The sequence below is a fragment of the Siphateles boraxobius genome, unplaced genomic scaffold (assembly GCF_051911475.1).
Source record: "Siphateles boraxobius isolate OS27281-9 unplaced genomic scaffold, OSU_SipBor_1 24, whole genome shotgun sequence".
NCBI classification, from domain to species: Eukaryota; Metazoa; Chordata; class Actinopteri; order Cypriniformes; family Leuciscidae; genus Siphateles; species Siphateles boraxobius.
Window position 1 is genome coordinate 7,310,809 of NW_027508855.1, and position 121,896 is coordinate 7,432,704.

A 121,896-nucleotide genomic window follows, 5' to 3' on the forward strand; every position below is an offset into this window, starting at 1 on the left:
ACACACACACACAGCGCAGATTTACCATCAACCCACTGACTGATTGCTTTAGACACTGTCAACAGCTGAATGACTGAGGGTGTGTGTGTGTGTATGTGTGCGTGTGGAACTGTCAGTGGGGCACCGTGAGGGTTTCTTAGAGTATGTGTGCAGTGATACGTAGCAAACACTGGCTTGTCCATCATCATCCATTACCCTGACAAGGAGAGAGATTAATGACCATGGGGTCAGTGAGGGGCGCCCACTGCCCCCCGCCCCCGCACACACACACACACACACACACACACACACACACACACACACACACACACACACACACACACACACACACACACACACACACACACACACACACTGTCTTTGTGTGTCACAGGGTGTGCTTCACACACACACAAAACCAATAACGTATACAGTGTAAAATAAGTACAGAGTGTGAAGGAGGAAAGAGAAAGATCTGGATTAATAGTCATTTTCCCTGGGAAGTATTGTGGTTAATCTCCTGCATTTCCATGTCCTTAAAATGTACTCATGGTAGCATATTGAGTTACGCAGCGCTGTCAGGTCTTTCAGCAGTGTTAAGTCAGCTTTTGAGTTTGAGGGGAGGTTTTCTTTCCAGCTCTGGACTTTCTCCGATTTTCAGTTCATTCCCTCTGTCTCTTTCCTCAGCTTGCTCTGGACATTACAGACCTTGAGCCACACATAAATTATTTGAAGTTGATTAATATTCGCCCTACAGTCAGTTGACTGGTTATATGGACAGAAAATTAGCTTTTTTATGACTGTGGTTTTTTTTAATGAAGTACTATGAAGTTAGAAGTATGATTATTATGATTTAAGCAATGCCTTGGTGATGGGTTTTATTCCCAGACTAATAAAATGTATTGAATTCACTGAGTCAGTTTGGATAAACAGCATCTGGCAAAAAAATGTCTTGGAAAATCTACCCCGCTGACAAAAAACTGCTGGTTTATGCAGCTTGTGAACTAGCATAGCCACTGCAGTTGTCCTGGTGGCCACTAGCATGCTAGCATCTTGTGTCTAAGACTTAACAAAGTGACAGGTATTTAAACCTAGTTCATCCCTGGATCTTCGTCAAAAAAACCTGCCCTCAAAACCAAATTTAACATAAACCACATCATTGTCACAAGCGTGGTGAGGCGATACAAAAGCTCTGCTAGATCCATTAAACAAAACTTGGCAGCCACTTCAGTTATTAATTTCTATGCTGCTTGATGATCTTTATTATATTTGCATAATGACGGAGACTGCTGATAAGCAACATATCACGGCTAATGCAGTGGGCCTTAATTAAAAACAGCTCGTTAAGATGAGTGTGTTCATTACTGGGACAGATGGCTTCTATTAGTTCTCTTGCCATCACTCATTCCCATGTAATCACACACTGCGGCCATTTTGAAATGTCCTCTTCAATGAGCCTGAAGGTCTCATGAAGATTGAAGAAAGGAATACTCTACATTTAATGTTCATTGTTTGTTTTAGTGTTAGCACTTGTACTGTGTTCGTTAACTAAATCCTCGATGGTGTAACTTGCGCTGTCATATAGGTTGGTGCTGGGTCTCATTGCTAGCAATGGCCTTTTGAAAATTTACCTTGGTAAACAAGCCAAAAAACACTTAAAAAAACAGACTGTGGGAGGACCATGGTACAGTCATCTGATAATTCCATTGATACTTTGATACATGATACCGAAGTACTGACTGCTAACCTTTGTATTTACCAATACCATAGTAGTATAAACCAGTAGTATAGTATAACTCCTACTTCAAAGACCAAAACTCCTACTTCAAAATACCATACAAACACGACCATAGGCTCTTATTCTACAAGCATGTTGTTTTTGGTGTTAGAAACTTTCAGAATCATGTAATTTTTGCACGACAGTGGTAGATTATATCAATTTAACAATTTTATTGTAGTAACTATGATATTTTGGCTTATGATTACCATTGTCAATTCCAAATGTTAGCATATATGCTAATGTAAGATAAGCTAAAAGCATAACCACAAGCAGACGCTAATGGCCGGCCAGCAGTGACAGCACTGCTAAGGCCTACAGGTCTGAACTCTCAGCCTCGAACGGTGACTCTGTAGGACAAATCACGTTCAGCGGCCCCAAGAGAGATATTACATCAGGTTAACTGGTAACCAGCGTGGGTGTGGGTGTTACTGCGGAACATTATTATCCTCTGAGTGTTACGTAGTAATTGTGCCTCGTGCTGTTCAATCGAACTGTCGCTTTAGCTTAGCCCTCTGCTCCCTGGCCTGACAGGTTCATACACACACACACATTTGCTCAAGTTCCCGAAGGCTGAGTAGACTTGACATAGGAGTCCTTGGAGCTTGGCAGTAGCGACTAGCCAATGCTGACTATGAGCTCTAATTATCCACTCTTCGTCCTCATCTTCCTCGTCATCGTTAGTGCCTGCTTGCCTTGTCAGAAGTAATCGGGCAGCCGTCACCTCTCCCCACTGCCCACAGGGTTGTCAAGGCGACCACAGAAAGGTCAACGCCACGCAATTAAATCTCCCTGCGGTGGGCTGGAGAGAGAGGAGGATAAGACCGCTGACTGTGACACCAGGCCCCTAATGCCTCACACTGTAGCCTACTTATGCTGCTCATCTTAAAAACACACACGCACGCACGCACGCACACGCACACGCACACACACACACACACACACACACACACACACACACACACACACACACACACACACACACACACACACACACACACACACACACACACAGGGGTATCTCTTTACCTTTGTCCCTTCTTTTATATTCAGCCTCCTCTTTTCACTCTATTTTCACCTCTTTACTTTTTCTCTTTCATTGTGAACCGCTTTTAAAAGGAATGGATGTGTTTGTTTGGCTTTCTACAAGTTGAAAATGGAATGTATTCTAGATTACTACAAGATTAGACAAGAGTGTTCATTTGTTCAAACGGTTTGCTTTTCTTTGTTTTGTTTGGATCTGTTTTAGCCAAGAGTTCTGTTCTGGGTCTCTCTCTCTCTCTCTCTCTCTCTCTCTCTCTCTCTCTCTCTCTCTCTCTCTCTCTCTCTCTCTCTCTCTCTCTCTCTCTCTCTCTATCTCTCTCTCTCTATCTATTAAAGGGATAGTTCACCCAAAATACTAAATCTGTCATTATTTACTCCATTTTATGTCCATTTTGTTACAATATGCGTTTGTATTCCTCATATTTTGTATCATTCAACAGTTCACAGTGCTGTTAAGTGCCAAAAAGTACCAACAAACACCACACCTTGTGGGCTATATTCAGAGTAGTGTTGTAATTGTTAACTAAAACTATTAAGAATGGGTTTTAGTAATTGAAATAAAGCTGAAATAGTATGTTTAAGTTGAAGTTAAAATTGTAAAAGTTTTTATATAGATTTTTTTTTATCAAAGGTACATAATAAAATGCTAAAATTAAAATGAAAACTAAAAATATTAAATTTAAATATGTAAATATAAAACATTAAATATTTATAAATATTATAATAGTATATAAATACTACTAAAATTACATTGATTCAAAGCCATACGATAGCTTTATGTGGGAAAATGTAGAAAATATAGGTTTTGTGTCTGGTTAAAACAATCAAATCAAGCCTGGTGCAACAAAATTGTCAGACCATTTTTGAATCATGTACAGTATATGGATTAGATTTCAGAGCAAATATTTTAAGATTTTTCATTTGCTTCAGTTTAAGTCTAACGGACCACTTCGGTTTTGTTTGTTTTGGGGATTTGGGCGGGGATTTTTGAGCTTGACTGGCATTGTCAGTATGCAAAATGCTTCGAAAAGTTTTCCTTTTGTGTACCACAATAAAAAATAAAAAAAGGTTTTGAAATGGCATGAGGGTGAGCAAACAGTGACAGAATATGAACTATAATTAACCTTGTGTCATGTAAGCATCATACAACTCTTCCATTCCATCCTTATGGCCTGTAACCAAACACATACATGCACACACCTCTTTCTTTGATCAGAATCTCCCCCCTGACCTTCTTCTACACACACACACTTCCCTGTGACCTTGTTGGCTCTCTCCCTCTCCTCCCCTTTGTCGTGTGTGTGTGTGTGTGTGTGTGTGTGTGTGTGTGTGTGTGTGTGTGTGTGTGTGTGTGTGTGTGTGTGTGTGTGTGTGTGTGTGTGTGTGTGTGTGTGTGTGTGTGTGTGTGTGTGTGTGTGTGTGTGTGTGTGTGTGTGTGCGGCAGTGACTAGCCTGAGTAATGTGCGTGCAGGCCCCCACCCTCAGTGTGTGTGTGAGTGTGTGTCGTCAGTGGCCAGCCTGACTAATGTGTGTCCTGGCCCCCACCCTTCCCATCCATCAGGCCCTGCACATTGTTTTGACGTCTAGTTAATTCTCGCCTGATGATTTATCAAACTCTTATTACGGCCCGCTGAAAGCCTCATTTATTGTCTTGATGTATGGTAATGATAGGCCTACTGCAGCCCTCCTGAATCTTAACTAACTCCTCTACTTCTCTCCCTCTCTCTCTGCTTTTATCATCCCTTCCTCTCTCTCTCCATCTCTTCTGTTCACATTAGGTCATTGCCAAGTGCTTTATCACTTTCTAAGTCATTGTTTCTACAGTAATCTCTCTCTAGTTTTAATATCCTCTCTCTCTGTTTTAGTTGAATGTCTCACCACAGGAAATTATGTGTGAGATTATTCTGTTCCACCTGTGACTGAAACAGTTCCTCCATCTTTAGCCTAGTACACCAGTAAATGTCATAGATTTCCACGCATAGATTTCGCCACATCGCATTAGCTTTATGTTAGCCTGTAAATTCTATAGGCCATTGGTTTCCGTTCTGCCTGATTGCCGCTGACAGCGGATCAGAGAACTGCTAGGGTGTGCGACTCCTCAGGAGCATCGGATATCAGCTATAATAAATCTACAATGACTTTGTTACTGACACATAACAAAACACTCTGTTTAATAATTCACCATACAGAAGGAACCGGTACTATTAGCTATTTGCTGCAATGCAATAAAAGGCTTGTGAAAAATCAATACAGCCAGACTATTTCCTGGCCAGTCTTTCGGCCATGTTCTTAATGGATCTGCGATCATTATCATTGTGCGCACGTCATTTAAATGTGGCCGTGTCTTGGATTTTTCAAGTTTAAGGTTCAAATCGATGTCTTGGATGTCCTGTTTATCAATAGCAGGGATTTGCTTCAAGAAGCCTCAGATAAATTAGCATTCATTTACAAGTTTGTTAGGACTTAAATGAATAGTTTAATCAACAATGCTGTCATCATTTACTCACGATCACGTAGCCCCAAACCCTTCCGTGTAAAACAAATGGCTATGATTCACCGCAGGTAATCACAACTGTCGATGTTCTGAAAAACAGCATGACTGTGAGTGTGATATTGCTTTTATACAACAGTTTAATAAACAAGAAGTTGATATAGAGTGGGGAAGGCATGACATCACGTTGTAGGCCAAAACGCAGAAAGCAAGTTAGCATTTTAGCACTTCCACCTTCCCAGAAGTCAATGAGTTTTTTAAATTGGGTTTTAGTTAAATGACTGAAATAAGGTCTGTGGAGAACACAAGCTCAAGACACTTTCACGTTTTATTGTATGACACAAAATACATCAGTATTACCCTACTCGTGATTTTTTAAAGCTGTAATGTGTCTTGAAAAAGACGGTTGCTAACAAGTAGCTAAATGGGACTACAGAGGCAGTCGGAGAGATTTAACGAACAGGTAAGATCAGTCCGCTTTTACTGCCTCGTTATGTTTATAACTGTGCTCTTATAAACTATTCTAACTCAAAAGTTCTGGGAAAATGTTTTTAGATAAAAATTGAAAGAGTTGTCTAAAGCTTGTGGTGGTGACGTGGGACCGTGGTGTATTTCTTTTATAGCAACTTATATTTTGCACACTACGGTTGCCTGTTACTTGGTATGTTTTTGCTCTACCAATGAATAGAATTTCAAACAAAGTCACATTATTACTGCTACACATGTCTGAGTGCAGTCTCATTTGTGAATGAATCAGCATTTTTCAGCAAATTGATTGTAATAGTATGTGAAAAATGTGTTCATAGCATTTTACGAATTCATAGCATTCGTAAAAACTGTAAAAAAGTACCCAGATGTAGTACCCTACTATTTACAGATAGATTTACTGTATGAGGTGCGCATTTCAAGGTGATGAACCATTTTGGGTTCTCCGAAGATTCTTTCAGTGAAAAGTTCTAAAAAATAAAATAAAAATTTCTTGATAATCTAAAGAACCTTTTTTCAATATAAAGAACCTTTTTTGCAATTAAATATTCTCTTCATAGAACCATAAGCCGCTTTTCCACCGTCGGGCCGAACGGTTCTTAAAATGGTAAGGAACAGGTAGAGTTATATTTCCACTTGAGCTTGGTTCGGCACGGCACGATTACAAACCGTTCTTGACCCAGAATTCTCAGCACAGCTGGCTAACCATACTGAACCGTGGTGGCAGAATGCGTTTATTGACGTCGCCACTCAGGATTGGTCACTTGTTGTCTGTTGCCTGGCTACCAGTTTCTCTCTAGCTGGGCAAGCGGACTATTTGAGCGAAGTAAACACAAATCAATGATAAAATTAAAAATAAATATCTCATCGTCCTCCATTACACGGAAGTTTTCAATGGAAGATTTTTTTTTTTTTGGAATGACATAAGTGAACTGTGACTTTAAGATGAGATGTTAAACATCATACAACATAATTCCTTCTTTTTTTAGCCACTATTATTTTACACTGAGAGTAAACACACAACCATGTAAAGACTGAAAGAGAGATAATTAAGGCACTGTAGCATCCTTCTACAGTATCCTTCTCTATCCTTTTATCCTTCTCTTTCACTCTTTCCCTCACTTTCCACTCGTTCCTCGGTCCCAAAGAGAGAGAGAGAGAGAGAGCCCCTGGGGGTCTTTAAATACTTTATTGGGCTGTAACATTACCTTAATGTCTCTCAGCATTTCATCTGCCTACAGCCTAATGGGAAGTGATGGCAGCCATGTTCCTCTGCAACAATGACCTGAAACACATGTGGCTTCAGTTTCTGTTTTGCAGGTGTGTGTGTGTGTGTTTTCTTTTAGGTAATGAGAACATGATGATGTTACTTAGCTTTTTGAGTATCCAGTGTTCCTTTTTGTGCAGGATAATTATATGTCTTCTATATCCCGCTAAGACTGTGCACACTTACGTCATCTGGATTTACGTCTAATCTAGACAGGAAAAGAAATTTAAGCAACTTGTTTTCCTCCTTTCATCATCATATCTTTCTCCACTCTCTCACCTTCTCCCTGTCTCTCCTTCTTTCTGCAGATGAGCGATGAGAAGAACAGTGAAAGAGGTCAGACATTAGCAGGGCTATCTAATGACTGTTGCAGCTCGGCATTATGGGATGGGTGATCTGTCAGCGCCTGTCAGAGACAGGCCTTCCATTAGGGTTGCACTTGAGTGATGGGACACACATACACTCACACGCACACACACAGCGTTTCAGACACCTCACAACATAACGGTTCCACCACTGCTATGCATCATGTGTCATTCTAGAGCCCTCTATTTAATGACCCTGTCCATCCACACACACACATCGCTCAATGTAAATTACACCTGACCCAAGGGGACAAGCAGGAGGACAGCGAGAAGACAAGAGAGTGAGACAGTGTGAAAGGAGGAGATGTCTTTATTAAACTGAACATGAGACGTGGGTTATCAGACATGCATGCGTGTGAATGCATGTTATCAGTCATATGCATAGGTAATCTATGTACCCTTTGTGGGTTGTACATCGCTTATTGTGGCGCTGATATGTATATGATGTTGTCTGTGAATTACTCAGGACCGTAGCAACCATTATATCTATGGGGGACAGGGTCTTTCTGGAAAAATCATTATATGAAAGAATTTAAGACCAAGCAAAAGCCTCTGCCAACAGAACTGAATGAGTGCATATGCCGTAGGTACTACATTATTTTTCTACATTACAAATCCTAGTGAGCTGCCTTTACTCCCTACCAAGACATCATCATAAATGGAACCTGGTAGGTGACTAAGATGGGAAACTCTTTATTAGCAATATTTTAAAGTTTAGTAGAGTCTGATGTTAGCATGTTGCTATAACAATAACTAGAAGGTGAACTATCTATCTATCTATCTATCTATCTATCTATCTATCTATCTATCTATCTATCTATCTATCTATCTATCTATCTATCTATCTATCTATCTATCTATCTATCTATCTACATCCATTACTCTATCCATCCCTCAATCCATCCATCTCTCTATCTATGTTAGTAGGAGATCATCAGCCTTTCTTTCCCATAGGCCCCTCAGTCCTTGTTTATTGATGAGAACGAATCGCCTGTTCTTTCATTCTTTCTCTCTCGTCTTCTCTGGCCCTCTCTTTCACTGTCACCCCATCCGTCATTTTATCCCCAGTTATAATACAGCCCATATGAGCTGATTGGCCTGAGATGGTTTCTACACACTTTCATTTACCCTGTCTCCCCTCACACATATACTCTGTCTCTGTCCTTCTCCTCTATCCTTATTCCATCTCTCTCCCTCTCCGTCCCTCCTTCCTCGCCCCAGCTCCTTATTGCTCTATCAATCTCTCCTAGCAGAAGATCAATACATGCTTGCTTGCTTTCCTTCTCTGTCTCTCTTTTCTCACTCACTCTTTGTCTACCTCTTCACCCGGGGGGACTCTATTGGTAAAAAGAGAAACTATTGATTTTAGGCTGCCATTATCATTAAGAACAACTGTTTTTGAACCATAGAAATCTCTTAATTCAATTTTAAATTGTGTATGTTTAATCAGTCTGTACCGATGAGCAGTTATGAGCACCCTTGCAAATGTGACATTGATTTTGTAGAACACATATTAAGTGACTTACATTTTAGACACAATTTTGACAGTTTTTGCTCTATTTTGCCAATGAAAATGGTTCCAAACAAAGCCACAGCCCAGCAGAACAGTTGCCGTCTCCGAGCAACACAACGGTGTTTCGTTACTGAATGAATCAGCGTCTTTGAATGAATCAGGTTAGTCAATGATTCAGTTACCCATTCATAAAGACAATCACTTGCTTCATTCTTTAATTAATCATCTGACTGAACAATGAACAATGGGCTGACCCCATGATTCACTCATTAGAACACATACATATGGTATATGTGTGAAAAATATGTCAGGAAGTCATTTCAGAGGCTGAGAAAGTTGTAAAAAAACTATCTTTAAAAGATCAAACACATTTATTATGAAGGTAAATAGAGTTGTTATTATATTGACTTTAAAAAGTTTTCACACTTGACATTGTCATTACTGATCACAAAAAACAAAACAAAAAAAAAAACATGGCTAACAGGACCCTGATATAAAAGCCTTGCATTAAATTTAGCTTTGGTGACATCTCTGCAAAGATAGGACACACATGACAGCCCAGCGGTAGACAGACAGGCCTGCCAGCTCTCCAATTACAAAAGGCCTATACAAACACACAAACGGGAAGGTAACACACAGCCTAATTTGACAAGCTGAAATGATGCCCATTCATATCATTTTACTCCAGCAGCCCAAGGTAAATATTTCAACAACCCTAGTATAAATAGCACACCAATATTTGAACAGCTGAGAAAGAAAGAGCGACAGAGAACGAGAAAAGGAGAGAGATCTTTATCCTTTGTACATGTTTATGCATATTCATAAACTGTCACTCTTAACAAGACACAGAGGCTAGAATATTGACTCACTGCCCCCTTAGTATGTGTCTCTCCGGCTTTGGAGGAGAACGAGATAATGAAAAAGTATCAGTAGATTTTGATCCGCTTGTCTAGAGAGCTGAATAGTTGTCTGACAGCTTTTGTTGTAAGGTGCAGAGGATCTGAAAGTAATTCATCAAACCCTGATCAGTAATGAATGCACACTAATCCCTATAGCGATGTTAGAAGGCCTGAGGGATAATGGGGATTCCTGTCCAGAAATGACAATGGCCTGTCAATCAAATTCGCCCATTAGGTGCCACTTGCGCTGCCTATGTAAAACTTCATAAAGACAAAACGGTCCTGACATTTCACCAAGAGAGTGTGGGAAAGAATTTTAAGCGGGCGAGTTATTTCGTTTGCTTTCTACATGTCGACGTAGGACAGGTCCAAGGGTTCTGTCGCAAGAACATACAATATGACAAAATCTTGAACAAAGCATCTAAACCGCCTTCCTTCCAGTCTTCCAGTTCACTTTTCTCTGAGTCATGTGTCCCACAGAGAGAAGAATTCCAGCTCTCCTCTCACTGGCTTTCTGTCTGAAGTGGAATTTGGTGGTGTGGGTTGAGCTCATTGTTGTGAAGAGGCAACGATTGATTCTGTCAGTCAGGTGACTGCCTTACCAGCTCACTGAACCACAAGATTATTGATTGAGAGTGATGGATACACGGCTAAATGGTGAAACACTAAGAGAGAAAGAGGTGCTTGTCAAACTGTTATTGATACCCCTTACGAAAAAGACGGTTATTCAAGTTTGCTATTAGCATACGTTCCTATTAAACTAAAAATAAGGAAGTACTTTCAGTCTACATTCTATGTACTTCTCATATATATATTTTATATAGCCTACTTCTCAGAAATATACTTAAAATTGCACTTAAGTATACTAACAGAAAAGTCTAAATATATTTGGCTTATACTTGTACTCAATCTTTTGATTAGAATATAAGTATTCTAAATATCGTTCGCTTGTAGTTGTTTACTATTTTGATTAAGTAGTATGAAGGTAATATGATGCCATAAAGAATCGCATGCGCAGGGTAAGATTTGTATAAGTTTGCAAGCATAAATTAAATTTGCATGTGCAAGAGATTTGTAAAGATGTAAATCGCCTTTCAAGTATAAGAAAAAAATATTTGCTGCATTCTACTGTTATTCTTAAGTGTAATGCATGTATTGTGAAACTGCAGCTTCATGCTTATGCAAAATAATATGATCTGTATTCTTCTGACTTCCATTTTTCCGTGCTTACACGTTTGGCACGTTTGTTTTCGCACAAATACGGCCAAAAGCACTGCAAGCCTGTTAACAGCAATTTGCAACTGAAAACAACAGAGTCAGGAACTGCAAAATAGAATGATCGCGTAAAATCAACCTTTCTGTAAAAAAATAAACTGTTGCAAATGTCTAAATGACATTCTGTATTAATTCATATCAGTCTAATGGTGCACAGCTTATTAAGCAATCATGATTTATTTATTTATTTAACATGTATGTGTGCATTAAAAGTAACGAGAACGATGCTGAGCCAAATGAAGAAAATGTGTTCTGGCGACTGGCGTGTTTATTGAACCAATCAGATAAGAGTAAAACGAGAGTCAGCGAGAAGCTCATTTGATTGGCTACATGAAGAAGGTGGACCCACCTTCCTCTTCGCGCTGGCAAAACTCAGTGAGTAAGAGAATCGTGCCAAAATTGTAAGCTCAGATAAAAGGAGGACGCAACCATACAAATCGGGTTATTTCGGGAACACAAAGGTTGATTTTACGCGATCACTCTGCTATCGTTCCTGCTTCTGTTGTTTTCGGTTACAAATTGCTGTTCACAGGCTTGAAGAATCCAGATCATATTTATTTTGCGTAAGCAAGCATGAAGCTGCAGTTTCACAATACATGCGTTACACTTACGAATAACAGTAAAATGCTGCAAATATTTTTTTTCTTACACTTGAAAAGCGATTTACACCTTTACAAATTTTCTCTTACACCTGCAAATTTGATTTACGCTTACAATCTTACGTACATTTTCAGAAATCTTACCCTGCGCGATTCTTTATGGCATCATATTACATTCATAAAGTAGCCTATTCAATACTGTTTTCCACATAGTTTTACATACTGTCTTACTTACATTGTTTGATTTGTTGTTTGATTTGACTTACATTGATTTGTTCCTAATTGTAACTGAATTTTTGTGTAGGCTAAACCACTGTTAGTGTACATGGGAATTTAGCCTACTTCAAATCTACTTTACTCTTTCCCTGCCTTTGACTGAATTTTTTTCGGTTATCCATGTTTTCACTGTTCTACGGTAGGGATCTACGGTATTACGCATATTCTGTAATAGTACTAGAATCTACAGATCAAACCACAGGTGAAGAAGCAGAAACAAGCGATAAAAGACGGACACTTTTCTCGGACTGTGATGAGGCGTTTTAACGGTCATCAACATTGTAAATCCTTTAAAAGTTTTTAATATACATTTTTTTTAAATGTATGTACATTTATAACACTATACTTATTACCTTTGCATCAAATTACAAAAAATCTAGTTAAAGCTGCTGTGAGTGGCAATGGCAACACCCAGTGGCAATGGGAGTGACGGTAAAGTTGACGTCTTTTTCTCTTCTGACTGCCATCATCAATCTTTCTCAATAATAATTTATCTTTTAGAAATTTGTGAACACTGTTGTTGAGTTTTTCTTTTGCTATTTGAGCAAATGGGAACACAAAAAATATATTTATTTTATTCTCTTATTCACCGCTATAGAATTTTACCCAAATATTATGACTTCCGCTTCTGAGAAACCTGAAAGTGTGAAAAGGGTATTTTGCTCAAGCAAAAGTAAAATAACGCGATCATGGGAAGTGTCGAACGAGGCTTCTTTTACTGTCTATGCTTCTAAAGTAGTAAGGCTTTTACAACAAACTGCGTTGGTGCTGCGAAACCTTTGACACAGTGCTCTACTTCGTCATCTGGTGGTCAATTAAAATTCCTACACCAACTGTGTCATTCAGTTGTTTTGTTCATTTTAAGGTTTATTTATTTAATAAGCATATATGTCATTAGCAAAATGGCGGCGCATGTGTTAGTGCCATTGTTATCTCTTAAGATGCACACCAGTAATGTTTTTTTCCCCTAAGGCACGTTTATAAAAGCTACTTAAATGCCCTAATTGAACCAAGGCCTAATCCTGGTTTAATCAAAACCCTGTCTGTGAAACCGGGCCTTAAAGTGTACTTGTGGACCAATTTAGTCCCAGGTATTGAAACAGTACACTTATGGCGCTTTTCCACTACACAGTACCAGCTCGCCTTGGCTCGGCTCGGCTCGACTCGACTCGCCTTTGTTTGGTTTTCCACTGTGTAAAAGTTGTACCTGTACCTGCTTTCGGGTACTTTTTTTCGTACCACCTCCGGCGAGGTTCTAAGCGAGCTAAGGCGATACTAAAATGTGACGTGAAAACAATGCCGACTGCTGATTGGTCAGAGAGAATCGTCACTATTCACTGCGTCATCATTGCACGCGCCAGATGGAGTATCCAGAATAACCCCGCCTTTTTTAAATAGTTTAGCCAGAGATAGTTACTAAACTTACTACTATTATTATGGCAACTCGGAAGAATACGCCGTGGTCAAACGAGGAGGTGCAGACATGCCTTTGTTTGGTTGACGAAGAGAGGATCCAGCGAGAGCTTGATGGGGCAACGAGGAACGAAAGGCGTCGCTATGACGACCGGGTACTATTTGTGGCGATACTTTCTGCAATGGAAAACGGAACGAAAAGCGAGCCGAGTCGAGGCGAGCCAAGGCGAGTCGAGTCGAGTCGAGCTGGTACTGGTAATGGAAAAGCGCCATTAGGCTAAAGTATACTTCTAGTACACAGATATTAGTATACTTACTAAAGTATAGCCTACTTAAAAATATACTTGAACTTTACTTTAGTATACTTAATAAAATTAACTTGAATTATACTTATTTTTTGTAAGGGGCGGTACATGTATACACACTGAGTTTTTTCAGAGGTGGAAAGATTCCTTCTATATATCTGAGTTCTAGTTTTTCATTTGTTGCCAGTCCCTGATTAGTGTCACACTTGTTCCCTGTTCTTTTGATTACCTTCCTCGTGTATTTAAGCCATCAGTCTTCCTCAGTTCATGGTCTTTCTTTAATGTTATGTGGCTTCTGTGTATGCTATTGTTCTTTGTCTTTATTAAAGACTATTATCATTTATTCTGCGCACATCATCTTGGAATTATCTACACAGGCACATAGTTACACCCATAGTTTCCATTTCCCTCCATGTTTATCTGACTATTGTCTAGGAGAAAGAACTGAGACATTAAATCGATTATAACCAATAAATGATTTACCAAAATGTTACATCAAGTAACTTTTTATGTAATTGAAAAAGCAGTTGTGCTGAACTTCAGCATCTGCGTCAGCAAAGGGGCAGAATGAGAGCGAGATCAAGACAAAAGGAATGAGAGAATTGTGGAAGAATAGAGCGGAGGGGGATGAGAGGAGGGATAATAGAGACATAGCGGGCTGTCAGATGCTGTTAGACAGCCATGAGGATGGAAATGATGGATGATCTCCCCCTGGACCACCGACCTCCAACTCCACTTCTGATGGCTACAATATGTCAGCATTTGTCAAGTTATATAGCGAAACACACACACGCATATTAACACTCCTATTCTAGCTCAGCTGGACTCTTCATGTAAACATGCTGATATCAGATCAACACAAGTGCTCTGTGTTTATACAGTAATTATAATGTTTTATTAACTTAAATTATGTCTCTCACAGTTTATTTACATACCCTACTTTGATATCCCCAAAAGTTGGTATTAGCGCAGATGCTGAGACAACGCTCAATCAAAACAGAGCTGTTTCTGCAGGTACATGTGTGCTGTATGTGAATGTTTACGCTAGTCTAACTGATGTTGACTGGCAGGTCACGCCCACCTGTAACTCACCTGCCTTGACACATGCCATAGCTGTCGTCCTCGTCTCACCTGTCTCCTGTCACCAGTCATCTCTGCCTGTCTGTCTGCAAACAACCATAATACGGCACACATTTTCCAGAGTGTGAGTTATGAAGGAGGAGGAAGTCTGTTTTATATCTGTGGATGAGATGACAGAGAGCGTCTGGGATAAAGTGAATGTGTGTGTGTGATATTTTGCATTACAGTGCATGTGAGTGCAGAAAAATCGTTTCCTGCTGTCAGGTGATCTGTGCGTCTGTGTAAACTGACACAAAACTGAACCGTCCTGGTGAAAAATACCATGCACCAGATACATGCATGCACATGCTCTCAAACACACGCAATAAGTCCATGGTCGGAAGCTTATATGTTACAGCATGTGAACCAGGCAACATTAATATATGGCAGATCCGTATTTTAAGATAAAATGTCCTAGACCACATTAAGAATCCAGGTTTCAAAATCTTCTTTAAATAAGATGAGTATGAAATATTTAAAACAAAACAATAATGTTATTAATGATTTGCCTCTATTTATAGGTATTTGTTCATTTGTAACACTCACCATGTAAACTCTCTGTATTTTCCTTTCAGTAAAGCACAAGATGCACTTTGTAACATTCCTAATAAAATTCAACCACACAAATCATGCTGGGATAACATCTCACTCTCAATCCAGCTTAAGTACATGCTGACATTAAAGCACAAAAAGAGATAAAAAAAAAATACTAACACATTACAAGACATTACTGAGACATACCGCCCAGTTATAAAATTGTGCCTTGATAGACATATGGTTTGTCTGCGACTGAGGGCTTATAAATGATTTCAAATAAATGTTGTTCTTTTAAACTTTTTATATATCTGTCCTATGAAAACCGATATTGTGGTTTCTACTAAAATATTAAGCAGCACAATTGTTTTCAATGTTGTTGATAATAAAAATGTTTCTTGAGCACCAAATCAGCATATTAAATGATTTCTGAAGGATCATGTGAGTCTGAAGACTGAAGCTTCAAGAATGCAGCTCTGCCATCATAGGAATAAATTACATTTACATTTTTGCAGTTATTTTGAATTGTAAGAATATTTCACAATATTACTGATTTTACGGTTTTAAAAAAATCTTGCTAACCACAAACTTTTGATTGGTAGTGTATATCTAAATTTTGCAATTTTCCTCAAAAATCTTCTCCAAGTGGCAATATACCAAAAGTGCTTAAATATAAAATAAATAAATAAAATGAAATAAAAATAAAATTACTGAATATACAAAACTCAAAATCTGTTTAACATATAATGCAACCATTAGCATCCAGTTAAATTTCTTCATCTTAAAAATACATGACTTTAATTTGGTGTTAATATATTTAAAACCTGCTGTTTCAGCTTCAGAACTGAAAAGCTAAAAACATTGAAATATTTGAAATAGCATTGGTTCTCAGTCGTGATCCTGAAGCAGGCCTGAACTGCACATTTTAGATATCTCCCCTATCTTACACACTCACTTGGGTCTTTGAGTCTCTATTAATGAGCTGATAAATTAGGTATGTTAAATAAAGGAGACATCCAAAATGTGCAGTGATAAGGAACTCCCACTGTCATGTACTATTCAGGACAGATGGTATGTGAATTAGGCAGCCATTCAGTTTGGACAAAATGAAGTTCTAAATGAATTTTGTATAATATGATAATATTCTCGTCCTGTCAATCACAAATCAAGTGCATAACAGTCACTTGCTGTTCCCATTCTTCCTGCATCCCACCATCTCTATTTCTATATGTCTATAATGTATTATATATGATATAATGTTCATTAATTAAAAGGTGCAAGTGGTTATATCTTGAATCAAGGCTCATGTTCAAATTCTCCATCAGGGGCAGCCAAACACGCTTACCTTCATAAGTTAATACAATCCTTAAAGAATTTCTGCACCTTTTTTCCTTTTCCTTACAACTAATATTATGAAGTGGAAGCAGCTATAAGAGAAAGAATGAAAAACAATGGATAAGCGTGTTTACACATTCATGACAGTTTTGTTGTGTGGCCTGAAAAATCTCTCTCTCCTCTCTTTTCTGTAGCCGCTGACCTCCTCACCTCTCCTGCATTAATCCGTTGTTGGTAATGAATCAAATGTGACAGAAAGGCTTGCGCCGGCGCGATTAAAATCGTTTGTTTAAATTCACATACTTTCCACTCCTGCCATAACTCTGTGACAGAGAGAGAGAGAGAGAGAGAGAGAGAGAGAGAGAGAGAGAGAGCTGGGAGGAGCCTCATGGGTAAATTACTCTGAAGTTTGGAGCTCTTTATTCCAATTCCCATGTTTTCATTTTTCCCCCAACAGAGAATTGTCTCTTTTGTATTCTACTTTGGAGGGAGGAGAGCTAAAGGAGGATATCTGTGATAGCACACTTCTGAAAGGTTTACGATACATCTAGGCCTCGGAAGGGAAAGCCGCTCCGAGTTAGCTTTTTTGTTATCCGAAGAAAAAGCGAGTTGAATAAATCAAAAGACTTGGCCGACTTGTGTTGCTTTAAAGCAAAGTCATTTCACTAAAGAACTTTCAGTTCTTTTTGGACGAGACACACAATGCCTCGTCAGGCTTTCCTCTTCTGTCAGCCTGTTCTCCTCACCACGACGCCCCCTCTGATCCTCGAGAGGCTGACTGGAATTGTGGATGCCTGACGGAGCTAAACTATGATCAGTTCCTTCTGTAATAGTCTATGTCGGGATTTGAGAATGTTTCTGCTCCGGGATCTGCGGCCGGGTGGAAGGCGGAGATGGAAAGCAGATGCCTGCTTGCTGACGACAACTCGATCCAGGAGAGGAAACTTTTCATTCCTCTCCATCCATCATCCAGGGAGAGAGGGCGAGAGGGAGACCGAGTAATGCCTTGGTTTCTTCAAACTGACAAAGGCATGAGAAGACACGCACTGATGCATGTGGAAATATTTGTCCCCTTATTAGTGGTTTTGTCCCGCATGCTGAAAGCACTCCTACTCACTGTCCAGGGGGAGACGCATGTTGTTTCCTCCACCTTTTTTCATTCGCCAGTCTTTCTGTTTGTGTCTGTGGTGTCTCTGGTATAGAGAGACAGAAAGAAAATGTGTCAGTGAAAAGGAGAGGTCATGTGAGTAATGTACCTGACAGCTGAGAATCATTAATCACTGTCACACTTGAAAGGGAGGGAGGAAATGCCACACATACACACACACACACGCACGCACACACACAGAGTCTGGTTGGGACGCCTTCCTGTTCTCTGAGTGGGCCTGCTCGCCCTTTTCACACTCATAATCCCCCTTATGTGATGACCGTGTGTGTTTTTCTAGGTTTGTGTGTGAGACACTAATGGGCCGCTCTAGCTGTTTGACTTCACACACACAGAGCCGTCTCGCAGCAGGAACTGAATTCACGACATGTCAACATGCCTTCACTGAGAGGAAAAGAAGGTGGATAACGATACGCCCCCTGTCTCTCCCTCTCTTTTACTCGCAAATCCACAATTTCTGTCTTCCTCTCACTTTGTTTTCCTGTTTTGATCTGAATTCTCTCTCTCTGTTATTATGTCTGCCTCCTCGGAGGACAGAAAACCAGCTGCCTGTGTGTGTGTGTGTGTGTGTGTTGGAGAAGCCATTCAGTATGTAATGACAGCCCTGGCAGGTCCCAGTGTAGTCAAACCGTCCCACCTCCACCCCCCTGTCAGCAGATGAATATGTCACACTCCAGACTCCGGCACTGATCGTGGCTCAGAGAGCAAACACTGCCACTGATCTGAGATCAGGCCTGGGTTTTTTCATGTAATAGTGGGGATCTGAATCCAGATTGCAACATGACATCATGACTTTGCGTAAACATACACGCCACTTTCAAGTCAAGTGGCGTGTTATCTATACGCATTTTGAGCTATCCGCGTGTATGTCCACGCCGAAATCTTTTGCGTGTATGTCTACGCCATTAAATGTCCGAGTGATTCCGCGTGTATGTGTATGCCGTTAAATGTCCGAGCGAAACGAAGCAAAATCTATATCTTCATCTGTGGAGCGATCTTTTTTTTCCTAGGATGGTAGGAGAACACTCATAAATGGTATGAACCCCAGTGACGGGTAGGTTTAGGGACGGGGTTGGGGTAGGTCATATATCTATATATACATAATACAGTAATATAACGTTAAGTCAAAGGCGTTGATAAACACGCTGAAAAGCGATTATGCGTGTTGATAGCACGCCAAAAATGGAAATACGAATTGGCGTGTCATACATACGCCATTTCATGAGATCAGTCTGCAGATTGGGAATGGCTGTTCTCGCATCTGCATGAAGTAGACGGATGGCCTTAAAATACAAAGGAAAACAGAATGTGAATGTAAGAGAAGGGCTGAGGAAGAAATAAGGACATAGGTTCTACAATTGTTTTTCGATTCAGCAAAAAACACTTATTAAAGGTACAGATCCCCCCAAAAATGTTTTTATCTGTGTAACACAAAAAAATGTTATTTCAGATCCCATTGACTTTCACTATTTGAACACAAACAGTCAGAACATCTTTCCAAATTCACTACCGTAAAAAAGTTTGAGGTCAGTAAGATTTTTTAAATGTCTTTGTGTTTGATCAAAATATTATGAAATATTATTACCATTTAAAACAGTTTATTTATTATTATTTAAATATAGTGTAAACTGTTCTTTATTCCTGTGTTGGCAAAGCAGAATTTTCAGCATCATTACTAGTCTAGGTCATAGTCTTCAGTGTCACATGATCCTTCAAAAATCATTATAATATGCTGATTTGGTCCCCATGAAACATTTCTAATTATTATCAATGTTGAAAACAGTTGTGCTGCTTATTATTCTTGCATAAATTGAGATCATTTTTTTTCAGGATTCTTTGGTGAAAAGATGTCAAACAATATTTATTTGAAATAGAAATCTATTGTAACATTAAAAATGTTTTTACTGTCAATTGAATGCGTTCTTAAAGAATAAAATATTTTCTTTACAAAAAAAAATCTTACTGACTCCAAACTTTTAAACAGTAGAATCAGAAGAAAGAAATCAGAAGAAAGAAAGTCTGGAACAACATGAGGTAACATGAATAAATTAATTTTCAATTATAGATTAACTGTCCCTTTAATTTTAAAGAGTACATCTAGTGTATTATAAATTTAAACTTATTAAAATAACCTTTTTTTGGTTCTATTTGGAGTCTTTTCAAGAAAATATAGAGTCAAGTCCCAAAAGAAACACATTTATAAAGCCTGTTTATTTTGGTTTGAGCAGTGGTCTGATACAGTGATTCTTAATGAGAAATAATAACCCAGATCGAGAGCTAAATACAGAATAAATGTTTATGTTTGGGTCACACTCTCTGTGGTGGGCTTGATTGGACATGAAACAGGCCTGCAAAATAAGCACACTCGTCCATTCTGGATCAGTGTAGCCACAGTGTGATTTTCCATGTTAGGTTTGGACCGGTACGTCTGAGGGTACGTTTACTGTGTGCGAGAGAGAAAGCTGCAGTGACCTCAAGGCTTGCGTGTGTGTGGCTATGGGGTGGACAGATTGATGGGTGGTCCTTGGGACAGATAACATACACATAGGCACACACAATATTTAGTTACGGCGGTCTCCACCACATTACAGATATTATTCTCTCATTTGGGTGATTTCTAGCTCAATGTACTGTTTGACAAATTGCACTGATGGAGAAACATGGGAATCAGAGGTTTTATGGTTTTCAGATCCGTCTTCTGTGGTTTTGAGCAAGTATGCAGCCTGAGCTATTCACTTTGAACTTCTATGAATAACTAGAGCACAGATATAGTAAACTGCTATGGAAAATGTCAGTAAATTTCATTCGAATATTTTTTTTCTGTCTAAATAATAAAATATTCCGCAAATATATATATATATATATATATATATATATATATATATATATATATCTAGTTTAACATTTTAGTGTGAATTTACAGTATATTCCAGATTAATAACTGCATTAATTTCACAGTATTTTCACAGGTTGTTTTACTGTGAGTTTACAGTACTGGAAAACACAATTTACTGTAAACAAACAACACCATGTATTTCTGCAGTGCATATGTACAGTACTATGAAGGTACCCAGCATGCAGTGTGGCATTATTGTATAAATTTTTTTTATTTGTTTGATGAGCGTCACCATTGTTGTGTTTTGTATGTCAAGTATTGATGTCTCTGCATCATTAGGAGATGTTTACAAGATGATGTCACATCTTTCAAAGATGAATCTCAGCAGTTGCTGCACTATTGTGAAAGATCCATCTACGAACAACTATGATAAACTAGAAATTGAAATAAGTTATTGGTAAATCTTCATGCTTAAATAATACTAAAACAAAATCTTCATATTCATGCTAAGAGTAGTTTGACTAAACTATTTCATTTTCTAGCTTGTCATCATTTTAACAACTTTTATTATATTCGTCACATTTCTGACTTGGCTAGAAAATAAATTTGAATATGAATACAGAGGGTCCAAGATTCGAAACTAATGGGACACCAATCACCATTATGGTGACTTCAAAACAATTAAATACATTTATTACAGTGGCATAATTAAAGGCAACATTATAATGTGAAATCACAGTAAAATAGAGCTGTGATGTCAGCATCATTCTGCTGTTGATTCATAGTAATTTATAAGAAAATGAGCATTGATTTCAGAGTAAATATCTGACTACAATAATTTATTGTAAAATAATACTCTTTAATCCTGTAAATTTCTAGCAATTTTTTACAGTGTATATTGATGGCTGCAACACACAACAACATACAACAAAGTTGGGACAGAGGCATGTTTCAGCATCACCTTTCTTTTTAATTACACTTTTTAGTCATTTAAAGGTGCAGTGTGAGATTTTTAGCGCATCTAGTGGTGTGGTTACGAATTGCAACCCACAAAAGTTACGGTGGCCGACAGGAAAATATGTCATCGTCTGAGACAGCAGAGAGTATCCAGTTCAGCAATGAGGTTTCTTTACAAGGATAAATTAAGAGATTATGTTTACTTAATTATTCAGTGAAACTATGTTATTGCGAAGATTAGTGTTACTTGTTCATCATTGTGTCAGTGTTTCATTCGCTGAACTAAGCTTGCTTCCTTGCACAAAGAGCAACATAGTAACGAAACGAGCTTGTCCGTTTAGAGCTACTGTAGAAACATGTCGGCGCATTTCAATGTAAGGGAACCCGCGGTGTATGTAGATAGAAACTGCTCATTCTAAGGTAATACAAATATAACGGTTCATTAAGTAAGGTCTTTATACACCACTGTAAACTTCTTTTTCAAGGTAGTGACGAAACGCGCTGTAGAGCTGTTTGTTCGCTTTCGGCTACGGTAGAAACATGACGAGACAATATGTCGACCTCCATAGAAGGAGGTGCCCGCGGTTATGGAGATGTCTCATTCTAAGGTAATAAAAACATAACGGTTCATTATGCAAGGTCTTTATACACCACTGAAAACATAGTTATGGATCTTATATTGCATTTCTGTCAATAGATCCTCAGAAATGTTACACAATGCACCTTTAATTGAATTGGAATTACATGGAACATGGAATTGAGGATACTAATTGTTGAAGTTCTGCAAGTGGAATTTTTACGCAATCTCGCCTGATATAAGACATCTGCTCAACAGTCTGTGGTTGTCGTTTTCTCGTTCTCCTTTTCATGATAGGCCATACATTTTCAATAAGAGACAGATCTGGACTGCAGGCACATCCCTTTTACAGTGCAGAGTGTCTAGAAACCGTTCTGTGTAGCATGTGTTGAATAAGGCCTGACATTGTCTTGCTTCCCAGGAAAGATGTCATCTTGATGGCAGTGTGTGTCTCTGTAAAATCCCAATATACGTCTCCACGTCAATGGTACCTTCACACACATGCTGCCGTTTGCACTGATGCACTCCTATACGATGACAGATGTTTGCTTTTGCACCTGTCGCTGATAAAAGTCTGGATGGTCCCTTTCATCTTTGGGACTGAGAACTCGATGACTGTTTTTTTCCAAAAAACAAGCTGAAACATGGACTCATCAGACCACAGCACACATTTCCATTGTCTTCTAGACCATCTGAGATGAGCTCGGGCACAGAGAACTCACCAGCATCTCTGCATAGAACTGATGTATAGATTTCTCCTTGCGTAACAGAGATTCAAGTTGCATTTCTTGATGCAGCAGATTGTGTTCAGTGAAATCGGTTTTCCAAAGTACTCCTGTATTTAATAGAGTAGCATGACGGTTTCTCATGCAGTGCCATCTGAGGGTTTAAAGGTCACACACATTCAACGGACATTTCTTGCAGTACACAGCCTGAGATTTCTCTGGATCCCCTGAATCTTTTCACAGTATTATGTATGGTAGATTGTGAAAGACAAATTCTTTGCAAACTTCCATTGAGAAATGTGATTTTTTAAATTGTGTGTGTGTGTGTGTGTGTGTGTGTGTGTGTGTGTGTGTGTGTGTGTGTGTGTATGTGTGTATATATATATATTTGTGTGTATATATATATATATATATATATATATATATATACACACACACACTAACTAACGAATGATAATTTTTTTCAATTTAACACAATATTTAACACAATTAACACAACTCTTTTTTCCCTGTCATCCTTTGGCTACTGTTACATATGATCACGCTGTAATTCAAGCAAATGCTTTTAAACCATTCAAGTGCAACAAGACACAAAAGATAACCCAGTCCAGACCTTAAATTCACGGCAAGTCTTTGGGATGTGCTGGAGTAGACTTTACAGTGTGCTTGGCTCTTGCATTGTCAAATACAAGATCTTAACTAAAAATGTATGCACCTGCTGATGAAAATAACATCACACAATTTATTTCCATCAAGAGGTGCATCAATTCATGTGAAAATGATTCTTCATGCTCCTTCCCAACCATTCTTTCACAATTTGAGCCTTATGAATCTTGACTTTGTCATCCTGGAATGTAGTCGTGTTGTATCTTCCTACATGGTTGTTTAAGAAATGAAAAGATACACACTCCATCAATTCGGGTTAGAAGAACTGTTGCCAAACATATAATATGCTAGAAACATAATTTTCACTGCAATAATGATTCAATCATAGACTTTTTTTTTTTTTGCTGGGCAGTGTATATATATATATATATATATATAAATGCATTAGTGATTTTGTCTTACAGTAGTTACAGTTACTACTGTCTTACATAAAAATTACAGTCTTGGAACTACTCTAGAACAAAAATGAACTAATAAATAAAAAACATTGTATTTATTTTATAATAAATGTATAAAAAAATACCTCTTTGTAATTTGGTAATTAAGTGTAATTTTTGTGGTATTTAAGATTACTATGGCAGATGGCCTTATCTTTGAAACAACTAAGAAAAAACATCAATGCAATTCTTCTATATTATTATAGGAGTGCAACTGCCCCAATTTTAACCAATTTCCACCCAACGTCCCTCCACAAATCCCCTTGAAAGTAAACATACTGCAATTGTAGGCAATTTTTACATGAATTCCTCAAATCAACAGTAATTTTTTGGCAAGAATAGAGGAACCGACAGTGGATAAAAACAAAACCGTAACAGTGTTTGCCCGGAGGGCTCTCACCCACACTCTCTAACTCTATACAGGTTTGACCACTCTTTAAATCCACATGATGCAATGAACCCCACTTCCACAGCAATGATCTCCTGCATCCACAGCTCCTCTTGGCTCACGTTCTATTTTTCAGTCTTACATCCACACGTCTTGCAAAGTCAGTCACTTCCTGTCTCTCACGGCGTAGTCCTGGGCAGACACACACACACACACACGCACACGCACACACACACACACACACACACACACACACACACACACACACACACACACACACACACACACACACACACACACACACACACACACACACACACACACACACACACACCTGCCTTGCCAGTCCCTCTTTCTCCTCCATTCTGTAGATCTGGGCAATTACAGGCCTTATCTGTGAGTGAGAATAATGAGGTTACACACTGAGCAAATTCTATCATGTCTCTGTAATGAGATTTGGGTTGAGCTGCATTGCCGCTGTGGACGGGGTGGAGGACAGACACACTCACGCTCATGGCACGTTATCTGCTCCCCATCTCTCCGCCTGACATTCCAGGAAATTGCATTCCAGCGAAGGAGGGAGCAGAGGAGTCAGTGACAGTGTCTCTCTCTCTTTCACACACACACACACACACACACACACACACACACACACACACACACACACACACACACACACACACACACACACACACACAACCTTTGCCTTGCTGTCTCTCTCCCTCTCTCTCTCTCTCTCACTCTCTGTCCTCTGACAGCCTTTATGATTTATGGCTCCAATTCCCTGGTGCAGATGCAGTCTGCACTCATAACCGTGTATATGTATTTTATTTTGCTGCCCTCTCCTTGCCTCAGCTTCTGTGCTTTCACATTCTCCTGCACCATCTGATTGATTATCCCATCCACACTGTCTACAGTGTTTCTCATCTTTCAGAAGCATAATCTCTCCCAACAGCATGAGAGAAAGTGAGAGAGAGAGACTCTGAGGCCCGAATGTAAAGCACCCATATTAGTTTAAGACCTGTTTCAATCTTGAAAGATTCCAGGCTGGCTGAATGAATGAATTGGGCAAGACTATATGAAAAGGTATTGGAAAGTGAGTGTCTGTCTCAAAATTGAGTTCATAGAGTTGATATCTTGGGATTCTGGCTTCACTGGGTTCAGGGAGATTTGGCAGGGATGACTTTGGCTTTAATGTTTTGTCTCAACTTGTGATCACGTTTTGGATGATATATATATATATATATATATATATATTTATATATATATACACACACACACACACACACACACACACACACACATACTAACACTCAAAATTTTGGGTCTGTCGGTATGATTTTTAAAATGTTTTATGCTCACCAAGTATATATTGTTATAATATTTATTATTATTACTATAATTCGATTTTTTTAAATGTTTATATGAAATAGAAATATTTTAAATCTTTACTAAAATATGAATCTTAACTGTCATTTTTGTTCAATTAAATTCATCCTTGGTAAATAAAAGTATTTATTTATTTAAAATTCAATTCAATTGTCAGTTTTATTTATTATAGCACTTATATTTATAAATGTAAGTTGACCAATCAGCTTTACAACTTTAGACAAATACTAAAATAATAACAAAGATGATGATAATCGTAATATAACATAAAATAATAATAATAATAATAAAAACCAAACATCAATAGGATCAAATAACTCCAATAACAACTCCCTCTACAACTGGTCATATGCCAAAAAAAAGAGAAAAAAATAAATAATGATATATATATATATATATATATATATATAAAACATCACTGACTGTGTCATCATCTGGACTCATTTTAAATGATGTCAACCCCAGAGCTCTAGCATGAGCCACAGATGAGCTAAGGGCACACCCATGCTAACCGCCACAGCCAATGACTGTGGTGCGTTATAGCTTTGAGTTCAGCTGTTCTCAGATGCTAACACAGGCTTCCCATGTTTTAGGCCATAGTTAGTGCTGGCTTTTAGAATAGCACTTTGAGCTTTTAAAATGGTGATGTTGGGCACGTAAGAAGACAGCAAAAGCAGACATCCCTCGACGCAGACAAGGAGGCGACAGTAGAAGACTCAAGGGGGCAATCTGTGCCAGCAATCATAGATCACAAAGAATATAATTAAGCTGCCAAAAGTGTCGTAAATTGAGTGTTTTTAAAGTGTTTAAACCATCATGGTCACAATAAATGAATGCCCTTGTGATCAGGATTTTGCTGCTTTTACACAAACATAAACTTTTGCCATTACATGTGTGTTTATGTGTCCAAAAACCTCTCCAGACCCTCGTCATGGTCTGTTTCGTTCACCATAAGCCTAGGGGATGCTTATTACAGTACCATTTCTTTTACAAATGATAAAGTTCCAAAAAAGGCTTTGGCTTCCATACTTCCTCTCACCCTATTCACCGACAGATTTATATGAGTCAAATTAATAATGTTTCTAAGTGCAAAATGATGTGCTAAAAAAGCAAGCTAAACTAATTATGGGACTCCTTAAACGTCACTCTAGCTCTCTTTAAAATGCCAGGCTTGGCCAATCAGAGTGCAAATACTGCTGATTTGCACACAGTCTCAGTTGTCTGTCATTAAATTGATCCTAAGTTTGAAAATTAAATCTTATTTACTTAAGTAGGCTGTACAGATTCAGCTGAATCAGTAGAGGAAAACCTTGTTAGCTGAGTTTATTCACAAGGTTTATAATCAGAGAGCGAGCTCAACAGATTGGTTTTCCACTCTAATAACATAGTGGGGTTTCAATATATTAAAGAACTGCTGAGAAGGCAGTTGTTTACAACGTGTAGGATAAGATGGGAGGAAGTATTTAATGTTTTTCTACTCCTCTCCTCTTTCCTTATGCATCCCCTCCATTCCTGCCCTCGTAACAAATCTCTCTCTCTCTCTCTCTCTCTCTCTCTCTCTCTCTCTCTCTCTCTCTCTCTCTCTCTGCAGTCTCTCGTGGTCCGTGTAGGCAGCAGTATTGATAGGGTAATTCAGGCATGATGAACGACCCGATAATCACGAGACGCCTGAAATAAATCACACTCTGATCAATACACACACACGCACAGATCATTACCCTGCTGCAACGCATCCTCCATTAAAGCAGCACACACAAACACATATGCACACACAGAATGAAAAGGAGAGGGAAATGAAAATATTGTGTTTCTATAACGTAGAGGCAGAGATTGATGAGGGCTTTGGGCTTCTGTTGAACCATAGACAAAAATGGAGACCGAAGTCTTTTCCCAATATCTTAGAAAATCTTACCAAGGTTACGTCGGGTAAAGGCCATGATGCTTTAAAATAGCACTGGGATATTCTGTCCTGTGCGCAGTGCCTGAGGACGTATTTTGCAATTCCATCTTAATTTTGTCTCTATTTATCTGTCTGACTCATAGCATTAGCCACATGTCCGACAAAGACTGCCGGCAAGCAGCCACCAACCCAGTCTCGCTACGAGGAATTAAAATATAGCTCAACAACAACGGTGAATGCAACCAGTACAAATAAATATGGCGGCAATTTATCTGTGCGTATTTAAGCTTGCATTCTGTCAGCCTCAAATACCTGAAGAAAAAGTTTAGCCCAAAATAAAATTATGATGTTTACTCACCCTAATGTAAGACAAACCTGAAAGACGTTTTTACTGTGGAACACAAAAGGAGTTCTGTGTTGGTCTCTCTTTTCCATTCAATCACAATGAATTGAGTCAGAAGCTAATATCCTTTAAAAATACTAATTCAAGTATCATAAATATAACTTATACATAGTCTTCTCAAGCCATATGATAACTTCGGAGACTAAAATGCAGCCGTTACATAGCTCCACTGTATTGTGCTCCACTGTATCTCTCATTAATGTCTCACTACACTTCTGCATATTTAGATTTTCTGCATCACTTGACACACCTGACATTTTCCATCTAGGCACAATTTTTAATTGATGTGGACTGCAGATGGTATCATTTTTGGGTGAATAATTTAGGTTTGTTCTTAATAAAGCTTTTTATGGCTCCAGAAGACATGGAACATAGCAGACAATGTATTTTTATGATACTTTTATAGTGTGTGTCTGTCCTTTTAGAGCTTGACATTTCATATCCTGATTTATTATATGGAAAAGAGGCACCAATGAAACTGTCACATAACACGAAGGTTACAGATATATAGCGAATAATCGGCTGGTCATGTGATCTCAAAATGCTGCCCTCATGAGGTGACCTTGGTGCATGTAAAATAAATCAGCATTTATTAGGCTAATATATGAGTCTTCATTTCATGTGATTATACATGATTTTTTTTAAAATTAATAAAAAAGAACTATTAATTTCGTTGTGTACAAAAAATGTAGTTAACCTCTATGGAAAATGAGACAAGAAAAGACAAGAAGACAAGAAGACGGAAAAAGGAAACACAGAGAAGGGGAAAGGTAAGGCAGAATGAATAGAGAGAAGGAGTGGAGAGGAGAGAACAGAAAAAGGGGAAGGGAGAGAGGCTTTGTCATGCTGAATGTAATAAGCAGTAGGTAGTGTGTCTTATGGAAGGTGATTTATGGGGCCTGTCCTGAGCCAGCCAGCACTTTGTCTCCTCTAGCATGGAGGATGAATGGGCTGCTGTCAACCCAGCCAGAACACCCCTCCTCCTTCTCTCTCTCTCTCTTTGTCACTGCTTCCCTCTCGTTCTGTCTCTTTCTCTGTGCCTGGTTTTCTCCTCTAGTTTCTACCTTGTAGAGGTTGGTGATCCATCCCGTTTCCTTCTCTCTGCCTCTAATGTGCACGCAAAACCGTCAGTCACCTAAAAAATCTGCTAAACTAAAACAGGTCGACCCCTATCATGTAATGCCTGATGTCACTGCTGACAAACTGATAGACATATTAAATGCGTTAGTCATTAGTGTAATCCCCTCCATCATCAGAGCCCACCTGTAGTATGGGAGGAATGCTAATCCATGGCAGCTGATCAGCTGTTCTCATTAAAGCAGTTTCCTCGGTGAGCCTGCAGTTATCTCTCGACCTGTCATTGACCTCCACTCTAATCCAACAGAGACTCTTTCCTGACCTGAGAATAAATAGCAAGACCTCAGTTAAATTGTTCTGTGCACTTCATGTCCTGCTTCTAATTTTTTCCCCAGCAGAAAATGAAAGATGGACCGATAACCCCCTAAAACCTTCCAGAGACTTTAAAGCAAACATGAAACCAAAATCGACTATTTATTTTCCTAATGCACATTCCTGGTCTAATTGTGAATGATTTACTGATGTATATTATTCCAAACAAAAACATTGTTTGTCTTCTTAATCAAGATTTAATAACTCGTTCTTCCTTTTGAATGTCTTTTCATTTCTGCTGACATCACTAACGCAGCACAGGTGGATGATGTTAACATCATGTTATTAGATGATATTAACAAATAGCTGCGCGAATAGCTACAGTATTTAAGCGTGTTTTTTGCAAACTCATGCTCACACAGAACAATGTGTCCTGGCTAAACTTTTCACTATCCAATCAATTTCCATTTCTCTCATAAGGCGCGTTTCCATTACAGATTTGCGCAAAGATTTTACGATTTATTTCTAAATTTCGACCAAAAAACGCAGAAATGATGGCGTTTCCATTAACCGATGTTATGCGACTAAAATGTAATTTTTTCCTCTCGTGATAAGTCATACCAAAAATCACTCCGACGGATGTTGGTGGGTTTACGTATATCCCAGCCACTGCACTGCCCATTATTATTAGGCTAATCCAAGAGACGTATGTGTGTTATCCAAGCATTAATGGTAAGGAAAGACCCGTATACTTGGAGCGGCTGTTTCTGGGTGTTTCTCTCTCATATCTGCTTCGAGGTCTTGATTGTGGCATTTCTTTGAGGTTTGGAATCCAGAATTTACATAATTATTTTGTCTTTTATGAATTTAATAAAAAATTCTGTCTCGTATTCTGTCCAAACCGAGTCATCTACGTCAGGTGACCTGTAAATGCGCAAAAACCATTCCATTTCCATTGCAGTTTTGCAAAATATTTATTTTTCGAATTGACTGAAAAACCACCTCATGCGAGCGTTAAAACCTTTTTGCGATAAATGGGAGTTTTTGCGAAATTGACGTGTTTCCATTGGGTGTATTTTCAATTCACAATTTCAATTTACGCAATTTGAAGGGTAATGGAAACCCGGCTATTGAATATCTTGTTTCAGCTAGAAACACGTCACACTATGGAAGGAAAAACACAGTGCAAATAAATAGTCCACCCCCAAGAACATCCAGTTATGATATTTTGATTCAAAATTACATGTTCATAATATTACAAATGAAGAATGTGGATGAATCATTCACAATAATTATAATCAAAAATGTGCATTTAGAAAATAGATGGAATTTCCATTTCATGCCGACTTCAAAATCTCATACGTCTGCGTGTATTAGTTGGACTGACTTGTGTGCAAAGGCATGTTTTGGTGTCAATATATGTGCATATTTTGGTTTCCCTGTGATCACTTGTATTTCAGTGTGCATTCTCAGCTCTTCTGCTGACTGCAAGTACATGTGTATGTATGTGTGTGTGTGTGTGTGTGTGTGTGTGTGTGTGTGTGTGTGTGTGTGTGTGTGTGTGTGTGTGTGTGTGTGTGTGTGTGTGTGTGTGTGTGTGTGTGTGTGTGTGTGTGTGTGTGTGTGTGTTCACAGAAGCAGATGGCGTATTAATAGTGTAAAATACGATCTGCAGGAACCCAATATGCTTGCTTGCTTGTGTTTATGGAAATAATCGTGCACCATGGGAATAAATAATTACCTTTCTGTTTGACCGTAGTCCAAGCCACAAGCTAACAGGGAGAGAAGCGAAAACAATAATTATAACAACAATCAACTTCATATACTTCTCTCTAATTCTATCAGGTTTTGCACCACTATAAAAAAAGACCAACTCATTCTCCTTGTCAGATAGAGGGCAGCGTTGCTAAAACTGAGCAGCTATTCCCACGGTCTCTCTCTGTCGTTCCCACTTCGTCTCTTCCATCTGCTGAAGATCTAATGGTTGATTAGAGTTGACAGCAGAGAAACAAAAGGAAGGGGACGCTAACAGAAGGAGGCACAACAATTAGCACAACAACCAAGGTGAGTGTTTATCTGTTCTCACTGCCACTCGTATCCTGTCCTTCTGCCGCTCTCATGCCTGATAACTGATGAGGAACCCAAGAGCTCTTGAGTCAATCCAATAAACATGATAAATCATAACAGCTACATTAAGACGTGCAGATTTAATTGCTTGACTTCTGCAGATAATGTGGTTTTTGAAAGACTAATGAGAATAGGCTTTTTTCATGCACTGCGAGAGTTTCAAAAAATGGAGAGGAATGGTTGTTGAAACGTTCTCATATTCCAGCTTAATATGTACAGACAACTATAAATAAGTTATTTGTAGGTTGTTTTGCATGAAAAGTGTAAACACCAAGATGCAACACTGGGCTAACCAATGCTGTGAGGTAGGGGGTGGGGCTATCTGTTGGTCTAGCCAATGGGAGCGTTTGGGAAACCTGTGCAAAAAACAATCAATTTGCAATTCCATTTAATAATGTCAATGGTCATTTTATGTTCTACCTTAGCAACACATTAACAAATGTCGGCTCAGCACAACTGTTCATTGAATAATCCTGACTGAGGCGTGCACACACACACACACACACACACACACACACACACACACACACACACACACACACACACACACACACACCACCCTCTAGGATCTCAAATGGATACCCCATGTACTGTTTTACTGAGCAATCATCAAAGGCTATTAAATCAAGTGAGTGTCCACAGAGACAGGAAATTGAGGAGGGGATTGCGATCTTTGCATGAGAAGGAGGGGCATGATTTATGTGTCATTTACTGAGAAGATTGTAAAACTTAATTACAGAAAGTTCCCTCACACCCCCCCCTAACTGCTCATAAAGCACAATTCATCTATACACGCCCTCTCTCACATTCTCTCTATCTTTCCAATCCCCATCCATCCATCTATTTATCTATCCATTCACCCCACAAAGCCCAGCCCTGGAAACAATGAAAATTAAATCAACAAGACATGAAATGAAAGCAAAAAACACAAGTTATAACAGGCAGAACACCTTGTTTGGGCCATACAAAAGAATAAATTACATTATGAAACATATTCAAATAGAAAACAGTCATTTTAAATAGTAATAATATTTCACAAAATTATGTTTAGAGTGGAGCCAGATTGAGTGTGAGTCTGCTAAAACAACACCTAAATAGCTATGTAGTTAAAGAACATCCACCAATTAATCATTCACAATAAGACCAAAAATGTGCATTAAAACAATTAAATTGACTTCAATTGAATTAACTTGAGCAGGCTCTTTAGATGAACAACATGCCCAGAACCTTTGCACCAGGCCTAATTACTCTAGTAGCTCTGAGGAGAAGGCGGCCCTATTCTATTCACCCGGCCGGCCTGAAAGACCCTGCACCAGATGTTTCTGAAAGGGGGATCTCTTTTCTTCTCTTCTCCCCTTCTTTCATAAGTCAGTGACTAACTTTTTGACCTCCCCTCCTTTCTCCTGCAGGTCTTGTGTGTGAGGGTCAGAGAGAGGTGGTGAGGTTATAGTGAGGTCGGGGCACATTCAATATGGCACCAACTGCACCTCCCCTCCTGGCCTCCTCCGTGCCACATCCATCTCTCCTCTCGTCTCTCTCCTCCCCCTGTTCCTTCAGACAGCCCTGAAGAGCCACAGATGCCATTCCCCTCTGTTTTTTGTAATTCGTCTTCAGGAGGGGGGACACAAAGAGGATGCTTGTCGGACCGAGAGGAAGAAATACGGCTCTCTACCTTCTTGCACAATACGACCAAACAATAAACATGGCTTGTGTACAAACATCATGACAGAGTAATGTGGCCATAAATACCAATACAGACACTCCCTCTCGTAATGTCTCTCTTTCCTACATGCAGAGACACACACATCGTAATCATACTACACAGCTCTCGGCGACTGATGTGCCAATTTTTATATATTTTGACATTTTAATGTCAATAAAAGTTCAATACATTACACTTGTTTACTCCTTCCATTTACTCCATAACACAGTAACATTTGATGCATATTTGGTATCATGAACTTACAATGAACAATTTAAACAGCATTTCTTCATTTTAGTTATTGTTCATTTATAAATATTCTGCTTTTCTTTATTAGTATGGATCCACTATATATGTTGGTTAGAGACTTATTTTTTTTAAATTGAACATTTTGTTAAATCTTTAGAAATCTTTCAAAAAAAAACTGCTGGATTTAATTACATTTGGATAATAAAATGTTTTAATGTTTTACAGACAAACTAGTATACATTTAGTATACAGACAATACATTATAATATTGGCCATAACATCATTGAGGTATATCACCAAACTAAACTATCAGTTCAATTAAAAATAAATATTGACATGTGCAATATAAAATTAACCAAGATTAATAAATGCCGAAAAAGTGTTAGTTGTTAGTTCATGTTATACATTATATCACGAAAATTAATGTTGACATAACCTTTACTGTAAAGTTTGACTCCTCCATTGCACAAGTTTCTGTCACCAACATTTCCTCTTCTCCCATGTAAGAAACAATTGGTGCTTATATTGAAAGGTCCTGTCTGCTTCTGTGTAAACGCAACACAGCTGATATACATAACCCAGATATAACTACAGCCCCGACACAATGAATGGTGTTTAGACAGACCTTAAGGGCTTTCATACAACAGCTATATTTGTGTATGCGCTGCTTGCTGATGTTATAAAGCAAATGGCATTAAGTCTGTTTTGCTCACTTCTACGATTTGTTAACAACACAAGGTGACTAATGGCATTTTAAGTGTCTCTCCATCAGTTTGAGCTTTACTACACCATTGGCCTGTGTAAACACCTCCATACATGCATAAACAATGACCTCGGCTCTGATTGGTCAGCGTGTTTGCTCTGATGGAGTGAGCGGTTTGGCTTGGTGAAGCACAGGCTGGAAATAGCCAGGCCCCTGGCGTGGGTTTGAATCACTCAAGCAGTTTATAGGGCACTGAACAGGTTTAATGAGCCACAGATAAATCTGATATTTCAGTCGTTTCCCACAACACGCGCCCCCAATGTCTAAAAGTGACTTATTTCACGATAGCACTTTATTTAAAGTCACTCCATTTAAGTATGAGTGCAAACAGTGGATCCTGCAGCATGGGTTCAGTGTAATTCACCAAGTTTTTGGAAACGGTGCAAATGTGCTTTTGCTGTAATTACTGCAGGGTCAGTTCCCCACCCATATCCCGGCTCATAGGTGAGCGAGGATGAGGTTAAACCCACAGCTTTTAAGCACGCATGCGTGGGAGAGTGCATATTAGCAATGGCAGTTTGTTATAGGGAGTCATCAGTAACTGTCCCCATGATGCCAGAAGCTTAATTAACCCTCTCTCTCATTAACACTCTCTCTATATGGCTCTCTCCCACCAAATAACTCTCTTTCGCCCTCTCTCTCAGCTCTAGTCTTGGCCAATTACTGAGCCCAAATGGAACAGCATAAATCAAATCTTTAGTGCAGCAGCATGCTTTGAAATATCAGATTACGCAGGGCTGCAAAACTAATATGTCACTGTCACCGAGCTCGCGCAGGCATTTAGAGGCTAGCATTAACAAGATGGCTAACGTCACGAGCGTCTGCGTGCTATGTGGAACGCCGCTCTAGGGGCCATTAGTAAGACAAGGAAGAGGATAGCAGTGGGTTCTGCTTTCACTCCGTGCTCATTTTTTATGCCCCCTTTCTTCTTTTGCTTCCTCTCTTTCCTCTTTGTCTTCAGCTTCTCTTATTGTTCTGTCAAAAGCCCTGCGCCACAGACGAGGAAGAATGGGCAAGACAAACGGCCCGGTGAGAAAGGCTCGAAGGAGATTAAGCAAAGGGAGGAAACGGGGGTCAGCAAAGGAAAGGAGGGGTGCCGAAAGGAGGACAATGACGCAAAAACCACGAGGAAGGAAAGACGAAAGGATGAGTGAAATCTCGAGCGGATGGACGGACAAATCCGGGCCGCTCTTGTGGAAATGTGCTGACCTGTAGGCATAAGTGCATGGCGTAACGGCTCCATCTACATGGTGTCAACAGACTTTTCTCAGGGTGAAAAAATAGCGATTGAAGAAAAAAAATGGCTATGTGAGGGAAAAAATTGTGCCGTTACACAGGGAGTCTGGGCGTGCTCTGTGGCAGGAGGCAAAATAGATGACAGTGTAATGATATTAAAAGCGCAAAGTTGTTAAGATGCCAAGTCAAGGCCCCATAAATCCAGCCAGGGCTCCCACTGCCTGTCCCCACACCGCGTAATTAAATCTGATTTATGAGGCGTATTACAGCAGTGAGAGATAGTTCATATTCCAGCTCTGCTTTATTAGACAGCCTGACAGGCGCCAAAAAATATTGTCGAAGTTGCCTCGGCCCTAGCCGCCAAAAAGCCTTGCTCCGCACTCTGTCTTTTGTTGTGTCAGTCCTCCCTTCCAGTGATGGATTAGGCACTTTTTCTCACTCTCTCTTCTTCTCTCTTTCATTCGCTCTCCATCTCCTCCCTCAGTTAGAATGTGGTGGAACAGCCCCCTGTGACACAGCCAGACAGCTTCATCTTCATCAGTAGCCCCCCAACACCTCCACGTGACGCAACCCCCGCCCCCCGCTGGGCCAAGAAGGAAAAGAGGGAGGGCACAGGTGTGGAAGAAGAGAGACGTTTATGAAATGAGAAGTGCAAAAAGAGAGAGAGAGAAAGTTTTTCATTCTTCCTGGGAGAGCAAACATTATATCAAACAGAGCCCGTTTTAACGGCTAATTACACTGCTTTACTTTGATTGGAACAGAAGATAGTGAAACCTCAACATTTCTGCATCTTTTTTGCTGACAAAAACCCTTTTTCATCAGTTGTTCTCGAGGATGCTGCTTCAACAGGTAGTAGAAATCAAGATCTTGTCTGATGAAACCGAACAAACTGATTATTCTTTCTAAAATGTGCCAATATCACTTACGTATATATTCAAAGAACTCTCATAGTCACCCACACTGCTCTCCATTGATTAAACCCCGAGAGACACAATAGGAGAGAAAACATCTCACCAGCAGACCTTAAAGACTGGAGAGAGAGAGAGAGAGAGAGAGAGAGAGAGAGAGAGAGAGAGAGAGAGAGAGAGAGAGAGAGAGAGAGAGAGAGAGAGAGAGAGAGAGAGAGCAGATAAAAGAAGAAAGGATGGGTGCAGGAGGAAAAAAAACACCAGCTGATGTTAACGAGCTGGGACACTTTTATTATCATTATTAATTAGAGCTTTTCAAGCAACAGAATTAAATCAATACGCTGGAGTGAAACAAATTTCAGAAGGCCGCTCAGATCAATCAGGAAGGGGTTTTATCTGCGTAACTGCCACTGAGCTAAGCTCGTTAGTGAAACAGTCGTTAACAAGGCACTTGCGGCAAGAGGATAGATCTGAGCTATTTCTAATTAGGAGGACATAAACCCAGCAACCATTTCTCCTCTCTGATTAACTGTTAAGTTCATTTGTGATTTTACTCCCTCCTACTATCCTCTTTCTTTGTCTGTCACAAACACACAGACACAATCCCAATTTCTCATGTAGATCTATTTTCTCTTCTCGTCGTCTTCTCACTTTCTCTCTCAGCGTAACCATTAAACAGGATTAAATGCTTGCAGAGATTCTTGCGTTGTGTTAAATGATTGCGTCCTTATAAGGGTAAATGAGACCATTTATCATGAGCCCGTCCTCTGGGTGCGCTGCAGGTCGTTAGCCATCTACCGTCATGAAATAATTAGTTTTACTATTAATGTAGCAAAGCTCAATGATCATGAGTGCCCACATGTCCCCTTACACTGGGATTAATTGTATTAATGTGCTCAGATGCTCACTAAAGGCCTTTAAAAAGGGATGAAATGTTAGCAGGGCTCTGAAACATGGAATAGTCCGGAGCAGATAATAGCACAAGGATTCAGTGCTGCTTCCCTTTTATATTACTCATAATACCAATAGATTATAAAAATTCATATTGACAAAAAAATTTGAATATAATGGTTGGCTTTATTCTAAAAACTCTATAACACTTATACAATTCTAATATAACATTGTAAAATAGTACTGTGCTGACTCTAAATTCTGATTGGATAATGTAAAACATTTATTATTCATAATGTTTAATAATAATATTTATTAATACAACTAATACTACTAAATGATTACTCATTTCTTAATTATTACTAATTTCTTATTAATAAGACGTTGTTTAAAATATAACATGGAACATTGTGTCTGAAAATACCAATTACCTTTAACATCGTTGTAAAACAGTCACTCATAGCTTATAACGTTATTTGAATTTTTGACATTTATGATTAAAACAAGTTTGATAAAATGATTAAAAACAATAATAAAACATAAACTGATTACCCAGCAGTTATCATTTCTACATATTTTAATTAGAGAGAATTGCTGAGGAATGCCTGACATCATTAGTGATTGTTGTTGATCACCCAGATCTTGAGGCAGTGTTATTAACCTAATGAAGAACAATGCTTAACTTAAAGTCCACAGCTGTTCCATACTCGGAAACACCAGGAAGATGGGCTGCATGGGAAAAAATCCTCAATGTCAGAGGTGTCACTGTGTTGATGAGCAACCACAGAGGTGTAATGTTAACAGAGACATGAAGGCTAAATGCAACGGGTGACACTGGCCTTTTGCTATGAGCATTGTGATTAGCCTACTGCTCTTAGTCTCTGCCTTTTGCCCCCCTCTACATGCTGACCTCTATATTGTACCACTCTTTCACAGTGTCTCTCTGCAGGCTGTAGCCTGTAATCAACGTCACTATGGATTAAAAACAGAAACAGAATATATCCCCCATATTCGCTGGAGTTTTACTGTGGTTCAGAAACAGAGCCAACCTCCCCTCAGCATAGGATATCTGTTTTTGTCCTTCATTCATCCATTGTTTAAGAGCGTGATCTAGTTTCAAACTATATCTGTTTCTCTAAATGTCTATTTACACCATTTTTGACATGAAAAAAATTCAGTTTTCAAAGGATAAAATCCATTTTTTTTCAATAAACAATTTTTAAATTCCTCTTATATAATTGTTGTTGAAGAAAACTTGAGTGTTTTTTTTTTTTTTTTTTGCATGTGTAAAACTCGCCTGGACAATTCTAGGGTGTTGCGGTTAGTCAACAGGGCATTGCTATTGCTATGCTATTGCTATGCAGCTAAGATGTTCTGAGCAGTTTGCAGAACTTTGCACTTATTGTAAGTGCATGAGAGAGCATTACTTATAGGAGGTTTATATTTAGGAGGTTAGGAGTTTAGAACAAAAAACTAGTCGTCATAAAATGGATATTCACCCAATCTATTTTCTTAATGCAAGTTATTGATCTTATTGTGAACATTTAAAGGCCGGGTAGACAATTTGTTTCAGAAACATTTTTTGTTATGCTGGTTGAAAGTCTCTTCACATCCTGATAGCAAATGGTCTAATAGTATTTCTATGTTTACATCTCGTCTGTGGAAGGCGTAGGACCATAAAATGTTCATCCTATGTAGAATACAATGTCCTACCTGCCAGTCAGCGTATGTATTTTTCATATCATGTTTTGGAGGAGGTGTGGCTTTGTAGAGCGTTCTGAAGGGAGGGTGGGATTATGCTTTCAAAGCTAGCTCGCTATTGCTAGCCTCTCTAAAAATTACCTAACCTACCTTTAATCTGTGCATGTTTATTTTTATTTTTATTTTGACCTTGTAATTTTTAAATCAAAATATCCTTACTCTATCTGCCGGACTTCGACAAATCATTTTGTCTACTTAAACCCTGCAAGCTTATTCAGATCTATTCAGATCAAAATATAAAAGTATGGGTAACAAAAAAAACAACATTACACTGTGAATATTAATTTTGTGTCGTTTATAGTTCCATTACACTTCTGGTCCTCGATAAGTCAATGCAAAGTGTCTACTAATGTAGTAAACAGTCTGAATCCTTACTGAAATCAGTGAATCATACTGCAGTAGATGAGATCACTGTGAATAAATTCTTACCCATTTCTGATTAATTTTGTCTTTCTTTCACTCCTACTTCCTAGATCTCCCGCATTCTAGATCATTTCGTGTCCTCTGATTGTTTTCTAATGAATAGGCCATGTCTGAGTGCAAAGATCCTGCTCTACTCAGAGACAGATCGAACATCTGGGCTCAAAAGAAAGACACAACATCAGTGTCATCACAGCCTGTGATTGTATAACCAATCCATCTGCATTACACACAGCACATGTGCGAGGGAGCTGAAGTGAGCTGTTTTCAAAAGTCTGGTTTATGTGAATAAAATACACTCACATTTTTTGGTTGATGTGTGTCTGTGCACGCACAAGTATGAGCGGTTGCAACACTCGGCAGCTATGTGCAGCAGAGTGCAACAAAGCCACTACATCACTGTAATTAGTTTTGTCATTCGTTCTCCCTCACTCACTCACCAGCTCTAATGTAATACAGAGCTCAGGCCAGGCCAGCAAGGCCATTAATGAGTCACACTGACACAGCCTCCAGGACCCCAGTGCTTTTTACTGTCTTTCTGCAGCCATGACATCAAATAATCACTCATTAATCTTACCCCCTACACTGGACTTACAGAGAGGGGGCAGAGGGGCTGTGTATGATCCAAATTTGATCCATGAAAAAGAGTTAAAAATAGACATATAATGAAATATTAGCTACTATATATATATTACAATGACTTAGGACACAAAAGAGACATTTCTACTGACTCTAGAAGATACTAGAATACAAAAGAAAAATACCAAAAGAAAGATCCTGGATCACCTGCGTGAACATGCCACAGACCTGTGCAGGGGGCATGAGGAATGCAGATGTGGCCAGAGCAATAAACTGCAATGTCTGTACTGTACGACGCTTAAGACAGTGCTACAGGGAGACAGGAAAGACAGCTGATCATTCTTGCAGTGCCAGACCAAGTGTAACCATCTTTCAAACAAGTTGTGTTTGAGAAGAAACATATCACAGCAATAACTGGTAAACCTGCTGCAGTCTGTAAGGATGAGATGCACTGTAGAACTTAAAGCAGCTGTTAGCCACACCAGATACTGACTGCTACTTTTGATATTGACCAAGTCAACTTCCAGTCATCACGTCATCCAAGTTGTCTTCCAGTTATCCCTCGTCTCGGCGTGATTCCCTTGTTTGTGTGTGTGTGTGTGTGTGTGTGTGTGTGTGTGTGTGTGTGTGTGTGTGTGTGTGTGTGTGTGTGTGTGTGTGTGTGTGTGTGTGTGTGTGTGTGTGTGTGTGTGTGTGTGTGTGTGTGTGTGTGTGTGTGTGTGTGTGTGTGTGTGTGCGTGTGTGTGTGTGTGTGTGTGTGCTCCAGCGATCCTGTAAGACTCAGGTAACAATACAAGTGTATCTCATCTGCTAACAATCTCAAGTATGATCATTTACCTGTTTATGCACTGTGTTACTGCCATATCTACCTACCTAATAAACCTACCTGTTTTACTTTTACCTCAATTCTGGTCATTGCGTCCAAGCCTGAATGTGACAGAAGGTCAGACCAAACAAGATGAGCACAACAGGATTTCCATTCCTCCCCTGAAGACATTCTCCTAGTCTACGTGGAGGAGTTCATCAAGACCTGCCACTAGGTACTCTAAAGACCTGTTTTAGGAGTGGGCTGGATGACCACCTGTTTCAATGACTGCCAGCGGGAGCTACCACCTGCACCCTGGCACACATGAATTATGCACTGTTGCTGAGTGGCTCACCATTCACTGTTGGAGATATAGAAGATGAGGACACTGCCACTTAGCCGCACTCTCCACATGTTCAAAACTTAGCATGAACATCCCTTAGGGAGTGCTGCTGGAGTTTAACATCGAGGAGCGAAGTTGCACTCATCCTCATGCCCCTGAAGTCTTCCATGAAGTCTTCCATCCTCATGCCCTGAAGTCTTACATCCTCATGCCCCTGAAGGTCTTCCAGCGGTTCACCCATGCTGCTTTGATCCGCCTTGGGCTACCCAGTCAGCTCCGCCTTGGTGTGTGAATCCCTTAGCTCCACCTCTAGTCTCCGAGTCCCTGCCCTCCGACCCATTGGCTCCACCGTGGTCCGCCATCCCTCAGGCTCTGACAGGCTCCCTCATCCCAGGAGTGGCACCCGAAGTGGTCTTCTGCTGCTGTAGCACATCTACTTCAAGGTTCATTGTGTTGTCCATTCAGAGATGCTCTTCTGCATACCATGGTTGTAACAAGTGGTTATTTGAGTTACTGTTGCCTTTCTTTCAGCTCAAACCAGTCTGGCCATTCACCTCTGACCTGTGGCATCAACAAGGTATTTTCGCACACAGAACTGCCACTCACTGAATATATTCTCTTTTTCTGATCATTCTCTGTTAACCCTAGAGATGGTTGTGCATGAAAATCCCAGTAGATCAGCAGTTTCTGAAATACTCAGACCAGCCCGTCTGGCCCGTCTTGACCATGTCTACATGCCTAAATGCATTGAGCTGCTGCCATGTGATTGGCTGAGATATTTGCGTAAAGTAGCAAATATCGAATCATGTACCAATAATTTACCTACTAAAGTGGCCTGTGAGTGTATATACACACATTAACAGCAACACTAAAATAAGAGTGCATGGTTTATCTGTCAATCAGATGCACATGATATAAATAAACCTAACTGCATGATATTCTAGGGTAAGCCAATCCATTCCCAATGGAATAAAATTCTTGCCTACTACTTTCTCGTGAAATGTCTTTAAAATGTGTCACATTACAGAATTAAAATAGAAATTCACACTGACTTTAATCAGGACAAACTGTTTAAACTCACACCCAGTGTAACCCACTGCAAATTTTATTGCTAATTACGAGCTTTAGAAATAACACAGATAAGCAAAGAACATGTCCTTAAAAGGTGTTGTGTGGTGTTTAGTCAGTGTGTACATCAGATCGTTTCCTCCTCCACAGGGAGTGACTGAGGGGATGCAGGTGCTGGATGAACTAATGTTGTGCTAACAGGTGTTTCGGAGAACCTGGCCATGTATGGGAAGAGTAGTCCACTGTGAATGTTGTGTTTATCCTCTCTGTCTCTGTCTCTCTCTCTCTCTCTCTCTCTCTCTCTCTCTCTCTCTCTCTCTCTCTCTCTCTCTCTCTCTCTCTCTCTCTCTGATGATAAATGACACACTTTCTCAAGGCTGACTTTTCACAGCACTGGAATCTCTCAAAGCCATTAGTCTCTAACATTTTGTTTCTTTCTAGTCTAGTCCTAAGAAATCTAGTCATTTCCAGACGTCCTTTCAATCTAGTCATTTCCAGACGTCCTTTCACCCTGTGGTCTAGAGCTTTTGGGGTATGAGTATAAGCATGATTCCTATATCTCTGATCAAGATGGGTCATCACACGTGGTAAAGTTGTGTCACATAATATCAGAGGTGGGTAGAGTATCCAAAAACTGTACTCAAGTAAAAGTTAAAGTAATTATCTTAATAGTGACTTGAGTAAGAGTAAAAAAGTATCCAATGAAAAATCTACTCAAGTAGTTAATAGTTACTTCAGATCATATAGCCGATATAACAACAATACAATAACATGTTTTTATTTAGATACTGAATTTATATGATTAATATTATCTTAATTAGATATCTTTGCAACAAACACAGAAGAGACAAGCATTAGCTCAGGCATTTGTAGCCCAAATATCATTGCATGTCCTTTGCTTTGTATAATAATAACCTATACAGCTACATTTGGATTATTAGACATTGTTGAAATAAAGTAAACCTGCAGAGTTTTGCATTCAAAGGCATGTAAAGGGAACTGTAGAGTGTTTAAATGTATGTAAACTCAGGAATAAGCACTGTTTGGCCACTCTAGAGATTAACTCTTGGTTAGATTTTGGTTGGCCAGTTGGCCAAAACATAGTCCAAAAGACTTTTTCATTAGGGATGTAGGCCCTACTCAAGTTAAAGTACCCACATTTAAATCTACTCTCAAAAGTACAAACTTTGCACACAAAAAAAACCCCACCTCTGCATCATACAGTATATATATACCTGGGCCACACTTTTAGGAGCACTAATATGGCACTGATAAAATAGTATAGGCTATAATATGGAATAGGAATTGAGAAGGAGAAGGAGGATTTTTGTTTAAAGATGGTGTAGTTACAGACCAGCAGGAGATATGATAACTAGACAAATTTAGGCTTGTCTAAAATACATTTCAAGCATTTAGATAAAATCATTTAGATCTGCAGGAAGAGAAATATACATTTAGTCAGGTGTATATCCAAATATTTAAATGGCACTGACTATATAGGAATGTTTAATGAATTGCTTTAGTGGGAGCTACTGGTTGTTATACTTTTGCCACATCTTAGTAATTAATTTGTAGTTGCTCAAATTATACACTGGACACACTGCAACACAAAACATAATCAGTTTCATGTACTTAATTTCCTTTATAGAGAAGAGACAGAGTGAGACTACAAGCTACAGAAATATTTAATAATTTAAATGTATGCAAATGAATCCAATTAATTTGTAAGCAATACTGACAAAGGTTGAGCTGACATTTCTAATGAGTAACAGACAGTGTGAGGATTAACCATTTTGGATTAAAAATGTGTTGGGGTGCACTGACAGGCAAATTCTAGTTAGTTCAAGCCAAATTGCACTGACTATATTTAGTCAAAACAGATGGGTTTCTTAAGACTATGATCTGACCAGTGACTCATGTCCAATTCAGAGAAAACAGAAAACAGTGTGTAACAAATTATATAAAATCAATCAAAAATTAAATTGAAAAAAAAATATGATGCCATTTTAGATGAGTGTTGGTGTAGTTGCGCTATGCCTTTTGTATGGCAATGTATTGTATGCAACTAATTTTGTGTTACACGTGAACAAGTGTTTAATACTTAATTTGAGGTACACTATCATTTACAAGTTTGGGGTAAGTAAGATTTATTTTTCAAGAATGCACTCTATTAATCAAAAGTGACAGATTTTTATATACAAAATATTTCTAATTTAAATAAATGCTGTTCTTTTGAACATTAATCAAAGAATCAGTTTAAACAAAAATATTAAGGAGCACAATTGTTTTGATGATAATCAAAGAAAGAAATGTTCCTTTTACACCAAATCAGCATGTTAAAATGTTTTCTGAAGGACTATGTAACACTAGCAAGGTTTCCATCCAAGGATTTTTTTTTGCACACAAAAAAAAGGTTTAGCGCTTCAAAAGGTTTACCGATTCAGCTGATGGAAATGCCAATTATCGATAACATTTATCAAGTGTCGACACAATCTTTTTCCGTTTAACTTTAGCGCAATATTAAATTTCAAGTGTCTCATTCCTCTCTACATTTTACAAATATTTGGAAACAATACATTATAATTTGCGATATATGAGAAATTATGCAAGTATCTCAAGGGCAGATTTTTTAGCGATACAACAAACCGTATGCGACAATGTTTTTTTTTAGGCAGGACAGACTGTAAAAAATGTACCTGTAAATTTACAGTATAATACTGGCAGCTATGGTTCCAGCCATTTACCGTAATTTAACAATACTGTTGTTCATTTTACAGCTTTAATGTCATTTCAAAATAGAGTACTGGCAGCTGTGGTTCCAGCCATTTACCGTAATTCTACCATTTCAATTCCGTTTTACAGTGTACTTGCAGCAATGGTAACGCACACCATTTTATCGGTAAAAGGCCAATTGGATGTAAACAGGCTGGAGACAGCAAATTTCGCAAACTTTTTATGCACATTCACTTTGTCAATAACAAAACAGCGCAAAAACTGGATGGAAACTTGGCTAGTGAAGTCTTGAATAATTACTGCTTAAAATTCAGCTTTGCCATTACAGGAATAATTACATTTTAAAATATATTCAAATAGAAAACAGTTATAGTAATATTTTACAATATTACTGTTTGATCAAATAAATTCAGCCTTGGTGAGCATTACAGAATTCTTTCAAACACATTAAAAAATCTTACCAACCCCAACGGTAGTCTATGTTGAACAGAGATAAACGGGATGGCATTCACTCTTACGAGCGAGTACCGACTAATAATTAAAGGGTTAGTTCACTCAAAAATTTAATTTCTGTCATCCCCCATGTCGTTCCAAACCCATAAGACCTTCATTCATCTTTGAAACACAAATATTTTTGATGAAATTTGAGAGCTTACTGTAATCACATGGAATTTGAATAGTGTCTTTACTACCTTTCTGGGCCTTGAAAGTGGTAATAATGTTGCAGTCTATGGGGGGTCAGAAAGCTCTCGGATTTCATCAAAAATAACTTTATTAGTATTCCCAAGACGAATGAAAGTCTTACAGGTTTGGAAAGACATGAGGGTGAGTAATTAATGACAGCATTTTCATTTTTAAGTGAACTAACCATTTAATCCCTAAGAAGTAACACTAAATCTTTGCAGTGTAAAGTTTATGTAGAGTTGGTGGTGCACTCATTCAGAAAACAGGCTAGCTCGCAAAATGGTAATGGTAATGTCAGTCTTTCAAACTCTGACACCCACAAAGTCTCACCCGTCTGCAAAACACAAACGCACGCAAACTTTTTTGGGCAACAGAAACAGTTCCCCCGATCTGAGCGTCGCATAGATCTCCCCGCTGCGGTCAGAAAAGAGTTTCCCGGTGCTGACAGGCAGGATAGATGACCTCCATTATACACAACTACAAATACATTCCAACAGCTGAAGGTGCAGTAAATTATCCCTCAGCAGAGATGGGAGGAGAGAAGAGAAGAGAAGACAAAAAGAACAGAAAATACAGGAGCAAAAGTCTAATGTTTCAAGCTGGATTCCCTCCAAGAGAAGAATGGAGTCTTAAGTTTGTCTACTCTAAAGGTTGTCTAACAATAAGAGTTATTGGATACTGATGACTTAAAAGAAAATCAATCAGGCAACCACACAAGGTAATCTGTAACTGTGTTTGTATATATCAGCTAATTTTCCATGAGGCTGAGAGTTCAATCTGTTCCTTACTGGTTGACATTAGCATTAGCTGGTCTGCCCATAAGGCCCGTATTCTACATTTTTAAAGGATTTTTATTTTTACCTGAAGTCGTTGTAGGGTCTGGACCAATCAGACACACACTAATTATTCATATTCACTATATTTAATGAATATAAAGGTCTATGAAACTCTCCCCCAAAACTAACCTCACAAATGAAGTTACTTTGTCAGCCGGGTGTCCGGTTACAGAACACTTTAAGACTGATAACAGACTTTACGACCTCAAAGGAATGTGGCCACATGCGCCACATGCTTAAGAGAGAGAGACCATCTTTAATTAAATAAACTTCGCGGTGTTACTCTGATCTATGAAGGAACATGCCTCACAGAAACTGTGATGATTTACTGTCTCGTGTACTATTAGGTATAACAACATGGTATGTTTGATTGGGGTGTATGTGGTTGAACAACCACCCAACGGTCAATATAACCTCACCTGTATCATGCTTCCTAGCAAATTAATCCTCATTTAATGACACACACTTTGATGTACATCACCTTCTCTTAGAATGCAATGTGAATTTGTTATGTCTATTTGAGCTTGAATGAACAGTCTAAGCATGCTGGGGAAAAAGACCATAAATCAACTAAGAGCCGCTTCCCCTCTCGGACATGTCACCTTACTCATAGGCCCATTCAAACCTTAGGGGTTGGTTCTTTTCTCAGGGTATATCAGAGGCAGGCAACAGTGACCGCCCTCTCTTAGTTTTTTCATCCAGCCGCAACACTGTTCTGGTGAGACTGGGGAGCCCCCTCCCCCTCCACGGGGGCCCCAGGGCCCAGCAGGCCTCGATTCCAACCAGATCCGGCCTCATGGAAAAGAGAGAAGACTCTCTCACAAAGAACCAAGGACAATCTCAGGAGTTTTGGAACAAAGACTCCAACCAACAAAGACTCCAACCAACAACGACTCCAATCACCCATCCTTCCGACTTCCTCTTGACACTGCCGGAACCATCAACGACTCCAATTTTCAACAACTTCAAGAATTGTTTCCATTACAAATGCAAGTATTCAATTCAATGAAATGTGAAAATGAAATTCTGATGGTTCTTCTCATAGACCCTCTTCCGGTTTCCAATTTCATCCTATCACTAACCTATTTATGTATTCATGTGTGTATGTTGTTTAGTTTATTTATATTCATATAAATATCTATATTTAGTTAATAAAACTTGTACATAATATGTATTTGGTTCTGTTTTGTTTGCAATACAAGTCACTTTACGATCACGGTTTTTGCTACTGGCTCAAAGTACTGTACAGGCGAAGAAATAATTATTCTTCGGTGGCCATGGAAGATACCCTTTATTAGAATAAATTAATAATCAAAATAGTTCGTTGGAAGAACTGATTAATTGATTGTAATATTAATTCAGCCACATCAAGTTAATCCAATTAACTGACCCAAATATTTATAATTAATAATAACAAGATATTATTGATTATTAATATTTCCAAAAAGCTGAGTTCCTTACATCGTCTATTTTCCTGAGGTGGCAATAATTCTTCTGGTTTTCTCTTGCACTGTGCTGCTAATACTGTTTGCTTAGTTATGATAAACTGCTTGTATTGTTCCTTATTTGTGCGTTGCCATGTATAAAAGTGTATGCTATATGAATAAAATTTTTAAAAGTGTCATATTTCAGTTTTATACAACCAATTTCCATATTCTCTCTGACTCTTTTAGTTACACAGCGTGTTTTTGTTATACTGTACCTTTAAGACGTCCGTTTAAATGACCTCTGTTTTGATTGGCTAACCTCCATGTACCGTTGTGTTTTATACTAGTTGAATAAACGTTAATATCCTATATATGATATAAACACATAACCCAAATCTGTGTGTGGGCAGGTTTAGTTATGGTTGTAGGGACAGTATTTCTAAAAGAAATTCTGCAGAAATGTGAGACCTGACCAAACCACTTTGTGGAAAAGTATGTGTGTTTGCGTATGTGCTCGAATGTGTATGAAATATGTAAAGGCTTGACCTCAGAAAGAGTTACTCTGTGAAGAATAGTGAGTTCTCTGTCACGCTCACCAACTCTCCCTGTTACACTATAAATTAGCCACGATCCCTGCAGCATCAATCTAATATAATTGCTCTGACGCCAGTCGAGACAACAGTTCTGTTTATGAGACAGTTTTCTCTTATCTGTTGGTATTATCCTATTATTAATGGTCTGCTTAATAAAAACACTTACATTCATTCTGAACTCTCAAACAGTCTCCTAGAGAAATAGACAGTAGACATACACACTCAAGTGTCACAGAATAGCTGAAGTGTCTGGCTTTGTCAAACTAATGTGCAGAGTGTCACACTGCGATGTCAAACACGATCATATGAAACTCTTTACCCATGGGGCATTTCATCGTGGCAGCTTGACAACACAACCACAGAAACTCAAAACACTTGCTTATCAAAAATATCACTGCAAGTTTATGGGAAAATTGATGGATGCAAAAGACAAGAACTCCTTTGATATGATGGCCTTTGCCACTATAACCAGATTTTGGCACATTACTGAAATCATTACTGAAATTAAATTAAATATACAGTCCACTCAAAAATGAAAATTCTATCATTCACTCACCCTCATGTCATTCCAAACTAGTATGACTTTCTTCCTTCTGTGGAACACCAAAAAAAAGTTAATTTGAAGAATGTTGGTGACCAAACAGTTTCGGTTCCCAATTGAGTTCCATTGTATGGACACATTTTTGGGGGGTGGACTATCCCTCTAAATCTTCAGACATTTACAGCTGATTATCTGTGTGAATAATGAAAAACCTTTTAAAGTAGCTTCATGTATGAAAAGAAAGAACAATTAAAAACTTTCTTTCTCTTTCATTTTTACTCTCTCTCTCTCTCTCTCTCTCTCTCTCTCTCTCTCTCTCTCTCTCTCTCTCTCTCTCTCTCTCTCTCTCTCTCTCTCTCTCTCTCTCTCTCTCTCTCTCTCTCGCTCTCTCTCTCTCTCTCTCTCTTCCTCTGGATCTCAGTCCTGAGTTTCCTGGAGAAGAGGGTTGAAGACAGATTTTAATGAAACTGTCAGAGAGTGTGCGAGTGTGTGTGTGTGTGTGTGTGTGTGTGTGTGTGTGTGTGTGTGTTTGCCTCACTGCTGAGAGTGTAATTATGTCTCTTTCCTTAACAGACAGTCTGACAGACATATTCTCTCCTCCCTTCTTCTGTCTTTCCTCACTCTGTCCATCTCACGGGCCCCTTAAGACACAAATTAACATTGAATTTGGTTTGTTATCAGCCTTTGAATGACAAATAGAGTTAAAAAGAAATTACTGAAACAAACCGATGTTTTATAATGCCACTATAACAATAGACTGTTGTTCCCAATCAGCTGTTAGATCTATAATAAGCAATAAAGTCAATGAAAGCTATTGGTACACGAATGAGCCATGTCAACATGCAAAAGATGGCACTGTAAATCAAGGCAAGAAAAGAGAGGAGAGAAAAAGAGCCAAAAGAAGAGAGAAAGCAGAACCAATAATTAAGATATACAGATGGGGCTTTACTTGAAATGGAGGGACCATAAATCCCATCATGTCTCGCTCACTCACACTCACTCTATCATCAGCGCTGTACGTTTTTAATCACACTGAAATGATTTATTTTAATGTCAGCCGTGTGTCACCGCACTTCCTTTCATTTTTCAAATTGTTTGTGTTTTTTCTCGATGATAAATTTATCTTCAGACAATCCCAATATGACTAATTAACTCTGAAATATAGGAACCAGATGTTCGGGTGAAGGAAGTTTCTACGCAGCAGCCAAAAGAACTTGCCAATCTTGCTCTCGCTCTCTCGCGCACTCGTTCTCTCCCCTTACTCATTTTATGTGAAGTCAGGCTCTTTCGGCTCTAATGTGCGACCTGTCATATCGAGGTCCAGAGTAAATTTCCTGGCTACACTGCACATCCTGCAGTTCACAGGCACTTTCCTCTCATTTCCATCACCTCTCTTCCTCCATCGCTCATCACCCCATACCTAATAATCCTCCTCCGTCTCTTGCAGACCACAAATTTCACAAGAGCATTTATAATTATGTCTAATGTACCATTAGGATCAAAACATTTACTCTGAGCAAACACAGAATGGAAGCGATCAAAAAATGACAGCTGTTAACCTGCAAACTTTGTAAGAAATTCACATATATATATAGTACGTCGCAATTAAATAAACTGTGATTTAGATGTGAACATGAAGTGCCAAGTTGAAAAGTCTCTTTTTGGGCCGTGCTTTGGCCTGTGGAGCGTGCGTGTGTGTGTGTCACTGCTAAAGCAGAGCGTGATGGCGCCGGGCCCCGGAGGGACGCGTTGCTCTGACACTCTGACAGTTTGCCATGAGTGACGTGTGATCCGTACAAATTTCAGGACTAATAAATCTACCTGTCAGTGCGGGGGACTTGAAAGGGCTGAGGCCCTCGGGCTGAGCTTTAACACAACTCGTGTTGATGAAATTCTGTAGGCTGGAGAATTATAGCTGTCAGAAAAACGCCCACGTCAAATCTTGAGCTTTTGGCTCACTTACTCTTTTTTTTCTCCCTCTCTCTTTCCTCTCTTTTCCCTTGCTCTCTCAACACTCATATATCCCCCCCCCCCACACACATACACACACACACTCCATCACCACAGCGAACTCACCATCTCTCTCTTCCTCCAGCTTGATGTAGAAAATGAGACGCAGACTTCTTTTATCGCCTTGTAACTATTATTACATCACTTTGACACCCTACAACCTCAGGCCTGCCAAACTGCACCACATAACACCGCTCCTCCTCAGCCTTCATTACTGCACTTAAAGCACACACACATACTCACAAACACTCACACACACTTGGGGTGATGTCGGTGTTATCTGTGTCTGGCATGGTGGCGTGAGAGCGAGTCCTGATCTCTTTTGTTTGTAGGTGTACAGGACATGGAGGATCGCTGTCAGCAGTTGGGGTTAAAAGAGGGGAAACATGTTGAACGATCTCTTTTTGCTCTCACTATAAATTCTACACCAATACGCTAATAAATCACTCGTTCCTTCTCCTTTCTCCTTCCTTGAAGGTTCACAGTGTTAGATTTATTCCTGTTTGTCTTTTATTTTTGGCCATGTTTGCTTAGCGTCTCCTCTCCGAGTGATCTGAGTGTCCGTGGGGTGATAACTCATGTTGTTTGGACACTTCTCTACTGGTGCTGTCTTTCCCATAAACTCTATAGAGGGAGATATGAGGGCGCTTGTATTTACACTATGGAGTGAAGAGTTCAGTAGTGTGTGTGTGTGTGTGTGTGTGTGTGTGTGTGTGTGTGTGTGTGTGTGTGTGTGTGTCTGTGTGTGTGTGTGTGTGTGTGTGTGTGTGTGTGTGTGTGTGTGTGTGTGTGTGGAGTGAAGAGTTCAGTAGTGTGTGTGTGTGTGTGTGTGTGTGTGTGTGTGTGTGTGTGTGTGTGTGTGTGTGTGTGTGTGTGTGTGTGTGTGTGTGTGTGTGTGTGTGTGTGTGTGTGTGTGTGTGTGTGTGTGTGTGTGTGCGCATTGCTGCCTGGTTTGTCTACTTAAATGTCAGCAGCCCCTTCCTTCCTGCAGTCACACTTATACACTTATATACGCAGTAAGATCAATGAGATGATGCACACTTTCTCTCTCAGCGACTTGTTCAAAAACCTTTGGCATGTAAACCGGAGACTTTTTGCTAAGGACTTAAAATATGGGCCATTATTTCTGCATTGCCACTGAAAATCTTACATTTATTGATCTTGTACATACTTTGTATGCCTTGCAAACTTACATTTAATTCAACAAAATTCAAACTTAATTTGTCACCAAGATCATGATATCTACATGGCTAACATTGATGAAACGGTAAAATTTTAAATAAAAGTGCAAATAAAAATTATGTTCTTAAAAAATGTTTAATGTGTCATATGCCATCGTTTACCAGCAAAAGTGTTTATAAATTTATGGAGTAACATTATAGCTATTTAATTTCTTTTATGGAGTAACATTAGAGCTATATAATTTCTAGTTGCGTTTTTTATAATAATTATCATTTACGTCATTTACTCACCCTCATTTTATAACAAACCTCTTTCTTCGGTTGTTATGAATATATATTATGAAATTTTGCAAGTGACCAGCGCTGTTTGATAACTAACCATTTCTACATCTTTTTAGTTCAAGAAAATAAAAAAATAATACAGGTTTGGAATGACATGACAGCATTTTCATTTTTGAGTGAATGATCACTTCAATGAAAAATGTAAACATTTCTAGTAAATATAAAAATATATTGCTAATAAAAATAAAATAAGTATCATTCTTTTATAGTGGGGCAAGTAAAAATTGTAAGTTCTGGCCCAGCTTGCCAGCAGAAACAAAAACTTCATTGTTAGGCTCTGGCAACCATCCTGAACACCTTAACTACCACATAGTAATATGTCAAAAAAAGAAAGAAAATGCTTTAGAAAAATGTAAATTTTGAGAGGTGGTGAAAAATCCTGCCGCTATTTTTCAAACCTTCAAAGGAAATCTGAATTCATCAGTTTAAAAGTCACATCTCGTGCCAACTTTCTGCCAGCATATTTATGATGCTTTCACAAAGCTGTTTCCGTAAAGTTTGACATTGACAGTAAGTCTAGTTAACATGCCATAAAAACGTGTTCTAAAGCACTATTAAAAAGGGAGTTTCATAACATCAAGTGTTATGAAAAGAATTCATCAAAATGATCTTCCACACCCCATTCAATGATAATGTCATCAGATAAAGGAAATGAGTAACTACTAGATTAAAAGCTGATCCCAGTCATTCATTTATTGACCTCACCCCATCATCAACAGGTAGTATTAAAAAAAAAGTCACTTCATGTCTCAATCTGTCAAAGTGTCATGCAAGGGTGTGTCTGACAGTGTGAGTGTTTGACAGAGTGTGTGATCTCAGAGCTTTAACAGGGCTTGGGGTGAGGACCAAACACGCCGCGCTGCAAATCCCAGCGTCAAAGTGATCTCAGTGTAGGTCTTGGTAAATACGCAAGATCTTTGAAGACGAATTAACAACCGGCGTGCGCACACATATGCGCATGACTCTGAAATGGGGCCCTGGCTAACTACAACCAGACTTGTTGCAAATGTGATTTCCGAGCCTAATAGACTGAAACTTCACTGATGGCTTTAAGCAGCTGAAACCACATTCCCCTGTTCCTCAGCCTCTTGACTCCTACATGAACTGGGGAGTTTGACCCAGGGGCATATGTGCGTGTGTGTGTGTGTGTGTGTAAAAGCAGTATCTAAACTAACAAACAGGAACCAGGATCCAGGGCTTTCACCCTAGTCTCTCTTTCTCTCTCTCTCTGTAGCCCTGGTGTTGACCTCTAAAGTCCAGCAGGAGTGGTCACGACCAGAGCCTGACCCAGACATCCACACCTGCCCGTCATTCTCACCTTTCACTTTCTGAAAAGACACTTTTTGCCTCACTGAGTCAGACAGGTTGTGTGTGTGTGTGTGTGTGTGTGTGTGTGTGTGTGTGTGTGTGTGTGTGTGTGTGTGTGTGTGTGTGTGTGTGTGTGTGTGTGTGTGTGTGTGTGTGTGTGTGTGTGTGTGTGTGTGTGTGTGTGTGTGTGTGTGTGTGTGTGTGTGTGGAAAAATATTAGAGATAGCAGGATTGAGCAAAATTTTAAAGTTTTAATTCATGAGTGTGAATTTGAATTGAACTGGTGAAAAAGTCATACAGGTTTGGAATTACATGAGGATGAGTAAACGATGACAGCATTTTCATTTTTGGTTGAACTATCCATTAAATAAAATATAAATATTTCTAGTAAATATAAAAATGAATTGCTAAAAAAAAGTTGAAATTGATCATTCTTTTATAGTTGGGCCAGTGAAAATGTTGGCAGGGCAAGTAAAACAAAAGTACTGGCCCAAATAAAAAAGTAAATTGGCCCACCTTTTAGTGTATAAATTAAAGTATAGGCCTACTTTAGAGTAAACAACAAGTTTACAGCTGTTTTTCATTTTTACTGCAACTATACACGTGAACTTATAGGTATACTGAGAGTTTACTGGTTAAATACTTAGTTTAGTCGAAAGTACTCTTTGAAGTACACTCAGAAAAATACTAGTTTAGTAGTTTTTTATGCTACATTTGTTTAAGTGGACTTAACATCATACTTATAGTTTATTATTTTTGCACATTAAGTATACTACAATGTTCCTATTTAGGTAAACATTTTCATACTTTAAATATACCTTTAACTTCACTTTAAGTCTTTTCCCGCCAATGTTTTTCTTTTTTTCTTAGTATTTTTTTTTATCATTTTCACAAAACCATCATGGACTCCAGAATATTTTGTTTTATGAATATCTGAACATGCAATATATCACAAGAACAGAACATTTTATTCTATCTTTATGCATTAATTTTTTATCAACTGTTTGTGGGTAACTTTCAAGCAACATTTTGAACAAAAAGCTGAGAAAACTGCTGACAAAGTGTTGTCAAGGACTGTCAGGATCAGATTCAGAATGATAATCAAAACACAGATGGAGTAGATCGAGTCCATCAACACCCCTAAAGCTTCACAGTCCTGTAACTTTTGTCTGGGTCGACATATCATTAGATAATGTTAGGCAGTTTTGATTTATATACTGTTTAATATTTGATGATATTTTACATAATATAAGCAGTGTATAAGCAGAGCTTCTTTCGTCTGTTTCTGATTCTTCTTCGCCTGTGTTTTGATCTGGAGATTATGTAGGCCTAGTCTTTCAGAAGATGTGTAACAGCAACCCCCTACAATATAACACTGAAAACAGGGATTGCCGGAAAATTCTGTCAATGGTGGAGAAAGAGAAAGGAATGGTACACTTCAAAATGAAAATTCTGTCATTTAGTCATCCTCAAGTTGTTTCAAACCTGTATGAATTTCTTTCTTCCGCTAAACACAACAGAAGATATTTTGAATACTGTGGGTAACCAAACAGTTGATACTTGCATAGTATTTATTTTTCCTACTATATGGAAGCCAATGGGGTCCATCAACTGTCTGGTAACATTCTTCAAAATATTTTCCTTTGTGTTCAGCAAAAGAAAGAAATTCATACAGGTTTGAAACAAGGGTGAGTAAATGATGACATAATTTTCATTTTTAAGTGAACTATTCCTTTAAGTAGATTTGAAGTAAATTCCAATGTACACTACCAGTGGACACAAAACTTCAGATACTCAGAATTAGGAACACATCTGTTTTCTTTATAAATCAATATTTTCAAATAATGTAAGTTTATAAGACGATATGTAAAACTGTGAAAAAATGCTTTAATAGGCTACTCAATCAAAAGAGTAAACACAACTAAAAGCTAAGTATACTTAGAATTCTTAATTATTTTAATTATCTCAATCAAAAGATAGGTATAGGCCAAATATACTATAAGTCAAGTATACTTTAGAGTAATTTTAAGTATACTTCTGAGAAGAACATGAAGTATATTTCTGAGAAGTACATAAAAAGTATAGACAAAGTATACTTTCTTATTTTTAGTTATAAAGACGTATACTAATAGAACACTTGAGTAAACTTTTTTGTGTGGGTAAAAATGATATGTGATAAATATACAAAAATGAAAGTGCATTTTTTAAGTATGCCTGTAAATACCAATGTTGTAGAATAGTGCATTCAACACAATAACAAAAATCCAAGCTAATGTTTGAAAGTGCCGCTGATATTATGAACATAAGCCGTGTATGGGTGTGTGTACAGAGTGACAACTGAACCGTGGAGATGACCTCTGAATGACCCTTCTATCATGCCCTCTCAATCATACCTGTCTCCTCAAACACCTCCAACACTGCTTGGTAATGCAACAGGATGACACACACACACACACACTGGAAAAGCATGAGAGGGGCCAATCATACTAAGAAGGGAGAAAGTGAACCCCCCTCCCACTGAGAAGTTCACACACACTCAAAGCGCTCTCAGAGGGTTGTGTGTCTGACCCGGCCTGTCAGTTGTTATTCATTATTCATCAGGCAGATCAAAGGACGCCCAGCAGGAACTCTGAGGACCCTGACAAGAGGCAGTCTGTCCTCACTATTGACAGGTCATCTCTCATTCCTTACTGACAAGGAATAGGAGTCACGGGAGCAAAGACACACACACACACACACACACACACACACACACACACACTCTTTCAAAACACCAAACCCAAAGTGTGTGCTGATTCAAAGTACACAGAGTTTAGCTAACATACTGCATGGGTGTGTGTCCTGGACTAGTGTCTGTATAAGTTTAGTATGTATGAGAGTCTGTGTGTATGTATTTTCATACGGTTGTGCGCCTGACTGCGTGTTTTGCCTGTCTAAACAGTGACCCTTTCAGTGTGTCTGAGCGGCCCCCCTGCTGCATAGGAGGCATCCATTACAGCCTGCCGTCCCACTGTCACAGCCTTTAATTAATGAGCCCACAGCACACTCCACCACGGGGCTGGCCTCACCGTGAACTCTGCAGGAATTCAGGAACACACACAGGCCCAAATACACACACAGATGCAGATGCACACACAGCCACAGACTCTCCTGAGCGCAGGGAGAGAGAGGGAGAGAGAGAGAGAGAGAGAGAGAGAGAGAGAGAGAGAGAGAGAGAGAGAGAGAGAGAGAGAGAGAGAGAGAGAGAGAGAGAGACTCACTCCCCTGCTGACAAGCGCTCCATTCGTCCGTCAGACTGATAAACAGAAGCTTGTGGTCTGTGAGGGTCACTGGGTCATGGGACAGTTGTGGGTTAAATACAACTTCTGCATCCCTGCATCTCTTCTTCCTGCCGGTATTGTGATGATCTCATCCCGGCCTTAAACTCGAGCTAACTGCTGCTGCTTGTTCTGTCTTCTGTGCTGGTCTCGGACAAATTCTGCAGAGACAAAGTCTGCGACTGTATTTTAACAACCCCTGGCTTTGACCCTACTCTCCCTCCCTTTTCTTCTCTCTTCTTCTGTTACTCCAAAGGTTGGCACTGAGCATGACCCCTCTTTTATTATTCTAGTAGAACAGGAACTCTTGGGAGGGCAAGGATGGTGTGTGTGCATCTGCTCACTGGCAGGCATTAGAGATAAACCAAGAGTTAAAAAAGACACATAGATTGCTTACCCAAAAATAAAAGTGTTATCGTCCCTTTTTCACCCTCATCTAATTTAAAAAATTCAACACAAAAGCTATTTTGAAAGAAAATAAATAATAATAATAATAATAATATCTCCATACCAGTGTAACTTTAGTGTTGTTTAAATGCCATTGTTAATATTTTGAATTTGCTTTTATTTTTACATTTTCAGTTTTGATTTTAATTTTAGTTTAAGTTTTAGTCATTTTGCATGTGCTTTTGTTATTTTTTATTAGTTCATTTATTTTAGTACTGCAGCTAAACTTATTTCAGATAGTAATTCCAATTTATAATTTTTAAGCTTTTCATCTAATATTTATATTTTAGTTTAGTTTTATTTTAGTTAATACAAACTATTTTGAATATTTTTTAGCTTTAGTTAAAAATTAACAACACTGCGGTCCATGCAACAAAAGTCAATGTTGTTTTTTCCAAAACAGCTAAAACATTCTATAAAAAATCTTATTTTGTGTTCCACAGAAAGAAATAAAAAAGGATTGTCATACAGGTTTGGAATGACATGAAGGTGAGTAAATTATAACAGAATCATTTTTGGGTGAACTGAGGAGAAACAGCACCTAGAGCCATAAAGCACCATGACAACTAAAAAATCCAAATTACTCTATGTGACATTTGGACAACCTTACATGTGCAAACAGAGAGAAAAAAGTCCTTAAAACCAGGTAGAAAACTCTAGCAAATAAAAAGGACGCCTGTTAAGTTACGGTCAAAGAGAGAGAGCGTTGTTAGAGGTGACATTTCGACCATTATACTCGGTCTGCAAAATATTATCTTTATTAATGTGAGCAAGGAATCAAGCTCTCCACAGCACTCTGGAGTATTTGAACAAATAGCTGTGTGAGAGCTCCAGGCAGTGAAATAAATAAAACAGTAACACGCTGCCTCCATATTTCATTTTACAGTCACCTCAGAGAGCTGAGGGGAGGCAGAGCTAAACGGCCAAGCCAAACACTTGGAAGTTTGCACACTCATAAATTAACAGCCTGACAGTTGAAAGCGCACTAACTAATTCATCACAAAAATCAATCCCTCTGCCACATGCAAACTTTTTTCCCCCTCCTTTCATCGTTTACATTTATTACAGAAGGTTGTCTTTCTTCTTCCAGGAGGGATTCTGACACAAGGTGGTCATTTTTTTTCCTCGCGAAAGGGGGATGTTCTTGAAAATTTATCATGGTCTGGTCTATACGGTGGGGATTTTTCATGCACAATGCCATAATTTACCATAAGTGACTTGGAAGTGACGGGCGGGATAGAGCTATAGATTAACCTCCAATGAGGATTTAAAGTCAAGACCGATTGCTGTAGGAGAAAAAATATTCCGTACATTAACCCGAAGATTTATTTTTGCTGTGTAAATCAAAACGTACAGAAACTGCAGCATAGTGGAGCTGATCCCAGCTGTGCTCAGGAGAAAACGATGGAATGAAAGCTTATCGATACGAAAGCATGCCGGCAACTTGTGTGGCAAAGCGCCTTCACAACCCCCTCCACCCCAGCCCATCTCTAGTGGTGGTTTGGCATGGTCATGGCACATTAACGTCCTATTCATTTTGACAGCGGGGTGAAGGTAAGTTCGGAGAATGCGGAGGTGTCTAGGGGTGATTCCTCACGTCAATACAATGCTTTGGAGATTGACAGTAATGCAGTCTGGCGGCCGCGTACGTGTGGGGAAGACAGTTCGAGCGCTTGGCAGAGAGGTCTGGGGTGAAACAGAGAAGGTTCTGTTCTCCCGTGTAGCGCAAAACAAACTGCTGTTGACATCCCTGTCACCAGCTCTCATTTCAACACCGCAATAAAAATGAAAGAAGCCTATTAAAAGGAGAGAGGTTCAAAAAGTGAAGTGAAAGATGCATTTATTCCAGGCCTACCACGCATTAGCGCATCAACCTGATCAAAGATGCTACCTGGGACGATCTGAGCTAAGTTTCAATGAATAAGTCATTCAAATTGCGAAACACTCGAGATCAAAACATGTTACGGAGAGGAACTCTCACTTTTGCTTTGAACGCTGCAAACACACCAACACACACATCTTTCCTTTCAAATAAAGAGGAGTTTTAAAGTATATAAGAGATGACAGACAGCATATTTTCATAAATCTTCCTTGTTGGCTTGTAGTTCACCGGTAGAAGGCCTGTCAGCAAAATGTCTCTTTAGTTTAACAGTCAAGCTCGAGGTGGATGTGTTTGTAGCAAGTTCTCAAAGAGGGAACGAGAAAAAGGGAGTGAAAAGCAGAAAGAAAGTGAGCGAAAGTGGGAGAAGGAAAGGGAAAATATAGAGTGAGGGAGAGATGAAATGCAACTAAGATATTATTATCGACGCCAAACAGCAAGTATGAGGTCTTTCTTCTCTATCATTGGAACTGTAACTTAAGCCAAGGTGCTCGGAGCTACACCCGTCACTAAGAGTTTGAGTAAGTGACTTTGACGAGGTGGCCTGCAGCCAAGGCAGTAAGCCCACACACACTCACACGTATGCCATAAACAGTATGCTTCACTTCACCTTTAGTTTGCTGCTATGAAACCTTCCTGTCCCCAAAACACATCTCTATTGTTCTTCAAAAGATCTCAGACATTCAAGTATAACTCAACTGAAAGACTCAGGTTAACACACAAGAACACTCCTCACTGTTCGGGTTTATGAATAAAACATGTAGCAGGCAGTGACACACAAAGACATAATGCCATGTATGACATGTGTTGTTCGTAAGCGCATGGAAATATGACACTTTGACATGCTGAGCGCAGCAAAGAAAAATGAATGGCATTAGAAAAGCTCTCTGTACTTCATGACTAAGATGGCTAAAGGCGGAACTGCCCATACCATTAAATCCTCATTGTCCCCGGCCTGGAGGCTAACGGAGCTATAAACAGGGGCAAGGGCAACCCACCTCATGTCTGAGCACACTACCAACAGGCTGGTATTAACAGGTTCTAATAGGTATTTTCCTACAACACATTCCAGTATTTCAGGATCGTCCCAGCAGATGATGTTAATGTGCCTGTGTCTGTTTTAGTATTTCACACTCCACTTAACCCTAGGTTAAAGCTAATTTTAACCCTGGGTAAAGAAATGTTTGACGCTTGAAATTTTGCAAGTCGGTTGATCAATGGTTATGTAACCCTCCTCCAGAGAATTACTGCACCAAAAACACTACCGTTCAAAAGTTAGGGGTCAGTAAGAAAATTGTATTATTATTTGGTAACATGAATAATTTTATTCAGGACACATTAAATTAATCAAAGGTGACTATAAAGCCATTTGTACTGGTATAAAAGATTTCTATTTCAAAAATTAAATAATCACAGAAAAAAATTAGCACAGTTTCCAAAAAATAACTGTTTTTAACTCTAATAAGAAATGTTTCTTGAGCACCAAATCAGCACATTAAATGATTGTGTCTAATGTCAGTTGCTAGCGTGCCTCGTGAGGCCAGGGAGTGAGGTTTACATGCACAGCTCTTACTGGCCTACGTACACTCACCCCCCTAAGCCTCATTCCCATCCGGGTCACGGCACCAAATTCGAACCGGCGTGGTAAGCGGTCACGCTAACAAGGACCCTAAAGACCGCAGCCTCTAGCGTCAGTCGCTAGAGCGCCTCTTGAGGCCAGGGGAGTGAGGTTTACATGCACAGTGACTACTGGCCTGTTACATATACTTAGTACAGTCATGAAAACATTTAGTTTAAGATTCAGGGAAACAGTAAATGTTGAATAGTGGCACAAGCATAATACTTAAATCAGAGCAGATTTATGGCAACATTTTCACAAAAAGACAATCAATGTAATTAATTAACCTCATACATATGCAAATAACATTAACCAGGGTTTTCAAATAACACTGTGAAATAAAGAAATCAGTCTACCCAGGGTAAAGTATGAGAAGTGTGAATGACAAAATAGGACAAATTGTTTCTGATTCTCCTGCTAGAATAAATTAATAAATGTAAAGTTAAAAGGCACAATGTAAATAGCACAAAATAACCCAGGATTACAATAGGCATCATTAAGAATGATACTGGGTTAACAATTTCATAGATGAAAAGCAAATTACGGTCCAGAATAACTCTAGTTCGTTGTATTGTTGGTCGCTAGAAAGCTTTTCTACTGATGGTTCCCCTAATGTTGTTTGTGGGTTACAACTAACTGACCATAGTTGTTAAAAATCTGAACACAAATGAGATGCCAGTACATATAAGTCAGTCATTCCACTATAATCTACTATTCTGGAGGGGAGGAGTTTATATAAATAGTAGCGGTACATAATACATCATAAACAAGAAACGAACAAACGAATGAATCAAACTCACTTGGAATTCTGGCATTTCTAATGTAGTTTTCCACACAAAATTTTTTCACAAATACAAAATCGCTCACAGTAACAAACGTATCCAGTACTTCAGTTCTGAACATTATGCCAGTATCTCTCAGCACCGTCGCATAGACGCACCCAAATCGCATCACCTGAAAAATGACTGACTTTTCATTGCTTCGCTGCTACAGATCACTGCCTGTGTGGACGCCCCTTAAGAATTCACAACATTTCTTAAGTCATAAAGCCACCATTTTAGCCTGTCAATCACCTCTGCCACAACCAACATCTGGTCCAGAGATTGTGTGTGTGCGCACATGTTTAACAGGGTTGGATGTGAAAAGGGAAAATGATGGATAGCATTCATTTTCTTTTATTAGAGACTTTGGGTTTGTGAGCTTTGGCTGTTCAGCGAGGGAGAGAGAGAAGCAGGTCATGCTGGTGGAGCAACATGTTATTGGGTAAAAAATGGAGGAGGAGAACTGAGCAAAGCTGGACCGCTGGCAAATACAGCACATCTCCATAGCTGTTGACACAATTTAAAACAGTGCTGAGGAATAACTGTAATTTCAGAAGACTAAGAGATTTGCTCTGTTTGGCAGAACAAAACCTTCCTTTTGGGCTGTAAAACACACTCCCAGTTCAAAGGCTGCCATGCAAACATTGCTCACGTCTTTCATCTTAAAACCAATGCTATCACTGTTCATTCAGCCTATGACTCAAAAGCACAAAAACTTTTGGTATGAGGAGAGAAGATAACCATTCATCGGCAGTGTTGGCGAGAAAGCGAGATACATTATTCAGATACATGACAATAGCTCAGCAGTTAAAAAAAAGTAGCTTTTTCATGAACAAGGAATAGAAAAGTAGCAGTGACAAATAATGTTACACTGCGGGTTGTGTGAGCAGAAGCACAGTTGGTGTACCATGCACAACGATATTAAAATAATGGCCAATAATTAATTTTAAGCTATAGCCAATAACTGATAAATGATTAATAAAAATGTATACTATGTTGTCAATAAGGAATTTTTTTTTGAAAGATTAACTTTGAGCGCTAGAAGACACCAAAGGTAATCAAAATGTAAAAATAAGGGAAATAAGCTTGTATAAAACAATCAAAGATAATTGGGGGAAAAATAACTTAACTGCTAACTAACTGATGGTACTGAATGATATATCATCCTTCCCTAGTAAAATACATGATTTTGTTAATCATTCAACTACCATGTTAATATAAAAAGTACCATGGTATTACTATCTGATACCATCTCTGTGCTATAATACCACCTCAATACTTTACTTTCTTTCTCTCCCTTGGCACATTTCAAAATGCAGTCCTGCCCTGTCAAATATAATAACCCCTCTCTTTATTTACCCTGCCCCAATTTATACTTTTGCTATTTTTCAATGTCAGCTGTGGACTTTTGAAGAATTTTTATTGGAAGTCCTGCTGGACTTAACAGCAAGAGCCATTTTTCCTGTCTTGCTCCCTCCTCTCTCTCTCTTGGATTCTCTCCATTTTCACAGGTGTGACAGCAATAGCTCATTGGCTGTTATTGTCTTTTTATTTTGCCCTTCATTTTTGGGCTCTCCAACCTCACTAGTGCAGGGCAATTTCAACAGGGGATATGAAATAATCTTAAGCAACAAAACCAATGCATTTTAACTTTAAACGATTTATAATACAGGTCCTTCTCAAAAATTAGCATATTGTGATAAAGTTAATTATTTTCCATAATGTAATGATAAAAATTAAACGTTCATATGTTGTAGATTCATTGCACACCAACTGAAATATTTCAGGTCTTTTATTGTTTTAATACTGATGATTTTGGCATACAGGTCATGAAAACCCAAAATTCCTATCTCAAAAAATTAGCATATCATGAAAAGGGTCTCTAAACAAGCTATTAACCAAATCATCTGAATCAACTAATTAACTCTAAACACCTGCAAAAGATTCCTGAGGCTTTTAAAAACTCCCAGCCTGTTTCATTACTCAAAACCGCAATCATGGGTAAGACTGCCGACCTGACTGCTGTCCAGAAGGCCATCATTGACACCCTCAAGCAAGAGAGTAAGACACAGAAAGAAATTTCTGAACAAATAGGCTGTTCCCAGAGTGCTGTATCAAGGCACCTCAGTGGGAAGTCTGTGGGAAGGAAAAAGTGTGGCAAAGAACGCTGCACAACGAGAAGAGGTGACCGGACCCTGAGGAAGATTGTGGAGAAGGACTGATTCCAGACCTTGGGGGACCTGCGGAAGCAGTGGACTGAGTCTGGAGTAGAAACATCCAGAGCCACCGTGCACAGGCGTGTGCAGGAAATGCGCTACAGGTGCCGCATTCCCCCGGTCAAGCCACTTTTGAACCAGAAACAGCGGCAGAAGCGCCTGACCTGGGCTACAGAGAAGCAGCACTTGACTGTTGCTCAGTGGTCCAAAGTACTTTTTTAGGATGAAAGCAAATTTTGCATGTCATTCGGAAATCAAGGTGCCAGAGTCTGGAGGAAGACTGGGGAGAAGGAAATGCCAAAATGCCTGAAGTCCAGTGTCAAGTACCAACAGTACTTGCAAAAGGATTCCCGACCAAGTATTGAGTGCATAACTGAACATAATTATTTGAAGGTTGACTTTTTTGTATTAAAAACACTTCTATTATTGGTCGGATGAAATATGCTAATTTTATGAGATAGGAATTTTGGGTTTTCATGAGCTGTATGCCAAAATCATCAGTATTAAAACAATAAAAGACCTGAAATATTTCAGTTGGTGTGCAATGAATCTAAACATTACATTATGGAAAATAATGAACTATATCAAAATATGCTAATTTTTTTAGAAGGACCTGTATACCTACTCTCTCATAACCCGGCATCCTCTCCAGGTCTCTGCACATGTGTTAGTGATCACACAGTTACAATTTTGATTCAACCTTTGCTTCATCCCCAGGCTTCCTTAAGCATGAAACATCCAAACGTAAACTCTAGTGGCTAAAAAGCCTTCTTACCTCTTTCTTGTGGTAACATGTTTGCATTTGCCGGTCCAAACTTTCCCTCAGAGAGCTGTGAGTGTAGGCAGCAAGAGCCATGCAGCGGTAATCACATTACGAATGCCATATTGTGTGTCGAGCTGTCAGAGTTCATTTGAACCTCTCCCTCATGGGGTTAGGGCATTTCTTTTATTTATATTTCTGTTTTGATGTAGGGCAGATAACAGTGGTAAAGCACATGTGTGACATTGATTATGGCAGAGGACTGTAAGTTTGTGATTAGTGTTGGTGGTTAGGGGCCAGTTTGTGTAACCTCTCTCTACTCGAGGGCATGTCTGAAGTCATTGAGCTTTCCAGACTGAAACTCTGTCAGGAGGTTGAACCCTGTCGATCTGTCAGAATGCATCCACTTCGTTCACTTCAGGGGGAGAGGATTGAGGAGAGCAGAGAAAATTACATAGACAAAGACTAAGAGAGAGCAGACTAACTGTATTCTTTTCAAACTAGAGCTTGCAAATTTACCTGACGTACCTGCCCTTTCCTATTTTACCTCTTCAGTTGATTACAAATGTATGGGAATAAAGTGCATTGAATATGTTCTGCATTATGAGGATTTCCATGTAAAAACTACAATGTGTATATATAGTGGGTCAAAAAAGTTTAGTTTTTTCCCTAAAAATCAGGGAAATATTTAAGATTCTGCGATATTTCTAGGTCATTAATCAAACAGTTAAATTTGTGTCACTGATCATATAAACTTTGTACTTCCGTTAAAGCGCAGGATCATACTCAAGTCATGCTGGCCCTTATGCTGATAATATATTTTACACTGGAAATTGTATTAAATTAGAAAATGCAAAATAGAAGAAATGTTCACTTGTTGTCTCATACTAAAAATTCTGGTAACATATATTTTATGACAATTGTGTGCACAAAACTAAGATGATCTCATAATTAATACAGTGATAAGTGAGGTTAATTAATAAGTAGGAAACAACCAGGGTGAATTAGTCAAGGCTTTTTGTACCTTTAATTAATTGGGCTGTTTGATGTATCTGAAGCTTCTGTAAAGACATTACTTCTTAAATTCTCTGAACAGGCTGTGCAGTAATATATATTAATCATAAGTGAGGTGTAAAAAAAAAATTCCAAAACAATTTTACAACAGGTAGAAAAAATGTTTGCTCAAAGCTTTATGAAGCAACTCAGCAGTTCTGGGCATGAGAGGAGATTAAATTTTTCACAAGCCACTTGAATTTATGGAGGCTTATAAATATGCGCACATGTGCAATGTGTAGTGACTTATTGGCATTGGCAGGTCACATTAATATGTCACATTAAAGCAGCAAGGCTGTTGACAGGTGCTGTTTGACCTCCATCAGAGCAGACACACACACACACACACACACACACACACACACACACACACAAACTCAACTTAACTCTTTTTCCATTTCCTCTACCCTCTCTTGTACTCCGAACCACATTCTCACACATGTACATTTCTGACACCCAAGCTCTAACATAAACACACACCTACATTTTAGACACAAACGCAAATTGTTTAAACCATCCGTGAAAAGATTAAAACCACAGGAGTTCAACAAAATGGAAAAGGGCATTAAAAAAAAGAGGGCAAACTCATAAGCAATTCAGCCTGAATTAACACAACAGAAAGGCAGGTCACACTTCAGCAGATACTTGTCAATACAGAAGTACACTCAAGTGGAACATTGGCCACTTGAATGCTCTTGTGTTAAGCTAGAGGGGGTTAAAGAAAAAGAAAGAATGAGAGACACAGAGAGGGGGGGGGGGGAGAAAAGAGAGAGACATCAAAGGCCATGTTCCAGTCAGAGACCCCACGCAGACAGCGGCAGGTCCTCATCAGACAGGCCCCCTCATGAGTTCCCCCACCAGCAGCGAGCTGCTCTGCTTATCAAAGTGCCACAGAGCTATAGAAGGGCACTGAAGCAACGCTCAACACACACACACCTCAAATCCTTAAATAAGGCTGATTATCTCTGACCTCACCCATCAGCGTTTTTTTTGCACCATCTTTCACCCCCCAGCTCCCTTAGACACACCCACACAAATGTCTCTCTATCTGTTTGAGTTTTCTGTTCTCGCTTTATTGTTGTAGCTTTTGCCACTTATATAGACAGGGATATTCAGCAGATTACAGGAAATAATGGAGGACTGCACCAGAAACAACGCAAGTCAGATTCAAGCCAGGGTTGGGCAAAATGCAGAATTTAAGTACCAACTACCTTCACATTCATGACTTGGAATTTGAATTGGCCACATACCACAGGAAGATAAATTAGAATTTGAATGGCAAGGACAGGAAGTAGAATTAACTGAATAGCATTTCAAAACAATTCAACAGGTAATGGCATTCTAGGAAATGGGAAATGGGAAATGTTCTACAAAGGCATTCTAATTCTTGTTTGCTAGCTCAATTAAAATGTGCAATTCAGTCCTGAGTGGCGTACACCCCTGGTTCAAACTGACATTGCCCACATGAGCACCAATGCTCAATTTGTTCCTGTAGTACCTTAATATCTCACGTTTTTGGTTACATCAACAACAACAACATTTATTTAAAGCACATTTTAACACAATATAGATTAATCCAAAGTGCTATAAAGACTATAAAAAAGACCAATTACAGGTTTCAAAAAGCTAAAGAATAAAAATGCGTTTTAAGAGTGGATTTAAAAATGTCCAATGAAGGAGCAGACATCACATGATAAGGGAGAATATTCCAAAGCTTGGGCCCAGCCACAGAAAAGGCCCTATCACCCTTTGATTTGTAGCGACACCGTGACACATTTAAGAGCAAGTGATTGGAAGATCCAAGTGCCCTATAGCAGGACAGTGTGGCACGGCCAGGCAACCCCTTATATACAAACATAAGGATCTTAAAATCAACTCTGAATTTAATAGGAAGCCAGTGAAGGGATGCTAAAACAGGAGAAATATGATCCCTCTTTTTAGACCCTGTCAAAAGTCTTGCAGCCGCATTTTGAAAAACCTGCAATCGAGATGAAGATTGAGGGAGACCAGAATAAAGATATAAAGATACATATACACTATCGTTTAAAAGTTTGGTGTCAGTAAGTCTTTTATGCTCACCAAATCTGCATTTATTTGATCAAGAATACATTAAATATATGTATGTATTTTACAGTTAAAAGTTACTGTTAAAAATAACTGTTTTCTATTTCAAAATGTAATATATTTTCAAATGTAATTATTCCTGTGACGGCAGAGCTGAATTTTCAGCAGCCATTTCTTTGGTCTTCAGTGTCACATGATCCTTCACAAATCATTTTAATATGCGGATTTGGTGATAAAGAAACATTTAATTTAACATTTCAAACATTTAAAAGTTAATTGTAAATGCTAAATTTACATTGTAGGAGTGTTTAAAAAGAACAGCATTTATTTGAAATAGAAATATTTTGTAATATTGCAAATGCCACTTTTGATCAATTTAAGGCTTCCTTGCTGAAAAAAAAAATTCTTAAAAAAATAAATGTATATGTAATGTAAAAAAAAGTATACTGACCTCAAACGTTTGAACGGTGGTGTAAACATTAAATCTCATCTGACTCCTGTACACTACTTTTATGAGGCTGTCTACGATAAAGTGCTAGTACAAAGAGTATCAGAGACCCAAACAAGGTCCTGTCACTGACCCTCCCAGCATTCATTTTGTAGTGTCATTAGCGCTAGTGTTGTTTCCCCTCCTGTAATTGCAGGTCTAGTTATTTTCCTGCAGTCTCTCAGCCATATAAAGAGTGCCGGTTTACAAGCTCGCCCCCCTTCTCGTGTCCTCTAGTGATCAAAGCCTCCCTTTCACAGATACATTTCCCCATCAGACAATACCTTCTCACAAGCTGCTGTCAGCTCATCTTCTTTTCTTTAATTTCATCTTTTAAAGTTTTTTTTATCTCTCTTTCTTTTTAATCCTCATTCCCCTGCCTCTCTCTCTCTTCTCCTCTTTTGTGTGTGCTGTCAAGCATGACAGGTTGTAGCTGGGAGGGACGAGTGCGCAGAGAAAGGTAGAAGCAAATTTACAACAGGACGCCACCTGGCCTTGCCTCAGTAGGACTGTCAATCACAAACACCACACACATATAGTTTCACACACATATGCTAAGCAAATCTGGTGTACTGCTACGGAGGCTTTGGCGATCAACAAATAGACCTAAGCTGCGTATCGGATCTCTCTTTGCTATTGCATAACGTGTATTGTGTTTTTCAAGATCACCATGGTGATAGTCAGGAACGAAACCTTAGTGTCAGTGTTTGTGCTCTGTGCAGCGACAGTAACCGCGGTAACTCAAAGTGAGGAATGGCTGCCATGGCACATTGATGGGTTCAGGATGATAGACAGTCACTGACACAAGTGCTCAAGACGTGTCTGCTGACATCATGCTGTCGCCTGAGGGGGACCGGCGGGCCCCCGTGAAACTTGAGGACCTCTGTCCACCACAACGACAAAGACACATACACAACACGAGACTTAATCCAGCAGCTCAAACAGACACATTTTTAGACTGGACAAAAATGAGAGGAAAGAAAAAGGAGAGTGTATCATTTCAGTCAGAGGAGAAGAGGGAACGATAAATAAAAGAGAGAATAGAGGACACTCATGCCTTAAGGGTAAGCATTGGACAGGGGGAACATTAACTTTCTTTGCTTTATCCTCCATCTTTTTTGTTCTCTCTTTCTCACATCTGATGCTTGACACCTTGGAAATAAAAAGAGAACGAGAGAAAAAGAGAGTGAGAGGGAATTGAAACTCTTTGCTCATATATAGTATGTTAAGTGGGACAAATATTATATTTATTCTTTCACTCTTGTAGCATCACATGCTGGCCTGTAAGGCAAAGTAAAGAATGATTTACCAACAAAACCTTATTTTTCAAAGGTCAACAACAAGTCTGGCCTAGTGGTTAGCTGCACATTTGGTGCTCATGTGAGACACGCAGGTTTGATTGCATTATGTCATTGTCCATTTTTCACTTTTCGCAACCTAAAATTATTTAAGATTTAAATTACATTTTTGTAAAGACCTCTGCAAACTACACTGGCTTAGTCACTTAGTATATTGCAAACATTTTGTTCTGCCTTTTTCCAGTAAAATATCTAAACATTCTGCATTAGGTATGAAAATAACTGTATTAGGTATGATGGCATGTTTACAGAAAATATGTTTGTGAAAAAAATCCAATAAACATAGTTCAAATAAATGTAATTAAATGTTAAATATTTTACTTACATTTAAAAAAAGTAATTTAAGTAAAGTGTTTCAACAATGTTTAGATATTTTTCAACTGAAAAACAAGACATAAAACTGATTAATAAAAATTTTTGGTACAGCACTAAATATGAGAGAAGACAATGTGCTGTTCCCCAAATGTGAAAACCACAGTTCCTGCAACAATCAATAGGCCTAAGTTTCCTTTTTTCCCGGATAATGTAGATCCTCCGTACTTCAGGTCATCTGGACTCCAGAAGATCAGTCACTACATACCTGAACTTTTGCAGGTTGTGATTTATATTCAAAGTGATTTGAAACACGTATTCCATTTTGTACCTTTCATTCTCCTGACCCTATTCGCATACACTAGAGAAAAACACACACTGACACATGCCATCCCTAGCATCAGCTGCCATACCCCTCAACCCCTTGAGTTCACACATTAGTCTAACATGTCAACGTCATCCCTCCATCGCGCGCACAAAGCCGAAATGCTCGCGGTGAACACGTGACCTCGAGAGCACAGCATACCTCACCTCCCTGCAGTGCCAACTCTTTCTCTTTAGAGAAACAGCTGTCCGCTTTAAAACCCACACCTTCTCTTCAAAGGTCTCGAGTGCTTGGATTCACAGCTTTATAAATGTGTGTGCTGACTTTGATGAGCAAAGGCGTCCCATTTAGCAGCTCTCTTTAAAACTCCCATAGACGGCCGCCCACTGTGTCAGGATGAGGATATTAGCCTGTCAATGAGGTGTAAACTTTGTCACAATGCTACAGTTGGCTTCAAGAGAACATTAAAGGGGAGGATGGTGTTACTCAAGGTTGCTTCACACATTACATCCCACCTCTGTGAGGAAACGGATATGAAGCTGTTATGGCTCTGTAAAATTCTATTCCACCTAGTAAGCTGCGGTCATCATATTTGGCTTTGAGACAGCCCTTACGAAAAGGGTTTCTTTTGTTGTACAAATACGGAGTGTCATTCATCTCCCGCTTTTTCCTGTAAAACGCTCTGTGCCGTCAAAATATCATGAACCCCATATGAATGGCATATTTCCAGTGAACGCACATAATGCGATCCACATTATCGAGAGCAGAGAGGTTCCAAGTTGCACTCAGAAAAGCTTGGACAAGAAACACATGGTGAGGTTTTATTCATTGGAAAAGTTTCCACTGGTGCCAGCTGCCAGTTTCTGTGCATGGATATGATCTGTCCTTCCTCACAGACATTATCTTGTCTTCCACAGGCTGCTCCTATCATCCATTCTGATCTAAAGCATTCACTCAAAGACTGAGAGAACTTCTCCAGACAGACGTAACTTAAATCTCACTAAATCCACACATGCAGCAAATTACCCGTCCTGACAGCTGCAGTCAATCCAGGATATTTACTCTCTTACTTCTAAGCACAGAGTACACAATGACAAAGTGTCTGAGAGGATATAAAAAAAAAGGAAACTTAAAAAAAGGACAAAAAAATGCTCTTTCCATCAACCCTCCACCCCTCACTCACCCCAATCCCTCTCTTCTCTCTGTCACTCTTTTCTCTGTCAAATCAATGCCACCAAATCTGTTTTGCTGGCACATCACAGAGCGCACAGTATATAATCCCTGGCAGTTTAATGGCAAACCCCCTTTTTTTCATTTAGTCTTCCCACATGCGAGCTGAGCTGTGTTTGTAGATAGAATCTGCCTGCAGACTGAAATCAACACATTTCAGAGAACAGCGACACGTAAACACTCATCGCTGTGGCGAGAGATGTCAATACAATGCCCCCATATAGGCCCTGTCACTAAAATTTTAAGATGACACCCAACAATTATAAACATTTCCCCCCACCCGTTGGGTAACATATTTGCTTTTTAGATAGCAGTCATATATCTTAGATGGATCAGAAAAGATTTATGATGGCATTACACCTGGACGGAACATCAACTGATCACAGTGACACAATGCTAAAAGATCCAACAGACAACATTCCTGTTGTAGTTCATATTACAGAACTCGAATAAAGGAATTGTTCACACTAAAATAAAAACTGCTATCATTCACTCATCATCATGTAATTCCAAACCAGTATGATTTCCTATCTTCTGTTAAACTCAAAGATATATATTTTTAAAATGACGTAATGAAAGTTAAGTGTTGTTTTGGACTTGTATGGACAAATCAGTGTTGTTAGAGTCAACTAAAACTATTAAAAATGGTTTTCATTCATTGAAATAAAGCTGAAATAAAATATAAATATTAGATGAAAAACTTAAAGTTAAAAAAAGGAATGAACTATTAAGCTTTAAGCTTTCCTGCTTCCACCAGGAAAGCTTAAGGAGAGCACACGTCTACAAAAACATGTATGAAACTGAAATCAATCATATTCCGTTGTGATTTAAATCAGGTTAAAACATTTTTCTCGTGAATTGAAGAAGGATGGGGGTGTAGGTGTAGGTGAAAATATGGATAGAGGTTTCAAAAAAAGAACGAAAAAAGCAAAAGTTAACAAAAAGAAAAGGATTAAGTACACCCTCTGTGGAGAAAAGAAAAGAGGGAATTGGTGGAGGAGTGGAACAGAGGGGAGAAGGGGAGATAAGGAGGAGGATAGGCCGTCTTCGCTCTACCCTGTGGGAAGAGATTTGGGTGGAGAACCTCCCTCGTATTCACACACGGGGAAAAAGCGTATGTGCGTTTTCGCCCCGCTGCATGTGCGCGAGTGCATGTGTGCGTTTTAGATCTACAGAGAAATGTGATTTATATTTTGGAACTTTGATCTCCTAAAAGGCTTTGAGATTTACACAACAATAATTCTTCTTGGCCAGCGCTGAGATAAATGATGTGCCTATGGCAGAAGTCCAGAGCAGATTTTAATAGACTGTAGGGAGAGGGGCTGGAAACAGAAGACATTCACCCTACATGTATCTGACAGGCTCGCACAGACTACGGCGCACATTGGAAAGAGTCAGAGGTTAAAACAGTGTATAAATATCATAGGTAATAAAAAGCAAGGGCAGGGAGACTGCTGAATAACATTACGGGCATCCTGTCTTTCTCATCACTGCTTTAATATGAGCCAGTTAAGACCCTTGTGTTCCCCATGTTTAACAAATGTTAATGGACACAAATGATAGCTTTAGTTATGCTTGTGGAAGGAAAAGGGGTCATATATTGTAAACCTCAAGTTTTTTTAAGCTTACTAAGGTCAAATGCCTTTCACAAGTTCTAAAATAAAGAGAGGAAGGGGAGCTATTGAGGTGAATGGAACAAAATGGCTACCGGCATCTGGTTAAAACATTTCAAACAGCATTCCTGTAACTGACAAGTAGAGCACAGCGCTTGCAACACAGAGTTCATGGGTTTGATTCCTATAGGGAATGTATTTATAGAATGTATATATTGAACAAAATGCTAGTCATTTTGTTTAAAAGTGTCTGCCAAATGTATTAACACAAATGTGTCAGAATTTCTACAATTTCAGAGCATGTACTTATTTTCAAACTTATTTTTTTACTCTTGGTGCATAAATAAAATGTAGTACATTCTACTAGTACATATTAAATCCATATTTCCGCATGTCCTTTGACCTATGATATACTAACAACCACAAAAATTATTTACTCTAGTGTTGTTTACACCTGAAAAAATGTAAAACTATGAGCTGACTGGGGCTTTACATGACCCCCTGTTGCCCTTATTGTGTTTCTATTTGCATATTTTTATATCGCTATTTACTGTATAAATCTGTATATTAAAAGTTCCAAAAAAAGGCCCTAAAAAGGCACCGTTCATACAAAGAATTCTGTCATTATTTACCCACTATTATGTAATTCCAAACCTGTATGACTTGTTCTTCTTTGGAACACAAAATAAGATGTTTTGAAAAATGTTTGGGTCCCAACACCACCGGACCCCATTGACGTGTGTCAAAATACAAAATATATAAAATAATAAAGGTTTGGAATAACATGAGAGAATGAAGACAGAATTTAAGAATAAGTGAACTTTTTCTTTAAGGCCTTAAAAGTTAGACTGAAGGCATAGGGTAAAGTCACAAGCATTTCATGTTGACACATGCGCTCCAAGTCCTCAAACAGGCAAGTGTGAAGACAGACAGAAAAAGAGAGAGGAGGCGGGGAAGAGACATAAACGAAGACAGAGAGAGCACGAGCGCCAGCCTTTTGTCGTTTCATGTGTAATTTGTGTTCTCTTTCACCTTTCGCTGAGGGACTGTTTCTGTCAGGAGAGGAATGCTCTCCAGCAGCTCTGAGAATGGATGACTGACAGGCAGCTCTGGGTTTGGTTTCAATAACACCGAGCACAAACACTGTAAATTTACAGCTACGGATGACTCTGAAAAGATCACCCAAATCTCAGCAGTCATAACTCATTCTCTCTCTCTCTTTCCCCACCTCTCGCTCTCTCTGTGTAGCAGCTGGTTGTACTCAGTATTGGGCCTGACACGGCACTTTGAAATAGCAATCAATGCCTTTATACTGCAGGGAGGACTCGTAAAAGTGTCACGGCCGGAATATACGGCACCGTATTTCATCGCTTTTCTCTATTTTTAAACGCTGAGTTATGGTGGTGGAAATGTGTACCTATTAAAGGTGATATGATGTATTCTCTGCCTTGTTCTGAGGCTCATTCATCAAGTGGGGACCGAAAAGAAAACTGCACCCATTTCTTCACCCTCTTCCCTCCCCTCTTCCTCTCCTTCAGCTCATCAGTTCTAGCGGCCTGTCGAGGGTAATTTATAGCACGCAGGCAGTGTAACCTTCTGGCAGGCTTTGTGGAAGAAGCTTGTGCTCTCTCTCTCTCTTGGCAACTAATAACCTTTTATAAGGCTCAAACTTGGCCAGGTCATTGGGCATGGGAGACAAATCCAGACAGGACCAGAAAAGTAAAATGCGACTGAACCTGAGTTTGCTCTCTACAGAAAAACACAATCAAATGAATCATGGAAAACCAGGGGAATCGTGTCTAAACTAAATGGCAAAAGCAATCAGTGAGTAAAGTGGTGACGATTTTAGCACATCATCAGCTGATTTGGTAAAAAAGAAAGTGAAAGAGGAGGGGGAAACAGTTTTAATGCTAACGATACTGCAAGACTAAGCTAAAGAAATATTTCACTGCTGTCAGCTTGCCCTTAAAGGGGCATTCGGCAACTCTAGCTATTTCTTCGCTGATTTTCACTTTTGTTGTCGCATGTTTTCTCAACAAGCTCCCCCTACAGCTGTGAGGTGTATATTTCACAACAATGTCGTAAAAAAACTCACTTGCGGCACCCTCCTCCCGCTTTCTACCGCTGCTCATATGCATTTGTTATTATCGGAGCCGGACAACTTTATCATGTGGAGCTATGTCTAGCGAGGTGGGTAATACATCATACACGTTAAGGGCGGCGTGTGTGTTTATGTCGAATTGCCGTAAAGCAGTTTGTGTTTCTCGCTCGTTCTCGCTTTCCACGAGACTTCCTATTTCCAACTTACCAGGAAGTTAGTCCCCATGTTGCAAGGTTGGTTTTCCACCTAGGAACGTTGGGGGGAGCGGGGAAAGTCACCATTCTCACCAGAACAGGTTATTAAACCATCCAAATTATTTTTAAACGGTTTTATTAAGTTGAAATAGTTGCCGAATGCCCCTTTAACATTGCTTCTGAAATTAGTATGCACATTCCCTGAGAACAAATGCCTTGCATATGACTTTACCAAGCTCTTGTTAAGCGAAGCATTTCACTTCTTTTATTAGAATATTTTATTTAGCGAAAGAGTTGTGCTACAACTAGGAACTGGATAGAAAGCAAAAAATGACATTATACAGTAGTGTTAAAACTAGAAGAATAAATGTAATTATGACTACAGTTAGAAGACATCCACAAAAAAACCCCACATATCCTGATCCCCATTTAAATATTTCAAGTTAGACCAAATGTTTTTCAATCCGTTTCCTTATCCAATCTGTCTTATGAGTTTCTCAGTTGTGACCTCGTCCTGACAGCCGAACAGTGCGAGATTAATGAGGTGGGAGGAGCGGTATAATAAACGTTTGTTTGAAGTGACAAGGCTGATAGGTGTTGATTTACTTACACACTGATAGGCTTTTAATTGAGCGCCTCCATCTCTCATCACATCAAAGTCACTGTGACCGACAGGGCGCTCCTCCATACTGCGGGCTCAGATGACTGACAGCTGACACTCGGCCAGAGTTTTCCCTCATGCCAGAAGATCTCACTCCAGAAATTCATTAAAATCCTGTACTAATAGAACAATACAAAAGAATAACACGACAATACAAATAAGAACACTGATTACAGTACAATGGGCCTAAAGACAAAAAAAGGTGTTTTTATCTGGTCCCAGAGTATATTATAATAGAACATTTTTTTAATATTTTATTTAAATAATATTAACATAAATACAATAATTTAAAACAAATATAATTAATAAAAATTATTATATACATGTAATACTTAAATATTTAATATATTATATTTTAAATGAATAGCGATGGAGAAAAACATACTAAGAAATACTAAGAGATTTTTATTATAATAATAATAACTCATGAACTCATGGATCTGATAACAGATCACTCTAAATTGTAAAAAATTATATACTCTTGACAATGTCACAAAGCCTGGTTCCAATACAATATAATTACCGTATGTATTATGAAGGGGATGAGCCATTACAATCACAAATTCAGCATTATAAGATTGTGCATTAGTCAGTATATGAATATATGATGTAATCTTATTTTCAGAGGACTCCAAGGAGGTGATGAAGGAAAACATCTGTGTTTTTACTGCAGTTTTTACAAGCCGCAAAGAACTAGGCTGTTGAGCTGTTATTGTTCATGCAGCAAGTTTACATCTTTTCATTATGTGCGACACAATGACATAACCTGTTTAGAGATCTACTGGCATTTGAGCCTTGTCAGTCAACTGTGAGATGATTGACAAGTCTAAAACAGGATAGGTCAGAATCATCTTTTCATTTGAAGTGTGTTTTGTGTGACAAAAAATAATTGTTTCCGTGTGCGCCAGCGAGTGTGACAGAGAAATGAAATGAAGGGATAAATGTGGAACTTGTGAACTCTAAAAAGTGAATCAGATTAGCCTAAGGAATGGAGAGATTTAATTTGCCCCATGCATTACTCAAACGGAATGTGTCATGTGTCTTGTGAATGTAGTGACTGTTGCTCCATGCAAGCGTTTTCTGGGCCAGCAACAGATTAAAAAAAACACCTTTTGATGTCTACTTAGCTTTCACACAACAATATAGAGCAATCTGATTTGTGGCTCCGCTGTGTGTAGCCGAGTAGTTCTCCCACCCCTCCTGATAACTTCACCATGTGGAGGACAATGGGACCTTTTGTTTGAGCGAGAGGGGTGCATTTAAGTTCATTGTGTGTGTGTGTGTGTGTGTGTGTGTGTGTGTGTGTGTGTGTGTGTGTGTGTGTGTGTGTGTGTGTGTGTGTGTGTGTGTGTGTGTGTGTGTGTGTGTGTGTTTTGGTGCACATGACATGTTTGAAAGCTAAATAAAGATCTGTCATTAACTGTAGGTATGTAATCACTCAAAGATAATCAGTGAGACTGGAAGATGAGTAGATCTGCTGGGCCCTTGATCAGAGATACAGGAGAAAATAGACGAGAGAAACGAGCCATTAAACCTGTGAGAACGCTCAACGTCACTGATATCAAAAAACATGGAAATGAGCTTTTACTGGGTATATAACTATTACTCAAGTCTAGTTCATCCATCTTATGGTATGATATTCCATTCTGTCACATGTGCATGTGGTTTCATACAAATATTTATCCTGTCATTACACCATCACTCACTTCTTTGGATCAGAGAGTCTCAAGATGTTCAAGTCTGATTATACCAAAACACAGAGATGAGTCATTAAATCAACCTGAGAAGCTCCAGTCTCAGAGAATTCTGGGAAGAGCCTTTTCTGTCATTTGTTACCCTTGAGTGTATGCTGTATGCGTTATTCACACCAAACTAAATAAATTCTCGGCTTTGTTTGGCTCTGTTTCATGATGCATTCCTTGACGGTGTTTGAAAGACTCTATCATCTCTTTCACACACACACACACACACAAACATTATTCTTAGTAATACTCCACCAAGTTTCAGAGTGGAATAGTGCAGTTTATTTTTCATTTGATTCCTAAAAATCTCACAATCACTCTGAAAGATTGTGAGGTTTGTGAAAGCAAAGAGAGAAAGAGAGTGCTACGTTTTACAGTTCTCCAGGGTTGGTCTCACATGTCAGCTCCACTCCATAAAGCTGTCCTGTCCCTCTTTTTTCACAGGATTATTATTTCTGGAGAACAGACCAGGCATAAGCAGCAGACTCCCTGCCTCTGGGCTCCCTTTTCATACCACTCACCTCATAAATCAGTCACAGGTAATTAAATGCAAGTGATTTGCATCCTTTTTGTTTGTTTGGTTTTGCCGTCTCTCAGTCTGTACCAAAGAGAGACAAACTGTTCCGTGCCAGTCAAGTATAAAAATATAAATTGTAAATTGAGATCTGCAAACAAAAAGCTATTTAACAAGCTATTTAAGTTTGAAACAAATTATTTGCACTTTTAAATCTTTTCTTTTTTCTTTTTTTTTCCATATCCGTCTCCAAGTTTCATATCCATCACTGTTTCGCATTAACATGAATGATGGCCTGCTATAAAATTCTGGTAGGTTTTCTGCACTTCAGTAATCTGAGTGACCTCTCACAAAAAGTAGTGAGGGGATATGAGTGGGCTACAGTCAAGCAGGATGTCTAGCCTCTGCTTTTAGCCCTTTGTTTAGTCAAAGTTGGTAAAGCCCCATGCTTTGATACAGTCATGCATAGGCGAACGCCTTCAGGCTTAACAGGGATTGGTCAAACAGGCCTCTTAAAGGGGAGGCCTGCCCCTTAAAATCCACAACAGGAAATGACCATCCGTCATTTATACGTCAAAACAGCTGTTAGCAGCCCACTTCAAGGCCAGACTTGAAAGGAGCTGTTCCCCGTTGTTCCAGCCCGCCCTCAGTTCTTTCTCTCACTCTCTTTCTCTCTTTTTTTTATTTTCCCTTCCTCCTCCTCTAGGGTGCCTTTAAACTCCCTCCATTCCACCCACACCTTTGCCCCCTGCCAAACTCACTTATCCTGAAAATGTTTGTCTAAGGCAATCCATCTTAATTCCAAACCATTGGAATTCTAAGATTTGAGGTTTTAGGTTTACATTTTACGTTTTTAGCTTTTTAAGGAAAGCAGTGATTCTTCATTTTCTTTGCAGTCCTAAGAATATAACAATGGTTACACCCTGTGATTCTGGGTTTCTGACTAGTAACATAATTTGTAGACAAACGGAAACATTCCAGACATCTCGAGCAAACTTTGCAGAGTGGCAACAGAGATGGATCAACTGTAAAAGCAGAAAAAAACACTGAGTGTCTACCCACATTAATACGCTTGTCGACAGGTTAGACCACACCTGTCATAACGTGAAGTATCTGTTTGTGTGAGGCAAAGACAACTGATGTGTTCAAAGGAAGCGATCGCATCATCTCACTTAACCCTGAGCACATCTGAATTTGCATTTGTTCCTGTAGTTTTATAGATTTGCACGGCCATTACAGACTCCGTATAGGTGACAAGTGATGGATGACACAAAGCAAACAGCAGGGCTGTTGACAGAAGGAGAGGTGACTTCATACAACCACTGCTGCCATCTCTCAACACACACACATGTGCACGCACACATGTGCAGTAAGTTAAATGGCTTTAGACGCCACAGGTAAAGAGATGATTGTTTAACTACGGCAGATGCGCTTGTACGTGGAGTCAACTATGTGTAGTTCCTGAATAAACAAGACAACGTGTGTTCAAAACCCGATAAACACTATGATGAGATGGATCTCTGAATTCTTGTGTTGTGAGACAGAGTGACAGTTTAATTAACTTAACAGCTTAGATTAGCATGACAGAAATAACTGTTATGTATGATTAAGTGTTGTTTAATACTTTGCATCTCCAGTCAACTTTGATCGTCTGTAGGTACTTATGAATGTGTGGGAGGCTGTTTGTATGTGTGCTGTATGTGGGATCTAAAATGACAGGTTGCTGACAAGCTTAAAACTCTTTCTGCCTCTGAAATGCAGTGTCCTGAGGCTTTCATTTCTCCCGGCACACCATTATTAAATGAATATTCACCTCTGCCACCCAGATACGCGAGACAAAGCCCTGCAACACATGTTTGCCTGTGGCTCCTCCTCTCCCTAGGTCAACAGTTCATGCATTCTGTCTTTTTGTCATTTTTATTACACTAAGGCAGGCAACAACACCTTTCAAGAAGCTTCCCAGGTGCTCTTTGTTTTTAACCCCGAGAACGGTTCCAGAGATCAGGCCTTTCTCATCTCTTTGACTCACCTGACAGGTATTGCCACTCAGAGTAACATAAATATTCTCATCCACATTTACACGGTGCAAAATGGAGCAACTTTTATGCTGTCAATTTGGAATATGGCTTATCCTAGCTACAATGCATTATCAATAAAGGAGTGGATGCAATTGATTATATATTGTAAACAAAAGTCACAAAGCAATTTAGTATATGGATGCAAGACTTCAGAAACACGCTTGGCTTGCCAAAATAATGTAATACAACCGAGTCCAATGTCTGGGATTTAATAATGTTGGGCATAAGCACTTACGAACAATCAAAGCTATTAAATATAACTGTACTTCAAAGTTACTTAGACACGAATTAGCACAGTCTCCCTGTAATAGCCTCTGTCAGGCTTCATTTTTCAATGATTAAGCCAATTCATTGCATAATTAAGTTAGCCAAATTACTTCAATGCCAAAGTAACAAGGGATAATGCAATAAAGTTATTAACATTCCAGAACTGGAGGCGCACAGATTAGGCATGTGCTGTTATTATGTATGTATTACTCAGTATCATTTGACTTGTTTGACCTAAAAAAGAAACTGCCACCATATTCTCAGCTTTTCCTTTTAATACAACCATATACTATTACATTTAAGATTGTAAGTTAAACCTATAACAGCACTGATTCTAAATTTGAATTATGAAATTACATGTATGAAATACATTTTAGACTATACATCCTATAAATACATTTCTGGACCATGTACAAAGAGAAATTAAAGTACTATGTCCTTTTGAACTACACACAATATGTCTGAATGAATCTACTTATCAATAGCCTAGGCTATAGATGTCTGGATCACTGTCAACTTTATAAGGATCTATAATATCTGTACACAAGTCGTTTTAACATTTATTCTTTAAAACTAACTTTGTGTCACAAGTACTTAAAGCAAGTAATCCAACAGCGACTATTCCAATACTTTCTAATATACATTAATTTACATCAGCACACTGCTGGATGAAGGACCGCCCCCTCCACCGCCACTGATGATGGAGGCAGAGGGTGAACAGGATCACTTATTATTAGATAATATATTTATGAATCAATATATTACCACAGATCTAAATGAAATGTCAAAATTAGCAGCTTTTTACAATAGAACATAATAGAAACAATATAGGGTATATACTTGGAGTGACGAGTAGCAAAGAAATAAGCACTAGTGTAAAGTCAAATGTAAGGTTACTACTGCAACTGCAACTGCAATAAAAAGTAAAAACAAAAATGGGCTACTACTGAATATACTAGTCATTAGCTACTAGTGATTAGAATAACTACAAAAAATAACCAGGCTACTTGTAACAAATTAGATAAAAATATAAAATAAATGGTAAAACATCATGCCACAGTCTTTGCATGTTTTGACATACAGCGATCAAGTGCTTGGCCAGCGGGTCCGGACTGGATCGAGTCAGAGGAGGACAGTCTCCGCCTCTGTTGTGCCTACCCACTTATTACTAATGCAGACACAGGCGATTGGACGGCGGCTGAGCGCTTTGAAGTTCTCCCTCAGATCTTCAGTACGAGCAGAGAGTATGCGTACGGAGGTAGTTGTGCACACACCGACCAACGGAATGCCATTATTTGACAAAACATTTAGCAGTAGGTCTGCTGTGTAGTTTCTTTCTTTTAATTTTACGACAAGTAGCCTATAAAAAACTTCTCTTATTTCCCAAGTCGTCGTTTGCGCGTAAAGGACTCGCGATCATTTGGGGGTTTAAAGCAGCACTGATTCGGTAACGGAACGATGCAGAGACGGAGTGTACGTTCTTCATAGAGACTATAACAGCTCTCTTTCTCTGGACTACAGACAGAACTGATGTTTCAACGGGATATTTAACTGTCTGCAGAATAGGATATAATGTTGTTTGGCTCTTTATTGAAAACACTGGATATCTCTAAATGAAAACTGAAGGACACCCGCCCCGTCGCTTCCCTCGACAGGTCTCTGATCAGCCCCGATCCAGATGAGCGAACTGCCTCCTGGATTTGCAGTCTTTTCACGGAACCAGCAGACTCTTAAAAGTCGTTACATTAACAACGATAGTTTGCCCACCTGTTTAAGACCTCAGACCGTCTCGATCTTCTCACTGCCGTACTGTGATCCCGCGCGTCAGGAAAAAAGGTTGCCTATACGGATTCTCAAAATGTTGACCGCTCACACAAGTCATATACTTCACCCCGAGTATCTCCAGCCGCTCAGCTCCGCGCCAGTGAGCATCGAGGTACGAGTAACTCCCTTCTAAAGCATACGTTAATTAGGCTACTTGTTTCAGATATAATATATATATATATATAATTTTACTTGTATAAAATTAGCCTATATGTGTGGTTGTCCGAGTTTGTGGGTTTCTATTAAGCGAAAGGATTTTAGTTTCATTTCATCGACATGTCTCGTGCGCATTTGTTACTTGATTTATCGTTTCTCAGCATAAATATTCTATCAGGCGCGCCTCGTTTTAATGATTTAATTCGCCAAAAGGATCTGAATGCTATTCAGCGCCAATTTGAAAGGATAGTCCGGATCTGGATGAGGCCGTTTTCCAGTATGAAGCAACATTTTATGGTTTCACGTTTCCTGATTTGTACTGACTTGCGCTTTTACCGTACTTAAAATTCCACCGTTTATCTACCAGCTTAAGCACTCGAAATTCAAAAACACGAAATTATTTTTTTAAATAAAGTCTTAAGACACTGCACAATGTACTTTGTGTATATGGGGTGACAACAATGTCAATTTATTCCACCTAAAGCAATTTATTTAATTTATTCTAAAATGTAAAAGCTTTCACGGAAGCATTTAATGGTGATGTCAGACTTTCAAACCTAATCTAAATATAAACAGAATGATTGTAATATTGTGAGATTGTGGCCAATGTTGCAATCATTGGAGACATTCCCTATAGCCTAATTGGTTTTCCATAGAATTGGTAATTTCTGTCAGTTCATGAGAAGAAAAATAAAATTAACTTAAAATGTCATTTTTGTCCCCATAGCTGGATGCCAAAAAGAGTCCCCTAGCATTGCTTGCCCAGACCTGCTCACAGATTGGCAAACCAGATCCTCCTCCCTCTAAACTGGGATCGCTGTCCTCCAGCAGCCATGGAGACAAGGACGGACGCTGTACCAGCTCCAGCCTGAAGCCTGGAGAGCATCAGAACGTAGATGACAAGTCCAGCTTTAAGCCTTACTCTAAAACTGGATCAGAATGCCGGAAGGATGGAGCTGGGATGAACAGCTCAGGAGATAAAACGGGGTTCAGAGTGCCAAATAGTGGTTCTGCAGCTGTGACATGCCCCTCTTTACCTCCTCATGCCCCCTCTCCACATGCCAGCTCTCCTTCTCAGCAGACATCAGGACAGTCACACACACACCGGCAGTCTCAGTCTCCCCTGTCACAGAAAACAGCACATCTACAAACCACCCACATGGACTCCAAAGCTGCAGGTTCAGACCCAGGGAACGACAGCAGCAGCAATGGTGGCGATCGCAATGGGAAAAAAGATTCGGACCACAATAAATCAAGTCTGGACATTGCACAGATCGCCAACTCGAGTCATGCACGTGCTAGTGCGAACTCCAGCAATGCCAGTTCCTCTAGCAGTCCTCAGCCTGACCATAAGGCTGACCCCCAACCCCCTCAGCCCAGTCTGGGTGCGGGCCACATCGCCCCTGTGTCTCCCTTCAAACCGGGCCACTCTGTTTTTCCCCTCCCGTCCTCCACCATGGGCTACCACGGCTCTATTGTCGGGGCCTATGCCGGCTATCCTTCTCAGTTTGTGCCTGGGTTGGATCACTCTAAATCTAGTTTAGTTGGCTCTGGGATGGGTGTTCCAGGAAAGCACCCCAGCTCTAGTCCTCTCACAGGGGCCTCGCCTCCCTCTTTCATGCAGGGTTTGTGCAGGGACCCATACTGCCTCACCTATCCCAATGCACCCCATCTTGGGGGAAGCAACTGTTCTTCCTGCGTTCACGATCCGTCATCTGCCCTCAAGTCTGGCTTCCCTCTTATGTATCCCACCCATCACCTCCACTCCCTCCACCACAGTTCTCTGTCCTCTAGCGGCACCACGTCTCTGTCCCATCCTCTGTATACTTATGGTTTCATGCTGCCCAGTGAAACACTCCCTCACGCCTGTAACTGGGTCTCAGTGGGTGGCCCGTGTGACAAACGCTTCTCCACCTCAGAGGAACTCTTGGCCCATTTGCGTACGCATACAACTCTGCCAGGTGTGGATGGGAAGCTGCTCTCTGGCTACCCTTCATCTGTCTCCTCTGCTGCAAACTGCCACCTCCACCTGCCTCCTCCTAGCAGCCCAGGGGCCCTTCCCAGTTCCCTCTCCCTGCGTGGATCACCAGGGCTAGGTTTGGCACGGTATCACCCCTACGGAAAGGCACACTTGCCAGGAGCTCATTCCCTTCCTATGCACTCACTCCAAGCCACAGCGCCCTACTATTCTCCCTATGCTCTATATGGCCAGAGACTGGGCTCAGCTTCTGCTCTTGGGTACCAGTGATTAAAAGTATAAGGACAGTGTAAAGATATTGGCATGAGCTCGCTGGAAAGCACAGGAACATGCAGGATTCGCCTAAAAAGAATGAAGCAAAAAAACACGGGATAGTTATATTCACAATGAGGAATAAAATGCTTTGGATGACTGTTTAATTAACAGTCACACTGAATATCCGTTAGGATATTAGGGAACCCTTATGAACTTTAGGTGGAGAGCTAATGAGAATGCGGAACTCAATTTATTTTATCTGATAAATTTTTCTTTTTGTTCTTTTTCTTTCAATTTACCAAAAGTGTGTATTTATTTTTCACTTGAGCGCTTGACTTTTTGTTTCGAAGCAACATTTATCGCCAAAATTCAGTCATTATTTTCACAAAGGAGCAGTATCACAGTACAAATATGGTTGCTCCTATCATACACAGCAACAACAACAGACATACATATTGTCTCTCAGACACAAAATCCTTCTTTTAACATCACTTTCTTTTGTGCATTAGACCTGTGCAACTCTGTCTCTTTATTGGAGAACGGATTAGCATGACTTGGTCAACAGCTACTTTGTTCCTTATGATTTGGCGATTATTTTGTACTTGTACAGTTCAAAGAATAAAACGGAAAGATGTGATATATTTTCTATTGTAGCTGACTCTGCAAGTTGGGGATGGAAGTGGAGAGGGGAAAATAATTCAAATAAGAGTACTATGTTGTGATGGCAGCGCTATCCATTTAACAAAGTCTTATTTTGTGTAATAAATGATACTTGATTACATTTATAGATGTGTTGATGTCCCTCGCTTCTCTTTCATGTTTGTTCCTTACTTGCTTGCTTTCCCATATGAAATTTTGGGCAAAAATGAGATAAGTCACACTTTGAAATAGAATCGTACACACTGACCATTTTCATAACAAAAACACAAACAAAAAAGCATTTATATATAATTAGACCTTTCATAAATGCATATTTGAATATTCTTTATTTAGTTGGTTGGCATTTAAAAAAAAAACATTGTGCCTTCACTTGAGCAACCAATCTTTGACTTTAGCTTTCTATACTACTGACAGTTTTGTTCCCTATTAGTTCAAGCTATTAACACAAAATAAGGTCCTCTGTCTGTTTACTGTTCTGCTCCTAATGTGAAAGTGCAGTGTTAGTCACTGCTGCTTGTTTGTGCCTCTGCAGCATTGTGTAAAGAGCTGTCTCAGCACAAGGGAGTATTGGGTCTTAAATACAGCTCAATGATAGCCTGGTAATAACCCATGGGAGCCGTGCACTCACTCCCAGTGCACTCTGATGGATTGCCTTGCTACACAAAGGGCAAAAGATGACAATGGGAGGCTGTTAATAGAGAAATATTTATCAAATGCTTGACATGACCCCCAGGAGTGCAGTCCCCATTGTTTGACCTGAGTGTGTTGTGTCCTATGGTTTAGAAAGTCTTGCTTAATGCTGTACTACAAAGAGGGTCAAGATTCAATATTGTTGATGTGATTGCATGGCTAAGTTAGGATTAATGTCACATCCATAAGCGGCCAGAGTGTGCATCTCTTCTTCAGAATCATTTTCCTGAAAGAGGATGAGTTGAGATGCTGTTAAGCACTAGGATGAGCCAAACGCACACACATTCACACGTACAGACAGATTCTCAGTTCATTAGCACTTCAGACAGGAGAGGACGCAGCACAGGTGTCACTTGACAGGGCCATTAAATGAATAGATCACTCCACCGCCTCTGTTAACTCTGGCTATCCAGCAAGGACACAGCATAAGGTTCCTCTTATGGGAAACCAAGAGGTCAAGACTAGAGGAGGAAGAGCTGAGATGAGAATAAACACTTGCGGGTAAACGTTTCCCAATACCCAACTCTACATTTTAGTAAGACGCAACATAGGCCTGCTAATAGTAAACAGTCAACCAAAAAGATATATTCACAGGGAAAAATAATGTATAAACTGCACTAGAGAGCATCTAAACTTGCATTTTGTTAACATAAAGAGAAGTTCAGATCTAAAAGTGAGGTTGAGCACCAAATTTAGAGCCTATTTTAGAAATGGTCTTGAATGACTTCCTGTGAGACTCAGAGAGGAAGTTATTTAATGGAGTTACAAAGTATTTGGGCATAGCCCAAGAGAATTAAAAACTACATAACATGGATCATGTTGTCCCTAGTGGTAAAGCAATGCAACCGCAATGAACAAAAATAAATCATTGAATTTAGTCAGCAATTTGTTTTTTGCACAAATGAGAATACACAAAATGTGTATTAAAGCGTGTAAATAGGGTTTTGATGAAGAACGGGGGAAAAAGAGATCAAATATTAGTTACAGCCAGTAGAGCAAGGTTAAATGCAGGGGAGGACTTTTTGCGTTTAATAAGAAGGTGAGGGATTAATCCTGCCATCACCCCTTTCCCACTCGTTCATCACATTCCTGCTCTATCCTTCTCTCTGTCTTTCTCCTCATCAATCTCTCCCTGCCATTTATCTTTCTCTCCCTCGTCTCCCGGGCTCCAGCTGAGTCAATATGCAGTCACTCTGTTTCTGTCGCCTGCTTGTGGAGGGGAGGGGAGCTGGATGGATGTGTGGGTGGGGGTGTGGAGTTAATTTAGTCCCTGACCAGTGTCTTCTCAGCAGGGCTACACCTGTTTGATTGATCTCTTTCTCCCTTTCTCTGCTGTCCCACTGGGCTTAGAAGGGTGGTGGTGGGGGGCAAGACCCCCCCAATGTGTCCAGTCAACTACTGAGGAGAGAAAGAGTGTGTGTGAGAGAGGGAGAGAGCAGCAGCCCATCACAGCAGTGTCCCGGGCAGGCAGCCCGGCAGCCCTAGTGATTAATGACGACAGGGTGTGGAGCTGCTCCTCAATTAGCCGCCAAGTCCACAGCAACTCACGAGCCTGACAGCCCCAACCTGAAAAAGAATGAGCAAGGGAGAGAGTTAGATCACCCCCTCCCTCACCGACTCTTTTTCTTGGGCTGTCTCTCTCTGTTTAGATCTTGTCTCTTGTCTCTCCTCACCTACACCCTCTTACTCCCCTGGCTTCTCTCCTGTTACTTTCTTGTTGTCTCTTTGATTATGTTAGCCTAATGCAGACTCTCTCTCTCCCTTCGCAAACTTCCATATACATTACACTCTGTTAATTACCGCATGAGTACTCTGATGACTGTTTGTCACGGTGATATAGACCAGACCGCTCTCTTTCTCTCACACACTCCTCAAGCTCATAAAGCAATCAATCACACAACTGCTTCAGCTTCATGACTAAAAAAAATCCATTCAGGACTTTCCACGGGACTCTTAATCACATCAACCACATCACAAAATACCGCTCCATCCGCCAGCAACAACAACAAAAATTGTGGCGGTGCGCACCTCTGCCCAGTGATCTCTTAGCCATCCCCATTTGTCTAGCGAAACCGTGTGCATGTGTGACGACAGCCTGACAACGCAGGCAAACGAGTGTGTTGCAATTATGGCTAACCACTAATAACGCATTCCACCGCTACAGCTGGATTCCATTTGTAAACGCTGGGGGAGCACGGCACCGAATGTCACGAACATTGTGCGCATGAAAAATCGTGCCTTGGCACCGGAATGGTGGGGTTAAGATTGATTCCGAGTCATGCCCAGAGTGACAGCACCTTTTCCTGTTCTACTTAGGAAAATGTTTCAGTTACCTCATGCTTCCTCTACAATGTTTCCTCTATATGCATTCATATGAGTCATTAAGATCTTTTTTTGTTTTTGAAAGAAGTCTCTTATGCTCATCAATGCTGCATTTATTTGATCAAAAATACAGTAAAAAGAGTAGTATTGTGAAATGCCATTACAATGTAAAATAATGTTTTCTTTTTTGAACATTCACATATATATTTTCTATTTAAAAAAAAATCAATTTTCAGCAGCCATTACTCTAGTCTTCAGTGTCAATAATCAGAAATCATTCTGAAAATGTAATCATTGTATGCTGATCTGGTGCTCAAGAAACATTTCTTATTATTACATGTAGAAAACAGCAGTGCTGCTTATTATTTTTGAGGACAATGTGATACTTTTCTTTCAGGATTCTTTGATTAATAGAAAGTTCAAAAGAACAGTATTTATTTGAAAAGGAATTTCTTTGGAAATCTTTACACTCACTTTTGATCAATTTGATGCATACTTGCTGATTAAAATTATTGATTTCTTTTGAAAAATGTTTACTGTACCAATCTTTTGAACATCAGTGTATATGCTGCTGTATTCCTAAAAAAAATACTTCAGATATACACCTTTTTTATTTTTTTTGCGTCTGAGAAATTAAATAGTCCATTTAATATGTACCGGAGGCCAATCTTCCTAAATTTAATAGAAAATACATCAACAAAGAGTAAAAAAGAAGTTTTTTCAAGGGATATTTTATATGCATCTAAAACTTCACACCGCACAGATGAATGCTAACAAACACCAACAGATAGTTGGCCGTTGGATTTAGAATTTTATGAAAAAATAACAGTCATTTTCACACTGCCCCAACAGTCACTGACAAACGCTGATTGAACATGTTCAATCGGGTGAAAACAAACCCCAACCAACGCCAACAGATGCCGACACACTGATCTGGCAAAACCCAACAAACGTGTCTGTGCGGTGTTGGCCTTTATACTGTATAACTAGGAATATTAAGAATGAAAATTGTCATAATTTCAAAAGGCCTCTATAATATATTCTAAAGCATGAAGTAGTGACATCTGCTGGGGAATGTTTTCTGTTTCTATTATGTACTTACTTTGATTCATTGGATATCATAATTAGACATTATTATGTTGTGCTTTGTGAGCACTAAAGTGTCAGTATATATAAATAGTATATATAATCGGCATATAATTCAAACTGGCCACATTAATCCAGAATAATGTGCTTTAATAAAATGACTACTATATTGCCATTTGTGAACATCACAATGAGGACATGTAGAATATGGAGAGCTTTGTAATTGTTTATTTTACCAGCTGCCCCCAGCCTCAAGCTTGGCATAACATTGTCATAATGTTTAAACACTGCTGTCATGTGCAGTCCAGGTTTAAGTGGACTGTACGACATCATTTATAAACTTCCAATGGGCAATGTTAGGTGCCACCATGACACAATGATGTGTTAAACCCAAAGGTCAACTAATCCATTAAACACCATGTATTAATCTGCCAGCTGACATACTCTGGGCAGAAAATAACTAGTGATGTTAAAACAAAGTTATACAATAGTGTCTTTTCCTATTCTGCACATACAAACATAGTACTACTATTAAAGGTTAAATACATGTCCTACTCGTATTCAAAACCGAAGGGCACATAAAGGTATAGACATCTGTCAGGTCTTGTTTAATGAAATATACAGAGATAAAAGTACTCTTGTCAACACCCTTCCATTTTTCTTCATAATGTGACAACCCTGTACATACCACACGGCTCTGAAAGTTTTACCCAAGGCCTAGTCACCATATTTTCCTTCCGCCTCTGTCAGGATATTTTATGGACCGTCAATGTGTGTGTGTGTGTGTGTGTGTGTGTGTGTGTGTGTGTGTGTGTGTGTGTGTGTGTGTGTGTGTGTGTGTGTGTGTGTGTGTGTGTGTGTGTGTGTGTGGTAGCGAGTATACACCACAGAACAGCCAAGTTAATGTTATGAGAAGCGGCAGGGGTTTCTTAAGTAAGAGCAAAAGTTTTCCAGAGCAATGTGATTATTTTTACTGACTCAACGCCCCCCTCCCTTTTAGCAGCGGTGATGGTAACCACTCGGTCTCCTTGCCCTCTCTGTCTTGGCGGTAAGCTAACCCAGCTGTTCTCAATGCCATTTTGGGGAGAGGAAAAACCGAAGGCAGGAGAGGGACAGAGAGCAAGAAAGAGCGAGAGAGAGAGAAAGAGAGAGAGAGAGAGAAGCTGGCAGGGAGGGGAACAGACCTGATTATCCAAATACAGTCATTAAAGGGGAAATGTGTTTTTCAAACTGTCAAGATGATTAATGAGGGAGAGCAAATCCTCACAAATGCTCTTGTTTAGTCTAACTGGCAGACATGATCCTGGCCACTGATTAATGGCAGTGCTGGTGCGTGAGGCCACCGTGAGGTGAGATGAGTGGGTGGGTGGGGGTAGGTGTTAGGTAGTGGAAGGACGTGCAGTGTGGCTAAGCGATAGAACTTCACAGGATGTTACGGAGAGAGACAAGAGAAAGCACACGAGTCAACACAACAGCAGTTTTATCTTCGGCACTTTTCAGAGAGTTTAATGAGTTTAAACAACAAGGCTGCATGGCTTCACCTCACAAATATGCTCATTAGATGTTTTTGGCCAAACTTGCGGCGGTTGAACAAATACCACGCATGATTTATGGCATAAATAACCGTGGTAATAATTATAGCACACAACAGACTTGCAGTGAAGTAACAGTCATTAGCGTAAGAAGAAAAGCAGATCCTGTCAACGCTAAAGGGATCTCTATTGTTTTGATGTAGTCAAATCATATGGAACACCTTAAAGGGATAGTTCACCCTAAAATTAAAATTAGGTTTTGTTCTAATGCAGCATGTCATTCTTTTCTTTTTGCTTCAGGGTTTAAAAAAATATCCCATGCAACACGTGTCGTATATCCCACGTGTTCTGGGGGTATACGATAGGGTTTGATGAAAAACCAACTGAATTAAATGTACTGTATTTTTTAACTTTAATGTATTTCTTAATTTTAGCCGTTGGTCTGGGGGTGTACGGTAAAACGGTAGGGTTTGGTAAAAAATAAACCAAAATTGTATGTATTAATCCAAAATTAGATGAAATAATGTAAAATCCTGACCTTGGCCGTTGGTCTTGTGTGCGCGGCTATGTGACGTGTGCATTCGTGAGACTCTATCAGTTCACTCCGACTTGCCCAGAAAAACCACAAAAAGTTGTGAGAAATCAAGATGAATGAATACACAACATAAAATACAATGCCTAGAAATCGCAAAAAAGTATCTCAAAAAAGTACCTGTGTACTTTCTTCACCAAAATGAATATCTCCAGACCGGAACTCAAGAAATAATAGTGTATCGTTGTAACAAACACAAGAGATTCACCTCAGAGAACAAACAGATATTGTATTTCATGTTGTTTTTTTCTTAGTCTTGATTTCTCACAACTTCTGTGCTTTTTCTGGGTGAGTCGGGGTGAACTGCGCCACTAATAGTATCTCACACACACGTCGCATAGCCGAGCACACAAGACTAATGGCCAAGGTCAGGATTTTACATTATTTAATCTGACTTTGGATTAATTCATAAAATTTTGGTTTATTTTTTTACCAAACCCTACTGTTTTACCATACACACCCAGACCACTTGGAATATATAACAGGTCTAGCATCGGACCACTATTAACAGTGTTTGTGGGAGACTTTGTGTGTGGGGGGGGGGGGGGTAAACCCTTCATTGTGGGGACATTTTTTGGAAAACATTATAAATCCTACAGAGTTATGTTTTTTGAAAATGAAAAATGCAGAAAGTTTTCTGTGAGGGTTGTGTTTAGGGGTAGGGAGTATACAGTTTATGTAGTATAAAAATAATTTTGTCTATGGAAAGTCCCCATAAAACATGAAAACCCAACACGCGTGTGAATGTGTGTGTGTGTGTGTGTGTGTGTGTGTGTGTGTGTGTGTGTGTGTGTGTGTGTGTGTGTGTGTGTGTGTGTGTGTGTGTGTGTGTGTGTGTGTGTGTGTGTGTGTGTGTGTGTGTGTGTGTGTGTGTGTTTGAGACAGCTGACCTTAGAAGTGAATGATTTTCCTCCAGGCAGGAGCTAAAGTGCTGATACCTGACTATTTCACTTTGCTCACCTTAAAGAGTGGCAGTTACAACATGCACACTCACACTCACGCTGCTACTGGTTAAGGTTTCTATGGCATAATGGCACAGAGCACACATTCATAAGCCATTGTCTCATTGACAGTATTGGAAACCAATTGGTCTGCAAGCTATTCATCAGGAAAGCAGACAGGCTAACAATTCCTGTATGGACTATAGAGCTATTGGTCTGTGATGGGAGGTCTTCTTTAGACTCAATGGTTACAGTTTTTTTCAAACCACATGTTAGAGGAAAATTAGCTTGCCACTAACCTACCAGTGTTGAACCATCTTCTTTTGTCCCACATCCAACTGTCCATTGCATCATTACTCAATTTTTTTTTTTAATAGTTTGAAAGTTACTTGTAAAGATCTCAACAGAATAGGGATGCACTGAAAATTTTAAATTTTCAAAATTGTGGCACAAACAACCTAATAATTATTTTAATGTTAGGGCCATTAACCGTCAAATGGCTGATATGAGAAGTCTTTGCTAATTTTTCTAAAAAATTTAATTTAATAATTAAAAGTGAAATTAGACAGAAAACATTACAATATAGAGTATGAAAAATAGATATTTGGATGAATGGATGTTTTAAGATTTGTTACATTTACATTTAAGTGAGCGTTAGATTACAGCTAAGGTATAATCTAAATGTAAAAATAGAGGGAATGAGCATTTAATAATTTATATCCAATATCCATGAACATGATTGAGAATAAAATAACACAGACCTTGAGCAGCAAGAAACTTAACTTTTAACAACTAATGGCTGTTGTTTTTACTTTCACCTTGTAATTATTTTGTTTCAGCTTTTTTGGCTGCATGGTCTCCTTATGACCTCTCTTTTCTAGTATAGAGTAAGAGTATGAGCCATATCAGTCTGGCCAGTAAAACACTGACACACATACTACACAACATTCATCAATCTGCTTCTATCAGTCAGACCTATAAGTATATGATGGCAAGAAGAACCTATAGGCATGCTAAATTACCAACAATCAGTATAAATGATGACATGAAAAATGAAAGGAGGAAAGGGAGAGTTAACCAGCAGTCCCAAACTCTCCAAGCGATATCTAGATGAACATATACCTCAATATGTTTGTGAGAAGATAAATCATGTCAGAGAGGGAGAATGACAAGGAAAAAAGCTCAGAGAGAGAAAACAAGTGGGATGGGAGGGAGTTAATGGAGGGCACGGGTGAGAAGACTGGGAGGAGAAGTCAATGTTTCTGAAGTGCTGAGAGTAGGACAGCTGTGTGTGTGTGTGTGTGTGTGTGTGTGTGTGTGTGTGTGTGTGTGTGTGTGTGTGTGTGTGTGTGTGTGTGTGTGTGTGTGTGTGTGTGTGTGTGTGTGTGTGTGTGTGTGTGTGTAGGCCCTAGCAAGCTCTGTTTGTGTGTGTCAGAGGGAGTAGTGATTAATGACCCACAGGCCTTGTTTCTCTTGCTTCCTTCCTCAGCAGCAATGTCACACACACCATCACATGTCAGCCTAATGGACACGGGCAGACAGTGGCGGGAGCTGCCCATTGCTTCAGACTCACACGCACATTAAGAACATGCATGCGTGTCAAAAACACAATGTTTTTATTTAAGGAAAAACAAAACAACTGCAGTGCTCATTTTGTGCACGGATTAAGTGCAAGAGAGAAAGAAAAGAGCAGGAGAGAAAGACGTTGGGCGTCAGAGAAAAAGGAGAATGTGCGGCTGGGAGAGAGAGAGAGAGAGAGAAGTCAGTGTTTGCATGTGTGCCGGTTCCCAGCCCTGTCAGTGAGCTGTCAGAGTGTGATTTATGGTTGTGAGACTCACAGCAGTCCTTGCTGCCAGTTCAGTATTGTTACAACTGACATCTAATGAGGCCAGACGTGCTTTCAAGCACAGCACTTAACACAGGCCTCCATCTCCACCAGTCAGAGGCCCTCTTTTCTCCTCCTCTTTCACTCCCATTTATTTTCTGCTTCTGGGGTGGCAGACCAAGGAAAGGAGGAAAGACACGGTCTTGCTGCGAGAGCTTACAAAACGGAGAACACAGATGAAGCTGCAGTCGGCAGGCTTTTCCCCCCATCTCTACCCCTCCCCCTTATACAAGCCTGCACAATGGAAAATTAAAGTAGAGCGAACCTTTATATACTGATGACTTAGCTTTGAAAGGCAATATCTCACCGTTTTTCTACGCCATTCAATTTTTCAACTCTGCTCCGATGCTTAGTAATTGTTTGGAGGATAGTCGGCGCTCTGGTCTAATCATATTGGTGGCTGTGTCATTTTGAAAGGAAGGAGGAGTAATGCTGGATGAGAGCTCCTTGACTTTGACTTTTTCCTGATCTTGGGTTTCTGCTCCACTCCTCTTCGGGCAGCTAGCTTAGTCAGGACCCCTCGCAGTAATCATAAACAGAGCCGCTGGCAGCGGCACCCACGTACTGCGCTCCCTCCCTACGCCCCCTGCTCCGGTTCCTTGTCAGACGTGATTAATGGCACACGGCCCCGGTGCGCTTTGCGTTGCCAGTTTCAGCGATGTTCCCTTGATACTTAATGAAGTCTGACAAACTTCTTTTCCCTCATTGTGTTCCAGTTATTTTTCCCCGCTCCATTTAAGAGAAGCCCAATGTAGCTAAATTTGCCACCGCCGCACAAAAGCACAGGTCAGAGTTTTCATATTTATTGCGCAGTCGAGGAGCACAGCCTATAACACTGCTGGCAACGTCGGCTGTTTCTCAGGCAGCTCGTGTTGTTGTTCATACTTCAGGTTTGAGTAGTTTTGATTGCAGTCATTAGACATTCCCCAACTTTAGTTCCAAGATATAAAGGTCACAGCGGCCTACAGGACAAGGTCTGTGGTGTCTCAAACACATGCACTGATTTTACTTACTGCCATCCAGTGGGAGATGTACAGTACCAAAAAAAAAAAAAACACACAAATAATATATATATATTAAAAAAGCCCTTGATGTAAAGTGTAATATTTACATCAAGGGTTTTTTTTTTTTTGAGGGAGGCAGTACCTCAAAAACAAATAATGTGTAAAGCACTTATCGTTTCTAAATTAATATGTTCCAAAAGCAACAACTGGTGTTAAGTTTCAGATTTGGCCGATTAGCCTGTCAATGCAATGATGACCGTCTTTCATGCTCACAAAAGGTCCACAAATCAGCCTGAATTGGTCAAATTGGTGGAAATCGTTGGACAAATTACAAAGAAAACAACTTACACATTCAGATATGACCACTTTCAGTCGTGCCCAATCGAAACTGTGAGCAAGGCATTTTGGCAATCACACAAATCATTTAAATTTAAGATGAATGTAATAATACACGACAAATAGCAGTTAATAGTAAACAAATAAAAATGTATGTGCTTACTGTAGGCCTATATTATTTTTGTAATTATTTTTCAATTTTTTTAAGCAAATACCAATGCATAAACAAATAAGAAATTTTGATGTGACTTTCTTTTAATAAATTAGTATCAATAATAATAAAAAATAATTTAAAAAAAAATATAAACCAAAAAAATATCATGGTATTATTGCTTATTGATAGTGTAAGGTGTATTGTTACACTAATCCGTCTAAATATTATCATTCATTTACATTCACCATTTCATTTTAAAGCAGTAAATCAAAATTAACAGAAAAAAAGCTTGCATACCCATGTCTTGCGTATCTTTAGCCTTCTGCATTGTAGACTTCAAAATGATTTGAAATTTAAATCAATTCAAGGGCAAACTAAACAACATTAATTACTATGGAAAGGCAATGCAAACCATGTTGTTGATGGTTGTGTGCATAAAAAAGCAGCATGGGGGGGGGGGGGGGGTAAATATGGGAGAACAGAGATGTCATGTTACAGAACTTCTGGAGAAAAAAAACTTTTAAAATTGTGTCAATTTAACAGGACACTATGGGTTTAAAAGATGGACATTTAAAAGAAAAAGAGAGAGAGAGAAAAAAGCTAATGAAGCCACAAGCCAGTCAAGCCACTGTGGTTTTGTTGCTTTTCTGACTCTAATGAATTTTGTCTCTGGAGTGAAGACTCCACTCTGTACCAGAAGGGGGCGCTGTTGTTGCAATTTAAAAAGCAAAGCAAGTCAATAAATGGCTGCATCCAATATTGCATACTTCCCTACTATATTAGTAGGCGAAAAACAGTAGTGACAAGAGTAGTATGTCCGAATTCACAGTCCTCATAAAAGAGTAGGCAAAAAAGAGACTACATCAACCGAGTTTCTAAAATGTGCATACGATGGACAAGTTCCTATCCAATAAGGCCACGGGAGAGGCCGTGAATGGCAGTGAAGTGACTCAAGCCTGTTTTATGCTTCTGCGTCGAATCGACGGCGTACCCCCACAGACCCCTCTGCGTCGCCGCGAACCCCTCCGCCGTAGCTCGACGTGCACCTCCAAAAATTGCAACTACAGGCCTCATTAAGGCCTCATTATGCTTCTGCGTCAACTCCACGGCGTAGCTACGCCATCACTCCTACGGCGTCGTGGCCGTTTTATGGTTCTGCGTCAGGTTGAGTTGCATCACGGTGCATCTGACCAATCACAGCCCTTGTGGTCTGCGTCGCCTCGACGCGTAGTTACAATTTTTTGGAGGTGCACGTCAAGCTACGGCGGAGGGGTTCGCGGCGACGCAGAGGGGTCTGTGGGGGTACGCCGTCGATTCGACGCAGAAGCATAAAACAGGCTTTATGCTTCTGCGTCAACTCCACGGCGTAGCTACGCCGTCACTCCTACGGCGTCGTGGCCGTTTTATGGTTCTGCGTCAGGTTGAGCTGCATCGCTGTGCATATGACCAAGCACAGCCCTTGTGGTCTGCGTCGCCTCGACGCGTAGTTAAAATTTTTTGGAGGTGCACGTCGAGCTACGGCGGAGCGGTTCGCGGCGACGCAGAGGGGTCTGCGGGGGTACGCCGTCGATTCGACGCAGAAGCATAAAACAGGCTTACGCGTCGAGGCGACATAGACCACAAGGGCTGTGATTGGTCAGATGCACCGCGATGCAACTCAACCTGACGCAGAACCATAAAACGGCCACGACGCCGTAGGAGTGAACGGCATAGCTACGCCGTGGAGTTGACGCAGAAGCATAATGAGGCCTTCACTCAACTGACGCTGGTAGGTCACATGATAATAACAACATGATGGCAAATGCAGTACATCCAGATTACATTCATACTATGCTAATTCATACTATATAATAGAACATACTTTTTCAGTGGTTGCAAAATACTTATTCAAATTAAGTACCTAAATAAGTACCTAACTACGCTACCTATATGCGATTTTGAATGCAGCCAATGTTCAACTCTGTACATGCTAAAAGGTGCTGCAGAATTTTCACCTTAGTGGTGAGGAAAAATCCAATGCTAGTAGTTCATAGTCATGAAAGGGGATTTTTATTATGAAAAATAAAATGCTTCCCAAAAGCCTTCCCTCGGTTTACTAAGAAACTCATTACATGGTGAACATAACTAACCTCCTTAACCCTAACCCGAAGTCTGAGCAGAAGAAGCCACCAGCCGACTAAACTGTATTAAAGGCAGGGTTTATACTGAAAGCTAACAAACATGTTGTTTCCATTAAGTTAGTGAACAGTAGCTTGGACTGCTGTTAGCAGTCTAATGACTCTTTGGAGAGCCAAATGTGAGAACAAATGTTAATAAAATCACAACTGTGAGATATGAAGTTGCAATTGAGCATGAAAACACAATATTCATAATATACCGTAAAAGAGACAAAGTACCACAACTATATCATCAAAGCTGCAATGCGGTGTTCAGAGGAAGGGACAGGAATAGAAATCATTTGTCATAACATTCAAGTGATGAACGTCTATCCATGACAATAAGTCTTTTTTTTATATATATAAGTGTTTCCCATCCTTACTGAATCAGGCCCCAATTTTAAAAGCCAGCAATGATTTATTGTTTGTTTTTCTGTTATATTTCAAATATTCAGACAAAGCATCACAAACGGGGTGGGGTGCAATTCAGAATTATTTCTTTTTCAATTTATGAGTTGGAGTTTAAATTGAATTGGCATCACCCCACATCAAAAAGGCATTAGAGGAAGTGGAATTTACAATTCAACAGGAAATTCAACAGATGTTTAAGTGTTCTTCCATAGATTTATAAAATATAAACATTTTATACATTTCTATTAATGCAATTTCTTACAGGTGACATATCAAACTTGTCAAGACATCATATTCAAACTTTGTCGATCCTTTGCTTTCTAGATAAAAATTACACTTATTGCAGTTAAATGTATTTTTTAATTCCAGTTCATTTTAAATAGACTTCCTTAAATTTAAATTAGAATACGAATTTTGCATGTTCGCTTCCTCATTTCAAATTCAGAATCTGAATAATTCATTATAGAACAAACTAACAAACTGTCCACTTTGCTGCCATAGGATGTTAAGTAAAGTCCTTGACAGCAGAGGGCGCCCTTGCAACACAAATGTTACTTGCACAACTTTGTTTTTCGTTTTGACACACTTTCTTTGTCTTTGTGATTATTCAAAATAATGGATAAGAAACGTTTTCCATGCTATTTAACGGAATTGTTGTTGTTTTCAGATATGGAAATCTAACTCCAAATCATTGCTGGACTCATGGCTGAAATTCATCATGAACAAATGTTCAAGACATAAATCAAAGCACATGCTGTAAGAAATGACTTATGTGACTAATACTTGATAACCATGAAGCTGAAAAACTCTTAAGCTGGCTGATATTATAACTAGAAGCTGTTTACAACAGCAGTGGAATGGCAAAGCTAAGCACATGACTCAGAATGACTCTCTAACAAGCACACACAGCATGTACTGACCTCTCATACTTGCAGCTCAAACTTCAAAGCCAAGCCAAGTAGCGTTGTTTCAATATCTAGGCACGTATAACCAACAAGTAGCCTAATGATGATGAATTTTGATTCAAAAATGATCTTATGAATCAAAGAACTTCTACAACTTCTGAAGCTACTATGTATTTTTCACCAACTCTGAGTTCAAGGGTGCCAAATGCACACCAACCAACAAAATACAAACGTATGTACATATGTGTTGTGCATACATACATTGAGTACCCTTGCTGTCCTTGTTTCATCAGATCTTGGAGCATCTCCGTTAACATCCCAGCTTGGAACTTTCTCCCTCCACAGCCTGGCCCTGTTATGTAATGAGTCTCTGAAAGGGAAAGAAATATATAAAATATAATATATAAATAAATAAATAAATAAATAATAAAATAAATATAGTAAAAAGCACCTGAGTGTACTAATTGTCGTATATTTTATTGTGATTTAGGTTTTTGCACACTCTCTCTGGATATTTTTATATTTATACTTTATTTATAAATAACTATCCATTTATAAATCATTTTAATCAATTTGTTATATAATCCTGTACAGAATACGAAATGTTAACTTTTTCAGTGGACAAACAAACGGTTTAATGCTATTTGACTGACTACAAAATTACTAACCTCAGCATTTTTGACGCTATCATTCTATGTTTTAATGCAAGAACAGACATATATTGTGTTTTTGACAACTGCAGATACTTTAAAAGCACCAAGTGTAACTAAACAAACGCGGATTTACTTCAATAACTACGCTCTTGATAGAAGGGAAAAGCATCTTAGGTTGTTGTTTACAAGCTCTAGCTCCCTCCAACAGCATCCAACCACAAGTAGTAGTACTGCATGAGATGCGCGCGCATAACTTGCGATCCAACTGTAGATTTACGAGGTAAGAATCAATAACACTTTAGGCTTAGAGGTTTTTCTTTTAACTTATCATGGCGCTTTTAAAACGCTTTTTTTAAAAGACATCCATAGTGCATGTTTACATTAAAAAGTCATGCAGTGGAACGCAAAAACGTGTTCTTTTATTTATTTATCAAGTCACAATAAAAAATAGAAAATATAGTGATATATTAATCGGAAAGCGTTATGTTTTTTTAAAAAAGTGCAGATGTAACGTCATTTTGTAAGCCAACTGGCAGTTATTAGCATACTGGTCCCCTGGACAAAAACCCAGGCTTGCACGTTTTGTCCATTAAGATAATCAGACTTTTTTGGCGTCATGACGTTTAATCTCAGCGACAGCCTCCGTAGTCCCATTTAGCCACTTGTTAGTAACTTTTTCAAGACATGTAACAGCTTCAAAAAATTAAAAGTGGGGGTAATAATGTATTTTATGTTGTTGAATAAAACAAAGTGTATTGGGCTTGTGTTAACCACATACCAAAACCCCATTGAATTCAGGACGAAAAATCTAAATGCTAACTCGATTCTGCGTTTTGGCCTACAAAGTAGTCATAGCTGCACCAGTTAATGTCTTTGCAGGAGGGAGGGGAAGTTATTTTGCTTCCAAGGGCACATTAAAATACTTGCATGTAATGGATAAAAGCACTTAGCCTATAATAAATGTTGCAATATTCCATAAAAGAATTAAAGTCACATTAAAAAAAACAGCCCTAGCTCAAGACAAAAGAACCAGAGAGCAACCAGTATGTAACCTGTGTACAGAAACAGACTCCATAGCTTTTCATACAAGCAAGTTTAATATATTTACCCCTTTTACAGATCAAGATAGAGCATAGCATTTGTACACATTCTTGTAACACTCAAATACAAGCCAGGTTCACACATGTAATATTGCCCAAAAGAATGTCAAGAAGCAAATACAGTGAAACTATCACAATAGAAAACGGTTCACAGGATCAAGAAGGGGACATCTGATAGATTAGTGCATTCCAAGATGGCTTTAAAAAAGAAAACACACCTTGCTACAAACATACTGGTTGTGTTTCAAATTAAAACAATAAAATTGACTTGTAAAAAGCATAAAATAAAAAAACGGTAAAGCAGGTGTTCCAAAGAAAAACTAAATGCATCACAAAAAAAAAAAAAAAAGAAATTAAAAGAAACCTCAAAGGCCAATAAAATGGCATTTCCAGAATGCAGAGAACAGCCCAGTGGCCTTATACTAGAGGATAGCTGCCGGCTGTCGCAATGCCACAATGGTTCTTTTGGTCTTTAGCCATGTAGATGTAGCCTTTGTTACCCCATTTCTCAGTCCAGCTAAAGATATAGAACAAAGCATGCATTTAAGGTTGTGCCTGCGGTTTTAAGTGTTATTCAAAAATCAAACTTGTGCATATTAAGAGGAAATCAGAAGTAGGCTAAATCATACCTGTTCTTTACGATCCAGTATCTCTTCCCAGCGACATCAGCACCCTCATAACCATAACCAACCACCAAGACTCCATGGTCAAGTTCTTCACTGCTGCACTCCTTCTCGTAGTAGATGCCTAGAGTAGAACATTTAGAAAGAAATTAAACCACAAAAGAGACTGTCCATTTGATTTAGGTTTAAAGGCAAGCCATGTAGTTTAGTAGTGGTTTGCATACAATTTATATAACCATACATTTAGTCTGTTCTCAGGTTTATCAACCACCTACCAGACTGATAGAACTGGAAGGATTCATGTGCAGCATCAATAGCAACAGCTACAGGACCCACAGCAGCAACAGCCTTCATCAAAGCATGCTCTTTACCACTGGGAATGTCCACAAAGCCAGTGTCATTAGCAGCATTAAATCGGGGGTCGTAGTGGCATGGCTGATCATCCTGGGAGCACAAAAGACAGACATTGTACATTACATGTGATAAAAAAAAAAAATACTCAGTGATACCTGGGTCACAAAAAAGGGGGTGGGGGGCCTTGACACAAACTATAGATTCACTAGCATCTCCAATCAGAAAGAGCACAACTGATTCTTACCGTTGCAAGGTAGGGATAGGACTCCTCAGAATCCAGCCCATTGTTGTCCTGAACATACTGAAAGGCCTGGTCCATGAGGCCTCCATCACAGCCATGATTGCCCTCCGGCCTAGAACAGTCCATCAAGTTTTGCTCACTCAAAGAAACCAGCTTTCCCGTTTTACGGAACAGCTGACCCTCCAAGGCACCCGTTGAGCTGAAAGCCCAGCAAGATCCACACCGTTTCTAGGATCAGGAAACAGAAATTTGTTACCAAACAGTGAAGCAATACATGCACATTTTACATTAACAGATACAGTATAAATGAAAGATCTAAACCAGTTTGATAAATTGCTTACTTGGTCTTTAACACGGGTAACATAACCCTTCTCTCTCCAGTCAACTTGTTGGGGGGCTTCAAAAAAGCTGGGTTCCAGAAACAATGAGCCTTTTGACTTCCGGTTGGGGTCATGACTGTAACCATTCATCGCCTGTTTGAACTCATCATTTGTCTAAGAGGGAGGATGCAAATAAAATGCTTAATTTAAAAAAAAAAATGCCTAGCAGACATAAAGGTAACAATTGATCCCAGTGTTGATTAAGTATGAAAAGGATAACATTTTACAACAGATCCATTCACAAAATGCCACCGAAAAAAAATGCTTACCATGTCACCAAATTGGTTCATGCCCAGTCGGAAGGAGTGTTTGCCCACGGAGTGCTCAAGGTTATGCAACTCAATTTTTCTGAAGTTCTTCTCCCACACAGTTCTCCTCCAACCCGCTTCTTTCTGAAGCAGACATTTTAGCCATTGCAAAATAGAATTTCTGTATAAATACATGCATTGCTTTGTGTTGAAGCTGATGTCTGGTTACAAGCTCTAGTTAGTGCTACCCACCTCGTGGTAGTTTTTTCCATGCCAGCTCTTCCAGAGGTGCCAGTGGTCATCTAACTGCTGGTCTAAGCTTGGAGCAGCAAACACTGCACTCATGCATAGCGTGAGGAGCGAGGCAAATATCATCCTGCCTGGAAGCCTGTAACAGAAGAAAACAAGACTCAATTTAAAAGGAATATCACAGAGGTGACTTAAACAGACTACAGCAATAAACTTTTATCCAATTACAAGGAGCAAACCCTCTGCACATTCCAATAGTTAGCCTATTCCATGTTACGAACACGCTGAACTTGTACAGGTAACAAAGCCACATGTATACAACGCATAATAAATCTTTCAAAGTTTTTAAGCATCACCAGAAAATAGTTAGACAGCTTATTTTAAAGTTAAGTTTAAACAAGCAAATGCACAACTTATACTAAGGCAATTTATCCAATAAACCCAGGTAGCCTAAATAGAATTTGAGCAACTCCTAAATTAGAAGAATAAACTTACCTTGCACCAACGAACGCAATGATTGACTGTCATTGTTTACGTGGTTTTTAAAGCGTGCCTGAACATAGAAGCGTCATCTCATTGGCTGGGGGTGCTGATAAGCCAAGTGTTTACAGCCAATCATGTGAAGCAAGAATCTCGTCCATTCATGTGATCAAGCATCACAAGATCGAGCAGCACTCATCACTGAGACTGGGCTTGCACTAACAAGATTAAAAGTTAAATTCCGAACACGCTTTGTCTGTGTTCGTTTTTTTTTTTAATCGTCGTTCACGATTTAATTGTAATTATATGTTTTAATTGCTCTTCCTGGTTAAAAAAAATGATTGTCTTTATGAGACTCTTTGTTTGGTGCTTTGCTCTTTCTGTGTACATTTTCACGTTTGTTTGTGCTTGTCATAGAAGCGTGTCTGTGTCTGACAAACCCTACATGCTCGGGCGGAAAATAATCAAAGTGAAAACACTTAAAATTCCCTAGCTAAGCGTTTGAAACATAATCAGTGGCTTGTGTTTTGTATGACTCTTAAAATACTACATTTACCAGCCACAGTACTGGCATTATCTAAGCTTGATCATGGTCTTTCAGTTGCAGAAACGTGCACGTGACATAATTTGCACACAAATTGTCTTACTAAGTTTAAACCTTTTAGCTCTTAATATGTTTAAGAACATGTACCCTACTAAATATTACAGTATTTCTGAATCTCCATGCAGGAACATCTCCAAAAAGATTCATGAATTTTTAATATTTATTTAATACAGTGTTATATAAGTGCTAGTCTCTAAGGATGATGGTTTGAGTGAGTCATTATTAAATAGTGTCAAATCAAAGGATTTGGTTTATAATAAAATCATTAAACGCAAACCTTTGACAGTTAGCAAAAACCACTGCACAACCTGATATTTCCTGCATTCAACATAGTAGAAACATAGCAGAAAAATCAAACTTAAAAGAAATCTGTGATCTGATGTTTGATGGAGTGAGAATCTGAATTTAGTTGCCAGTAAAGTTTAACAATGGCAAAACCCTTGGTTAGACCCTAAAAGACACCCGATGTTACCGGTTTCGCTTTGCATCACGCCATATAATTTATTATGTTTCTTTGTACAAAACCTCTTTATTTGTTATCTTTTCATTTCTGAATAGGAAGCAGTGACATGAGATGTGTTTACCTGTATTAGGTATTAATGACTGCATTGTGTGACGGCATGATTAATTAGGTCAATCAAATGATGTCATCAGAACTTGAAAGGAGCCAGAGCAAAAGATCAGATAGAGTGGAAATCAAACTTCAAATGATGAAAAAGGCAATCATTCTGCTCCTCCTGCTGATGAACTGTTTAAAATAGAAAGATCACTCAGAAGTCAGGAAGTTGCTTTTCTTGTGGTCATCAGAAACTGAATAAAATGTGCCACATGCAACTTATGCCATTTCTCAAAACAAAAAAAGTAAAACTTCACATAGCCTACTTCTACTAAGTTATTAATCACATTATTGTTAGTAATTGTCTTAGAGTTGTTACAGTTGGTTATTTATTTTAAAAAAAGTTATTTATCTGCAATGCACCTTTGCCTGACCTAGAATAATTTAATACACTGCCACTATCTGAACAACAAGGGTAAGGCAAGTTAGTAGGATAAATTATGGAGATTTTTTGTTTATTTACACTTTTTACTTCTGCAGTTTACATTGATTATTACAATAAAACTTCAGACCAACAACATAGAAGACTTTCTCATGGACTTAATGGACTTAACTAAATTACTTATCTATTACACTAATTTATCCAACTTGTGGCCAGATCAATGGCCAAAACTTAACTGCCAATAAGATTATAATCTTCCTAGTTATATTTCCAATGTTATCATGATGGGAAATGAACAACATATTTTCTCCATGGGAAATGCCATTATTTTTAGACATATTGAGTTAAGTAATATTCAGATAATTGTAGTCCTCATTCTGCAACTCTTCCTCAGTCTTTGTGCGAGTGCTCTTGGGTTTGTTGGACTGACCACTGGGAAGGCCTCCAGGATTCAATGCTGTGTTACTTCTACTCTCCTGATGGAATAGACATTGATCAAAATAAACATTTGGTGTGGCACATGCATGAAACATGACTTTACTTTTTAAGGCATTCCAGGTCTTTGTCATAAGGGTGGCACACACATTCGACATTATTCATGAAAAATGAGAAAATTTTATTTCTTTGTAAATCATTCACTGTTCGGTCATAAGTTGTTGCATTGAATTTAATAGATTATTTTCTCTCTTTTTTTATTCTTCATCTTTCTTTAGAATGTGGACTAATTTTGAGATTATTACCTTATAGCAAACCACTCCAGCGATGATCCCAAATAGTACTATTAGACCTATGCCACAACCCACCGAGATCATCACTGTGATGGGGAGACCTAAAAGAAGATTAACACAAAGTTTATTTTTTTTTCATTCAAGTTTTTCTATTATCCTTCTTATTAGTGCAAAAAAATTCAGGCCTATGCATTATAAATAAACATCACTAAATCTAAATTAAACTGATATAGTGCAAACGATTCAAAAGATATAACAAACCTTAACTATGAGAATATGCAGAAACAGAACTTCACATAAATTCACAGATACTCTACTTCGTTACACAGTTTAAAAAAATTATATTTTTTGCTGAATTAGCAAGGCCATGCTGCAACTAAAATCTGTTTTGTAATCTAACAGCATATGGCATCCACTATAATAACACAAAAAACATATGAAGAAAACAGAAAAAAACATGTGAAGAAAAAAACATATGAAGAATATTAGTTCGCTACATAGCTTTTCTAGCCGTGTCATGCACACAAGTTTCATGCACACAGATAAGAAACACCATCATAGTAAAACATGTTGACACTAAAATATTGCAATAAACATTAACAACATAAGATAACATAAACATAAAGCCCTTATGTACATAACTGATAAGAAAAAAACAATAAGAATAATTATTAAAATCAAAATTTATCAAATGCGAAGAAGGCAATTCTGTGAAGGTCCGTTTATGTTTTTTCACTGTAAATTATAAGATGATTTGTTTTTTACTTCCAAAAATACATTTAACAGTATTTTACTGTAAAATTAGAAAAATGTACGGTTAGATTTATTACAGGAAACTTACCGTTAACCAATTAACAGGTTTTTGCTGTTGCGTTTTGTCTTTTACAGTTAAAATTACAAACATTTTTACAGTGATGCTTTGTTTTGGCTTAGCTCTAGTTCACGTAGCCTACCTGTTTCCTTTGTTCTCGTTTTCCTGCCACTGGTTTGTTTATGGTTAGTGTTCTGCTTATGTTTCTGTTAATTATTCCCAAGCCCTCGGTTTCCTCTGTTTCATTGTGTTTTGTCGTCAGTGTTTTCAGTGGTTGTTATGTTATTCTCCTGTGAGCTCCTAAGTGTTCATTTTGGATTTATTAAAGATTTATTTTTGTTCTTACTCCTTCGTACTACAGCGCCGTTTGTGTCAGTATCCCTCACCTTTTTGTATTGCGCATGTAAAAGTTTGTCAGAGATTTGCATTTAGGTTTCTGTTACATCCATCAGATTCTTTGTTTTAAGCAAAACTATTACTATTAGTTTATTTATTTCTACTATTAGTTACTATTTGTATAATTTTTTTAATAGTTTTAATTGAATACGTTTCAGTGGAACAACAGTAGAACAAAGCACAGCACATTTTGATGATTGTGTTATGCTTGTTCTGTGTTGTGTGCCTCATCTTGATTCTGAATGTTAAATGATAGTCAGATATGGGTGTGAATATGGTAAATAGCCATATTGGTTATAATTATAATTTGAATGTATAATTTAAATAGAATATATAATGTCATTTGTAGGAACAAAAATGGGCTAATTTTTTAGCTAACTGGCAAGCTGCATGCCTGGAGTTATGTTGTGGAAGATAATTATTCTTACCATTTTCTGTCCTTTTCACTAGATTAATTTGTCCTTGAAGACTCCCTTGCGGGAAAGTGCTGAGTTTATAGCAGTAAGTCACAAAGTCGCTCTCTTGTAATTTTTCCAGTATAACGCTGTGATTTGATTTTGCAAAAAGACGACCAGCATAGTTGTTGTTAACTATAGTGAGTCCATGGATGGGGCTAAACACAAAAACCTTGTGATCCGGACACCTGCTCCATTCAGCGAGGCTTACTGTCATGTCTCTTGTAACCTTGAATTTAAAAGTCGCACTCCCACCCAAAGGAGCTCGAATCACATCTTCATCTGTAAAGGCCCCTATGAAAAACAAAGAGTTTGTGCAAGAGAGAAATAAATGCCACAAACAGCAATTTTCAGACCTGAACTGAACAGCATCATTTATCAGCTTTTTCTCAGTTTGATCAGTAACTCTGTTTTTTAACAGTTTATGAAATAGGTGTAAAAAAAAAAGAAACTCTGTCAGGTGTTTGTAAACCCGTATTTGCTTTCTGTTCCCGTATAACTGCAGTTTCCTTCTTTTAACAGTTCAGTTGAGTTCTTACTTCATTAAAATATATTTCATTATATACATCACAAGATTAATACACTCCTGGTCAAAAGTTTAAAGAGGAATACATTTTCTTTTTTGAAAGAACTTTATATTCATAAAGAAATGTTTTTATCATGATTTAAAATATTAAGCAGCAACTGTTTTCAACATCATGTTTCTTGAGCACCAAATAAGCATTTTAAAAAGATTTCTGAAGGATCATGTGACACTGAAGACTGCTGAAAGTGTAGCTAATGCCATTAAATGAATACATTTATAGGAATATATTAGAAAATATATTAAAAACAGTTATTTTACAATATTACCTCTTTTTACTGTATTTGTGATCAAATAAATGCAACCTTGGTTCACATACGAGACTTCTTTCAAAGACATCTTACAAAAATCGTACTGACCCCAAGTTTTTGAAGGTATAACAAAAACCATAGTAAAGCCTCTCTCTGTCTGTGTGTGTCTCAGTCACATATCATACCTGTTATAAGGGTTATGAATAATATCAACAGGTGGGTCCGTAGTTGTTCAGATAATAGAGATGGGTTCGTCTGTCCGATCCTCATGGTGTCTTGCGCTATGCCGTCTAATGCTTTTTTTCAGCGTAGAGAGAAAGTAACCACAAAGACAACCCTGCATGTAGCTCTATATAGCCCATTAGGTGTGGGCTAGGGTTTCAGTAAATCTTATCTTTAAAAACAACTTCCTGTAAAGTACCTCGTCTAAGAACTAGTAGAAGAGGTGATTGTACCTCTATATTGTATTTGAAGTAGCCAGAGATTTATACTTTTTGTACACTGCAATTTGTTTACAAATAAAAATAAATAAACTGTACATAGTTCATAACCTTTATAAATTAAAATAGTACCTTTTAAATTAAAATATGAAATGAGTCTCATGCCATTTCACTTCATTTAGCACATTTTAGGAGATCATCACATGAAAGTGCAGTCTAAAGCACTCATGCAAATATGTTCTTGTGTTTTCTCCGTCTTGTTTTCTACCTTGTTGTTGCACAGAGGCATTTGGGCTATAAAACCACTTCCTGTCTCTCTCCGCTGCATAGGTAGGTCACTCGTGACCTTTTTGCATAATCAACACAACCAATGTCTCATACTTTAGTGAGTGGAAGCTATATGTACTGTAAATAACAGAATTCATTTAAACACATTTTCTTGATTTTTATATATACTTAATGATTTATGACCATTAATTGAATGACAATAAAGAACTGTAAAGTACACCTCAGCATTACTTAACACACTGTTGTTCAGTGAGCACTGAACACAGAAAAATGTCATAACAGAAAAGTGTACACCATCATTTGTCCTGGGAGAGTACCCTACAAATAGCAGCATATTTACAGTTACAAGGGTACATTTGGTGTAAAATTTATTTTTTGGTTTACTAGCACTTGGCAGATTGATAAATCTGTGTTCTATCTTCCTAAGTTTTTTTTTTTTTTCAGATTTAGAGGGATACTTCACCCCCAAAAAATTTAAATTTCATAATCATTTAATCAGCCTCATATCATTCTGATCCTGTATTACTTTATTTTTTTGTCCTACGAATCACACAAAAAAAATATTTTATAATTTTTTATTATTATTATTATTATTTTATTTATGTCCATATGATGGTGTCTAATGTTGTTTTGAACCTCACTGAATTTCATTGGTCTTCTGTGAAAGACAAAGGAAAGTCAGTGGCGTCCAAAACAACACTGGGCCCCATTGACTTTCATTGTAAGGGCAAAATCAGTTCGTTTGGAACAACATAACAGTGAGTATATTGGAAATTGGTCACCACTTTATGAACAAACACCACAGACATTTTTCGAATGATCCTCTCCCTTAAATTATGACAGAATTTTTCATTTTTGGGTGAACTATCGTTTTAAGGTTTCAATGGATGTCCCACTTTAAAATGAAATATCTAGACAAAAAATGCCTGTCTCTATTCAACACCCTCATCCTATGAAAAATCAAGAGAACTTTGAAATAACACAAAGGTAAGTGATTGATGAAAGAACTTCATGGGTGAACAATTTAATATTTTAAATATAATATTTATAAAGTCAAGTCGTCACCTTTATTTAGCCTATATAGCGCTTTTTACAATACAGATTGTTCAAAGCAGCTTTACAGTGATAACAGGAAAATAATGCCGCAAAGATTGTTTTGGCTATAAAGCAGCTCTAGAAGAAAGTCATTGTCTAGTTTAAGTTCAGTGTTGATTCATTTCCATTGTAAAAATCATTAGTTATTAATTAAGTTATTATTAATTAAACAGAGAAAACAGTGATGTCATCATCCAGCTCAGTTCAGTTCTCATATAATGGTGTCAACCATTGTCACAAATATCTATAAATATATAACAATCACTGAAACATTTCTTAATTGCAATAATGCAGGGACATTACAGATTGTAAAATTTATTTTCTGGGTTTTGATCATCAGATAGAACTTATACTATTAATATTTTTTACACTTGTCATTAAAACACACACACTTGATTTGCAACTAAGATTACAAAGTTACCTATGTTTGATCATTGAAGCATGTTGCATTCATACAATTTGATTATATGCTATAAAGTTACAACCTTTATGGGCAAAGATTCATTATATGTGCGACCAGGCAGTTTAATTTCATGAAATAGTTGCTGTGGTGGCATAACACTTTGAACCTATTTGAATATGCACATACTCCGATAAGCCAAAACATTATGACCACCTGCCTAGAATGCTGTTGGTCCTCCGTGTGCTGACAGCGCTGACCCACTGAGCCATGGACTCTACAAGACCCCTGTAGCCATCCTGTGGTTTCTGGCAACAAGAAATTAGTTGCAGATCCTTGTCCTGTAGGTTGCGAGGTGGAGCCGCAGTGGATCGAATTTATTGGTCCAGCACATCTCACAGATGTTCAATTGGATTGAGGTCTGCACTATAAAAAAGCAAAAAAGCAACTACAAATTTTCCAGTTTACGAAACCTTTTGAGTCTCAAATACTAAGTAATATTAAAACCCATGTCAGACCAACAGAATTCCCCCAAATGTTGTCTCACCTAGTCAAAGAACAAATAACTTTATATTGCTGAAAAGTAAAGGGTTTGTGAGTTTGCTGACTTCATTTAAATATATATATATATATATATATACATATTGTCATTGTTGTTAGTTATTTGTTTTTTTGTGTAAAGAGCTCATATTTTTATATTTGTTGATTGTCACCATTCTTACGGTTTGTGTGTCGAGTGTTGAGGCCTACAGTATGTTAAACCATTTTTTACAGTGGGAAATTTAGAGGCTGTTCCTCAAACCAGTTCTGAACATTTGTGTGCAGTGTGGCAGGTTGCATTATCCTTCGGAAAGAGGCCACTTCCACCAGAAAATGCCATTGCATGAAGGGGTGTACCTGGTCTGCAACAATGTTTAGGTAGGTGGCATCTGTCAAATTGACATCCACATGAATGGCTGGACCCAGAGTTTCCCAGCAGAACATTTCCCATAGCATCACACTCCCTCCATCGGCTTGTCGTCGTCCCACAGTTCATCCTGGTGCCATCACTTCCCCAGGTGAACCGCGCACACATACACAGCCGTCCACATGATGTAAAAGAAAGTGTGACTCATTGGACCAGGCGACCACTGCTCCACTGCTCTAAGGGTCCGGTTCTGACGCTCACTTGCCCATAGGCGGTGGACAGGGGTTATCATAGACACCCTGATTGATCTGCGGCTACGCAGCCCCATAAGTAGAAGAGTGCGATGCACTGTGCGTTGACACATTCCTCCCATAACATTAAAATTTTAGCCCTCGTGCATCGATGAGCCTTGGGCGCCCAACACCTTGTCTCTGGTTTGTGGTTTGTCCCTCATCGGACCACTGTTGGTAAATTCTCCACTGCTAACCAGGAGCGACCCACAATCCTTGCCGTTTCAGAGATACTCTGACCTAGTCACCTTGCCATAACAATTTAACCCTTATCAAAGTCGCTCAGATCTTTATTCCCGCCCATATCTTCTGCATCCAACACGTTTGCTTACCATCGTATCAACCCAAACCTTAATATGTGGCCTTGTTAGGAGATAACCAATTAATATTCGCTTTAACTGTGACTGGACATAATGTTTTGGCTCATCAGTGTACATGACGACTGGAATAACCCCGATCCCCAAAAATACAAAAACATAAGCATTAAATATGTTTTCATCAATTTAAACTGACTGCCTAGAACTTCCTGCTTGCCAATTCCATACTGTCCATAATAAGAACCGTTCTGCCTGATGCAAACAAGGTACATGTGTCAACAAACATGTGCCTAAACACAGTTGTGTTCAACATATCGCATCATTAAGGCTTAAATACTACCCAGGATCATGCCTGTAGTCCCTTGTGTCATACCATGTCTGTGAAGGTGAAGGGGGATTCATTCTCATCCGTCTTCATTGTGAGGAACTGCATCCAGTTCTGGAGGAAGCCTCGTGAATAGACACCAGTCTCCACAACCAGGCCACAAAAGCGCCGTCTGCCGGTTTTGTTGCGCAAAGCAATTTGAGCTTCGCGTTCTGTTACGTTGTAACTGACATTGATAATCTGAAGGATGAACAGGTGGAGCAGACCACCCGTTATGATAACGCTGTACCACACACATGTAAAGCACAGGGCTGTGCTACACACACAAACACACACAAATGTGTTATATTAGGCTGAAAACACTGCATATGTGCAAATTTCCATTAAACACATGTATACTCTGTGTAAAAAAAAAACAGTAGTGGATGGTGTACCTGTATTGGTTGTAGACTCCGGGACAGTATAACATGGCTGTAAATAGACTCTGTCGAGGACATACACTCCGTAACACCAAATTAATCCCGTAGAAGGATGTCAATAGGAAGAGAAGAAGAGTCAAAATGAACTGCCTGTGATTGGCTTGGCCTACACAGCTGTTTATCCTGTCGTGGAGAGTCACACACACAAAGACACAAAATGGAAGCAGTCATGTAAACACGCATACAGACATATTAACACCAAAAACCAAGTCAAGAACAGTTACACTATTTTCTCTCTCTTAAAAGTTGCTTTAATAAGAATGAAATTTTACAGTCTATGGCATGTTCCTGTTTTTATTTGTGCCTGTGTGTGTTGAAGCAGCACAGAGACAGATTGGCCTGGCGAGATCTCCCTTTACTGCGCTGAAAGCTGCGTTCATGTGGCCTTTGCACATGTCTCTCCAGCCTGCCCTGCTCCAGTGACGTCTTTTGGGAATCAGCTTGAACATATGTGTGTGTGATGAGGTAATGTACACAACATGCGTACAATTGTGAAAAGATCAGAAAAAGAATTGAAAAAACCTGGCATGATAATGCTAAGGGAAAGGGCTACAATTCATTTTGGAATTGTCCAACTATTTCTATACTAGGGATGTGTAATGAAGTCAAAATAATGACATGAAAATTAATATTGGATATAAAACATATTCTTTTGATTGATGATCCAACAAGTACAAACATAAAGTAATATTTTTGAATGAACATATCGAAAATTAAAAAGCAATAGTGAGTTTCTGACACCAAGATGTGAACATCGTGAATGGCCACTTTACTCTCTCTCCATACATCAGGACTTTTATTTATGTTGGGTTTTTAATTTAAAAATGAATAATTAATAATTAAATATGATAATCATTTAAAAAATACTATCCACAAAAACATTAAGTAGCACAAATGTTTTAACATTGATAAAAGGAAATGTTTCTTGAGAACCAAATCAGCATATTAGAATGATTTCTAAGGGATCATGTGATGATGCAGTAATGATGCAGAAAATTCAGCTTTGCCATCACAGGAATGAATTGCATTTTAAAATATATTTAAAATGGAAAACAGTTATATGAATTGTAACAATATTTTACAATATTACTGCTTTACTGTATTTCTGACAGAATAAATGCAGCCTATGAGTACTTTTGAGAAATTGAGAACTTTTAAATGGAAGTGTAGATTCAGATCATTTTGTCATTGAAAGACACATACACATATAGACAGTGTTTTACAGTTACTTTTAAAAGTAATGCATCACAATATTGCGTTTCTTCCATTAATAGCTAATAGCTGATAATAATTAACAAATATATTTAGTTACTTTTTATGGTAAGTAATGTGTTTCATTACTTTTGCTTTACTTTTTCTCACCTGGACTGGGCTTGCTTGTTTGTGTTTTTAATAACAACAAAAAAAAGTTATATTTTTGGCAAATGTAAAGGGCCTTTCACACCAAAAGTGAAATGAATAAGCTTCAAGTTGAAGGAAATGCAAATTCACATCCGTACAGTAGAGGGCGCCGTTTAAAAAAAAAAACCTTCAGCTGTGCTGCCATTCTGGATTGCAGACTAATAGGATGGAGAAGAAAATTCAACACGCTTATTACTCCAGCAATATCTAAAGTCATTAATATGCTTATTGGCAGTGTTGTGCAAGTTACGTCCAAACTGTAATACATTATATATTACTTGTTACTGTTATTTAAAAGTAATTCATTACCTTACAATATTACTGTCTCAGAATTGTAATGCGTTACATTACTCCTGTATTACTTTTGAGTTACTTTCACCAAAATAACTATACAGAAGTAGAACTTAACATTCTAAAATGACTAGGGCTGTAACGATATGTGATATGAAACCGAAATCGCGAGACTCAGATCCACGAACCTGCAGAATCGCGACACACCCCTTCCAACTCCCAGCGTTATCCATACCGTCCAGATCCAATGCTACCACATCTTTAAATTACTATTAGTATTATTTGAAGTTAACTTAACATTATAAAATATGTAGACCTACACCACAAAACTAGTTGAGGATAAATTATTTAAAATTTGGGAATTCCAGCGTTATGGACATGACATTTGCAGACTTGCAGTTAACTTATATAATTATATAAATTCTCAGAAAATGCATTAATACCAAAATATTGAAACGTCTGTTTATCCATAGTCTCCTCCCAGAAAGGAGTCCAGACATTAGAAAAATATCAGTCTACACATGCGTTTTATATTTAATATTAGGGAAATCGACAGTCATGTGTGACAAAAAAAAATCTTTAACTTTTAGGAGGCAACAATTTTTTGTTGTTGTAATTCTGTGAATTACACTGCGCAAATCTAATGAAGAAGGGTTGGATCTCCACAGAACATAAAATATTCATTTTATTTTATTTTTCGTGTTCGCATTTATGAGGAAAAAATAATGTTACAGATGTGACAGTTCTCCGTTACGGACGCGACCGCTCTGAAGCGGCACTAAAAGACTGCTTTAAAACTTTCACAGACACCTTACACACACAAAGCCTTTCTTTAAAGTGAATTTCGTTTTGTTTTAATTGTACGGACCTGAAAAATATATCTATATTGAAATGTTTACTTGTAAACAGAACAATTCAAAACGAAAGAAAACAGACTGCTCTCTGCTTATGAAATGAAATGTGCATTTCTCTCTGGTGCATTCACTACTGCGAAGATCGCGAGTCAGCATCGTCAACTTCAACTTGACTCTATTAATAAACAATCAACATGTCTCCTTGCTATATTTGACATATTCATAATCATTGCTTTTGCCTGTTCTTTGTGACAGCTTTTAGGTGCTTTATCAGCAGCGCCGCCGCCCTTACATGAACGCGTCACCACGGCATCAAAAACATGATCGCGTGATGAAAACATGAAAAATACCACATAAACATAGCCTAACTGTTTAGAAAGAAAACAGAACGAATAGCCTAATGCGCATACGTCCATCTCGCGAATGTAGTCTTCTTCATGCCATCTTCACCAATAGCCGCTTTTCCTCTGGCCAGCGTGAGCACAATCATACCTCACGGCACACCTGTACAAAATAAATCGCTATACAAATATATCAGACGCTGCCATTTAGTCTTTAATTACAGACTTGGACCTCACACGCGGCTATTGACTGACCACGAACAGTTAATTTAGCCTACTTGCATCTTTCATTCGTAATGTCTGGCGGTCTTGCTGTTTTGTTTGTTTGTTTGTTTGTTTTACAATTAAAACTAAAAGTCTGTTGTAACGCAAGCCTTACCGAACATGTACCGAGTAAAATATTACTGAAAATTGATTAGTAATGCCTTACACTACTGCGTTACAGCAAAACGTAATATGTTACTGTAATACATTACTTTTGTAACGCGTTACTCCCAACACTGCTTATTGGTATGATTGAAGTAGATCAACGAACAGTGGCTAATTGGTTAATAAAGTGAGATTAAATACATAAAGTATATTTTTGTAATTTCATATTTTTTAATTAAATTAATTATTGCAGGTTTGCGTAATATTCTGGGATTGCATTTCACTGTTTCTATTAATTTTAAGTAATACTGAATCTGTTTTTGTGCAAGTGAGATGCTCAAATTTAGTCTAGAACTACAATAACATGTTTACATAGCGCACACAAAGCCTCTGCACTTACTCAGGATTTCTCTCACAATAGGGACAGAAGAGCTGTCAGTCAATACATGGAAAATCAAAGTAACTTGGGTTACTTATTTGAAAGTAACTCAGATATTTTGTTGTAAATTTCAAAGTAATGTGTTACTTTACTAGTTACTTGAAAAAAGTAATCTGATTACGTGACTCAAGTTATTTGTAATGTGTTACCCTACTGCATATAGAAAATGGCCCCAGTGCACACCCTTTTTCTCTAGATTCCAGAATATTTAAATAATTCATAATAATAATTCACTTCACATTGAGAATAAACTGTTCATACTCAATTTTCACAGAAGAAGGAATGAGAAACCCACCAAACACAGTGGTGGTCCATTCGTAGGACACATGCACCACAGATCCTGCAGTGCCCAGCTCTTGCTGGGCGCACCAGTCTGCACACAGGGCATGACTTCTTCCTTCCTTCCTTCTTCCCCTTTGACTGGCTGATTCCATTGCAGGTGGTAGAGTCTCTGGGTAAGGTTGTGCTCTGATTGGTTGTAGAGCTACTGTTGATTCCCAGAGCTAATGATTGGGATTTGACAAGGCCTGGTCCCTGTTTGGTGCGCACAAGGGAGATAAGCGTCAACATCATGCCTGTCGTCACGGTAACCAGCTGCAGATTACTTACGTCTCCCCTGGGAACGATCTCAGTAAGGAAAAGGTAGTACATATAGGCAAGGGAGAAAAGTGCCAAACTAAGGAAAAACAATGTGCGTCTTTTCCTTTTGTGAGTCACATAGTAATACCAAAGCACCAGTCCTGGTAGGGCAGTTAAAACTACAACTCCCAAGATACAATTAATTGCCGCTACTCGCAACAGGCCAGGAATTAATAATATGGGAGGTAAAACAGAGAGCTCCAATCGAAGGGGTCCTATGGCACAACATGGCAAACCCAAACAATCAGCCATATGAGAGATGAAACGAGAGAAGATGTCTGGCTTGTCTGGCTCTCCTTTGAGTAACCTAATGAGAAGGGATGACAGAGGAAATAAAGACGTTTTCATTGAAAAGAGCAAAACAAATAAAAAATGATGGATTCACCCATGAATTAAAGGTTTGTCATCATTTACACACGTTCACAGACTTTTGTTGCATGGAAAATATCAGCTGCAAATGATCTCCTTGTTTGTTCCACAGATAAAAAAGCGTTTGGAAAAAACTGAAGGTGAGTAAACGAGGACAAAATTAATTCCTAGAACAATTTCTGTGTGAACTACTCTTTAGAAAGCTTATATGAACAAATGCAATGACAAACTTCCCCTCCCTGCCATGAATGGTTAAATGGTTGACCTCTGACCTTTCACAGGCATCATCAAGTTCTTCACAGTCACAGCAGCAGTACTCTCTTTGCTGGTCGATGTCTCCACAGCAGCACAGAGGGTCATCTGGATGCGGGGGCTTAAAACGTTCTCGTTTCATCTCTTTATGTCAGAGACAATCTGCTTTCACTGTGAGATCAAGCTTTCTTTAGGATTCGGTTGGATCACATTTATTCAAATAAGTGGAAAGGGTTCATTCATGTTTGGACAGGATTGATTCAGGGCTGATGGTAGTTTTAGCTGTTAGCTGACATAACGGATGTAGGAAGATTTCTTGTTCTGCTTACTTGCTGGTCATCTGCTGCTTTTTACTTCAGAAGCTTCATGTGAAAAGCATGTGTTGCACTGGCTGGAAAGAAATAACAAAATCAGTTCTTGTCAATAGCGTTGTCAGTGCTCTCCTTTATATCACTTTACAAAAAAAAATGTCTTGTTGATCTTCATGGTTATCAGACCATCCAAAATGCGCAAATAACAAATTTATGAAACTGATTTTATGAAGTGTGCAAAACAGTAAGTGCCACAGCCCTCTTGGCATTTTTGTGCAATTTTGGAGGAAAGATTCTTAATTGTTCCTTTTTTATTATTTAATAATTAACTTCACACGATGCATGGATTCCCAAATCTAATCTAATACATAAATCTGAGATTTGGGTAAGAAAGGGTAATTCTCAAACTTTTTTTTAAAGGAATTTAGCAAAATGTATGTTTTTTTTCTTTGACAATATAGGGGGTTTTGTCATGATCACTAGCATAAATATATATATAAGAATACAATACAATAAATTAAATACAAAAAAGTTCAAGGGAGGTGAATAATTTTAATAGGTATTACACACTCGTGTCCTAAGCTCACTAACTAGTTTCAAGTCACAGAGGAACAGCACATAAGTCAGATGTCTAACACGGACATCTGGCCCAAAACATGTCTATCTCAATTGGGAGCTGACACTGGCACAGACATACAGATGGACGCACACAATACCATAAGCACTGGTCTATAATTATGTAGTGTATCAATGCAGAAAATATTATTAACCCTTTCATGCATAGAGGTCACGGGTGAAAGCTATTCAAAAAACACTTTCTTCCGCATAGGTTTTGATGGCATAGTTGGACATGGCCAGTCAGAAAAATCAATTTATTTATTCTAGCCTAGGAGACTCTTGCATTAATTAATTAAACTCTAATTAATTAATTTAAAAAAAAATGTTGTAGCATCAAGTAACATCTAGGGACTCATATGGTTCTTAACATTTCCAAGTATTGGATTTAGATTTGGAGGAAATTCTGATTAATCATCTGTCAACTAAATTGGATCATACATATAGCTATATTTCAGCAAAAAGATTTTTGTCTGTAAATAAATGTATTTGTGTTATTAGAATGTAATTTGCAGTTACATCAAAAAAGTAATGCGAATGTGTAATTTATGTTAGCCTACTTGTAATGCATTTACTCGTTACATCAGAAAAGTAATCTGGTTACATCATGCATGTTACATGTAATGGTTTACTCGTTACATTAAAAAAGTAATCTGATTACATAATGCATGTAACCTGTAATGCGTTACTTTACTTGTTACATCAAAAAGTAATCTGATTACTTTATGCATGTTACTTGTAATGCGTTACTCCCAACACTGCTCATTCAGATGAGATTGAAAACACCTGATTGTTAGTTTCTCCAGCGTCTGAAAACATCAATAAATCAATGTAGATCTCAGTCTGAGGTTTTTTCAGAGAGAGGAGCTATGTAGAAATTTGTCCATTTTGAACATTATCAGAATTATCAGCTAATAAAGGTATTTAACATACTTTAGACTTTTATAGTTTCACATTAATTATATATATATATATATATATATATATATATATATATATATATATTATCTCTTCAGTTAAAACCAAAAACGCACACTGTCCACTCAAGTGGACACCTGAAAATCTCTTTGAAAAATATGCGTAATTTTAAAAAAGAAATAAAAGTTCAAATTGCATGCATGAAGGGGATAATATCTAAATATGCTATTTGTAACTTGAATCAAGGCCATCTGATGCCTCATGTGAATAATATAATTGGGCCATCAAAAAACTTTTCCCTGGGAGGCTGTTCTCCATCATAAGTTGTGGAATAGAGAAAATAATTGGGCAGCATGTGTGTGACATGTTTTAAATTACATTTGATCCCTGGAGTAAAAAAAGGTTTGCCCTTGATTGTGATTCAAAATGAACCCTAAATAGGATGATTACATTTCTGAAGACAATTTAAAACACATATCAACAATAATTTCATTTTTGAAACCTATATCAAAATGATCATAGCATTTTTTTTATTTTATTTTTACCTATGGTTTAACAGCCTCAACACAGATGGAAATGCATCCCATACGAAGTTCTTCAGTTTATACATCTATTTGTGGTGAGTCTTTCCTGACCTTCAGTTGCAGTTGTAGTAGTTTGGAAATAGAACAGGTAATTTTTTTTAGCCTGAGATGTCAAGATGTCATCCATAAAAAATCCAAATGAAGTTTTCCCCGTAATTCGTTTTTTTTTCTCGGTCAAACATATAGGTTATTCCCCGTCAGAGAAAGCAGGTGGAAGTCCAATCGCGTCTTCGTTGCATATAACAATTATATAAATGTTAGCAAAATATATATTTTTAAGAGATACATCTCATTCGTTTGCTCCTTTAAAAGGCGCGTCCTTGTAGGGTGTATCAGACTATGAGGTGCAGCTCGCGAAGATTCTCAGAACTGAAGGAAGGCATGATAGATAACTCTGCGCGCTCCCGTTCCGGTCTCAAATGTTCTGAGAGCAGGCGCGTGAGAGGAACATGTTTACGACCGTTGTTACCGATAGGGTTGGGTGCCCGCGTTTAAAAAGGAAGTTGGCAGGTGTTACAGTGACAGCGAAAACGTGAATCAACGCGGAAAGTTACCGGCGCGCGTACCGTGAATAACTTGCGGGCCAGACATCGGGTCACAGAGTATTTGTGACCTCAAATTTGAACTCATCTAGGAGAGAACGAGGCACAACCTAACGATTTTTTACTTTCTCAGTTTGTGTAAACCTTAGGATTCACTAATTTCACACACGTCTAGTACAATTATGTCATTTTGTTTCATACAGTGTATACTTTTTTCTGGATATACCCCAAAAGAATGGAAGTGAAATGTGACATGCCCCAGGAGGGGTACTTTGTAACATGACCATATGACAGAGACAAATGTTATCTGATCTAA

General features: G+C 38.8%; 3 protein-coding genes and 1 long non-coding RNA gene across 6 annotated transcripts; 1 reads left to right on the forward strand and 3 right to left on the reverse strand.

The window, feature by feature from the left end:
• The first annotated feature begins 82,257 nt into the window (after positions 1-82,257).
• znf703 (zinc finger protein 703) lies at positions 82,258-86,071 on the forward strand. The gene is made up of 2 exons (XM_077241101.1): positions 82,258-83,009; positions 83,781-86,071. Exons 1-2 carry the CDS (start codon positions 82,752-82,754, stop codon positions 85,299-85,301), a joined length of 1,779 nt encoding a protein of 592 aa, XP_077097216.1. The 5' UTR covers positions 82,258-82,751; the 3' UTR covers positions 85,302-86,071.
• A 188-nt stretch (positions 86,072-86,259) lies between these two features.
• Positions 86,260-100,330, reverse strand: LOC143748863 (uncharacterized). Its single transcript, XR_013206843.1, has 2 exons — positions 100,222-100,330; positions 86,260-88,202 (listed from the first exon to the last, which is right to left on the reverse strand). It is a non-coding gene; the product is annotated as an uncharacterized LOC143748863 (long non-coding RNA).
• A 1,361-nt stretch (positions 100,331-101,691) lies between these two features.
• Positions 101,692-104,321, reverse strand: ctsll (cathepsin L, like). Its single transcript, XM_077241103.1, has 8 exons — positions 104,304-104,321; positions 103,812-103,947; positions 103,581-103,703; positions 103,273-103,425; positions 102,935-103,159; positions 102,612-102,780; positions 102,343-102,460; positions 101,692-102,230 (listed from the first exon to the last, which is right to left on the reverse strand). The coding sequence occupies exons 2-8, from the start codon at positions 103,932-103,934 to the stop codon at positions 102,131-102,133; spliced, it is 1,011 nt and encodes a 336-aa protein (XP_077097218.1). The 5' UTR covers positions 103,935-103,947; positions 104,304-104,321; the 3' UTR covers positions 101,692-102,130.
• A 1,845-nt stretch (positions 104,322-106,166) lies between these two features.
• Positions 106,167-121,482, reverse strand: zdhhc23a (zDHHC palmitoyltransferase 23a). 3 transcript variants are annotated; one of them, XR_013206841.1, is made up of 8 exons: positions 121,000-121,482; positions 118,631-119,001; positions 117,646-118,296; positions 113,611-113,778; positions 113,225-113,492; positions 108,254-108,574; positions 106,631-106,719; positions 106,167-106,366 (listed from the first exon to the last, which is right to left on the reverse strand). XR_013206841.1 is itself a non-coding variant. In XM_077241090.1 (6 exons), the coding sequence occupies exons 2-6, from the start codon at positions 118,750-118,752 to the stop codon at positions 108,551-108,553; spliced, it is 1,233 nt and encodes a 410-aa protein (XP_077097205.1). In that variant the 5' UTR covers positions 118,753-119,001; positions 121,000-121,482; the 3' UTR covers positions 107,363-108,550. The 3 variants fall into 3 exon arrangements, 2 of the variants coding, with proteins under 2 accessions (XP_077097205.1, XP_077097206.1); XM_077241090.1 differs by lacking the exons at positions 106,167-106,366; positions 106,631-106,719 and having other exon boundaries at positions 107,363-108,574; XM_077241091.1 differs by lacking the exons at positions 106,167-106,366; positions 106,631-106,719; positions 108,254-108,574 and adding an exon at positions 110,855-111,763.
• Positions 121,483-121,896: the final 414 nt, after the last annotated feature.

Bases quoted from the DNA above. Each gene is read 5' to 3' on its own strand.
- znf703 (XM_077241101.1), top strand. From the start codon at position 82,752: ATGAGCGAACTGCCTCCTGGATTTGCAGTCTTTTCACGGAACCAGCAG. The intron at 83,010-83,780 runs GTACGAGTAACT...TTGTCCCCATAG, and splicing joins CCGCGCCAGTGAGCATCGAG to CTGGATGCCAAAAAGAGTCC.
- ctsll (XM_077241103.1), bottom strand. From the start codon at position 103,934: ATGATATTTGCCTCGCTCCTCACGCTATGCATGAGTGCAGTGTTTGCT. The intron at 102,461-102,611 runs GTAGGTGGTTGA...GTTCTACTCTAG, and splicing joins CTTCCAGTTCTATCAGTCTG to GCATCTACTACGAGAAGGAG. The intron at 102,231-102,342 runs GTATGATTTAGC...CTATATCTTTAG, and splicing joins TACTGGATCGTAAAGAACAG to CTGGACTGAGAAATGGGGTA.
- zdhhc23a (XM_077241090.1), bottom strand. From the start codon at position 118,752: ATGAAACGAGAACGTTTTAAGCCCCCGCATCCAGATGACCCTCTGTGC. The intron at 118,297-118,630 runs GTCAGAGGTCAA...CCTTCTCATTAG, and splicing joins CTTGATGATGCCTGTGAAAG to GTTACTCAAAGGAGAGCCAG. The intron at 113,493-113,610 runs GTACACCATCCA...TTGTGTGTGTAG, and splicing joins GGAGTCTACAACCAATACAG to CACAGCCCTGTGCTTTACAT.